Source organism: Amblyomma maculatum, unplaced genomic scaffold (genome assembly GCF_055883805.1).
Source record: "Amblyomma maculatum isolate TAMU_Amacu unplaced genomic scaffold, ASM5588380v1 scaffold_18, whole genome shotgun sequence".
In the NCBI taxonomy this organism is placed as follows: domain Eukaryota; kingdom Metazoa; phylum Arthropoda; class Arachnida; order Ixodida; family Ixodidae; genus Amblyomma; species Amblyomma maculatum.
In genome coordinates, this window is record NW_028146743.1 from 10536770 (window position 1) to 10680948 (window position 144179).

At 45.6% G+C, this 144179-nt stretch overlaps 1 protein-coding gene and 2 non-coding genes across 3 annotated transcripts; 1 reads left to right on the forward strand and 2 right to left on the reverse strand.

The window, feature by feature from the left end:
- Positions 1 to 26739: 26739 nt before the first annotated feature.
- LOC146171870 (nose resistant to fluoxetine protein 6-like) lies at positions 26740 to 94684 on the forward strand. The gene is made up of 15 exons (XM_084586351.1): positions 26740 to 27208; positions 57202 to 57434; positions 60291 to 60405; positions 66033 to 66123; positions 66990 to 67090; positions 69900 to 70082; positions 71039 to 71132; positions 78949 to 79041; positions 79679 to 79844; positions 81580 to 81659; positions 82090 to 82212; positions 83904 to 84024; positions 90809 to 90995; positions 91923 to 92065; positions 94478 to 94684. Exons 1-15 carry the CDS (start codon positions 26740 to 26742, stop codon positions 94682 to 94684), a joined length of 2406 nt encoding a protein of 801 aa, XP_084442477.1.
- A 34168-nt stretch (positions 94685 to 128852) lies between these two features.
- TRNAG-GCC (transfer RNA glycine (anticodon GCC)) lies at positions 128853 to 128923 on the reverse strand. The gene has a single exon. It is a non-coding gene; the product is annotated as a tRNA-Gly (tRNA).
- Positions 128924 to 135443: 6520 nt separating this feature from the next.
- TRNAG-GCC (transfer RNA glycine (anticodon GCC)) lies at positions 135444 to 135514 on the reverse strand. Its single transcript has one exon. It is a non-coding gene; the product is annotated as a tRNA-Gly (tRNA).
- Between the last annotated feature and the right edge of the window lie 8665 nt (positions 135515 to 144179).

Genomic DNA, 144179 nt, shown 5'->3' on the forward strand with positions numbered 1-144179 from the left:
CAACTAGTTTTCAACTCCAGCCTTCTTGCACCATCTCTCTCTTCGGGCTTCCCTTGACGCTTTGTATCCTGCTGCTCGGAGAGTGGTGTGGCCCTGCTACACACGAGATCTCAGACGCACAGTTCTGCTCAATTCTGTCTCTTTTTGCCGATCCGTTACGCTGGCTTTGGCTTGCCGCACGTCGCTCCTGCTTTCGCAGCACTCTACTTTGTTATCTATTGAAGGAGTAGTGGCGCACTTTAGTAAAAGTAATTTTGAAAAGAATTAATTACTTTTGCTGCGAAATTACTACCAAAAAGTAATGCATTACATTCCTAAATTACCAACTCGAAAAAGTAATCCATTACATTACAAATTACCGAAAAAAGTAATTAAATTACAGTAATTTTATTACTGTAATTCAATTACTGCCATGTATGTCGGCCAGACGGGCAGATGCCTTAACGAGCGCCTAAGAGAACACAATAATAATGTTTTTAACTCCGGTAAAGGGCATCTCGGCATCCATTGCAGAGATTGTAAAAGTAACGACTGCCAGCCTTATTTCCAAAAAACAAGTGTTAAATAGGCATCGGGACAAGATAACCCGTGAAATTATTGAGGCCGCACAAATCGCATGGTCAAATGACGCTTGTGTCAGCAGCCCGTCCTTGGCGTTGTCAGCAAATGAACTTAGATATCTAGCTGCAGGGAAGTAACGTGGTGGCATCACGCGTGTTTTCAAGTGTATAATCAAATGTGTATCGCTTCTGCGTTTTCTTTTCTTTTGTTGTTTGGAGCCTGATATATATATTACCACGTTCCGAGCAATAAACATCAGTTGGAAGTCAGCGCCTGTCCGTGTTGTCTTCCTTTCGTCCTTGTCCAAGTCGCGCTGTTCTTCAGAAAATGGCATACCAACTCGCCTAAGCATCAGTCCTACAATACTACTCATCATGCCAACGGACATCAAATGAGCTCACAGCTGCGCTCTTGTTGTACGCATAAATCATACGCCATACGTAATTCTGCTTGACGTTTTATACCAGGTAGGCTGTGCTTTCAGTCTATGCCCTGTGCCACGTTTTGCCGTTCCTTTTCTCACGCAGGTTCACTCGGCATATGGACACCATCATGACAGCCCCAGACTGTTAGCGAAGTTGTGATGTTACATTCGTGCATTGAATAATTCAGTGTATACCTGATGCACAAACGCAATACGGATTCTGGTTGTTCCGAAGGTGTCGGAGCTGCACTGTGAGAATGTGTGCCAAGATGCTGCACACAATGCCACTTATTTTTGCAACAGAACATAATTTAAGTGCCGAACCGAAATTCAAGCTTTCTGTGATTCGGGACGCTCATTCCATCGGAATGAAGCCGTTCGGAAGCACCGCCTTACAGCCCATATACAACAGAATACGTTGGTGTGCACAAATAGCGCAGAATACGGCGATGGCAACAATACTCCTTGGTAGGTATAACGATGCACTGAAAATGGGGCTCACCATTGAAAAGTAACCTTACACCTCCGATGAGGCGGTAGGGTTACACCTAAATGTGTAACTTGTATTCTCTCTCAAAGTAATATGAAACCTTTTAGAAGGAGTAAAGTTGCACTTTAAAGCATGTAAGCAACCCCATGAATGAAGGCATAACGATATGCCTGGTGAGTATGAGTTTGCACTATCAGATGCTGGGGATGCTTACTCTATCTGGGAGCTAACGGGCAATGATGGGGAAAGCATATTTTTGCACCGCTTGCGACTTGCGAAAGTCTCTCTAGAAAAGTGTAACTTTAGCTTTGAAAGGCATATATTTACACTTCAACAAATGGCATAACAGTGTCCCCCGACAGATTAAACTTTGCACCATTCGCACGTCGTCCCCCGGCGACAGATTAAACTTTGCACCATTCGCACGTCGTCCCCCGGCGATGGTGCTACGTTACATCCAAAGAAGATGGATAGATGGATTTATTGAAAGGAAAAGGCAGAGAGGTTGGCCGGAATAATTCAAATCTGGCCTGCTACTCTGCATTGGGGAAGGGGAAGGAGAGAAGAAAGAAGGTCATGATGGGTGACGATGTGGGAGAAGGCATATGAAATACATATACAGACACAGGAGCTTGTTTTACCAGCGCGAATCAAGTCCGCTGGCGCACAAAAAACGGCAAAGAGCACGCATTGCCTGGACACCCTTCCCCTTGTCCTGCCAAGCGCCCAGCAGCAGTTCCTCCGACAGAGGACTCTTGTCTAAACGCTTCAAGGAAGCGGCTAGCACACTTCTTTCGCATGCATACGCTGGGCACACCAGTAATATATGGTCCACAGTCTTTGCGATGCCACAAGTTCAACATTCCGGCGAGTCTATCTGTCCAATTAAATGTAAGTACTTGTGCGTGAAAGCCACGTTTAAACGAAGTCTATGTGCATGCCTGATGACGCGTAATATGACGCGGAACATAAAATTTTAATGTTTGGTCGAGCCTTCTTAGACGAATGTGTCGGGCGTCTGGCTGGGCCCAGTAAGCTGCTGTAGCATTATTCAGACAATTCGTAAGAAGGCACGTCGTGTCACCTTTTGAAAAAGGCGCGCAGCTGTTAGGAGGCTATTGATGAGCGCGCTTTTCGCTTCAACGTCGGCCTGTTCTTTCCCATGGAGCCCGCAGTGGGCAGGGATCCATTCAAACATATCCTGTGGCCTCGCAGCTGGGCAGATGTGAGGAGCTCCATAATGTTTAGTGCCAGGGACTGATAGACAGTTTGGCGTAAGAAGTTTTCCAAAATTTGTTATGCAGTCTTTGAGTACGTGAATATGCACCATTTTTGAGGTGGTTCCCCACATATGTAGCGAATAGATTCCCGAATGGCTACAAGTTCAGCAGCGGTTGATGTAGAGGTATGTCCCAAAAGGAAATGCAAAGTCGTTTTCTGAGTTGGTATGACCACAGCTGCAGTGGATGCCTGTGTTGACGCAGATCCATCGGTGTATACGTGAATATAATTAGGATATTCTGACCAGATGTGCGCCAGAGTAAGTTGTTTCAGTCCGCTAATTGGCACCACTGATTTCTTTAGTATTCCGGGAATACGAAGGTGCACCAAAGGTTTATCCATCGTCCATGCTGGTTGGGCGGGACGATATGGGAGGGCATATCCTGTCGGTACTTGCGACGGATGGCAGCGGAGTGCGCTTGTAAAACTGCAGTCCGGCCTCTCATCCAGAATCTTGCCGAGTGGATGAAAACTGTGTCCTGTAAGTGCTCGTAAATATACACGAAGTGGTTCGTGTGACAAGTATATGGATATTGGGCGAGCATGTGCATATTCAATTGTGCCTATGTTAGAGGTGCATCTAGGCAGTCCAAGGCATATTTTCAGTGCCTGCGATTGTACGCTCTCTAAAGTCCGCAAGCATGAAATGCTCATACTAGAGAGTACAGGCAGACTGTACCGGATGTTGCCAACAGAGTCTTGTAAAGCCGTATTAAGGAGCGCTCAGTTGGACCCCATTTGATGCCAGCTATGTAACGAAGTACATGGCAAAAATTAATTAGCCTTTTCTTCACCATAGTAATATGTTTCGACCAAGATAGTCGGTGGTCAATAATTACTCCCAAGAATCTGTGCCTGGAGACGTATGGTATTACGACTCCATGAAGGGTAATCGGGTAGCGGGTGACACATTTTCCCGTAAACGCAATCACTGCACACTTTTCTGACGCTAAGAATAAACCTTGACGCCGTAAGTACATCGATGTCGATGACACAGCTCGTTGCAATCTCGCACGTAGTTGTGGGCGCGTCGAACCAGAGGCCCAGATGCAGATGTCGTCAGCATATGCACTTATGTGGATGTTAGTTGGCAGTTCACTCACCAGGCCAATTAGCGCAACGTTAAATAAAGTTGGGCGGAGGACTCTTCCCTATGGAACTCCATGACCGACCTGAAAGCGGGTGGTATCTCCTTCAGGCGTAGTCATGTAAACAGAGCGGCCACTGAGATAGCTTACAATCCACAAGTACACAAGTACAGCCGGCCACCAACTCCCACGTCGTCAAGTGCATCAAGAATAGCATCATGTAGGATGTTGTCTATATCTAAAAAGACAGCAGCTACTAGTCGACGGTGACGCTTTTCGTGTTCCACTGTCGCCAGAATGTCGATGACGCTGTCAATGGAAGAGCGTCCACGGCGAAATCCAGTCATCATGTTCGGATAAAGATCATTACTCTCTAAATACCACTCAAGTCTTGCCAGCATCATTCGCTCCATAACTTTTCCAACACAGCTTGCTAGGGCAACTGGCCGGTATGAGGTAAGTTCGAGAGGAGGCTTTCCAGGCTTCAAAAGAGCAACGAGGCGGCTAATATTCCAGTGTTCAGGAACAGTACTAGACGCCCATATATCATTGAAATAATTAAGTAGTGCAGTTCTGCCATCCTTGCCTAGGTTTGATAAGGTTGTATAAGTAATCCCGTCAGGACCAGGTGCAGATGAATGCCGACAAGAAGCAAGAGCGGCGTCTAATTCAGCTATTGTAAAGGGCACGTCGTATTGATCATTCGGCGAAGGTGGCGCAAAAACCTCTGAAATTGGTAACTGTGCCTGGTTCGTGCCCACAACCATTCTGCAAAAATCTTCAGCTACGTCAACTTCATTGCGGCGTTGCTAAAGGGCCAGGGCATTTGTTTCCAGAAGCCTCCATTCCTCTATTTCTTGGTGTAGTGATGTGGAAACACATGAGAGTGATCACATACCAACGTACTACGTATATGCATCAAGTGGTTTGCACCTGCCACTTCGCCTCGTGTGCAATACACAGACTGGCCCTCCTTTAGGGTATCGGTGGAGATTTCCAGCGTGGACCTCCAGTCACCATCTCAAAAAGAGGGCCTCATTACTTCCTCTCTAAGTGAGAACATTCGCTATGTTTGTGTGCCGATGTCAGTGTCCAGCATCGACGTGGAATTCGAGCGGCTTCGCGCGATCCGTCGGCGAGATGAAAGGAAATACAGAAGAAAGAAATCCGCGCAAGATCTCGCACTTTCTCGCAAAGTTAAACGGCACGTTCTACGCCACCTGGACAGGTTAGGACGACACCGTTGGAGGCAGTTCTGCTCATCACTGGATCCCCGTAAGCCCCTGTCGCGTATCTGGCATGTTGCAAGACGCTTGCGCACACCGCCGCGAGAAAGGCACCCTTTTCGTGCCCTGGCCCTTTACATCCAAAGAAGCTTCTCACCGCGTCAGTGGACTTACTCCACTAAAAGGATAAAATCACGCCTTTCTTTCCTAGAGTGTGAATAGTGCTCATTGTGCTTTCATGATACAGGCGCATAGAAGAGACCATAGTGTATATCATGCTACTTGTCGAAGGTGGTTTTGCTCGTAAATAATCAGTGGGCATATCGCTCCCCGAAATATGTTCATGCGGATTTTTCTTACGGTGGATACCTTAGTTAAGCTGGTGGACCAGTTTTTTTTTTGTTTTCGCAAGGCACCAACGTGCTCCCATTCGAAGCCGCTCGAAGCGCAGCTTTGCGAAGCTTATGTAAACCACTGCCGGCACAAGGCCGGCAGTTACCTCGGATCAATGAGCAAGCACGAAACCAGTGAAAAGATGGCATCGAGATACCGGCTGCGTTTCGTACTTCGGTTAGTTAAGCTGATGCAAAGTCCGAACCTCGCATGCCCTGGAGCTGAAAAGGTGCTATCTGAAATGCACTGATCGAGCATTAGTATTTAAGCCTGTCTAGAGGGCAACGACCTCAACGCGGAATACAGAGCATGGATATCGTGTACTTTAACGGATCTATTTCGTTTTCTATAGACTTTTGAGTAGGATAAAAAGGCGTGGCTTTAATAAATTTTCTTCTTTTTTGCATGATGGAGACGAAAGCGCTCCCACTCAAGCGTCGTTTCGTTCACGTCTGTAAGAGAAAAGTCATTAAGATGGTGACAATAGCATAAGATAATTACCTCTGAGGCACAGCGGGCACCACAACGATTTAATTTCGCCAACATCAAATTATTTGCTAAGACGCCTTTGCATACAGTCATGAAATGGTCAGACCTAGTCCGTGCTTTCTTTTATTTATACGCAGGCGTTCACAGAGTGGGTATTTTCACATCCTACAGTGAAAATGTTAAGAAGGTCTCTGATAGTGCGTTTGTCTACTAAAAGAGAACGGCATAGGTAAGAAAAATGAGTGAGTAAATTGAGTCCGAACTGAGAGGTCCTCACGTGATCTAGTGAGACTTCTGGAAATGTAGCCATTGATCAAGCCTTTCCGTGCTCTACACACACTACATGTGGCTTCAACTAGAGATATGGGAGGTGCTGTATGGGAACGCCTTGCAAAGAGGCGAATGCGTGCAATAAGCCGCTGCAACACTTTTCCGGGTTTTGTTGCAAGTTATGCAGAATTAATCCCGAGTACGAGATTCTTTTTTACAGCGCCCGTGTGGTCTTCTGTTTCCTTGGTCCTTTGTCTCTTTTGCGCTACAGTACACAATATGAACTACTTCCAACTTGCCCAATACAGCATGCTGTTTAATTCCTTCGAATTCCAGTTCCCTGTGCACTTTAGGCAGATATGACGTCGGACCGCGTCAGGATGTGTAAGCAAGCCTCAGAAGCACATTCACAAACCTGTTTTATTATTCTCAATTCATTTTTTCATGTCAATACTCTTGCTTCCATAAAGCTGCATAAGAGGTATGAACTTTTCACGGTCTGCTGCTCTTTACATGTATTTTGTTTTTCTTTATTGTTCAATGATTAATTACAACTGATTAGCATTTTTCTTCAAATGTCATATAATGTGTTCTTGTTTTTTTCTCGTTGATTCTTTGGCTTGTTCATTTTGCATTTTTGATGGACTGACTGCACCCCCCCACCCCAACCACAAACCAATGAATAAACATAACAAACAACTGTTCTCCGCTCACTGTCTTTCTCCCCGCATAAGTTAGCTTAAATCAGTAGACCCTCCGCATGCGCACGTCATCGCATTTTCATTCTCTATCCATACAAGCAGCGAAAGACTAATGATATTTCACAACTCGTGCACCACTCCAATTCCGCCCATTCCAAGACTGCCGTTGAATGCGCCATCCTTTACAGACGCTTCCCGCTCCGCCTGTAACACGTCTACCCAGGGGCATTTGAGGAATGGGAAATAAAATAATTGATAAATAAGTAAAAATAAATAATCAATTTAACTCAGTTTTAACAGCGGACGTTCCACGTCCACTGCTGTGGTTGAGGGTGGCGCTGGAGAAAACTCTCAAGGTTCGTATACAGGTAACATTAACACCCAAGAAAGTAGCAGGTGGGACAGCGGCCGATGTAGCTCAGTTGAAAGAGCACCGGACGCGATATTCGGAGGTCGTGGGTTCGGTTCCCACCATCGGCACGTTGTTTTTCCTTCTACTTTGTGTTTAATTATCTTTCCCCTAAACATATTACATTACTAATTTATGTGATTACCGAAGCAAAAATTAAAAGAAAAAGACATAAAGTTCAATCCCCAATGCTTTCCTTGGCCTCGCCGACCGTTGGCTTCTTTCCTTCATGTAGTACAACGAGCACGCTCATTTCCCTTTCATTTATCTGTTTCCAGGACATTGTGTTAGTTATGTGAACACCAAGGTAGCGGTATGATTTTAAGGATTCTAAAGTTAAACTGTTCAGTCATTATGTTGGACACGGAGTGTTAGAGCGGGAAATACGCATTGATTTACATTTTTTAATGTTAAGTTCCATTTGCCATGTCCGCCGCCAGTTAACCACACTATTCAGATCACTTCGAAGCATGCTAGTTTCTGTCATGTTAGGACCATTGGTTATCTTGTAGTATATTATACAATCATCTGCAAACAAGCGTAAGCGGGGAAAATTACATCGGGCACGTAGTTTATGTAGATTAAAAACAAGAGAGGGCCGGAAACTGATCCTTGAGGCACCCCAGATGCGAGAGGGGAATCAGCGTCGTTAGCAGTAACAAATTGCATGCGGTTAGAAAGAAAGACATGGATCCACTCAAATACAGTTGTGTCAGTGTTAAGGCATCGGAACGTATATAGTAGAAGACTGTGGTTAACCTTGTCAAATGCTTTAGAAAAATCAAGAGGCCGTCAGTTAGGAAACCTGAATCCAGAAGCATGTGCACGTTATGGGTAAATGAGAAAGGTCACATCAGAATTATTTTCGGAATCCATATTGAAATGGTGAAAGAAAAAATCATACCATCTAGAAAGTTACCAAGGTGAGTAAATATTACATGCTGCATAATTTTGCAGGGCACTGAGATAAGTGGTATTGGTCTGTATTTGTATGGATCATGCGGTTCACCAGATTTATAGATGGGGACTATCCTTCCGGTCTTCCAGTATTTAAGTAATGATGCAGAATTGTGAGACTGAGTAAAAATGCGCTGTAGAATTACGGAGATGCACTCAACAGTATTTTTTTTTAAATTTCGTATTAACAAGATCAACACCGCAGCAAGAGCTTAATTCTAGTTTGATGATGACAGATTTGATTCCAGCGTAATCAAATATGATCCGGTTCATTGCATGGTAGTTGGACTATGGATGCGTAGTAAACTGATTGCTTGGCGAGGTCTGTGAAAACGATGCAATGAAGGCGTTATTGAGCAGTAATGTACATTGCTGCCTGGGCACCGAATCACCAGATGTTGATTTAAATGATATAATTTGTGTTTTTTGTTCATTAATTGTGTTCCAGAATTTTTTTCTTTTTTGATATATAGACAGGTAACTCACTTCCGCATAGATATGGTTTCCTTCGAATCGTGAAGGCTGGCTTCTGCGGAGCACCATTAAGTTTTTGTCGCACACGCTAAGAAACGGTCGTCTCACGCGCCCCCTATCCGACAAGGCCTTGAAATTACCTTTACCCAGCCTTGTGTTATTTCCGCACTACATAATTACCTACTTCATGCGTACTAGGGGCTGGCAGCCCCGACCGGCGACCGTGTATTGGTCCTCGGGGAAAAACAAACGAAACAATTAATTCGGGTGTGTCCGACAGAAAAGGTCCTTAGCACTTTCTTCTTGTCGGGAATTTCAGGCAAGTGGAGAAGATAGTGCTCATAATTAACACCTCGCACGAGTAATCACGTTCTCGTGCCCGCTCGCTAAATATTATACAGGCTATTATTCCCTGCTGATCATATCCGGTCCCCGCATCTATGTGTACCGCTAGATGAATTGTACGGCCCCGACTGTTGTCGTCGAGGGCCAAGGCTTGCCTCGAACTATGTTGCATTGCTTTCTCCGTCACGCAAGCGGGACGGCCGGTACAAAATTCGCTCCTGTCCTTGCATAAGCCTGCGACACGGGCCGTGTTCAATCGTCTGGTGGCGGGTGGGCGCGCGTTACCCTTTGGCCGATGCAAATTTTTTGTTCGCACGCTCGGCAGGCATGGTCGTTTTTGAATGGTCTGGCCTTCTGATTGGCTCGTCTGTTAAGTCGTTCATGTCAATGCTGGAAGCGCAGGGAAGAGCAGTGACAGCCATAGAAGGTGAAGTCGTTCTGCTTTATAGGATGACGTAGATATTATTTCCGCTTTTCACTTCCTATGAAGTTAACATTTGGCTGCGGCTTTAGGGTCGCGCGTGTCATAAAGAGGCCAAGTTATAATTGATTGCGGCTTCACGGTTGGTACCGCCACGCCTCAAGGATGTTGTATTCGCCCATTGCAACAAGAAACAGAAACAGAAATTGATTAATATGAGCAGTATTTACCAGTTTTGTGTTCAAAACGAATAATATTCTAGCCTTTATAACTGGTGTTATTCCCGAGCAATCGGCCATAAATCGTCCCGGAGAGTCCGTGCATTCGGAGAGCGCCGCTGGAGAGCCGGATGTAGTTTTTCGAGAACGCGGCAGCGGACCGAGGCGTGTGGATCGGGGACATAAGGACAAAGGAGCACGGATCCTTATCTTCCCGACATGGAAAGGCGCGTCTTGTACAAGCTAATTGAAGTCAAGCGCTTTTGTCGGCAACCGGAACGGGCGTCCTTTGATCTTCGGCACCCCTCCTCTTAACAATGGACCACGTCCCGGGGCGAACCAGGAGCCACTGCACGCCGTCGTGTTGTGACCCAGCAGTGGGAGATGGCTACTGTTGACTCAAAGATGCTGCTTGTGTTCACACGTGATCATTAAGACGTACTGGCTTGCACCAGGGTGTTGTTCTCTAAGGCTCCAGTTTGGCGGCGGGGAGATGGGTGCCCTATCGCCTGGCTGGCGTCGTTGCAGCAAAACTACGTATTGTGACTTTACTGTGGAAGATTGCTTCCTTAATTGATCTTAGGGAGGAGGCGGTGAATTCAAAGGAGCTGCTGCACGTGCTGCTGGATGGCTATTAAGACCAGGCATTGTGCTGCTGAGGAGGAGTGCACCATCGCCTGACCAGCGCCATTGAAGATGGCTGAAACCAGTTGGGACATCGCCGCTTCATAGAGAACAACGGGGACAGCCTGGCTGTTGTGCAGTGGTATACAGTATTCCCTGTACAAGTGCGAGGAGGTGTGTGTATGTGTGCGCGTTTGTACATGAAGTGCTGGTGGAACAATTGGGCGGAGCCAAAGAAGCCATGGGCGGAGCCAAAGGAAGCGGTTCAGCGCCCATTGGACATTTGGGAAGCTGCGGGTTCCACAGTTGGACTGAGTAGTGATTTGAGCAGCCTACGAGGGCTGCTTCAGTGCGAATCGCCTGTGTTCTCAGTTGATTAAGAGCTACCTCGCTCCATTTCACAGGCTTGCACGTTTGCATTGTAAATATGTAAAATAAATCTTCAGTTTACTCTTCTCCTAATCAACTCCTGCCGTCTTCTGCCTTCCTCAACGCCTTACGGTGAAGTATTATAGGCCCCGGTCTTTGGATCATATCACTGGTCACTCTAACTTAGAGGCCTATTGTCGTGTTTGCGCGTCGTCGATGGAGAAAAGACATACGCGCTATTGTTAAAGTGTTAACTTCGTTTATTACTAGATAAGAGGGTGCGACCAGCGTCGGCCGAGGCGTAGGCCGAACTGCGGGGCGAAGAACGGAGGGAACGGAGGACGGGGATGGGGCTTGCTTCCCAGAACCAGAGGAGGGCGAGGGAGCCCACCGTGGGGGGCGTCCCGCTGAGCGCAGGCAGGCGGCGAGTCGTCCCGGCGAAGCGCAAAGAGGGGTGCGGGCCTGTTCATTAGCGCGCACTGCTCCATTCACAACGGAACGGACGAGCACAGCACTTGGAACACAACACTTCCTTCCCCCTTAAAAAGTTGCCTGATAGCGTGCAGGGGGTCGGCGAGGACGCGTGGAGACACGCTGGCTCTGTGCGCACAGGGAATGACCACTTGTAGGCTGAATGTTGCCCGCTGTGCTTTGTAGGTCTGCTCTGGGTGCAGTCTTTTCTTCTGTGGAGAGATGCCAGGCTATGTGGGAGGATGGCTCAGATGTCCTCGCTGCAGCCGGACTGCTCTCGGAAGGCGTCGTAAATCCACGCAGCTGGTTGAGGTGTCGGCGTGCCACCGTTCCATGTATGCTGACAAGCCAAGAGCGCAGGCCTATGCGTCGCACAACAGTAGCTTCCTCCCAGCGTGGTTTTCTGAGAAACTGGCGGGCGAGGACGCGCTGCCCCTCAACAAGTGTCCCGCAGCGCGGAATCGGTTTTTCCTCCCGGGTCGTCTCTGTTTCTGGCTCGGGGAGAATAGCTGTGAGCTGCGTCCGCATTTCGCGCTCGAACATCATTTTCGCTGGGGTCTGGCCTGTCGTGTTTTGTACAGTTGTGTGCTGCTTGAAAAGAAAACGTGCAAGGCGGCGCTGCAGCGACCCTGTCTGGTCTCTCTCAAGGGCACGTTTTAGCTCGGCCACGTAGCGCTCGACTTGTCCGTTTGTCGCTGGGTGGTAGGGGGCCGATGTGACTGATGAGATCCCGTTGTCGCGATAAAACTTGAGAATCTCTGCAGATACAAACGGTGTTCCGTTGTCCGACACTACCTTGCGGGGAATTCCGAACGTTGCGAACAGTGATCGGAGGTTGTCAATGACTGCTGCCGAAGTGGTCTGTCGCATTTCCCTTATTTCAAGCCATTTGGTGTAAGCATCTACGAGCACAAGGAAAGTGCAGCCTTCAATTGGGCCTGCAAAATCAACGTGCAGGGTGTGCCAAGGTGTGTGTGGCTTTTCCCATTCCGGGAGAGGAGCTTTCGGCGGATTGCTCCGGCTGCTTTGGCAAGGCTTGCAGTTTCGGACTGTTGTTTCAATGTCGTGGTCAATGTTAGGCCACCACATATAGCTTCTGGCACACGCTTTCATGGCAACGATGCCCCTGTGTCCGGCGTGGATGAGAGAGATAGCTTGCGCGCGTAGCTCTCTCGGAATCACAACTCGGGATCCTAATAGGATGCAGTCGCGGTGGGTGCTCAACTCTGTAGCTCGCCTGCGGTAAGCGTCGAAGTTGTCCCCTTTGAGTTTGTGCACGTTGCCTTGTTGAACAGCTGTGTAAACTTGGCGTAGAGTTGCGCATTTCTGCGTAGATGCTGCAACTGTGCCTGCTGTAAGCGGAGGTTCTGGCAGTGCTTCGAACATAAGAACGTCTCCGGGCGGAGGCGGTTCGTCAACTGTTTCGTTCAGTGGCAGGCGGCTGAGCGCGTCGGCATTCTGATGTTTAGTCCCATTGCGGTAGACCAGATCGTAGTCGTACGCTGAGAGCTTGATGCACCAACGTGTCATTCGCGGAGACAATGTCGGTGGCATGGGCTTTTGTGGCCCCAGAATGCCCAGTAGCGGTCGGTGATCCGTTATAAATATCACCTTTCGGCCGGCAATATACTGGTGAAAATGTGTTGCCGCGTAGACGATGGCCAGCCCCTCTTTGTCCAGTTGCGCGTAGTTGCGCTCCGCTTGTGACAACGTACGTGAGGCGAAGGCAATCGGGGCCTCCCTTCCGTGGTCATCAGTCTGCGAAAGAACCGCGCCGACTCCGTACGCAGATGCGTCGCAAGACAAAAGCAGTGGCTTCCTTTCGTCGTAGTGGCTGAGGACTGTACACCTTCGAAGCAGGTGTTTCAGGGCGTTGAATACCTGCTGATGGCAGGGCGACCATGTCCATTTCACATCTTTCCGGAGCAGCTGATATAAGTCGTTGGCCACAGTAGCTCTTTGTTCTAAGAAACGGTCGTAGAACGTTAAGAGTCCGAGAAACGCCTGTAGCTCCTGCTTGTTTGTTGGTGCCCGTGCTTCGGTGATCGCTCGCACTTTGTCTTCGGTCGGGTGGATGCCTTCTGCATCAATTCGGTGTCCCAGAAATTGCACCTCTGACACCGCAAAACAGCATTTTTCTTTGCTTAAACGCAAATTTGCGTTCGCTAGCCTTTCAAGAACGTGCTCTAGGCGCGCTGCATGCTCTTCCGTGGAAGCGCCACTGATTATTACATCGTCCAGGTAGACACAAACTCCTGGAATTCCTTGAAGTACTGTCTCCATGAACTTCTGAAATATGGCCGGGGCTGCAGCTACGCCAAAGGGCAATCTCTTGACCTTGTACAGGCCTTTCAGTGTGTTGATTGTCAGTAATTCTGACGTTGGTTCGCTCACCTTCAGTTGTTGATAGGCCTGGGTGAGGTCTAGAGTGCTGAAGACTCTTGCGCCGCGTAGTACACTGAACACTTCTCCAGGTGTCGGCAGAGGGTAAGACGACGCTTTAGTCGCAAGATTTACGGTGCTCCGGTAGTCTCCGCAGAGGCGTATGGTTCCGTTCTTCTTGCGAACTACAACCAGTGGTGTGGCCCATTGCGAATGTTGTGTCGGCTCGATGACACCTTGCTGCTCCAGTTTGTCTAACTCCCTTTCAACGGAAGCTCTGAGAGCAAAAGGCACCGGTCTGGCCTTCAAAAACTTCGGTTGCACGCCGCTTAACAACTCCAGTGTGACTGGTGGCCCTTCATTACCTGGAATCTCTTCAGAGAATACTTTTTCGTATTTCTCCTGCAATTGCTCAATGACGTTGTGGCTCGGCGTTTGGTGTATGCCGCATATCGTCACCCCTAATGGAGAAAACCAGTTTCTCCCTAGAAGGCTTGATCCTGAGCCCTTCACAACAAGGAGAGGTAGCGTATGGGTCTGACCGTTGTAACAAACCCGCACGTTGGCAGATCCCAATAGTGGCAAGTTCTGTCCTGACCACGTTCGCAGGTGCGTGTCGTCTTGTTGCAAGGGTGGTGCGTCTGATGGCCACGAAGTTCGGAATGTGGCCTCACTGATCAGAGTACAGGCTGCGCCTGAGTCCACCTCGAACTTAATCAGTTTGTGGTGTACTGTAACTTCGGTAAAAATCTTCGGACGCGTGCCTAGATTCACGGTGTTCAGGTCGTACAACACTGATGATACTGCTGATGTTGCTCCGTGGGCATCAGATGGCGGCCTATTCTCTGAGGCGTCTACGCTGTGGTTAGGCTGAGAAGGCGACTTTATCTTGGCAAGCTTCCGCTTCGTAATGCATGCTTTCTCAATATGCCCTTGCTTGTGGCAAAAATTACACGTGGCTGACTGGAATTGGCATCCCTGGGCGTTGTGTTGGCCGTCACACCGCCAGCAGCGTTGTACATTCTTGACCGATTTTGCAACAACAGAAGGTCTGCGTACCTGGTTGCTTGTCTGATGTACCGGCTCGGTGTTCCGGCGCATCGCTCTCTGCTGGTGACCGGCGCTCTCCGCTCGCACGGCGATGTCGTAAGCTTTGTTATACGTGAGGTCTCTCTCAGCGAACAGGCGCTGCTGTAGTGACTCGTCACTCAGTCCACACACAAATCTGTCACGTAACATGACGTCCAATGGAAGCATGGTGGTGTTAGCAGATGCTGTGTCTTCATGCTGCCCGGTAGCTGTCCTGGCTGTGGTCAGCGTCCCAAAATTGCAGTCAGCTGCAAGCTTCTTGAGCGCTGCTACGTAGGCGCTCACAGTTTCGCCTTCCAGCTGATCTCGTCGCTGGAAGCGGGCTCGGCTGTAAACTTCAGATGGCCTCGGGTCGTAGTGCTTTTGAAGTGCTGCGACGATTTCTTCGTAAGGCACTTCCGCTGGTGTGCTTGGCTGAATAAGGGCGCAGACAGTGTCGTAAGTCTGCTCCCCGCACAGCGTTAGCAGGTTGGCCCTCTTCAATGCTGGGTCTGTGATGTTGTTAGCCTCGAAGTAGAACTGGAGGCGTCCAACCCACGATGACCAAGATGAGCCGTTGAATTCTGGTAGTAACCCTCGCGTAGCCATGGCTTGTCAATAGCGTTGCGTAGCGCGGGTCAAATCCACTTCCTCGTCGCCACTGTCGTGTTTGCGCGTCGTCGATGGAGAAAAGACATACGCGCAACTGTTAAAGTGTTAACTTCGTTTATTACTAGATAAGAGGGTGCGACCAGCGTCGGCCGAGGCGTAGGCCGAACTGCGGGGCGAAGAACGGAGGGAACGGAGGACGGGGATGGGGCTTGCTTCCCAGAACCAGAGGAGGGCGAGGGAGCCCACCGTGGGGGGCGTCCCGCTGAGCGCAGGCAGGCGGCGAGTCGTCCCGGCGAAGCGCAAAGAGGGGTGCGGGCCTGTTCATTAGCGCGCACTGCTCCATTCACAACGGAACGGACGAGCACAGCACTTGGAACACAACACCTATTTAAGACCCTCAATTTGGTGAGCAACCAAAAGAAAAAGAAAAAAAAACCCTGCAGTTCTTGGTGAATTTCGAATCGTTAAGGTAATGACGACTAGCTCTGTGACTATAATTATTATGGGCATTTATTTCGTTAGTCATTGATAGGACTACTCCGCTTAAGTCTGCTTAAGAGCGCAAATGAGGAAAGCCTCTTTGCGGCACTGTTTTCCCTAACTGCATCGTCACTGTCATCCCTATACCGTCGTCATCATTATTAACTAAATTCGCTGCCACTGTCATAACTACCCCCTCTTTATTACTATCCCCAACTACATCGTCATTGTCAATGCTGTATACTGCCATCTCCACGCTAGACAAGGAGAATTACTATCAATTTTTCAAGAGCTCGGTGTCGCGCAGGGGTTTGAGCGCTCGGCTGGAGATCGGGAAGGATAGGGGTTCGATTCCTAGTGGACAGATATATATTTTTTCTTCGTTCGTGAAAGCATTTCCTGTGATATTTCCGCACTCAAAAGTCTAAAAAGGCTTTCACCTTATTAACGACATGCCAAACAGTAGCCGAATAAAATTCCCAGGACGATTACGTTCCCTAATGCGAAATTTCAGCTCTTTCGCTTCGGCGGCGCAAACGGCATGACCCTCTCGGCGGTGGAAACAGCCATTGGTTACTATAACTGGTAAGCAGTTGTAATATGAAGGATCCTTTTAGCGGCCGTGATGATCTTCCTCGGTGGCGCTAACAGCAGGACTCTCCCGGAGGCGGCGCCTAGAATTTGTGCTTCACGGTGCGCGCAACTGAATTATGAAGTCGGAGGCGCTTAAGCCTCTTCTCGGACAGTTGGTTTAACAGCGGCGACATAAGTTGTGGTTTTATCTTCTTAACAGCAGACACATACAGGAGATCGATCGGCCAAAAGTTGGAAGACAGAGAGCGTTTTTGAGATGTATATTTATATCGCCAAAAATAAAATGATTGCTGAGGAAAGAGAGCAGGAAAGGAAAGGATGAATCACTGAAATGAAAATGAGAAATCATGACGCACGCAGGCGGCGAACGGCGTGAGATTTGTAGCCAAGTGATTAACAAAAATGTATGTTAGCAAGGAAGACGTTCAGCTTGAACTTTGGATGCGGGTAAACATAGGCCTGTTGCTATACTCAGTTATGGTGGTGCCGAACGGCAATAAGAACACTGCGTTCTCACTATGGTGAAGGGGTGGAAAATAGCAAGAAGCGTTCCATTGATTCCTGTTCCTCGCATAATGCGCAGACGGGAGTAAGCGCCGAACAGTGGATACATAAATTTCGGGGCGGGATACGGCAGCGCACGCAGCCTTGTTAGGAAGGCCTCAATCTTCTGTGACTGACATGATTGCTTGCTCCAAGAATACCTGAGATGCAGGTAGTAAGCAGATAATAAAAGTGATCCAGTCTGCGCTCGTAATAACGCGCGTCTAGGTATTTCCATCGGTTGCGTCGCTCATTCTTCTTGCGAGGCAACGCTGTGAGTGCTTTGATCGGCGCCGATTATCTGTTGTGCAAACTATCGCACGCTGCTGATGAGTGAGCGGCTCTAGGCCTCGTGGTTTTTTCTTTTCTTTCGGGAAATTTTCCTTGGTCCGTGACTCTCTCCTGACTGGTGGCTAGTTACTCCTTTCTGGCTCGGTTACTCCGGGGCCGACAACGACACGCCTCTATCGCTTGGGTACCACGCCTCGACGACTCTGGTTTGATGTTTTTATTTAATATTAACTGGTATTTGACTCTTTCGTATTCTTGCGTAAATAGCAGCAAAGCAAAAAGAGTAAATGCCTGAGCACGGCACGAGTATCTAGCGCAGTTTAGGGGGAAAAAAGCAGTAAAGGTAAGTTTTATGCCCACTCGCATAATGCTTATTCACGTTAGCGCTTTTCCGAACACTCTTCCTTAGGGAGTTTTCGTACATCAGAAAAAGCGAATATGTTAATCGTGGTACTTTGCCGAAAATAAGGAACCCAAGCAGCATCCACAAAGACCTAGCATTCAGAATGGGGAAGAAGAGGGGTTCTCTCACCTTGTAAAGATCTGGAAGGGATGCGATGCATAGTGAGCCACTCGACAAGCAGCACAGGAAATTACCTTGGCCTCTAAACTTTTCATAAAAATTCGCATGACCCCCCTCCCCCCCACCCCTTCTCGCTTCGAGCATCTGAAAGGATAAAAATCCGCCCACACAAGTTATATAACACGAATAGTACAAAACACAAACGGTCGCAACTTGAGGCCTAACTAACATGGTGGTTACAAGATTATAAACATAACGACAATGCGGACCAACAGTGCGAAGTAAGAAAGATATCTCCACAAAATATGCCCAAATATTAGGCACACATTTATAAGCGTGAGCTGTTGTCAATCAATAGCAAGCTATAGGCATTTTCATAGGAAGCTTTGAATCGAGGTCGTTAGGTTATCTGGTTTACAAGGCAGGCTTCTTCATTCTTCGAAGCCCGTGCAGAGGTTTCTCTGGTTTGCGCACGGCCGTTTGTCATTTAGAGCGTACCGCATCGAGCGCGTAACCCGACATTGGGCTGCAGCCACTACCACCATAGCGAGGTCTGCCGGCGTCAGGGCGTGCAGCAAGTGCAGGTGCGCAGCCAGGTGCACGTTGCGAGCGAGCCTTTCCCAATCAGCGGCACTTGCACGTTCTCGCGCGTGCGCGATGCTCCCGCTCGCTGGTTCGTCCGTCTCGCGCTTCGCGTAGCAGCTCGGTGGAACAGAGAGAAGAGCCGGAGCATCAATAAGCAAGGTCGGGCCAAGACAGCGGTACGGTCGCGGCATGATTGACTGGCTCGTCGACCTGTCGCTGGCACCCCCCAACCTCCTTGGCCTCCCTCCTCTCCACACACTTCCTGAATGAGCTGTGCGTGGGCCAGAATCCAGGTGCTGAGAAAACGCCGCCCGGTTTGTTTCCACCCCGGGGGTCCCGAAGGGGGTTCTTGTTTACTGTTTTTTTTTTTTTTGCAAACACTCCCCCCCCCCCCCCCCCCATCCTCCTATTGAAAATTGTGAGGGGGAGGCAAAGGGAGGACGGAGGATGCTCGCAAGCGCAGCTCGACTCAAGGGCGAATATTCAAGACCACCACGTTAGCACGTGGGGAGGGCAGACACGGCTGCGGCCGTGAATGCTTGCCACCTCGCTGCGCAGAGCTTTTAGTGCCGAAGCCAAACTCAGTTACGGCTGGCTGGGCTTCTTGTTATTTCGTATTTTTCTTTTTTTTTTCGGTTATTCGTTAGCAGACTGCTTCGTTCACTTCCAGGAGTTGGGATCTGCCGGTTTCTCGAAAGCACGCCGCATCGAGCGAGTGCCGTACCTGTCCTACAAGGCTACCGCATAGCAGACGAGTGCTCTTCTGCCACAGTCTGCGGCTGCCAACTCTGAAAGGGAAGAACTCATGATTTGATTTTATGACAGACTTCGTCTGCCTTTGTCCCATTGTTCTTGGTCTTAATGTAACCGTAATCAGTGGCGTAGCCGGAATTATTTTTCGGGTTGGTGTTATACGCCTTCGGACTTAAAAAAAAAGCTGAAAACAATGTTTTGCATACACTAAGTATGCAGAACTGCGCTTTAGAACGTGTCGCAATGTCTTCAGGGCAGCAAATATAAGTGGTTTGGGCGCCGAGTGGTTTGGGTGCCCGTCTCGGCGGCGGGAGGTGGTCAGTTCGAAACCCGCCGCCGGACACCCACCGGTAAAATTGGGTACAAGCGGCCCCCGGCCCGGCGCCCGGCTCTGTGCTTTTGGAAGAGGCTCTGCTAACCCTGGTGTACTCCTTCGACGGCTTAAAGTTTCGAACAACTAATGTCCTGCGAAGGCCGGGCTAACAGAAAAAAGGGCCCCAATGGGCTTTTGCAGCACTAGGCGGACTTACTGTTGTCCGATGGCGGAACTGATCACTGCCACATCGGAGCAACTATTTGGGACCTATGACCCCTTTTGCAAACATTTCACCTCAAAGGGCCGAGCAACAGGCCCGGGGGAAGGCTTGTACCCATTGGAAAGCCTGTGGGTACCCGGCGGCACCAGGGATCGAACCTGGTACCTCCCGAACACGAGGCGGATGCTCTACCACAAGCCCACGCTTCTTTTTTTTTTCTTTGTTGCCTAATTTATTATCAGATTTTACACATAAAAATTATTGCTCCACACACACACACACATACACAGAGAGAGAATATTACGCGACAAATACACAACATAGGTTAACACCACTCGATATGGGCTGCGTGATCCATTACAAATCAGTCATTTGTAGCAACACTTCCATTCTCTGAAGCCACTCAGGCACTTCGTCTTGTGTCTTGAGAACTTCAATAACACTCGCAACGGCTTCGCGAAAATACTACCGTATTTTACCTGAAAGCCATTCTGGATCGCCAGGTACTGTGCAGGCCCAATAGCATGATCATGTCCAGCGGTAGCCAATAATCATCTTCAATTGGTAAAAATCGAATTCCGAATGCATCCACGGGAAGTTCTTTTTTAATTGTTCGTTGTGGAATGTCCCAGAAGAAAAAGGCTTCCCAACAGTCTAAGAAAACGTGTTCGATAGTTTCCGGTTTGCGGCATATGAAACAGTGATTCCCCAAGGTACAAAAAAAAAAAAAAAAGAAAACTTTCCTATCTAAATGAGTCTTAACTTCTCCACGCTTCGGTAGGGAGCCCTCCTAACTTCTAGGTTATTGAAGAATAATTTTCTAATCTTTAAAGGGACAGAACACAGGAATTTAGGTCTCGATTTTTTTTCGCCGCAGTGGAAAGATTGATGTTTAAAATCTTCGATTCCATAACGGTTTTGTCAGAAGCGCTGTAGAAAATTTTTATCGGGAATTTTTCGATCAATGCGTGCGCCTGTTTTTACAGGCCGATGCTGGAAACCATGAGCAGCGACCGCGATGACGACTGGCGGTAGACAAATAAGACGTACCGAAAATTTTCACTCGCCAGACAGTAGACATTTTTTTTGCGCAGAGTAACGTCCTTTTCAGTTTCACACTCACTGCTGTTACGACACAATAACCCACGCCCTCGTCGATGAATGTTTTACTGGTCACTGTCATTGCTTCATTCACGAAATTGCAAACACTGTGGCGCCATCTAGTGGCAATACCTGAAAGCATACCTTTCCCGATGCAAAAGCAGGGGTGGTTTTTACTTAAGGATGCACTGGAGAGGGCGCAAGATATAATAAATTATGGCAAGCACTCCTCGAAGAAAAAAGAACAATGTGCAGTTACGAAAATCAGCGATATTTTGCTGACATGTAGTCACGTGGGGGGCTACACAGAAAGTACTAGGGTTTCTCCGCTAGATAGCGCCTCGGTTGTTTTTATGCGATTTTCAATGGCAAATTAAAATGGTAAGGCCTCTTTTCTTTGATATTGTAGTGCTCGATCTGTACTATATGAGGCAAGATATTCTCATCTCCACGAAAATCTCAAGACGTATTTTGGCCACTGTTCTGTCCCTTTAACACTGGGCACTTTAAATAAATTTAGTAACTTATTAAGTACTAGCTTGAAGTTATGTAAATATTTATTGCTAAATTTGTCGTACTTCATGTCATTTAGTGCATTTTAATGAATGGTTAGTATATTCATTTTGGAGAAAGAAATTTGCGACACCGGCTGCCATTATTAATGTATTCCGGAATATTAGGTTCCCTTGTGTTTTTCGCGATAACGTATTTGGAGCATTTTGCCTAAAATTCGTCGCCGTCCAGTTACCCTAGTTTTGATAAATTTGGCGGTAAAACGTGATGGAAAAAATACGCACCTGATTTCATATCAAAATTCTCACACAACTGTTCTTGTGCAGCGTTCATGGTGGTGCCGTACCATATCTCCCTTCCCATTTAGTATCCATCAAATAGTCTAGCTGAAGGCTATTTTGCGACGGGGGTTCGAGCCACCGACATATGTACCTCCAGTTTTATGTCGTTTGTTATAAGCGCATAAGTGTCCGCCGAGGTGTGAGACACCGTACTGCGCTTTCCTTTCCCCAAAAACCAAAGCAACTAATGACGTTCGACGCTTTGTCAAACTGTGCGGCCGAAATTGGCCGAATAAAAAAGGTGGTGCTATCACCACAACCTTTAAGGCAAAAAACATTAAGCGTCCTGATACTTTTGAAACCTCTTCATCAGTATAAGCAGCGTTGCTGCGGTGAATTTTCACTCGTATCCACTGAGACCGACAATTGATAAACATAGACTGCATATAACGGCTGTGGGAGAAAACCAAATCAGACAACATAATTTTGGGTCAATTTCTAGCTTGGAAACCCGACGCTGAGAGGAAGCATGCAGAATAACGACACTAAATAACACTGGCTATGAACGGAGATTCCGAATTTAGGTGTGTTAAGTTTTGTTTTCATTTTTTTGCCTCGCCCTTCTCAGCAGCGCCGTACGCTGAAATGCTATCGTCTGTCAAAGTGAAGGACACTAGGGCTTCCCGGCAAAATCTGGAAACATTTCAGATCCCTCTTTCAAATATATCCAACCTAATTCTATGGACGCAATTTCTTGAAGCCCTCATTTGCCCCACTTATTTCCAGGACTCATCCCCCTGCAGCGGTGGCTCAGTCATTACGGCGCTCGACTGCTGAACCCAAAGACGCGGGATCGAATTCCGGCCTCGGCGGCTGCGTTTCGACAAAGGCGAAAAGCAAGACGAAAACGCCAATTTACTGTGCGATGTCAGTGCACGTTAAAGAACCCCAGGTGGTCGAAATTTCTAGAGTCCTCCACTACGGCATCTCTCATAGCCTGAGTCAGCCCCAGTCTCTTTACGACGTTAACCCCTATAAATCATAAACCATTTCTCCCTCGTCTGTGATATTCCTACATCACGCCCCGTCAAAGCAATGCAAAGCAGTTAGTCGGCCGTTTTTACCCCCTGCATAACTCCTCAGCTTTCTTCAATAAAACGTCTCTGTATATACCTTTATATATATATATATATATATATATATATATATATATATATATATATATATATATATATATATATATATATATATATAAAAGAATGCTTGTCGGACTATGCGCAGCTAAATTACAAACATTTTGCCATGAAACTAATTTTTCTTTCTACAAAGCTGTTTGTGCGGTCAGGAAGCAGACAGGCAATAAATTTGTGCTGATACATTTGCCATTGGCATGACTGTGAATTTGTATGATGAAAACTGTAGGACATATACAAATGGCCGCTGATAGTAAGCTAGACTCAACCGTGGACAATGGTGATCATTTACACTCAAAGAACTCACTGATATTTCTCGCCTTTCATTCTGCCATCAGCAGGAATGAACGGCCGTTGCACGTATGCATATATTCGGCTGCATGCACGTGCCGTTGTTCAGGTATGCGCATGCTCACTGAGTTTTGAGTTTATACAGAGCGGGGAGTTGAGAAAATAATGAATTTAGTACCACGTGCGACAAAACCTCGACCTCTTTAGCGTAACGTTGCTACCCGTTTTCTCTTCATGGTCACTGCAAGGAGTGTTGCTACACCAAGTGAACGTATGAACTCGAAAACACCCAATATGCCATCAACGCGTGCACACGTGCCTGCTGCACTGTTTCACAAACAAGAGCCAACCGCGCCATAAAGTATTCCCTAACAATTCTGCGACCTATCCTAGGTAGTGCACGTGAGTGGACAAGTTCGGAAGATTGGTCAACAATAGCGCTTAATCTCCAAGCATCTAGTTCGGTGACAAACAAAATAAACGCGTGATTTGTTAACCCATACCGAATGTCAGTGCTTGGCCGACTTCGAGTGGCCCTCTGATCAAAATGCAATTGGTATAGCCTTGTGGCAAGCGCCACACCAGCACAGCTACAGAGTGGGTGAGTAAGCGCGTGCCGGCCAGAAACGAGGCAACGAAAATGACGGCGGCCCATTTATTCTCATTTCGAAAGGACGCACAGTTGTGAGGACAGCCACGTAGGCCATGCGTCCCTTGATGGTGGGAATTCAAAAAGTCCGCGTTTTCCCCTCATTACCGCCTACTTTTGATTTCGTTGTCTTCATCTGTTGCACGGGGAACGTTCGCCAAGTGTGAGTGAAGCCCTTGCTTAGAATCGCCGAATTATCAATGAGCGAAACAGTAGCAAGGCAACGCAGTCATCAACATTCGTTTCACGCGCGTTTCGGCCTGTTATCTCGCCACCCACAACTATGCGTGACCTCCCGTCCTCCCCTTCCGGTATCTTTATCTCACTGGCGCCCTTTGATGGCCGATTTCATCTCGAAAACTAATCACTGAATGTTTTTATTGAACTTACTGTTTATTAGTGTTTCTTTTTTTATCTTGCATCCATATTAACGCTGTTCCTTGCCTTCACTGCGTTGAAGCGAGGTGTAAGCAATATAGCAACTAGCTCATTTAATACAAGTCATTATCATACTCTGCCCGTAAGTGAGGATGTGTTAATGAGAATTTCTGTCCTTCCGAATACCTCTGCCCACCCCTCCACGTCAGGCCTTCCCTTGAGTTGGAAGCTTCGGATAACAGGTTTACTTGAAAACTGAACTGTAAAGCAGGCAACGATAAGCGGGGAAGGCGGAAGGGAACAGAGAAGGAGAGAAACAAGAAGGTGGAGGGGGGCACCCGCGTTACGCGGAAACGTCTAGAAAAGCTTATTATTGACCCGAAGAGTGACGGCGAGATTTTTTTTTTTTTTCAACACCTTTTTGACGGTGAATATTTGGAAGGCCGCTCTGACATTAATGCCATGACGGGGTTGTCCGCTCCTGATCCGTGTAAGAGGATTTCGTGACTGTCGGTCTCACATAGGGCGCATGTTTTCTTTGCGCACAAGGGGGAATTGTGGTAAACAGCTTGGTTGAGAGATGCTGGGGTCCTCGCAAAGGCGAGAAGCCCTGTTAGCCATCCCTAGCACGGTGACAAGGATAATGACAACGCGACGGCGACCTCATCGCTTAGGAATCCCAAGCATATGATGTATCTGTTCACGATCTCCCTTTTCTCCGACATTATTGCAGGAAATCGTCGAGAGCCCAGTGTACTGCTGTTTCTCACGAATTGCTCAGGACAGCTGACGCTGATTTTTTATACAATTATAGCTTAACCAAATGAGTAGCCATATAAAGCTTCTAACCGTCATTTCTCAATTACATGTACTCGTAAAAAAGCAGTAATGGTCCTCTGTTGTCTTCTTACTGCTGCGGAACTTTTCTCTGGACTTCTGCGGATGCGTAAATTTGTCACAACACCAGTCTCAGCGCAAGTGGAGCTGTAGACTTGCGCCTAAGCGCCTGGATATGATAGCACACGCATTTTAGTCCAGTTAAGTGCTTTTTGCGATAGCTTAATCCACATACGCAATTATGTATAATTGCGTATGTAGATTCAGCAACACATAAAGATGTTAAATCACCAACTCGCCCAACAACACACTTTTATACTTCGATACACTTGGAGGTCTTCAATGTGCACTGAGACCGCAAGCTACAAGGGCGCCTTGATTTTCCCCTCCGTCGAAAAGGAATTGAATCCCGCGTCCGTGGCACAGCATTGTAGCTCCGCCGCTGTTGTGGCCGATGGTTAGGGAGCTCCAGTGCTGAACCACGGACGCGGGATCCAATTCCTTTTCGACGGAGGTGAAAATCAAGTCGCCCGTGTAGCGTGCGGTCTCAGTGCACATTGAAGACCTCCAAGTGTGTCGAAGTATAAAAAATGTGTTGCTGGGCGAGTTGGTGATTTAACATCGTAAAATAAAACAAAAGAAGCGCAAAAAGAAAATAGAAATAAGGAGTAGACATGCACGAGCGCTGACTAACAAGTGATCGTATTTAATGCCCAAGCATATAAGTACACGAAAAGTGAGCTGAAACAGAAGAAGCCGCAACGCCAACATCTAATAAACACCAAGAACCATCAGCCTCGTCAATGAAATTTTAGAAGCAGTGCACACTTCTAAGTTACTTCATGAAACGTACGAGGGAAAGTTTCGAAGCCCTTATCACCATGCAAAGGGTCGTCTTGTGCAAGAAAACCTTCAATATCTTTGTGGTGCTAAGAGTTGGCTTGCTTTTAGTGCACTTGGCTGAAATCTCCGGAGCCCTCCTGTATGGCGTCTCTCATAGTCTTATAAACCAGCTACGTTACTAACCTTCCTACGAAGCACAAATTTATTCGTCAAATATATAAACAAACACCTTGGACCGCCTATTGCCTTAAAGTAAAATGCTCGCATGGCGTAATGCATGACAGCTTCATGTATTGTCTGTAATGTCGTAACTTCCGACCCATGCCTATAATACGCCAGCGCGATTTTGTCACTGAATAGACTGCTTTCCAGGGCAAAACAAAACTACAATTTTCTATTGTGCAGAAACGAGGAGCCGCCAACACATCACCGAGTGCACGAAACAAAACTATTTACGTAGTAGCGTTCCCCATAAACAAAACTGATTGTAACTCAGTATGTTGCTGCACCATCATCCCGCCGGCAGGCAACACACTGGAGATAAGGGCAATGAGACACTGCTGTCTGCCCTAGCCTGGATACAAAAATCGGTACTCCGGTTAATAACGTTCGCCCGACGTTGTAAGCTCTAATGACAAGTGTGTGTCTGCGCGGCGTCTACACAGTCGCTGAAGAACTCTTCAACGCGGCGTCAGTGTGGGTGGTGCGAACGCCCTCTCCCAACGTCGCTCTCCTGCGGCATTCGTGGTGACGCCGCCACTCGGCCGCCGTGTAGCGGGGAGGCCGCGGGGTTGCCGCCACTTTCTCTCTCGTTGGGAGCGCGCGAAGACCACCTTGACCAAGAAAAGCGTCGTCGTTGCTTTCCGCATCTCGGCCCCCGGGGGACAGTGCAGGAAAGAAGGGCGCCGCGCTTTTAAAAGCGCCGCCGCCGACGTCGCGACGCCCCATTTGAACGAGCTCTGCGCCGAGGAACGCACAGACAGCGTGCTTCACAAAGCACGAAGGCTACGGAGGAACTGCACCAAGTCGGGGCCGATGCCCGCGCGCCGCGGCGTCTTGTCGCCGTCGATCCACGATGCGGTGTCCTAAACATGGTCGTCGGAACCGGGCCGCCACGTCCCTCGACGTCGCCGCTGCCGTCCCGGTCGTAGTGTTCCTTTTCGCCGCGCTAGCCGGATTCAATGGCGTGGCCGTGTGCGATGCGTCCCCTCCTCCGCCCACGACATCCCAGGTGGCTGCAGCCACCTCCACAAGCGCCGGAAGTGACGCGGAAGTGGTGGACAGTGGTGCCGTGACGGAGCCTGCGATGTCGCATGAGGTCGCGGGGTCAAGGGACGGTGATAATGAAAGTGCGCCCTATGATGTTCAGGCTGACTGGGAGCTTCTCGAGCGCAAACTCTCCAGCGTCACCAACGGGGCGCTGAACCAGCTGCTGCCGGAATTGACTGCGCTGGTGGCGGGACTCGATCTGAACACGGACTGCTTCCTGTCTCTCCTGAGGGTCATTGGCGGATTGCGCAAGCTCGATTTGGAAAGCGTGAGAAGTAAGTAAGGGGTCCTGCCTCCTTTGTGATATTGGATGTGCGACTGAAAACAGGGCTGTCATAGCATGTCTACAGTTGTAGGGACTCCGAGGTGCAATCTTCTAGAAGAATCTTCTAGAAAACTGTACTTCGAGGGAACCCCGTGTCACTGGCACAGAACAAAGGGCCCTTTGGAACTTTTTCGAGGCTTTTGAAGGAATGCGGTAGTCCAGATACGTACAATGTCTTACCTTGCACTGCGATTTTCTAGTTAAGAGCGGTTACTTGCACAAGTTGGCAGTGTCATTTATAGTCGCAACATCTGAAGCAATGTAGTGTTTTCGATTGGGTGTCACACACTGTCCCAACTCTTCATGGACACTAACTTGACATGCGTCTTGTTGCTTATCATGCCATATACAAGCATGAAACGTCAAAAATCTTTCCTTGGTTCGATCACTGCTTTAGAATTGTGTGGACGTCCAAAGCTGTGCAATGCTATACCTGCCGAGTGTTGGCGGTAATGCTTTGCAGATTTTGCGTTCATTTTAAGAATTGCAAGCGCACGTTCACGAGTGCCCATTTTCCGTTCTGCAATTCTAAATGCCTAGCATGCGACTTCCATCGCTTTATTTGCATGCAAGATAGCGTGTGTGTGCTCGAGCTCACTATGACTTTGTGCATCCGGAGTTAAATAAAGCGGGCGTAGCAGCATAAGAAAGTCTGCCGTACACTACCACTGTCATATACCATTGCTGTTAGCTACAACTGGTACACTGCTGATACTGCACCTGCTAACACAAACCACCACCGCTGCTACTCCTGTTACTGCTTTCCTTAGTTATTTCACATACTTTCGCGGCGTGAAAGAGTTACGCAAAATATTGGTAAAAGGGAAAATGTAGACTAGCGCCGAATAATAGATGAAACCGCACGCAAATAAAGCGTCCGTGCAATTTGTCGAGCGGGTGGTCTCCGGAATGTAGCCAGTGCTAGTTCTCAGAAATAAAGAATCGTCATACATTTTAGTTCTACACAACTGGATATAATCAGGGCGTGCAAAAACGCCCGCGAGAAAAGAGACGCTACTATTTTTACAAGGGCAATAATACTAATAGAGTGAGAAGTTTGAGCCTAAACTGAACATTAAAAAGACAAAGATCATGGCGTCTTGCCCTATCAAGTCCTGGAGCATCAAGGGACAAGAACTGGAAGCTGTGACAGATGTTCTCTTCTTGGGCCCCAAGATTACCCCGGAAGGAGATTGCAGCCATGAAATCAGGAGACGCCTGCTTCTGGGAAAGAGAGCCGTGGCTAGCCTTGACCGCCTAGTGAAGAGCAGAGACATTAGACTGCCAACCAAGATCCGTATAACTCGTGCTATGATCTTTCCAGTTGTGATGTATGGATTCGAGAGTTGGACTGTGAAGAAGGCTGACCGCCGAAGAATTGACGCGTTTGAATTGTGGTGCTGGCGGAGACTCTTGAGAGTTCCTTGGACAGCCAGAAGATCAAATCAGTTGATATTGTCGACCATAAACCCTGGCTGCTCATTGGAGGGTCAAATTCTAAAGTTGAAGCTCAGCTACTTTGGTCATCTGATGAGAAGAGAGGAGTCGCTGGAGAAAGATTTGATGTTGGGAAAGGTTGAGGGTCGCCGGAGAAGGGGTAGGCAGCGAACGCGATGGCTAGATGGCATCCTCGAGGCACTGCAGATGAAGTTATGTGATGTTAGGAAGATAGTGAGAGACCGGAAAGCGTGGCGTGATATGGTCCATAGGGTCACGAAGAGTCGGACACGCCTGAACGACTGAACTGAGCTGAATAATACTACTGCAACTACTACTACTTCAATTCACATTTGATAATCATAATGAATATGCAAATATACCAAATATATCGAAACAAAATCTCAGAGGCCTAAGAAAACGTTTACAGTTTAGGTATCAGAAACAGGTGTCGCCACCACTTGGTGCTGGTTTTGTTTCCTACGATACAATGGTTGATGCCTAACCGGGTAAGCGAAGAAAAAAAAAGAGCCGGTTTCTTCTTTCTTCTCATATTTTGGTGATTCAATAGAACACCGGTCTTTATCATGTTTTCTGAATAACCCAACATGCAAACACATTTCAACCTAGGCTTTCTTCGCGTCAATTTGGATTACTCGGATGGTTTTGCAACACTTTGTCACGCTGTCGCATTGACAGGTATAGATTTTCATGTTGATTTTCAATGTCACGAATTTGAAATTGAGTCGTAAAAGAAGACATTTTTTTTCCACAGGCTTCGTACTTTAATCACTGTATGAACTTCCAGCAGCTTGGGTCGGGTCTTTGCTGCACACATGTAGAGGAGGGTGTTCGAGGGTTCAAGGAAAGCTACTTGCCAGTGGCTTACCTCAAGTCAGTTTCATGTGGCGCAAAGTCACTAAAATGAGATACTGCTACTTTGCTTCCATAATCGGCCTGATTCACTTGCTCTGTGTGTAGCTATAGCGCTGACGAATGAAGAAATGAGATGATAGCGTAAGCATCAAGAACAGGTTCGGATTCCAGCTATCGCAGCTTGACAATTAGCGACAAGAAAATAAAAACAAAACATCATGTTGACATATTGCGAAGAGGCGCCAAACGTCATTCATTCAACAAATGGGTTTGATCATGATCTGTAATTCAAGGCAACCAAATACGTGCGATTCTGTAAAATCCTCCACGAGCTCACTAAATTGCACATTGTTCCCTGCAGGTTGCAAAGAATAAACAACAAAAACTCTGCAGAGTGGATGAAAAGTTTCCTGCGTTAGTCGTGGTTGTATTGTCAATCGTCACCCAGTGGTTATATATATAGAACTGAAATCTGCTTGAATGAATGCTCATCATTTAGCCTACTGCAGTGCGACCACCTTGAGACGAAGGAGACAGTAATTCCGGCGCGTGCACATTGCTGCTGCTCGACTGTGTTAAACTAGCGGCGTCAAATAATCACTCCACGTTGTTCCTGCGCCTAAGGAAAGCAAACAAGTGGCATCACTGTAACGCCGATGAAGAAGAACGCTGGCGGTCGTCTGACGTTTTGGTAGAACAGTTCAAAAGCCTTTTTTTATGAGAGAGAGAGAGAGGACTTTATTGTCCACTGATGGGGGCGGCAAGCCCGGACCGGGCACGGCCTCACTGCACTAGATGTGTGACAGTCCATGTCGCTGCAGGACATACGCGGCCCGCGTGTTGGCGGTCTTCTGCCGATGCGGGTCCGTCGCGCGCAGTCAGGACTCCCATTCCTCCCAGGTGGAGAGCTTCGAGCCCGGCGGGGCAGGATCAGCAGGCCACTCCATCAGGATAAGTGTTAGGGTAGCGGGGGGATGAAAGCACAAGGAACAAGATGGGGTGAGGTACCTGGGTGCATGCGGGATTGTAGGTAAGGCATGGGGAGGGTTCGGGTCTGCAGGCGGCTCCATAGGATTTGATGGCGGATGGTAAAGGTGGATGGGGGGGGGGGAAAGAGCTAATGCTCGGCTCGATAGGCCTGCGTCAGAACGCTGAAGGTATGCATGCCCTCCCTCGAGTCGTCCAGGCCTGAGTCCGCCGCCGCTCGGTTTATAAGTCCTCGGGCGTGACCATTGGCGGCCTCGTTGCCAGGATTTCCCGAGTGTGCAGGCACCCAGATCATCTCCACTTGATGGGATGGTTCAGGAGAAACCGATTCTAGCATGCGGTATGCGGTTTCATGAATCCTGCCTCTGGCGAAGTTTAGCAACATAGTTTTGAAATCAGAAAGAATGTAACGAGCTTCAGTGTGGGCAATGGCAGCAGCTATTGCAACCTCCTCTGCTGATTCTGGTCATTTTTATCAAATTGCGTTCTTTCAGAAGAAGATATTTTGGTCTCCTGCTCCTCTAGGCTGTGCACTCGAATCGTGTGCACAAATGAATAGAACACCTTTAATAGAAATGGCTTCAAAAAGATGACTTGATCTCTTGCGAAACTTTTGGTTAAAGACTTTGCGAGACACGATGGCGTAGAGCCAACTCGTCTTTGCATGTAGACGGAGAAAGGCAAACGACGTGTCTGGGAACCCTATGTGCTGAAACCGGCACTTAGGTGCCAGCCGAAACCTAAATGCATATCCACTCAACGGTGTTGCCGTCAGTTAGTCTGCATGCTCCTTCGCTTAGTATGTTGACTCGCAGGCAGCCGGCGGTTAACGTGCCCGAAGGTAGCCATCAAATTAGTTTCGCGTACTGTTGCCACATTTGCATTGAGGCCCGATGTCTCGTGGCCGCGGCGGCGTATGATTGGAGAGCATAGTGAGAAGTTGGCAGCGGCACGGGAGCATTTACAATGGTAGCCTAAATCCATCGCCCGCTAATGAAGCGCTCATAACACGACCCTAACTGCACTAACGCGACTTTTGGAGGAGATGCCGCTCTTCCTTGGCGTTAGAGGCGGAACGGAGGCACGCGCTGTTACACACCGGGCGGCAGTGGGATAACCACGAGGCACCCCCAATCGGGCGATCTAGTTCACGTTCGCGGAAAAGTGGAAGGGCCTTTACACCGCTTCGAGCTTAGTCGACGGCGGCAGGGTGTCTCCTCGCCCCGTCTCCAGCGAACTTGTCCCATGACTTTCACTCGGGAAGAACCGCGTCCGGCCACCATTTCCTCCTTTCCTATATAATGTCCGTGTAGTTTTTCTTTATTGTCCAAAAGGCTTCTCGACCGAGGGCGTACTTTTCCAGGGTGTTCTTCCGAACCCGCTCGGCACGCACGATGCGCATACCAAGCGCATCGTGCGAGCAGTGCGTTTCGCCCTGACCTCGAGCCGGCCCCGTTCATTTATAGGCTGCTTTATCCGCGCGCATTGAGATAGCGAGACGAGCAAGAAAGTAAACACAAAAAATAGCTGTAGAAAACGACGTTCGATCGACATCGCGGTGCACAAACGGGTCCGAAGGAGGGAGAGAGAGGATAAAAAGAAACCATGAGAATAAAACTGGGTCGGACGCATGAGATCGCGCCACGTCGAAGGGTTTTCTCTCGCTGTTTGGTACTTCACTTGCTCGGGTAACATCCTGTCGGAGGAAGCGGACGGATCGAGAGTTCCTATATATAGTGGTCGGCGCGTTATCTCTTGCCGCCACTCTAGGGAAGGGCACTTTCTCTCGGTGGTGGAGCGGCTTCCCGTATTAGCGTCGCCTATGCCGCAGGTTTGAGGCGCCCCTGCTTCTGCTGGCCGTGCGGGCGAGGCGTTCTTGATCGATCTCGACTGTACACTGCCACCGCGGTTTCCTCCACATATTCGCCCGGGTGAGAAGGCCCTCTTTCCCCTGTTCCATGAGGCGACGAGAGGATAGGAAAGCGAGGAAGTTTGCTCTCAGTGAGCGACGAAGCAACCTTTTCTCGCTCTCTTCCTCCGCCGTTGCTTCTTCCTTTACTCTCGTCGCATTCCCCTCCAGTCAGCATCACACCACCCGCCTTCCTTCCTGAAAGCGCACTGTACGTATGTGTGACGGATTTGGGCCGCACACATTGCCGGCTCAGCGAGCAAATACGACCAGCAGCTGGAGGCTGAGGAGGAAACGTCGATAAGATGCCAATTAGCTCTCCCGCTCATAAAGAAAGGAAATACCGGCATAACTTGCGACAAAATACGTTAGTCGGTCTCTAGAGGCTCACGCAATTTTAGCCCCACTCGTATAATGCCGGTCAACGCCGCTTTCGCGATGAGCAACACATCTCGTTCATCCTCGCCGGAAACACTGGTCTTACGCAGTAGCCGCGCATCGAGACCTTCCTACGTTGCCCATGATTACGTCCTGTTGATAAAACATGCATGTTTTCCGCTATGCTGATAGATATCGAGGCTTCTTCGGTAAAGTAGTTTTCGGAATCAACGTGTTGACCTAATAGTGGTTGCTGCCGGACGCTTTCACCGTGGCCCTGTCCCGATACGGCGCAATATGCGGCGTGAGCGGGACGTAACAATTCATTACGTGTATGGCTGTCAGATGGATTTTGAGCAGCTATAATTTTATGTCGCCACAAACCCTCATTATGTTTCAGTAGCAAGTTGTCTTTATGGCAGTACTTAGAAACAATCTCTGGGTGAGTCGTTACTAGGACTTTGTGAATATTAAAATGTATCGAATAGCGAATTAAATGTACTTGGGACCGAATCAACTAGTTCGTGTTCAGTATGATTCGAAACGGATCGAATAGTATACCATCAACTTTTGGAACACTTGGTGCGAGGTTGGAATAAGCTCCGCCATAACTTTCTTGGACAACTGTTCCGAAAACAGGGGCCACGCCGACACCATGTACCAACCTACCGCGATCAGTATGCGCGGGATCAACGTCGCGACAAGCTCCATTTGTGTGGTAGAATTCATACTTACAATGATGATGCGACAGGGGCCAGGAAAGTTCAGCAAATCGTACCTCGATGCTTGATTTCGGAGACCATGGCTCACACGTAGCTGTCACCCACCTGAAAAGATCAAGTGCAACTAACTAGATATCAAGCCCCGTGGGGCTCTCCTTATTCTCTGTTGTCACGAAAACAGAATAAATTTGCCTGTATGTATCAGGTGACTGATGATCATACAGTTATAATGCTGGCTTCGTTTTGCGAGCCATTACAGCTTAGGGTTACAATTTGTAGGCATTAGCTTAGGGTTACATGTTGCGTTCAGTGCGTTTGGATGATTTAGAACCGAAATGAAACGTACTGCACGCCATGAAGCGCTGCAGGGGGACACTATTTCTTTATTTTAGTAACGTCTGCTCTATTATAGGTTCCGAAATGTTGAATTTTGATCAGCTCTTAAAGTGTGCTGATCAGCATTTTGTTGCGTTCCAACAGGGATGTCAGAATTACTTTTTCGTTGTTTCCCAGTCACTGGAGGCATGATGTCCGTGGGCAAGCTGAGTGTACTTCAAGCTCTGTGCATAAATTGTCCCGCCTCGATCACCAGAGAGTATACTTCCTTAAAGCTCCTTTCGCTTGCCTTACAAAATGGGATTTATAGGACGTAATTATGAGTGAGAATCAGATAAGACGCTGGCTGGTTTAATGAAGTGAGGTATTAAAATGACAATTTTGTTTACAAATGCGATTGGCCACAGGTGTAATGCAGCTCCCTACTTTATCATGGCTGTGTACACTAATCGAACTATACTAAGCGTGAATGTACGGAACGCCTTCTGAAGTTCTTGATGGAACAGCGCAAAACATCGGGACATTAGAGGGTTCCTGGAGCTATTAGCAGTGTACCTCAGGTCAACTCACGTCTGTTGGGAGGAAAAAGTGTATCTCCAGAAACGCGGTGTTTGCATTGGTTCATGCATCGCGCCTCTACTCAGTGATTTGTACTTGGCGCGAAAAGACAGGTTCCTGAACGTAACCCTTGCAGGTACTAATGTTAAAAAGGTATTTAGGTACGTTGATGACTACCTAGTTCTTTGTGATGGCCAAAGGGCGAATACGCTAGAAGTAGTAATGGAGGAGGTGGGTCGCTTTGCGCAGGCTTTGCAGCCACTTATTACCACGCACGAGCTTCCTGCTCAAGGGTCACTCAGGTTTTTAGACCTGAGACTTGAGTTCACTAGAGGGCACGCCTGCTGGGCCTATGAGCCCAGAGCGGAGAAAGCGCCAATGCCCTTCCAATCAGCTCACTCTAAGCTGACCAAGAGGGCTATTGTGAACTTGTGCTTCACGAATGCCTTGAGGAAATCCTGTGTTCACAAAATGAATGTGAGCTTTCGTCGCCAGGCGGAACGGCTTGGCAACTCGGGTTACCCCTCGCACTTGCTGGTATCTGTTGCCAAGCAGGTGAAAAAGCACCTGATGCAGGCTAGGCCCGAGCAGCAAGATGATGCACAGAAACAGAAAGAAAGGAGGCCGGTAGTAGCAATTCCGTATCTTCACAATATTTCCCATCGCCTGAAAGGCATAGGTCGAAAAGCTGGCGTGAATGTAGTGATGACTGCTCCTAATAAACTCAAAAGTCTGTGCAGACGAGTCAACTCCGATCCGACCAAAAAGAAGCAGGGATGCACGATAAAGCATCGAACCCCCTTTGTGGAGTGCACCGAAGGCCTTGTTTATTCGTTGCCAGTGACTTGCGGTAAACAGTACATTGGGCAGACTGGCAGGTGCATGAATGAAAGGCTGCTAGAACACAAAAATAATTTCGAGCAAGCTTGCAGGAACCTGGGAATCCATTGTAGAGATTGCCCTTCAACTAGTTGTGCACCGGTTTTCCAAAAATGCAAAGCTTTGGCTAATCACAAAGACCAGCTAGTCCGGGAAATAATCGAGGCAGCTTCGATAGCGAGTCTGCGCGACGAGTGTGTCAGCACACCGTCCGTTGCTTTGACTAAGAAAGAATTTGACATGTTAAAAATGTGATTATTAATATCTGCGATTATGTGTCTTATGCTTTTTTGTGGACGCTTGAACGATATGGTTGCGACGCATGTGCTTTTTGAGAGGGTGATGAAGGTATAAGAAGCAATGTTTCTTCGAAATAAAAACCAGTTGTAAGTCAGCGCTTGTCTCTTGTCCCGATGTTTTGCGCTGTTCCATCAAGAATGAATAACCAACAAGCTCAAGCTGCTGTCCTGGCCTTCTGAAGCAACCGCGTCAAATTCTGGTTTCGCGTCAACTTTTGAATCACAGGGCATATCACTCAGATAAGCCTGTAAGTGGCCTCTCGCAGATCGGTGACGTGACATACGTTGCAATTCAACTTCGCTGTTTACTGATGCATCATGAGGTGGGCGAGGAGAGCAGGGGGCACACTGTCTATCGTCCATGCCAGTGAGAATAAGCAGCCGCTTAAACAGCCAAGATTAGGCGCCTTTTCGCTACTGTGGAGCCACCATGCTCTTGTTCTCATCCATGGAGGCGGTCTTTAAATTTTAGAAGAAATAGGCATTGTTCGTCGAAAGCTCAAGGCCAGAGAAGCGTGCGAGCTACCTCCTCGCGAAAGCCGTCGCTTTCAACCACGACTGCAAAGAAACGGCGCGCTTAACCTTAACCTTCGTGCGCATATACGCGCGATCGTTATCGCTTTTCAGCGGGCGTTTGCGGAACAGCCTGAATGATCACCGTAATAGTAAATAAATTGGCCTTCATGCTTGCGCGTGCTATAGATAACCGCCAGCGTTCAGCGAAGGGCGATCGCTCTCATTGACCGTGGCTCTGTAATTGTGAGCCGCATTATCAGTCACGGGCGCAGACAATTTGCCACAGCGCGAGCACAAAAACTCGTTGGCGATGATTTGATATGACAGCCTGCGCAAGAGACGCCAGAAAAGAAACCGGCAGAGGCAGAAAAGGGGGAGGGGAGGGGGGGGGGGGGTTAGTACCCCGCGCAACGATTTCGTCTTAGTGGAAACGTACACATTCAAACAGCAGAGAAAGTGCTCCCACATTCAGGACCCCTACACAATTGTTTTTCCATACTAAGGAAATATTGCGTTGTTAAAACTGTTGTGATTGTTACTGGCACAAGAAGAAGGAAATTATACTTTGTTCTCCATGGGCTGGTTAGCGGAATAATGCAGCAGTCGACACTGGGCTGATGCTACCAACTGCTGTGCTTCTTAAATTGTATCGTAATAAAGGACTCATGCTGAACAGCTGCAGTGGGACTTGAGCGCACTCGGAATACATCTATAATTGGAACGTCTCAACTGGTAAGAATGAATCGCTGGAATCTATAATAGAGTGCGGCGTAGTCTCCCATGAGAGATTCGAACCGACATTGGTGCAGCAGCATTTGAATATTTTGTGCATACCTCTGCTTGAGCGCTGTTCTAATGGCATCCAAGCAAGCCAGCAGCATGCATGCTTGCAATAGATCGTGTCGCCTGCGTGTTCATGATGGTACAGGTACTATGGGAACGCCTTGAAGACCGTCCTAATCTGCAAGCGACTGGGGTGAATTTTCACGGCAAGATGTTCGATTTGGGAGTTGCAAAACATGCACATAGAACCACTGTAAACGCCTTTAGATGAACGGTTTTCTTTAACGCATATACATCGCACATGCGAACATGCGAATCTTGCACGTGCATTGGCCTTTTTCTTTTTTGGCCATTCGCCGAAATTTGCACATTCATTGAAGCTCGCTTTCACAAAGGAAAGAGCGATGTTACTGAGCCAGGAAAGTTAAATCTCCATAATTATGCATGCTAAAAAGCCGCGTCATTTATTTTCCAGTAATACAAGTACCGAGTGTCGCCCTGCAGGAAATAGACACTGAAATGATTTTTTTAACCGCTGTAGCGCTTTCAATCGCGGCACCTTGGTGAGATCGAAATCATTACTTGCCAAGCAACTAATTGTCTGATAGTTCGTTATCGTTATTCAAATACTATGATTATTGCGCAAGTATTATCCTCCCCAACTCTCCGATTTTACTGGCCAACGTTTGATTGCCAAGTGCTGAGCATCGCCTACATCTTGGGGAACCAAGCGAGACGAAAAGCAGCAAAATGCGCTTCCTGCTTTGCCGCGAAAGTGTTCGCTGCAGAGGGCCCTTGTGCAAGCGCGTCGGACAGGAAGCGAACTGTTGCTGAAGGGGCCCGCACTCGTGTCTGAAATCGTGAACCGAGCCGCCGTTTGGAGACCTCTGCAAACACTGCAATGGTTTTTAATAGTTGTCAAACGAGGCCGTGTCCCAGAACCTTCGCCAGTCACTATACGGAGCCTAGCAAACCTGCTTGGTTCACTATTAGGCTGCCTCTTTGCATTGGGATAGCGTATACTGGGCGGCTGTCAAGAAAGCAATGGTGCTCCAATACCCCTGTGATGCTAGCAAATTTAATGCCATTCGAATCGAATGGCATTAGCACCAAACGTCATTATTTGGCTGCTACAAGAGCACATTTAATTCTGTTATATTCGAATGACATTCGCCATCGAATGAGTTTGGGAAAGTCCTTCAGACTCGATCTCGAGCTGAATGTATTCTCTACACACCATATATACAGTAGAAACAAGCAACGCGGAAACAAAAACAATGTGCGCACTACCAAAGTTAAAAGTTGTATATTTTTCTTTTAGTTTCGCTAAAAGATGTTAAGTCTGGCGTGAAACTTCACATCGCAGGTTGTCGTGGAATGTCATTACTCTCGGTCACAGCAGCGGCCCTGTCATGCCTGAGAGTGTCGACCATTCTGGGTTCTGTGTTTCTTGCTGATCGCTTCTTCACTTGCGTTTATCGGGAAATATTCAAAGCACTAACTGAGCGTTTAACCTTTTGGGTGTCCACTGAAGGCTCCGCGTGTCTCATGCGTTCCTGCGCTGTGCATCCACGCTCCGTCGTGTCAACCATATTGATTGTTTACGTTTATCGGATTTGCGGATGACTTCTTACTTGGCTCAGATTTTGACGGCTAAGCGCTGCAGCATGACAAATTTGTGCGTATAATATTGCTCAAGAAAGTTTTATTTAGCTTTAAAATGCTGCACAGTGATTTTAAACACCTTTTATGGGGAACCATGTCCCTTAACTGTAGTATTTTTTTTTTATTGATCGTAATTGCCATCATTTGGAAACGACATTATATGTTACTATGTAGCACCGAAAGAGGCTGAATGACATTGATGAATCGGATATACTTCGATTCCACTGTCTGCGAAATCTTGCAGTGTGACGCCATAGTTGGCTAATTCTAGGCGCACACTCGAACAGAATTTGAGGGATGAAATGGACAGGGTGAAAGGAGGAAGAGGTAATGATGCTGCGGTGTGCGCAGTGAAACTCCCCGGAACAGCCCGTAAGCTATAAACTGCATGTGACGACGTAGCTGAGCGTTCCAGATTGAGCGTGACAAACTGATTCTCCCTTACGTGCCCCGACATCGCCCGGCACACCGGCGCATATGCTAGAAAATGCACCTCTCTGTCGAAATACGGCTTCCGCGGGCGGGATTTTAGATTTACTTTGGGCTCAGAGGCCCAGAGCTGAAGTCATTGAGCTATTGCGGCGGGTCTATCGAGGACTAATAGATGTGTGTTCGTCCCGCTGGTAGGACGGACAGCTCCCGCTTGAGCCGCGCGCCTCGAGAAGAGAAAAGGAACGACGAGGAAACGCGTTGAATGAGTCCGCGGCGAATGGCCCCGCAGCCGCAGTTGAGCCCAGTGCGAAGACATGAAACCTCATTCTTTTCCGGCAGAAGCCATGTATATTCGCACGGAGTGCCTAGTAGGCTCCTGGGAGCGCTCGTCTTTGCCATTTTTGCACGTTTTCTCAGTGTGCGTTTCGCGCTCGTTTGCTGCCTTGCATTTCCGTGCACGTCGACTCAGATGACCTACATTCAAGGTCTCGAGCGACAGGTTGCCTTCCCCGCTGAAGAACAAACGGCTGCTCTGCTCACCTTGAGCTTGACGTTAGGGTACACTCGTCCCAGTGTTTTAGTTTAATCTCGCTACGAACTGATTCGAACACGAAGGTAGCTGGCATTTGAGACTTTGCATGAGATGCTTTGCAAGCACTCGAAGAATTAGTTCGTGACGTTTATTTATATAAAATAATTTTCCTCTAGATGGACATTGCGAACTATGCTCGCGTGAAAAGACGACACCGAAACAGAACGATGCTCTGTCAGCACTGCGCACATCATTTTACACCGAAGGAACACATGCAGATGACTAAAGTTGACATCCCTTTCCAGCATTGAAAAACCAATAATCTACCAAGGCTGGATGAAACAACACAAATCAACACCACGGACATGGCCAATGAAAACGGCAGTCCATGTCGGAATCAGTCACACAACGGACTGCTTTTCATTCGTGCCCATTATGCTCCCTTCTGATGGTTCGTCTTCAAGTGCATGAATTATACGCTAATATCGCTTCTCAAGCAAATGCAAGCCGCGCATGCTAGCATCCCACCTTTCTTTACCCACCCGGTCAGCTAGCACTGCGCGCTGTCACACGGAACACCGGTTCTAAAATTGACACGCGTCTCTCAGGAGTGCAGTGGCGTTATGCTATACACCCGCGCACGTCTTACGTTTAGGTACATTACGTCGGGGCGTTTCGCAAACGCGATAAATGTCAAGAACCAGGGCGTGAATTCAGGAACATTCGAAGCGAATCTTGCCTTCGATGTGGACTTCGTTCAGTTCCGAAATGCATTGTCGCGTTGCATAAAATCAGGAAAATTAGAATGATGAAATTACAATTTAAATAGCTGTTTGTTAATTGAGCGCCATTGTACACGTAACCTCCGCTTTTGCGCATGATACATATGCGTAAATCGCACTTACGGATGTTTTATGGCTTTTAAAACAAAAGTATCGAAGAAAAATAAGGCATGCATTTATGCGTTTCTGTGCTTCTTATTCTGACCACACACCTAGAGCAAACAGGACGGTTTGGTTTGGTTTGGTTTATGGGATTGAACGTCCCAAAGCAACTCAGACTATGAGAGATACCGTAGTGGAGGACTCTGGAAATTTCGACCACCTGGGGTCCTTTAACGTGCACGGACACCGCACAGCGCGCGGTGGTGGTGGTGAAAAACATTGAATTAGAAAATGAGAGTGTGCAGGCCCAAAAAGGACCCTTTACATGAGTGTTGTCCATAGTCCGGGACCCCGCTGGACAAAGCCGCCGCCCTCGCCCGTTTCGCCAGAGCCCGTTGGGACCCTAGCGATGAGCAGCTGAGCAAGGCCGCCTCCCATGCCACTCGGGTGGGGAAAGGAATAAGGGAAAGGGTAGGATTCGTTTGACATGCCCACACGATATGGTAGACATCGGAAGTCTCCCCACAGTGTGGGCACCACCCATCTATCTTGGAATCGAAATGTTTAGCTATATCAGGACACAACAAGGTGTTGGTCTGCAGGCGCCTCAGGGTTCGTTCGTCCTCCCTACTCAACCCCTTTGCAGGAGCCGGGTAAAGCTGACGTTGTTCGCAATAGTCAATTAGAATTTCGCGAAACCGCAGGAGCGGTTGCCTATGCTCGAAGCCGGAGGAATCTGTGTGAGGAGCCCGGTAAGTAAGCGCTCCGGCAGCCGTGTCAGCGGCTTCGTTACCTCGCAGACCCTGGTGGCCCGGAGTCCAAATGATGCGTTTGGGAGGCGCTTTCCGTCTCCCTCGAAAAGCAGCCGCCGCGGCCAGGAAACAGGACGGAGACGACTTGCCTTATGTATAGCGTGAAGCGCAGAGAGGGAAAGGAGCGAACCGTAGTGGCAAGAAATGTGACACTCAAGCCACTAATGGGCTGTGTCTTGCGGTTCTCGTGGGAGATTGCATTTATGCATGTAAACTGGGTATATCTTTTGATTTTATTGTCGAAATGTTAGTTTTCAGCTTTAATCGCCATGGGGGTGGGGGGGGGGGGCGATGGTTAACAGCATAAATAATCAGGCAAACCAACTATTAATTTGAAAAGGAGTGGAGGACTAGCCACGTTTTCTTTTCCTTTACAACGACCACTTTCTCATGAAAACGATGAGTCGTGTTCCAGTAACTCAGTTTCTCTTCTTTTTTTTTTTTCTGGCGTCGTAAAAGCCCGTTTATTTCTTACTATTTTTTTTTCATATATCTTGCACCATTATGACAAGTTTTTATAACTAACACAACTCTATTATTGTTTCCAGGGTGCCTGATCTGCTTGGCATGTGCAGTCAGCGTCAGTTTAAGAGCTAACGAGCCACATAAAATGGAAACAGCAAAATGAAAGTATTTGAGGCGAATAAGAATGAACACCAACAGGACACTTGACATTACTAATGAGCCTAGCCTGCACTTCATCTGCCGCAGCTAATATTCCTCTGTTACTGACCTCACGTGTTACTTATGTGGCTCGCTTCTTATTTGATGGTGATGGTAGACTCAAGCTTGCGCAGTCGCTCGGTTGTCTTTCCGATGGACATACAACCACTCCCGTCTTTTTAGTACGGAAGTCACATGTAAGAGGGAGTTTGGGGGCTGCCTGAAGGGACGATGTGACATTAAGGACAGAAAACCACCTTCGTTTCACCACTGCGTATTTGCACTACCAGGAAATGAACATTTCTTGCGGCTTCCGTCTTCTAATACTTCGTGCTCTATTGCGTGCTTTATTGTTGGGATGTCCTGACTGGTTATCCACCACATTCAGCTCTCAGTATACAACTTTCTTCGACTGCTATACTCACCATAGTTGCTTGCTTCCACCTCTTCTCCAGCCGAGGTTAAATTCATCAGCTTGTACAACAGCCCTAATTTGACCGGCGTCGAGACAGGACCCTGCGTGCCGCATTTGGCAGCAGTCGTCTTTAGCCTGCTCTTGAGGGTGAACACGACTTGCGCTGGGGCAACCGGTCTTCCGACTTCTTTCTTTTTCCACCTTAATGTCTTGGCAGCTGCTTTGACCCCTTTCACTCTCTTTCGTCTGTATAGATTATGTATGTACATCGCTCATTGTGCGTAGACAGATGGGAGAGTTCGTGCGAGCATCGGTCTAATGACCGTTTATTAAGGATGCGCGATTTCTGAAAGCAAAGAGAAATTTCATTTACATTGCGATACTGCCAGGCACAGCGTAAGCCGAAGTCTGTACGAGGTAAAGCAGAAGCACATGAGCAAACGAAACAGGACTTAGGCGAGCCTTAAAATGGAAGCACAGTCCGTTCATCCACCGATAGTTTTCGCGGTCTCGTGCACGTTGAACTGCGTGGTTAATTTCGCTATTTTGTGGGGTTGCTGCGGAATATCGCTGTGATTGCTTTACCCGCCGAGATAGCTGACATTGACGCGATACCGCCAATGAACTTAAACCATTTTTTTTTTTTTGCCACTATGGAGAGATAAAAAAAAAAATTCATTAAGGAAAACGCTCAACTAAATAGTATATGGCCGTCTGTGAAGCGCTGCGGCTCCCAAAATTTACAAAACAATAATTAATTTACAAGTGTTGCAATCGACGTTCATTCGCGAGGGTCATGAATCACCGGTTAAAGCGAATAAACTTTTATTACCTCTGTGCCACTCACTTCAGTGAACTTGAAGCATCACTTTCTGCCACTTGAACTTACGCTCCTTTTTTGTTTTTAATTTTTGAATCATGGCAATTTCATGTAGCTCTCAAGACTTATGTCAGGCTCAGACCGAAGTGGTATAATTGGTGGCGAAGGGGAAACACAAATTGCAGTGCTTTGTGTTTTAATGTTAGGGCATTCTTCTGTTGCCTTTTCATCGTTTTCCTTCCCTCGTTGCGACGTTTTTTGTCAACTTCCAATCATTTCCTGAGGCACGCGAAACCTATCACAGCAGTTAGCCATCACGTAGTCTGTTGGAAACTGAACTATGGAGCGCACCCGTGTGGTGCTTAGATAAGCAATCCGCAAAAGATGTGGAAATTGGGAAATTGAAGATCAAGCATTTATATCGACTTTCTTGTTGTTTTTTTTTTGTTTTTGTTTTTTCGCTTATCACACTCATTACCAAGCTGTCTTACAGCCAGGATGCTAGTTTCTATCTGCCCTGAGAGCTCCCCACAAGCTCCGAATCAACCTGGCTAGCCAAACTTGCTACCTCACGCGATCCTTAGGAGAGGTCGCGCAGCTGTGCTATATTCGCGACGACCGTCTGCGGCGGCGCGTTCTTTCCCCGTAGCGATGGTTGTTAGCGTGGCGGCACGGTCTGGCGAAGGCGCATCCGCACGGCAGGAGTTCCCTCGGTCTGACGCATCTCCGGCTCTCTGGCGCGGTCCGAGATTATGCGTACATCACGGGGAAAGAGGGCAACGCGCCCAACCGCCGGGACACGCAGCGAACCTTGGCCGCCATCCTTTTTCGATTGACAGCGGGTAGCGGGGGCTTTCCGGGCACCATCTGCAGCCGCTCGATGTGGTTCAAGGGCGGAGGTGGCCTCCTTTCGCCCGACGAGCCTCTTCCCGGTCGACGAGGAGGTGCACCACGAGCCTGAAATGAGACCGAGTGGAAGCAGACTGTCGAAAGAGGGGATATGTTCAGGAGACAGAACTGTTGATGAAACGGCTGAGGCTGACGTGCCCTGAAACTCAGGTATGGGGCTTTACAGAGATACTGAATCGAGTGGCCTACGTCTATGCATTACAGCGTTCTAGTGACAGTCACTGATAATTAAGCTTTGATAAGATGGAAAATTTCCTGAAATAAAAGAGAAGTCTGTCCACCACCGACCCTTCATGCAGACAGATTACGCCGACGTAGAGGCAGACTTTGTTTTTTTGTTTTGTTTTGTTTTTGTTTTTCCTATATGCCCGAGTTTCGGCTATACCACAATTCACTGCCAAAAGAAGATCAGTAATCACGGAGCCTTCCCCTATTTTGATATTATGAATTCGAATCGAGTGGCAGAATATTTTAAATATAATTTTCGCACCATGACATGCGCCTTTTGCTCCCGAACAAACAATAAATGACCAAAAGAGCCATATCACGAATTTTAATAAAGAAAAAGAAATTGGTGGAAATATTCTCCTGGCCTCTATAAGGTACCATTGGGGACAAAAGTTTCCAAGTCGCAGTGTGAAAAATCGAAGTTCACAGCTCTGTTATTAACCGCTGTCTCGAGACAGCGCTGTCGAGGTGGAAGTGGGACGGCTGCGAGGTGGAAGCGTTGTGACGTGAGCTAGTGAAAGTAAGTGATGGCAAAAAAAAAAAAAATAAAAAAAATATGGGAACGTGCCCGTTAAACATGCTTTTATCAGTACGTAAATGCAAAATATCTGCTGCATTTTTAGGCTCACGGTTAGCCATCAATTACTGGCCGTAATAATGGATAGGGAATGCATGCATCATGTACAAAAAGAAAATGAAAAGTTTTGTTGTCTTGATTCTGACGAAGGACCCCAACCTATGCACTGGTTGAACGGCAACCATAAATTCGAATATTGGCCTTCATCATGGAAGTGTGCTTTGCTGCGTGCAGCTGTCGATGTTTCCCATTGCATTCGGCCCTGTGCGCAGAGGCATGCCGTATATATAGTCATCGCAGCAAAAATTCACATTAACGCCACTTCTGCACATAGCAGTGAGTACCGCTTTTGCGTTCTGTTGTCGACCTATTTAAGTTAGGCAGCGTATAGCAGAAGGAGACACTCACAGCGCTGCCTGTTTCCGAGCAGGACACAGAATAAAAATAAGAGTTTTTTATATGAACCTCTTTTTCACAAGCAATTTCCAGAGCTCTACTGGTCTTTGAAAACAAATAATAAAACTGGACCAGTAGAGTTCTTTTATGGCCGATTCCTTACTCAAAATGGGAACGCAGCCGCATATCCCCTTTCTGTCCTTTCAATTTTAAATTCATCCTTGCCTCTCCGATCTTAAGTATGAGTATACGAAAAATCTTCAAAATCTTGGATATCGGGTACTCACTTTACCTACTATACCGCACAATACAGTGAAGTAATCCAACCGTTATACTACATTTGTGCAATATATATCCCAGTGTAATTAGAGATAGCCACTGTAAATAGCACAAAAACTTGGAATGTAACATGACTGCAATTGAAATTAAAAAAAAATAGCAATTGCTATTTGTATAATACGGTATATTAACTGACAAGAAACAATGGCTTCACCAGCTTTCAAAGAAGGCTGCTGTGTCGACAGTGATCTATCGCGTTGTTTCGAGGCTTCTCTCCGACGGTTTTGCGCGACCTGTCAGATACTTGCATAGACCTTGAAAACCTTCGTTTGTGACACTGAGTACTCGTTTCCATTACTGCTTTTGTTCTTCTTGCTTTGCCTTTGGTAGCGTGAAGTGGGCATACAAAAATTGTCGCTTGGAACCACGGGCGCGCGGACGCCGTTTAATCGTGACAAGAGAGGAGGAGAAGCGACCGAAGCTTACGTACGACCTGAGGGTCCTTGGAAGTGCCAGTGTTCAGTGCAGTTCGTGAGAAGCGAGCTGAATATGAAACGGCATCTGCCACGATTACCTAGGCAGACGTGACGCAAATTCGTGTGACGCAAAGTCGTGTGACCGCACGTCTTGTTCTTCGACCTCGGCTCTGCGTCACCATCACACTGGTTCTTCGGTCATCGGCATTTTGCACTATTGGGCATAATTCAAATTCTTGTCTTTTCTTGTGACGATTTTTTGATGCTCTAACGACGTTTGCTCTCACTGATCTGTATTTATACTTACTTTTGGTGTATTTATCCTGTCGTTAGAAAATATTTGCCATGAAGCGGGCTACCATGGTTACGAAAAGCCGAGATGAATTGGTGATTAAGGGAAAAAAGAAAAAAAGAACCACTACCAGACATTTTCCGGTCCTCCTTGAGGTCACGATAAAGTATGCAGCTGTCGAAGGTTATCGAAATGACGGGGAAGACAAAGGAGTGTAAGGTGAAAATATTTCGTGCCTTGACGCACGTCGTATATTCACTTGTGAGCATAACTAGTAACCTTGGACAGATGTGGAGAAAGGGCTCATAATGTAATTTTTTTCGAAAGTTGTATGATTTCACAATAACAATAAATGTATCCACAGATACTCTCTTTGTAGCTTTGCGCGATGTACTTTCAAAGGCGCGTACCATTGGCTTTCTACTGCAGTCCTAGTTACACGTTCTGAGCACAGCGCACGCTTCAGAAGCAAAATTTTGCCACGTATTAAACGCATAGATAATGTTTGCCACTGATCCCATACAAGTATATCACAAAATTCTACTGTTAGTTGCCTCAAAGTTATTTTTCAAAACACAGCCAACTGAGCGTTTGTGGAAGTTTTACCTACTCGATGTGAGCCCACGGGAAGCTTCAAAAGCAAATTCCCGTAAGCTTAGGCAATTCCCATCAACATGTACATTGCAGTATTTTAAGATATCCCACTGTTGCATCACAATTAAAAGTATCCCTGAAGGCGTAGCTTGATATAGGATAAATTGTGCCTTTGGATGCTCTTTAGCGTGCTTTAGCTTTGAGCGTGCTTCGTGAGCCTTTGGATATATATTTTAATACATACAGAATCATCATTTGGGTCGTTCGATTTCTCAAGTTTGTAAGAAATTTGTGCTGTCTTTGTAAAAAAAAAAAAAACTTGATATCGGATCTTTGATATGGCTTTTTGCAACGCAAGCTGTTTGGCTGGCTCGACTTGGCAATGTTAGCATTAACCGCGGGCAGCGGGAACATGCTCATGCTGCAATGGCGAGAATGACGTCAATCTATCGCCGTGAGTGAACTTGACCCCGGAACCGAAACGACGTCGCCCTGGATGTTCGTAGTTTCTGTGCTTTGCAGATAAATCAAGGCTGTGCAACAGGGCTGAAAGTTGTCTGTGACCTTATCTGGAGCACGCATTAGTGAAAGTGTTCATTAAGGTTAATTCATTTGAGAGGCTTATACACCACCATGGACATAGCAAATATACTCGAGTGGTCCATGCACTTTGTGAAGTGCAGCTTTGTAGGTTGTGCAGTAACCCCCGTTTTTATATGAGGGGCCCACGAACGGGATCTGGTCATCTGTCGAGGGAAAAAGCGACTCCTCGTTGACACGTTATTTGCGCAATTATTATGAAAAGGCGCGGTAATACTTACCAAGAAGGATGGCGAGGGTTCAAAGAAAATCTTGTGGACTGCGGATAACTGAGTGGGCGTTTAGAAAAGCGAGACTGTTTCTTTTGCTTGCGAAGAAATATTAGGTGCGAACTTGTTGTGCGATTTGAATAATATGATCGTAAGCATTATTAGAGCTTCAGAACACGGATGGTCACTCGGGCTCATACTATTCGATGCGAGAATGTACTACGACGCTATATGCTACAAATTACGGCTGAATAGGGAGTGCTTCTTGCGTGTAACCTAAATTGTTGCTGTTGTTCGTTATTCTCAAATGTTTTATTTTAAACAGTTTATAACGCAGCGGTGGTAAAGACTATGAGCAGGGGATTGTACAAGATGCACAATTTGACACAGTGAGCTGGGGACATATGCTATAAGGATCCACTATCCATTTTTCATTTTGGATTTATTTTGTTCTCTGTATTGGTCACTCTTTTTCCGTAACGTAGTCGCATACTTCAAGACTCGTAGAAAGCTACTTGATCATTGGCTCAATAACGACGACAGAACGTCACCAAATGACGTTTTCTTTGTCGCGTTATAAATATTTCGAATGAGAATATTTAGTTAAAACGGCGTTCGTGGGTTCAGTCGTATTCTAGTTCAGGATGCGTTCGTGTTTTATAAAGTGATTTTGGGTGAAATCGAGCTGCAGAGAAGTTGCGATGTAGATACGCTACCACACGGTTGGCGTCACTAATCGCGTATTCGATAGGGGTAGACCATGCTAGTTTCATATGGTATGGACGCTAGGTACTTATATGATGTGACGGAATCAAGGGGACCCCACTCAGGTAATTGAAAGAAAAAGTATTATAAGTGTAGAAACGTGTGGAAACGTGTATGATCTTACTTTTAGTAATGATTCATTTCATATCTCAGGTCTGCACCAGTATTTTAGCAGTGTTGCACAAATGAGCACTAGTGACGCACCCCATATACACGGAATTCTGCCTAATGCCAGTCATGCGTTCAGCGCTTCTCGGCAGTGCTCGTATTGAAAACAATTTCTGAAGCCTCGCGAAGAAGTACCGTAGCTCACTTACATTTAGCGCTGTGCAAACACGCTTTGTTTACAATGACTTCACAGAGCAGGACAGTGCATCATTGTATGGCTGGGTAGAAGCAGTGAAATGACAAGTGCTGCTCATATAAAAACACAAGCCCGAAAATTAGCGATGGAACTTAGTTGGCAGATACTACGAAAACAACTTCACTTCTACTTTCAGCCTTGGAACCCAGGATATGAGGATTGTCTCTTATTAAAGCTAATTAAATTATCAATCAAAGCTCTCTCCAATTGACGCTTCAACTTCCGTGGATGCCTCCAGATCTTGCGCATGAATTATTTATTTTTTATGTGCAAGAAATACCTTGCACGTTAGTCAAGCGAACACATTCTCGTCATTAACTGCTATAGTGACAGCGCTGCTTCACCAACGACTTGAGAACAGCCGACAATTCGACATACCTAAGGATGCACATTGGATATGCCTGCAAATTGCATGGAGAAGCGTCAGCACTCGGGGTACCACCACAAGAAGACAAAATGAAATTTCGGGTGCAATGTAAGACAGATTATTTTGCCATGGTTAAGCAGAACTGCCCCATTCCGTTAAAGAAAACTTAAACAAGATCACATTAAAAAACTGCAACCAATACCACAAGACTACTGTTTCCAAATGCTGATCCTTAATAGCACTGTTAAATTCAAAACTAAGTTGTCAGAAAGCTCAATGTTCGTTTCTGTTTCAAGACAAAGAAAAAGAGAGAGAGAGCTCTAAACAATGTCCGCCTCTCTGAACACCGCAAAGACAATCCTTCGAGATACAAAACTTGAAATTGGGCTAGATGGTGTATTGCTTGACTAAAGATAAAGCGCACAGGAAACACACACAAGAGAAGCTGTGTGTCCTGTGTCTGCTTCTCTTGTGTTTGTTTCCTATGCGCTTTATGTTTAGTCTTCGAGATACAGGCAATTATTTTCTTTAGGGCAGCTAAAAAATAGAGCAGTTTTATCTTATCCACGTCTGAGCAAAGCACTAATATGGTACCAGACCAGATTGTAGTGGGATACATATAGCATGGTGAGGCTGTCCAAAAATATTAAAAAATAATGTGCCTCCTTCCATGCCACTAAAGGACTTTGTAGTAAGAGACAGCAAAAATTCCGATAACATTTACATGTTTCGACACATTGTCGCAAACATACACGTTATTCACCATTGGGGTAACGTGGTGGAACGCAATGACACCGATTTCTCGGTTTGAACTGCGTCAACCGCACGCCTGTGCTTTTTTCGTATAGGCTGACGACGTAAGCGGCTTTTCACAGCAGATATCCGTGTATCTTCCAAAGTTTTCTATTTCATAGCCGTATTTGATTTAACCGCGCTTGTTGCTTAAGTGAACTACAAAATGCATAATAATCTCGTGACTTAGCAGATTCTTTATTTTACACCTTATTCTATTCCTGTACATTCGCCCCGCCTTTGTGCACTATAATCGGCATGGATCACGAGAAAAACCAAAACGCCACGATTCCTACTGCCTGTCACAGGTATGAATCTCTCCCTGCATATATTCATTGAAAGCTGGTAGAACTTACCGAACGAATTTTGCTCACCTCTAATGCACACTAGCAGAGCAGAATCGGCTGAGCCAACCGGCGCGCGATCGGAAAAGACAAAAAGGCCAAGCATGTGTCACCGTGTTAGTCAAGCGAGCCCGACCGCATGGCGGTGACAGTAAATGGGTAACACTGTGACAATAGGGTGCTTCCTTAAAATATTGTTGCGAAGAAGAAGATCGGCAGTGGCGCGATAGGAGCCCTAGCGCTAGGCCAGACATTAAATCATCCTGTCACCATGTTGTGCCGTCTCTTTGCTTGTCACCACGTAACATTTTGGTGGAGGTGCGGGGTGTGTCATCCTCATCCTCGCCATGGAGCATGGACGCCATCTGTAAGCCGGAACCATCGACAGAGGACCCTGGGACATCGCCGAGCAGCTTCGCTCAAGCCCTTCTTGCCCAGACCCGACCAACTACCACCGCCCAGCCCCCAGCCCGGATCTGAAGACAAGAAGGACAGACAGATCACCCAGACCCGAGACGAAGGACCTGAAAGACCCCAAGGACCCAAAGAAACCCGACATGTACACTCAACCCCCGCCCAGCCACTCGTCGCGACCTCGAGCCATCGGTCCCATGTACTCTGGTGGCGGATGGTAGAACAGCTCCAGGGGAGGCGGATCACCTAGCATCATCGTGTTCATCGTCATCGTGGTGGCAAGCGCATAATTCTCTTCTATCGTTTCTTGAACATCTACACCATCACGTCACCATCGACTTCAACGAATCGATCGGGACGATCGCTCGGTGGCCCCGGAAAGTGTTGGGAAGAAGGAGGTCGGCAGCGGCGCGAGAGGAGCCCTCGCCCTAGGCCATACATTAAATCATCGTTCATCCTGTCACCATGTTGTGCCGTGTCTTTGCTTGACACCACGTAGCAATATGCTTCATTAACTTCAGCAGCATGCAAGAGCGGTTTCAAAATGGATATTTCACATCTTATCCCGATCCTTTGGCTAATATGGAAGAGGCGGCAATTTTGGCACCATGTGAATTCAACCGCTTTCTGAGAAACAATTAGCGTGGTAAACATTTGCATATGCTACACTTCAACATGCATTGCGTTTTAAATAAAACGGATCAATTGACAACTTAATCATGCTGCCTGAAACATAGTATCACTTTGACAGTGACGTTATTCGAATTCCGGGATACCAGACTTTCTTTCTAGGTAGGCAGCCCATCTAGTCAAAGAAGGCTACTCGTGCCAGATCTTATCAAAACACTGTCTGAGCGACCAGAATATTAATATGCTTACAGTTAATTCTAGCCATCAATCCTCTACTGTAGTTTACCGCCCAACACAAGGTAGTATGAACCAGTTCTTTCGTGTTTTTGAAAAAAAAAAAAAAAAGGAATCAATTTCTTGTCAGATAATTCCTTATCTTGTATACGAGGAGATTTTAAACGAGACATGAGTGCCAACAGTTCTGCGCAACAAGAATTCGCAATATTGCTTATATCCAACAGCTCCCAGAACGTCAAAAAGAGCCCAACGCGCATAACGGCATCATATTATAGCATTATCGACATTCACGTGACCATGCCCTCAACCTTTTCAAGTCATATATGTGCTTAAAAGCAATAATATTTCCTTCTAAGGACAAGCTAGTAGGGATGCGCCGCCTATATGTTTCGGTGGCTCAAGATTCGAATATGTCCAATCATTCACATCACTTGGCACAGATTGTCAGCCCAATCAGATTACTATCAGTTACGTACAAGGTATTTACCAAGGTAATTGCTAATAGGTTCAGGACAACCTTACACTTTAATCAACCAAAGCATCAAGCAAGATTTCGGAAAGGATACTCTACCATCGATCATATCCACACTATAAATCAGGTGATAGACAAGTACTCGGAATATAACCAGCCCCTCTACATAGCATTCATTGACTACAAGAAAGCATTTGACTCAGTCGAAACCTCAGCGGTCATCCAGGCATTGCAAGATCAGGGTGTAGGTAAGCCATATGTGAAAGCACTGGAAGATATCTACACTAGCTGCACAGCAACCATAGTTTGCATAAAGAAAGTGATGAAATTTTAATTAAGAAAGGTGTTTGGCAAGTAAACACGATCTGCCCAGTGCTATTTGCAGCTTGCTTAGAAAGTGTATTCAAAGGCATAGAATGGGAGCAGCTAGGCATCAGGGTCGATAGAGAAGATCTCAGTAATCTGCGATTCGCTGATGACATTGCCTTGTTAAGTAACTCAGGGGACCAACTACACCTAATTATAAATGATCTAGACGAGACAAGCAGGAAGGTAGGTCTAAAGTATATTATGCTGAAGACTAAAGTAATGCTGAACAGTCTGGGAAATGAACAGCAGTTTAAAATAGGTAGCGAAGCGTTGGAAGTGATAGGCGAATATGTCTACTTAGGAGAGGTAGTGACTGCAGACTCGGACCGCGAGAGGGAAATAATCAGAAGAATGAGATTAGGATGGAGCCCATTTGGAAGGTACTCAAGCATAATGCCTAGCAGCTTACTGGGATCGCTCAAAAGGAAAGTGTGTAACAGTTGCATCCTACCAATACTGACCTATGGGGCTGAAAGATGGAGGTTGACGAAAAGTGTTCTACCTAAGTTGAAGGAAGCGTGCAGTGTGGGTTAGAAGAATAACTCAAGTTACTGACATTCTAGTCGAAATTAAAAAGAAGAAATGGGCATGGGCAGGACATGTTCGAAGAGAAGATAACCGACGGTCTTAGAGTGACCAATTAGATTCCAAGGGAAGGTAAGCGTAGCAGGGGGCGGCAGAAGATTAGATGGGTGGATGAGATTAAAAAATTCGCAGGTGTCAAGTGGATGCAACTACCATAGGACCGGGTTAATCCGCCTTTTGCGCGAGTTTTCTGCGCATGCGCGAAGTCGTAGCGGCGACCGATGGAAACAGATTGAGCGGCGTCGACGGCGTTTCTCGGCGCCGCCAGTGCACGAGGGCTGGCGGCACCGGGCGGCACGGTGGCCGTCACAGGCTTGGCAAAGCGATGTCAACAACATCTGCCGCGTACGGTTGCCACTCTCTAAGCGCGCCAAGATGCAAGACGCGGTTTTTCAGGTTTCCTTCGCCGAGCCGCGGCCAACAAGATGTGAATGGCCGACCTTAGCTACCTACTGCGTACTCTCGACTGTGCGAAAAACACTTCGTTACAGGTATGTATGCATCTAAAGGAAATGTGCATAATGAAAAGTATCTACCGGAGTTTGCACCAAGCCCGTAACCCATCAGTGATAGCCGCAATGAGCATTTGTTTGGCGCGTCTGATGGCGATGTATTTTGTCGTTTGTTTTCTTTATGTGCGAAGGGGCCGGTAGCGCAGATATCACAGGTGGCTGTGTGCGCTAGACCGTAATATTTAGCATGTTTTATCGCGACTGCCGCCTTACTAAAAAGAAAAGAAAAATTGGGCGTTTGTTGTGATGCACCGCCGTTCGCGAGCCTCATGACCAGCTCAACCACTCGACCACTCGGCTCGCGAACGGCGGTGCATCACAACAAACGCCCAATTTTTCTTTTCTTTTTAGTAAGGCGGCAGTCGCGATAAAACATGCTAAATATTACGGTCTAGCGCACACAGCCACCTGTGATATCTGCGCTACCGGCCCCTTCGCACATAAAGAAAAGAAAGGACAAAATACATCGCTTTCAGGCCCCGGCGCAACTAAAGCAATCACGCACCGAAAAAATCCTCATTGCAGCTATCCCTGGTGCGCTACAGCCTGGGTTAAAACTCCAGTAGGTACTTTTCATCATGCATATGTCGTTTAGATGCATACATACCTGTGGTATCTGTGTTTTTGCCGCTCGGAGCATATGACGCACTTGACACTCTTGCACAACGCACAGTATTTTTTTTTTTAATTAAAGGCTCGCCTTCGTGCACGCCAAAGCATCCGGATTTTGTTCCTTTGGTGTACGCAATCAGATGCACTTCGTTAGGGAGCTTGATAATCGTCGTCTACGTCCAACCATTTGCAACGGCAAGGAAACCGCCCGGCACAATAAATGAGTCTCCTGGAGGGTTCATGCTCGTTCACTTGCAGAGTGGATCGCTCTGGACGTAGAACAGGGTTGGTTCCTGACCGAGATGCGCATCCGATATGTAGGAGATTCACATGTGTCACCAAGTTGTTGATTCCGCAGAAATCGCGGCGGAGGCAGAAATGAACGTTGGAGATCCTTTCACAACAGAATGACCATTCTCTGCGCACCGAGAACCTTTTCACCACTGCGACCACATCCGTTCTGACTCCTGAGGCCAGAAACCGGCTACAGCTCTGAATCATCCACTGCCAGAAAAATGCAGCGCGTTTCCTGCAGGTGTGCATTCCGGCCGGGACAATACCCTTTTCACGGGGTGTGTATATGTGCCTCTCTGCCGATCTTCGTGGATAAAATCCTGTAGCTGCACGGTTGTAGATGACGCGAGGAGGAAGCGACGCCCATTGCACCATGCCGGCGCCGCGGTGACCGCATTGTGCTCGGTAACTCAAGACACCCCGCGCATATGCGCCGCTCAAAGTCACAGGAGACGTACGATTCCACCTAGCTCTGCAGCATCAACAAACCCCTGGCTGCTTTGCCCTTTGAGATCCCTCTCTCTCTCTCTCTCTGCCCCCACGCTCTCCTGTCTTCCGAAAAACCGCACGCTGAGAGCGTCTCATTCTGTCACGTCGAACACGGCCCGCGCTACACGCTCTTACAATACGAAGATAGTATATGCGTACGTGCGTTATGAGTGGATTGTGAAAACGCTCTACCTTCCCCCATACTGGGTGAACATGATATGCTGCAATCACTGTCACTACTTTCCGCTCCGAGGCCAAAAAAGGGGGGAAGCTTTCGCTTTCTACCAGCGTTGGCGTGGCCATTTCGTATGGTGCGCTTTCGCGTCGTCTGCTACACTGCCGCTCAATGTGTTTCCCGCCCGCTCCCGCATGATGGCGCCACATCCTCGCGCAAAAGGCGGATTGGAGGAAAATGGGAAAGGCCTTCGCCCTGCAGTGGGTGTAGTCCGGCTGATAATGATGGCATATATTTTACGCCCACAGTAGGATGCTCACATAAACAAGGTCTCCAATAATCTTTCTAAATTCATAGGTATATCTCGTAATAAAGATATTCTAGCCACGAAAACGTTACTTGACTTCTACTATGCATTTTTGTTCTCTCATATTTAGGGTATTGCTATTTGATATAGGGAAATACCGCTATGTCCAATTTGCAAAAGCTTTTTGTTCTGCAGAAGAAAATGCGACACGTTATTACAAATTCCTCTTATGACGCCCCAACTCGTGCCGTACGGATAAAATACAAAGTAATTCCAGTCATTAAGCTTTTCGAGTACATGTCTGCTTGTTTTTATAAGAAGTATACTGCACGAAATAACCCATTTTTTATCCCGCATTGTACAACTGGTGCCACACAAGACACCCTATACTAAAAAGAACCCTGAAACGTTTGAAGTACCCAGGTGTAGAACAAACTATGGTTTCTCTAAGTTGAAGTATACACGGTCAATGTGTTTGGATAATTTTCTTTAAAGCAACCTAAAGAAAATCACATTCTTTGCTCCGAGAAATGTTCACTGATTAGGTTGATGGACCAGAAATGCATCTGTCTACCATTTATATTTTTCATTTCCGTCCTTCCTTCTCATTGTGCACTTTTCTTCTGTATCATAATACCAGCTCCTTTTGTAACGCGTGAATTGTTCATTTTACATCGCACGAACTGCCGCAGCTGTCATCGCGTCGACTTTACGGGTGGCGAAGCCCGTCAAGTGGTCATTGCGAACGGCGTTTTGTGTTGTCACCAACGCTTTTTGTACGACAAAAGCGGAATAACATTCATTCATTCATTCATTCATTCATTCATTCATTCATTCATTCATTCATTCATTCATTCATTCATTCATTCATTCATTCATTCATTCATTCGTTTTCTGAGAATGCGAGGAAACATCAGAGTTCTGTTATATTAAATGTTTGCTTAGCGGAAAGCGGCTTCCTGTGTCCTCCACGGTAAAGAAGCGACAGCGATACTAGTGGATCACATATCTACGATCAAAAATGGGCGAATCTGAATTGCGTTTTTCATTACAGCCTAAAAATCCGGAATTGAAGTGAACACATAGGTTGTACCAGTATTATAAGTGAGGCTACAACTGATGCTGACCAATTAGGCTTCGGAGGGCCGCTAGTGTGAGCTTTGTCGTTTCTTTTGTCAGTTTACCTCTGCACAGAGAAATCACTTGTCTCAAGCCGTACCTAACCTGACAAAACTAAGCGATCCGCTACGACTGCACTAGCTGTCTTGACGGCTCGAGAAGTGCATGAAAAGTTTAGTTTTATTAGTATTTTGGCTGAGGGTGGACGGGAAATCACTGATTAACGTTCTAAGTAGAGAAAAATGCACTGCCTGATTTGTTGGCACCGCTTACTCACCTGTGGCCCAGTAGTAGTGTCCATTTGGCGAAATTTAACACGCACTTTAATTGAGCGCATAACGTCGTCAGGTCATAAGACTATGGCGCAGCGAAATGCACGCCGTGGTTGTGTATCCTTTACAAAAGAACATATTCGCTCGTTCTATTATTCTCCTAGAGCGTGTGCAGCATGTGTGTATGGCTGCAGGCTCAGTCTCCAGCACTCAATTTCGGAACAACGGGAACGTACAACTAGGGGCTGCAGTATTGGGTAGTCACATTCAACCCCTTGCTAGCAGTTGTAAAAGCCACGAGTTACAATACTTCGTTATTACCGATATTGAGTTCCTTGGTGCGCTCTGTCCAAACCCTCAGTGCTGGACTCGTCGAGCAAGCTCCCTGCCGGCATCCTCGAGGGCACGGTGACCGACCTGGGAGATTACGACACATGCCTGGACCTGAGATTCCCGAACCGTTTTGACCCCGAGCTGGAGGACTTCCGCGGTCAGTACTGCGGCGTGGCCATCCGGTTCCCGCTGCCTGTCAAGCCCGACGTCATTCGACACGGAGCCGTCATCGTCAATCCTGCGGGATTTTCCGACACCAGCGTAAGTGCAAGATCCTGTATATCGCTTCGCGTGCCGGATGACATGATCGGAACGTTAGCGATGACTGGCAGCTAAGTAATTGCCTAATAAGTTTACGTAAACGTCACTGAGCTGGACTCCATAAAGAAAATGTTCTCAAAGCCATCAGCTTACGTTTGGTTAGCTGCCGTAAGGGCGATCGTCAACTCCGTTCCGCCTTGCCTTCCTCGGTTAACAATGAGGAAAGCTGGGCAGAGAACGCTGTATCTAATGAAACAGGAGCGGCTTTCTCCGCGTGCAAACCGGTCGGCTCCTGGCTGCACAGTTTCCTTTCCAACTGAATTCTTTTGCTATAGCTGGAACATTCGCTGTCGTATCAGTGTCACTGAAAAACAAACAAACAAACAAACAAGGAAGCTTCCTTATATGACTTCATGCTGGTACCGTCAGCTGCGCAACACACGGTCCCCTAGTTTCCTGAACAGTCTTAAAGGGTAGAGAAAACATGTAGCGTAATGACATGAAAGCTCACAAAGCGGCACATGCTTACGGTAGTAGCCTGTGTTCGTGTAATATCCTTGCGAAGCTTTAAAAGTAGGGCGCAGCCATTTATGATGTGTTATTTTCCAAAACGTTGCATTAGACACGCTCAAACGGCCGTTCAGACGCCCGTGGAACCTCTCTGACTTGAGATTCTGTGCTTATTTTCCAGCGTGTTCTGAATGTTTATTTCTTTTTTTGACGACCTTTATAAGCAGCAAAGGTTTGAAAATTCTCTCACTCTGTGCGAATTAAATTTAATGCCAAGAAAGTTCCGCAGACTGCAGCCTAGTTGAATTCAATCTCCTTCTGTTGATGGCCCGCATGCGAAACAGCCTCCAATCGCGCAATATCAGCATGTCTCATCACACAACGTACTCGCACAAGTTGAGAATGTAAGAGCGAAGATCGCTTCTTAATGAGCGGAGTTGTCCCTAGCATGAATCCTCTCGACATCGCGTAATGCTTATTTCACAAAAAGGACTGAGTGACTTAATAGAAAATTTTGTTGCATTACCCGCACTCATTCTGGACTTTCACCGAGAATGTGGCTCCTCGTGTGGGATATTTATTTTCCAAACAAGTGTTGAAAATTAGCCAACCAGGGCAAAAAGACAGAAAAAAACAACAACTAAAGTTTGGTGACTTCTAACTCAACTTTAAGAAGGCGCAGCGCAATAGCATTACAAAGTCCCTCAAGAAATTCTCTCCACTGCGCCCAAGTCACGTGACTGGCCCAGTGTCAAATCCAAGGCGCTCTTTTCTCACAGAGAAAATGAACTTCTACGGCGTAGAGGTTGAGCGCCAGACTTGCGACGCAGGGGTGGGTAGTTCGATTCCGCTCGGTGGTGATCGAATTTATTCTATGTACACATAATTTACTGGAATGTGCACTTCCTTTTATTTTTATTATTGCGCGTCTCACTAATATTTAAATTCAGACCTTCTCAGTGAGATATACGTAACGATTTAACCCTTTACTGCGCTATCAAGTGTCATTTGGTGACGTCACGATCCCTCGATCAATGGGAATTACTATGGCAAAGACAAATACGGGACCCCATTTATCTTCACAACTGGGCCTGCAACCTTACCGTTCAAATAAAAGGCGGTATATAGCTAATGTTTCATAGGGCGAAACACTATAATAATGTATAAATGTTAAATGTCCGTGGCGTACTTACTGCATGTTTACACTTGTACAATGGCGATGCAATGAAAAAAAAAATGTGGTTTTTCTTCTTCGTACAAACCTTTTGAGCGGCAGCAACCCACCTAAATTCATTTGCCACATACTTAATATAATGAGAGCAAATCACGCATTGGACGCTCATTATTCGCGCTTAAAGCCCCTTGATACAGTGTATGCGCAGGTGGTGGAAACAAACCCTAAGACCAAATTAAGAAATATACCATAGTCAGGGTACGAGATTATTCCTACTAATGTCCTCTTTGAATACCGATTAATATATTATCTCAGGTTCTCTTCTCCCACAACAGCCGCTTTTCTTGTGTCTCTCTCTAAATTAAACCCAAAAGAGAAATGTGTCTTCACCCAAAGCACGGATAAATCAGTTCTGGCACGCACAAGAACAAATTACGGAAAACTGGCACAACGGTTTTCATAGCCTAATTTTTTAAACAATTATACTTCAAAGGAAAATCTCTTTACCTTATCTCTGAGGGCATTAAAGTTGTCTTTTTTTACCAGAACCGACTAGCTTCAAGTGTTGATTTTATCATATGTTCTTGTGTTTGATGGTCCTCCGACGTTTTTTTATTTATGCCTTTTCCTTGTACATTATTAGCCCTGTTTGTTTGCGAGCTGCTTTCTAAGCCACTTTGATATTTTTTTTACTGGGTCACAGATGCTTTCAAGCTACAAAGTTCTAGCGTTTCGTCTGTGGTCCGCCCATATTAAAGTGTAAAGTTCAAGAATTAAATAATTCATTAATTCATTGCGAAGGGGAGCTAACAAGAGCTTTCTCAGGGTTGCTGAATAAAAAACAAAAACAGCAGGCGTAAGTGAGGGGGCGTATTAGGATAGGAAGTTTTCTAAGATATGAGGTCGCAGCTGGCGCAGTAGAAGGTTGTTTGAAGGTCACTGAGGTATTCCGTGATCATGAAGGGAACGTTATTATGCTGTCTGTCATGATGCCCAACGTGTTTTAGAGCCCCTCCACGTATCAGAACCCGTATAAGAACCTCGGAAAAATCGGTGTTCTGCGGGGCAGAGGAGTGATTTGTTTTCTTTTAATCCACTCACAGGGATGCTGCGGGTGACTAGTGTTAATCAGTTATTACAACTGCGTGACTAATGCCCAAATTATTTATTAGGTTGTCAAATACCTGGCTCGCAAGTCCTACACCTTGTACCACACCTTCATCCGCCTTGGCCTCTGCCTTCCTAGTCATTGCACAGCAGAAGATGTGCAAAAACTCCTCAACCCAAGTAAGAAATGTTTTACATCATTGCTTTACTCAGCCGAAATATGAACAAAAATGCGTACTTTGTTCGTGCTTTGGTTTAGTTACGGCGTGTTTCTTTCCCAGATATTCCTATTTTGCACATTTTTATATGAAAGAGAAAAACAGCGTAGTACCCTCTCGCTGGCTGCGCGCAAAGCAAGTGCACAATTTGACAATTTGCAGAGTTGCCGCTGGTTTGAATGCTTGAATAAAAGTAATATTAAGGTTCCTACTAAAACAAAACAAAACAAAACAAAAAAACGAAAACCGTCTCACGACGACCATCTGTGTGAAGAATGTCGGGATATGTTCATTGCAAACGTAGGACAAACATCCTCCTTGGCAATTCGAAAATCAAAGCGACGCTTCGACTTACGGTCAGCGGTAATATGCCTGTAATTCTGAGCACGTTCCTAGCAAAACGTTTCTAAAACCTAAGTGCATGTGCAGGCTTGTCTAATTTTGATGTCATGTAGAAAGCTGTATTCCGTTTATTTTTTCAGAGAAGCTTTTTGCAACTCGCTGCAAAAAATTTGCTAGGAACAACGATGACCGGTAAAACTTGCGGCAGGTACACCGTAGAAGCCGTGCTCATGCAGAAGGATACTGGTCGAATATTCGAATATTCGAATATTGTCGGTCGAATATTGAAAGGCTTGGTGAAGCTTTCTGAAGTTGCACCTGCCAGGATACGTTTTTATGCCAGGTAGGCGAAGGGAGATGTGAAAGCAGCTGAGCAGGCAGCAGAGGTGAGAGTACGGCTGCAGACAGCATAAGCTGAAATCATCCGGTACTTTGAGGGTGCTTACCTATTTCCGGACCCTCTTTCGCTGCGCCATCGATGCGAACAAGAAAGTTAAAGAAAGTTTCGACTTACTCTCATAAAGATAAAGATGACATTATTGATTAGTTATCTCATAAAGATAAAGATGGCATTACTGATTAGTTATCTGGCTTTAATGAAAAAGTCAAATGAAATTGCTGATAAGGACCGTATTCTCCCTTATGCGCCACTTATTTGTGAATGTATAGCTTAGCGGCTCGTACGCCCCAGATGATTTTTCTTCATTTTCCCCAGCTGATGTTGTTGTCAGTTGTAACCCTTAGGCGTCGGGCCCAGTGGGGCCTGGATTTATAGTGAAAGCCATTTATCGCAGGCCTTCAGCAGTGGTCGCGTGTGTGGAATCGGCGACAAGTTTCGCACGCCTCTCACGGGATGGCGCTGCATGGCAGGTTGGTTCTGCGAATAAACATCGTATGATACAGTCAACACTGGGTTCTACAGTGTAATAGAAGGACAGGCGAGGCAAAGATACACGCGCATGACTTCGCATAGGGGATAAAAAGCCGAACCGAGCAGCGTGGTGTCACTGAAGTTCTTGCGGTGAAACAGGTGACGAAGAGGCATGTGAGCTCGAAGTGCAGGCGTCCTAACTCTGCCGAGGAGACAGACAGTGAATCGTGGCGGAGTGGTTATATAAGCAGTTTCAAGGAAAGGCATGGTACCAGTCTAAAGGCGGCTAGCAGCGGGACCGTGCACTCCGCGATGAAATGAATTAAAAAGGGGTCGAAGTAGCATGTGCTGAAAGAAAAAAACAACAACGACAATATCTAAACCAGCTCTCGCCGATCAAATTAAGCGCTTTAGATATGCTCCGTATCACAACCTCTGCTGAATGGACTAGAAGCTACGAGAGCTAGACGATTACTTTGACACCAGTGTGGTTAACTAGTGAGCACGTGAAAAGACGCCCGTAGCTTCCACTCCACGGCGAGCAAGTTATCAGGCGGGGCATACGCAATCACTCCCAGACTTCACCCTCTGCTCGAGGGCGAGGATTTGACAATCGCTTCCTGAAGTACATTCATTTTCTAGTCCCAATACAAGCTCCACTGAGCGCAGTGGCCGCTACTGATGACGCCGATGTTCAGGTCATGCGCCGGCACAAATTCGCTCACTAAGGTTTCTTTGAAAGCCTGCTACCTTCTTCTTGCTCGACGGCCGTCACAACTATGGAAGATTTGGTGGAGATGCTGAGCTCTTATGGACTCTTCTTTGAAGTCGTCGCACAAGTGCGGGTCGTGTTCCAAAACTAGAAAAGGAAGTATCCGAGCATACTAGATTATAATATACTGTCAGAAGCAGCAGCCGTGAACAAGGGTTGTCATGTGAACACAGTCAGCAACTTAAGAAGCTACTAAGAAGAACACTTAAGAAGCAACGGCGCCCATCTGAAGCAGCGTTGTCAACGGCGGCTACGACATCATCCCAAGTAATTCTTCGGATGTCCTGTAATCCTCCCATCTTGAAAGACATGCCATACATTCCAGCGAGGTGTGGCAGAACCAATTTAATCGCGTAACGGCGTTTAACAGATGCGATAATGTGCACAAACCTATGCACGAGTTCTTCACACCGATCCCGTGATGCTACGAAAACCGTGAATGTTTCCAGCATTCAAGAGATGAATTAAAAACGGAACTCTTGAGGACGTCTATAACCTTAGTCCGTAAAGAGAGCGAGCTGATCTACTGCCGAAATAGCTCATACAGAACCTCAATGACCCAGTCACATCGCAAAAGAAAAAACACCTATTTCGTCATGGTGACCCTAGAGTCAGAGAAGGAACGGAATTAATGTTCTTGAGGTGATGCATTGAACAGCAGCTTTGTGCCGGCATCGTACAGAACCTACCGATGACTGTTCTTGAATTTATAGTGAAAAGTGGCAACCATAGCGAGGGCACCAGACGCCGCAGCTAATTAATCCAGTCGGGAGCTACGCGTTTTTTTTCCGCTAGTCAGATGGATGCCCTTTCAACGAGGGACAAATTTCTGTGGGAAGTTATCCGCGAATTTCGCCAGAAACTTCTCAGACTTCTACAATCGTTACCTCAAGTAGCGTCATTAAAACATGTGGTTTGTGAATAAACCTGCGAGGTTTCGGGTATAGCTCAAACCTTGACCACAGAACTCTAGACCACGACTACACGCCACCGCAAAACGCGGCTAAAGACTTCCCGCCACAATGAACCAAGTGGCTCACGCACAGGCCCAACGACAACAGTAGGGCGATAGGGGCGCTGAGACCGAGATTTACTCTGATGTATGCAGCATGGGCTGTAGTCATACTCGTAAAAGAAGGGGCATAAAGAGTTATTTGCTATGTAACCGCTCTGTTTTAAAGGCTGAGGGCAACTATTTGACTACCGAGGTGGATTGCCTCGCGCTAATATGGGCCACATCAGAATAAGACCCCTTCTTCTACACCACACCATTCCCATCATTGAGCACTCACTACGTTTTGTGTTGGCTTGCCGCTTTTAAAGGTCTTTCGGGCCGCCTAGTTCGTTGGAGCTTCGCTTCCAGGGGTTCGCGTTGCCGCTGTGTACAAGTCTGGACGTAATCGCACCACTGTAGACTGCCTATTATTAGTCTATGTTACCACGTTGCCGGAAGAGGATAATGAAAGCGCCTTTTTTGACACCGAGAACCACAGGAGGCTTTTGGCAACGGTAACGCTGAGACTTGCAGCACCCCGTTAAGTATACTGGAAAGCCACCCTTCGCAGTGATCGCACGTGGATTGCACCCCTTTTGTCTGAACAACGGCGTATCCGCGAACAAAAACCTCGCGCTTGAAGAGGCACCAGATTTCTTTTCCCCTGAAAATCTCCATGACTAAGCTCTACAACCTTCGAGTGGCGTACCAGCAGCTGGCCACTTCAACTTTACTTCTACCCTCCACTGAATTCAAGAAAAACTTTACAGAGCTCGCCTACTAAAGGTTCACGTAGCACACTGTCGCAAGAGTTCTGGTGCCGTCGCCTCAAAATGCCGCTAACAAGGCTGTGGGATCTCTACGGCATATCCTGTCAACAACATCCTGCCAGCAGATAAGTATGGACCTACTCAGCCTTTCCAACTTCGACACCCTGCAAGACGTAGATCATCTGCTACGCAGAAGTGTAAGTCGCTCCCAGTGGTAACAATGCAGAAGAGGTCAATTAGAAGAGCAGAAAGTTGGGCAAGTTGCTTGACATTCGTGGCTGATAAAAGCGCGAACTGAAAACAAGGACGGAGAAAGAACGACTAGGACATGCGCTATCTTGTCCCTTACACTGCCATGGCTGTTGTAGCGCCTGTCCTTGTCGTTCTTTCTCCGTTGTTGTTTCCAGTTCATGCTTTTGTCAGCTCAGTAGATGCCAAGTTGTTCGACGAAAATGTCCTCCTTCGTCATGTTGCCTCCAAAGAAGACATTACGGATAGGGGAAATATGTTACCGAAAACAATCCTGAAGTTGAGCAAAACGAGAAACCACAAGGGAATTGCTACCACCCGTACACTACCAATATAACGGAAAGCTTAAACAAAACAATCTCAGATATGATTGCTTTGTTGTAGGCGCCGAACGCAAGACGTGATATGACATTCTTTACTATATTGCTAACGTCACCTACCACGACAGTGTGTTGGGGACCATAAAAATGGCGCCGTTTAGGCTCAACAACGGCAGGGAGGCTTCCAGTACGGTAGACTACTCTCTACCAGACGTCACTGACATATGCAACCTCGATGTCGCCACCTTCCTTCAGCGCGGCGAAAAACCTTTGCCGCCAGCCTGGATACAGATTAAAGACCATCTGCGCATCGACATCCGACTTTACAATCCACGAGGACAAAGTGCAGGTACGAGCTAAGTGACATCTGGCTGCGTACACCACCAATTCCCTGTCGAGCTCTTAATGAAAAAAACTGCTGCGGTGCTATTTCGGGCTTGCCAAGGTACCTTTAGACTCGGTGAAGGGGATATGAAGCTTCCCCGATGGAGCGACAGCATTGCATCGAAGCTGTGCACGCCGAGAAATGGGTCATGTTCTGCGTATGAAACCGTAACCTACGCTCAGAGGCTCTGTAGTATTTGTATGTCCGGTCTTCATGATTTCTTTCTTCTCGTTCGGTTTCCTACTAAGCATCTGGCCTGGCAGGGGGCGCTCTTTTGGGGAGACGGAAATGCCAATTATATGACAGCAGGCGGATATGACGTGACAGTTACATATCACTGTATCTTCCTGCCCTTCTCCTTTCCCATCCGCTGCAGGGGGCGAAGATCTGGGAGTTTTCATGAATGTGAACTCCCCCATGTCTTATTTTACTTCGCAGTTATTCTGAACCTTAAGGTGAGATCTGTGTTGAGGAACAACACATTGTTAGCGTTTTGAGGGAAAATTTAATTCGGATGTTTACACGCGGCATTCCACACAAAAAAATTAAGAGCTTGAAATATAGCTAGCAAAACTATTGGCACGCATCGGGGCAGAAGTAGAAAACGGCGCTTTTTTTGCTACATATTTGTTCTGCCACATTACAGAGGCACTCTCTCGGACATTGCCCCTACAGCTCTGCAAAAGTCAATGCATAGTGATTTCGTATCATACAGGACGAATCTATTGAGCGATTATTTTAAAGTCATACAAAGCGACTTATGTAAAAAAATGTAGGCAGGTATTCTGGGAGTTTCATAAAAATAATCTTAGCATATCATCGCAGCTATAAATTATAAATTGCACCAGTGCATGCATTTCTCACCAACGTCTTTTGTTTTTCACAGTAAAGACATATCTTCATCTCAACGCCACGGTACTCAACTGCGAAGTCCAACAAGACAACCACACGATGAACAAAGACCAGGTAGCCGCAATGTAAGCGGACGCGTTCTGCTTTTTCTTTTCACATTTCAGCAAACATCTTCACTTTTTCATGTCCACAGCGATATGTGGTGGTTGGTTGAAGTAGTCTCTTGCAAGAATTTCACCTCAGCCACGTAAAACTTACCCTACGAAGAATACCTTTTTAGTGAAGCTATTATAATTTATTAGAGATGTAATTATTTTTAAGCAGTGCAATCTGGAAGTGTCAGAGATGATGTGATTGTTATTACGGTCCAAAGTTCAGCATTTTTGTATTTGCTTCTTTATGTGCTCCTGACCGGGGCCGGATAAAGAGGGCTATTGTTATTATAGACCACATCTATAAGATTAGTTTAGTACAGCGGATGCTTATTAGTGTAGATATGCACGGGGCTGCTGGACGCCACCTTGCACGCGCAGTAGCATGCACGGCGCTAGGCGGGGCTACTGCGCGTATCCAGCATAATTATTTCTCGGCTTTCGATATTTCAGAGCTCTCCTCTGAGCATGGAAAAAAACCTCATGCAAACGCTTGCAATGTGTCCAAAAGCGACAAACAGCTCAAACTTTAATTAAACTAGGACAGAAAGTGAGTCTGCCCTTGTACAGTTCAAGAAAAAGAGGAAATAATTTCTAAAGCCGAAACCAAGAGATCACTAGGCCTTGCGTCCGACTGACAAAAGCGAGCTGGTCATCCAATTGCGCCCAACCACAGTCCAGGCACTACATGTGGGCAGTGAAGGAATCATCACTTTTGCTGCTGTATTGTAGGATGTTATTATGTTGAAGCAGTAAGAATATACAGAACTTTTCACGCATAAATTGGTAACAGCTAACACGCGTCTCTTCTTCCTTCCCTCCCCTATCTTTATGCGCAGCGCCATTATCGGCTTCTTCGTTGTCATAATCCTGGTGGCCACCGTGGTCGACGTAATTTACAGGCTGTATGAGAACTGGAGGTGCCACGCCTACATGAAGAGTGAGTCTCTTAATTTCTGCAAGATGCATGCGTCGTCAAGACCAACGTTGACAAAGTAGCGCTGTTTTCTATGCACTCTCGATTCGATGTGCCGGTCTCCTGGCCGACACTGGAGCGGCTGTTAGCGCGAACCTCTGACATGAAGGATGTATTCTTCAGTAATGCGCTCAGTGCTCATAGCAATGAAAATCATGAAGTTTTTTTTTTTTGCTGATCATTTATTATATTAATCAAAATTGGCCTCTGTGCTCGTTGTGTAGAGATAAGGGATGTGTTAGGCACGAGCCACGATGAAGTGCAGAAACGTTTTGGCCCGCCGCCGCGCAGATCTGTCACGCACTCTAGCTCACACAAGTTTTTCGGCACAAAAATACTTCTTTTGAAACCTTGTGGATTGGTAGCTACCGAGGACTTCGATCGGAAGTAAGTGAAATTTCCGCGTTCGACACGTTGGTCCTGGCGGAGCCCATTTCATGCTGGGTTTTGCAAACTCCGGTCCGGTTTGTTGAAAATTCAAAGCAATTTCAAATTTATTTATATCATATATTAGGGCAGGTACGTGTAAAAGTTATCATTGCCCATTTGAGGGGCCCCCGGACCATAAAGCTCTAAATATGTACAGTTCAGACATCAGATTTCACTTAGGTTCACAACTACGGCATATTCACATCTTCACGCATGCACACATAATGCGCTTGCACAATGTAACAGCAATGTTACCGCGTTAAAATGGCGTGATTTTCTTGCAACACACTTCCATAAAAATCTCAGTTTAATGCCACAGGTGATACAGCAGTTTCTAAATTCTGAAGTGGAGCATCTGTTTTCCATAGTTGGTGCTGAAAAACGGGACAAACATTTTTTTTTTCCGTATTTCGTAGTTTGCATGAGGCGGGTAAAGTCAAGGAATCGTCGATGATTATAGCGCCCAGCTTTTTGATCTGTCACCAATTAGAGTTCATACATGTTATGAATTGAAATGGTAGTGTGACTTGAAAACAGGCGATCGGTGCGGACATGGTAATAAATGCTTTTGCTTGACCGGGTGAGTTTTTTGTAGCACGTATACTTTACGTATATTTGTTTCCATTGTCATACAACACACATAAAACAAACCAGTAGTTTAAATGCGATAAACATAGGTTTATATATATTCAGTTTCATTGTAGTAAGTAGAAAGTAACGGAACTTAGCAAGAATGCCGATGCACTTTGATATACAAGATATAGCACATTATACTTATTCGTCCCAAATTATATGACTGTGAAACTGTATTGGAAACGTTTTTGCTTTGTCCGTGAATTCTATTTTAGTGTTTGCTATTTTGGTATCAAAGTTCAGGCTAGTTGACTTTTTCACATTAAATATAACTGCTTTAGCTGCTTTAGATTGTTTCTGCTTTGAAGAATAATGCATTATTTGCACTCTCTTCTTAGACATTTCAATGCATCCTTAATAATTCAAAGAGGGACTTCAATCAAAAAAAGGCATTTATCCTTTATATACATGACATATTTTAGTTTTCTTGAATCGTTCGTTACCAAGTTAATGATGTACGGTATCGACAGAAGATGCCCTATTATGGTGCCCTGTCATACACCAACAATAGCTGTTTGAAGGCAGATGGAACCATGTTTTGACCTTTGAAAATAGTGTTCATGGCAGGATTTTATTAATATATGTGTTGTTCCATGTATAGCGTATAGTTTCAGCTTCTGAAACAATGCAGCGTGATTGAGACGGCCGAAAGCTGTAAACAACTCCAGAGAGACAGCTACACAGACTTCGCGATTTTCAATTGCATGTTATATAATTTATCTCTGAATCATTATTGCTATTTCGGCTAAGTTTCCATTAATAAAGCCGATATATGGTAGGGTAGTTAGTTTAAATTTTAGGCAGATGTTCATAGGCCCTTTGCAGATAATATTTTCTAATCTTTTAGAGAAGGCAGGTAAGATTGTAATCGGAGAATGGGCGGACATATTGTTCTTGTCTCCTTTTTTTACGAACAATGTTTCTATAGTTATATTTACATAAGGTTATAAATATGGGTAAAAGGAGGTTATAAATATGGGTGAGCATGGAAGCCATGCAATCAATGATGTGTTTCATAGCCATAATTTCAATGCAAAACAAAGACAAAAAATTGTGGGGGTTGAAGCATGGCTTGAATCTAGTGATAGAGCGAAAGCTGTGAGTGTTGCAGAGATAGCCTTTTTAACACCCGCTTTTCAATCCGCGTTCTTTTTTTTCATAATTTTTATTTAAATTAGGTTTTGGGAATATGAAGGAGCCTTATACTTTTGAGTGGACGCCACAACAATTGTGCACACCGTCACCTAACCAGGTCAAGATCATGTTTTTATATTTTTTTCTTGTATATTGTACATTGGTTTATAAAAAAGGGGAAGGCGCATTATCTGTCTTTGACGTTCAAGATTGTTCAGGTGACATCGCACCCAACCCAGGACTACCTCTCAGTTTAAGTTAGGTTTTGGGGAAAAGAAGGCGGATTATACATTTCGGTGAACACCCCGAAATTGTGGACACCCACACTTAATTAAGTCAAGGTCAGTTGAAGGGAAAATTTAGTGTCACACGAAAACCTGCTATTCCTAGCATAGTGAAGTGTTCGCTTCCATTGTAAATTATAAGAAAGGAAATTCGCGGCATCTGTCAAGGTCACTTGAAGGTGAAGATCGGCGTTACGCTGACCGCTCGAAAAGCTGGCGTAGTGAAGCTTTCGCTTCAAAATAAGGATACACAAGGGGGGACAAGAGACAAACTGAAATATCCCCTGCTGCAGAACCGGTGGTGCAGTCGCTGGTGGACATGTCCCTCCTCAGGGCCACAGAGAAGCTTCTGACGGTGAAGACGCCCGAGGACCGACACAATAGGAACCTGCAAGCGGTTCACGGAATCCGCACGTTCAACGTCTTCTGGATCGTCGTCGGACATACCTACGCCTTCGCCGAGCAGATCACGTACCGTACGACCTCGCCCTTCGTTTACTAACCAGCAACCTCTGATTGTCTTTTAACACGTGCTTGTTTGAGCCAGTTAAAAGCCCTATAGCAGTATAACACGACTACTAGTGTGCGACTATACTTGCTTCGTGACGGTTTTCGTCGGTTAAAAAAGGGGCATATCGCTTCACATCAGAAGTGTGATGATCATCCATTTTTTTATCTGTTTGAGTGCGAAGCATTTTGAGAAACTTGAATCTAGGACTTCGTGTTTTAGCTCACTTTTTGGTTGTCTTCAAAGCGTTCTGATAACGACATGCTCATGCGTCGAAGCCTGTATGTAATTGTATTTTAACACACGACCCCTACGTTTGAGAAAATTCGTTTTTTTTTCGCGACCTAAATGAGTGACAATAATACATGAAGCTGATAGCTAAGGTTCTATGTTGCCGAAGAGGACTGTTCATTTTACCTCGGAACTATTATGTACCACTCGTACCTCAAATGGCGCATATTGGAGGCTGCCATATCAATAGCCGTAGCCTATGGTAGGAAACCACTTAGGGAGGCCACGTGACTGCTGCTGTTGTTACCTGCAAACAGTGGTCGTGTCTTACGTTATTGTTCAACGGTGTGTTATGATCATGCCTCCTTTTATTCATGCGTTTTCGTTTGCGGCCATTAGTTATTTCGTGACCCTCTCTTTAGCCCAGAAAACCTAAAAAAGTCTTTCTATGAAAGGAAGTAAGTTTAATAACAAAATTAATATTGCTTTTGAACGCTTACGATGCGAAAAGTTGTCCATAAAGTTTCTCGAATGAAATCAGATCTCTCCATCAGAAACTGGCAATACAGTTATGCAATATTTTTATTTTTATGCTCCTGATTCAACGGACGTAATATAATTTTTTGCGCCCATATATCAGCAATCAGCACATAAAGACTAGTGGCGTATTTGCTTTGTCTGTGGCTTGCGCAGGCTCGGGCAACAATATTCTGACAATGGCCGGAAATGTGCTATTTCAACCTGTGATTAACTCCTTCCTCTGCGTGGATTCTTTCTTCTTCCTGAGGTAAGGAATACAAAACCTTTATGAGCGACTTGCAAATTTGAATCGCGCATGTGAATCTATGCATGTATATACTTAAAACCAATGATTTAGGCGTCAGCTCTCTCAGCTTAAACGAAGCAAATATGCAAAACGATTTTTTCTGGGTGAAACGATAGGACTAATAGCTGGTCAAATTATTGTTTTAGACACCGTTTAGAAGATGTGTGAATGTGACCTGGTGTGAGCGATAAGTAGAATTAGAGAGACCACTTCTGAAAACATGAATGAGATTGTTTTCCGGCCTGCAGGTGTGCTAAGAAGTGATGAATTTTCACTGGCTAACTTGACTAAACGTTGTTCATTTCAAGATACATACGCAAAGTTTTGATCTTCGTACGGAACTAGACTATTGGGACAACTTTTTTCATATTTCTAAGAAAATGACACAATCTTCACCGACGTGCTTCCACTACCGATATCCTGAACCTTACATGTAGAAAAAACATTTCTTATGATGCTGCGGTCAGGCGGAAACTTTCACGAAGTTCATGAATTTTATGTGCTTATTGCGATGGGAGATCTCAGGAGCGGGTTGACTGATTCCTGACTAACTGACCATGTCAAATTATATTAAAAATTTATGAACGTGTTTTATCTCCGTGTGCCGCAGTGCATGCCACATTCGTAACTTGGAACTTCCCGTTTTATAATAAATGGAACCTGGACCTGATGACATGAGTATATATTATAGCTGTAAACAAACAACGAAGTATATATGTAGCGAACTATAAATTTACGTTTAGAAATCAAACTTCAGCGTTTCAAGAGAAGATAACTTTCATTGGTTTTCACGCAAGTTTATAAGTTGATTTTCGCATGGAAAGCGATTTCACCAGGCCCGACTGTTCGTGCCGGCTGCGGCCTCAATGTCACTAGTCCGATATATCGTGATGTTACTGTTAAAACTGTAATTGGCTGGAATTTATTGGAATGGAATAATCATACCTGATTCAGTTAGGTCATGTTGCCTAGTACGCGACATCAGCCTCTGCTTTCATCTGCATATAGAAGGAATGACTGAAATGGCGAGGAATATATTACTGGATATGCGCAGTGGTTACGTCAGCACTTGTGTACCGGACATTTCTCGTTATCATTGGACTCCATCGGGGCCGATAAAGACTGCGTAGTACGGTTGCATGGCCTAATAGTGTCTTAAGCATTATCGGTGCAGCGAATAATACGAGGGAGAGAGGAAACACAGACACAGCGCTGAGTTTACAATTGATGTTTATTTAGGCTCTGCCTCTGTTCAAATGCAGTGGCGAACAGTCTCAAAGGGAATGAAAACACGCACATGAAGGGCATGACAGAACACACACACACATGCACATGGCACGTGTCTGTGTCTCCTCTAATCCTCGTCTTATGCACATCGCCGATAATGTCTGACCAACTTGCCCAAATGTCTCCCTTGACTGCTTTACATAGCTTATTGTGTCAGGTGCTATCAATACCAAAGTTAATTTTTTAGTGGCTGCAAACTCCGTGCGCAGAACACGTAAGCTTGTTCTGAACGGCACATTTCCCGAAGAAAGTACATCAGTATCCCGTCAACAAAGTAATCCTCAGTCTATCCCGTCGCCAAGAGTAGGCTTAAACATGTAAATATTTGCAGGAAAGGCATATTTCATTTTAGGGCGGCTCACCGATGAAATGTGGTTGCTCGGGAGTACCGGACAGGTTCGCAGGCTTCTGAACGCTCGCGTGTATTCTTCGAGCGAGAGCGCGTGGTCTCTGGCTGCTTTTGTTAATTGAGAGCCCCCGCGACCAGCCCCTTTCCTCGACTTGACAACGCACTTGCCTTGTTTTGCTCTTTCGCCACTGTTGGTGCTTTGAGTTTAGAGGCAGGGCGCTCCTGATCCCTCGTTTTCCTATTTGGCACCCCACAACGCGCGCTGACCCTTCGTCGACATTACGAAGCGTTTGACCGCTTTGCCCCCTTCGTCTGCAGCTAGATTAAGCCGTCGTTGGCTGCATAGGAGATCTTTCCTACCTCATGACTCAACGGATAGACAGAAGCACAATGCGAACAATTGATAGACTTTAAGATGACTCTTTGCAGTGCGCAGCTCATCAGGCTGCCAGATAGAGCCTGCTGCGCGGGAATATGCCCGATGGCTGAGTTGTCGAATGGTGCATTCCGATCGCTGATCCGGAGCCTTTTCTTGGCCCAAGAAACCAGAGAGCGTGTTTCAAAAGAAACCTTGACTGAAGCTCTGAGTTATATTTGGACCGCGAAAGCCGAGTCTCCTCGGGCATCTTGCTCCCTCGTGGATAAGGAGAGCTGCTGCGGATCGCAGATTGAAACACGCTGTATGGCGCTCGGTAACTAAGGTATTCTGTTTGCACCGGCGCTGGTTGGAATTCCGCCTCGGGCTTTGACTAAGCTCAATGCTTACGCGACAACGTTAAAGGCCGCGTCTTGCGGAAAGTCCGGCGTCGGCGTTGTCGTCTGCACTGACTGGTCGTCGGGTTGCGTGACGTCACGAGACCACCTGACATGCGTGGCCGTGTTGGCAGCGCTGTCAACTCAGACTTTACTGTAGAGATGGGAGGGTGAGATCGGAAGGCGTATCTCCAGGACACTTTGATCCCGAGTTGGACGCTTAGCCGGCAGGCCACGCAGGGGCGTACTCACAGATTGGCTAAAGCGGGGCTTTGTGTCGATGTCGAATGGTCATTGGAGTAATAGAGTAGGTTATGTCCGTATACTAATGAGTATGTAGCATACTAACGAGTATGAGATGAACAACTGAAAAGAGTTGTGATTAGGCAAGTAACAGAGCATATAGATAGGGACGAGGTGTGGCAAAGGGGGGAGGGGGGGGGGGGGGAGAACCGGCAGACGGGAGCCATTAAGGCTGTCGAGTGATACCATTCAAAGCAAAGCTCAAGTGACCCCCATTTTTTTTTTCGCAGTATTCTGACTAAAAAAAAAAGGTTTGCCGACGATTGCGTTACTTCATAACGCCAAATTCTAGCGCAGCTCTTTAGCTGTGTCATATTTTCGATAGACTGAGGCAAGTAATTCGACCAAGACATGTATGTACAATCACAGACAACTCTTTAATCTTCACGCATGTTCCCTACCAACTAGTTCTCCTCCCGCGAGTGACAGATACTGGGCATTTCCTTTCCTGTAAATCACTTAACTGGCTCTAATTAGGTTTCGATGAAGGCAAAACGAAGAGTCATCCGTGTTGTATGAGATGTCAGTGCATCTTAGAGGTCCCCAAGTGGTCGAAATTACTACGAAGCCCTCCACTATGACACCCCTTTTTCTCTTTCCGCTTTCACTCCCATCTTCCTCCCTTCCTTTCGGCGCGGTTAAGGTGTTCACAGAGCAGGTGTGGGAGGCATTGCACCTTTTTTTTTTTCTGTGAGCCAATTATTATTGTTATTAGCTCTAATTCAAATCAAATCAAGTAAAATCAGTTTATTTTGCCACCTAGAAATTTCCAGATGGAGTGGAGTCTGCAAGAAAAAGCTGCCTATTGGCAGCTTGACTGGCCCGCAGCACCCAGTCTAGCGCCGCGGCAACATACATTGCCAGCACGCAAACACGTAAAAAGAAAAAAAATCATATACAGTACAGCATTACAATACAGTAAGGTCAGTTATCATTAAGAAATTCAATTGGGAACAATCGTATCTTAAATAGTGTTGGAAGCAAGCAAAACAAAGAAAAAAAAAAGGAAAGAAAGGCAGACACACACGCTCACACTGGAAAGCATTCAAGTGCCACAAATAAAAATACAAAGATATTGTCTGTATTTATAAACATATTACAGCACTTTGGAGTTCACAGGTAGGTAGCAATGTTCAAAATATTTTTTTTTATGCCACAATATATCCGTGAAGGGCGCGAAGCTCCTGATACGTACACGAGAATAAATAAAAGCCATTTAATTCATATTCGTTTAGTGAGGACGGAAGTAGATAACAGAGCTCTTCTTTTAACAAATTTAGACAAAGAGTGGGCACGATCCAGGTCTCTCTGTGCCTTGTTATATAGGCATAGTCCCTTTTTTGCATTTTGGCGATCCTGTGCAAGTGGTCGATATTGTTTCTTGTTTTCATTTTAACTGTCAAGCTTAACCAATAGTTATAAAGGTTAGAGATTTTAATTATTTATAATGCGTTGAAGGCATTATTTTCATTATTTATAATGCGTGGAAGGGATTCGCACTGGGCACATCATAAGGGGTATTATATATATGACGTGTATATTTCTTTTGCAGTAGGTGAATCGTCCGTAAGGTAGAACGTGGTGCAGTTCCCCAGACCAAATAGTAGAAGTTAAGATGACAGAAAAATAGTGCGTTGCATAATAACAGTTTCATCTGTACAGTGACTAGAGGTCGCATAAGAGCTACGATTCCCGTCAGCTGAGCTAGCTTTTGTGATACATGATTAACATGGCCATCCCACGACATATTGGATGAACATACCACCCCGAGGTCAACAATATCAATTGTACTGTTATTGAGGAGAATATTTAGGTTAGGAGAGACGCACTTCATTTTTCGTCGAAAAATTAGTGCTTTTGTTTTCTTCTCATTAATTCGCATGAAATTAACAGTAGCCCTGTCGTGTAATGATTTCAATGTAGTTTTAAACATAAATTATTTCTTGCAAATCAGACCCTGAAAAGAAGAGGCTTACATCGTCGACATATATAATATATTTTGCCGCCGCGGATATATTAACAACATTGTTGATATATATATTGAAGATCAACGGCCGTAAAATGCTCTCCTGTGGCACGCCACAGTCAAGAGACTTAATTTCAGAAGTTTCGTTGTCTATCCGAACAACTTGTTTTCGATGGGACAGGTATGAGTCAAATAGTTGCAGAGGCAGTCCATGGCCACCGTATGTTTGAAGTTTTTGAAGCAGGATATTGTGATTGTCAAGATCAAAGGCCTTCGAGAAATCCAAAAACACACCAACCACAAGTGCCTTATTCTCAAACTGGGATATAATATATTATTTTTGCCCAAGCAGTGCCAGTTCTGTTGATTTATTTTTACGAGAACCTAATTACGCCAAATCAACCGTTTTGCCACTTGCACACCTTTCTTTGACGCTCTATCCTATGGTACCACTCTTTTTTGGCTGCGGAGGTGGTTACGAGAGACAACGGCGACGCCGACGATTATGTTGCTAGTTACTGCGAAACGCAGGAACGGGCCCCAAAGAGCTGCGCTCTAAAATTCCGAGAGCACTATGGAATCTACACTGCAGAAGTGCGAAAGCCTAAGCGTTGCTGGTGCACATTGTGCATTACGTTTGCTCTCATTATCATTATCAAATGCACCGTCATTATTATTGCTAATGCCATCATTGTCATTATCACTAATTGCAGTATCATTCTCATCGCTACTATCATCCCCACGGTACACAAGGACAATTATGGTGTGTGTTTCTCGATCCTGGGCGTGGCGCAGTTGGTTAAAACGCTTGGCTGCGTATCCGAGGGACGAAGGTTCGATTCCCGGTAGGAACAGCGTTTATATTATTTGTTTATGAAGCTGGTTACGAGGGACAATGCCGACGGCGACGCCGAAACGCAAGAATGGGCGCCAAAGAGCTGCGCTCTAGAACTCATAATGTTATAGGCAAATTTTTGATAATCACTGCGCTTCAATTGGCTAAGGGTTAGGATGCTCGGCTAGACAACCCGGGGACGCCGGTTCAGTTCCGTCCACAGCGTTCAGGACGTGAAGCACAAGGCGCCCGTATAGTGGACGATGTCAGTGTGCTTTAAAGGTCTCCAGGGGATCGAATTAATCCGCACCTCTTCAATACAGTGTCTTTAATAGTCTCTGTGCCTTAGGTAGGCTAAATCCGATTTCCTGCTCGATACCATATAATACGATCCGATAGCATAGAATGCCATACCATGCCGTTCCTTATACTTCAACTTGTGCTCCGCCGGGATGGCGCAGTGGTTACGCCGCTCGACTACTGTTCCCAAGGATGCGGGATCAAATCCCGGCCTCGGTGGCTGCTTTTCGATGGAGGCGAAAAGCAAAGTGCCCGTGTGCTGTGCGATGTCAGTGCACGTTAAAGAACCCCAGGTGGTCAAAATTTCCGGAGTCCTTTACTACGGCGTTTCTCATAGCCTGTGTCGATTTGGGACGTTAAACCCCACAAACCAACCTATACTTCAACTTGTCTCTTTTCCGCGAAATAGCATCGCAGATAATTGTGAGTAAAGGACATTATGCACAACACTTGTTAGATGATTTTTAAAATGAGTAATGCTTCATGAATAAACGGTGACTGGGCAGCATCAGTTCAGGCGGAATATTACTAGTCCTAACATCTAAGATGGGTGCCATGACTGCCATCCAGGTTAATTAGGATAGCCTGTTTTGGGGGCTACGTAAACATTCACGTAGTGCACTCGCATCGTCTCCCAAATAATAAAACACTGCGCGGCTTAGGAGAGAGACTTGATATACATTGCACCATGCAGGATGGCCAAAAGCAGTTGAAAGGAAGGCGCCGAGCGCTAAGACAAACCGAGGAGCGCTCAGGTCTGGCTGAGATTTATTGCTCCTGCAGTACAGTATTGATCATAAATTACAATATTAGTTTTGAAAAGTAATAAATTACATAATGTTTACTTTCCTGAAAATTGCGAAATGTAATTAGATTGCATTAATGATTGCTGCTCCCAAAAAGTAATGGCTAGAGGCCGAATTTTTAGACATCGAAAATGCATGTTTTAGGCGCCAAAAATGGGTTAATTTCAGGCGCCGAATGATGAAAAATAATCACTTAATGTTTTACCAAAACTGTATATTATATAAGAACCGAACACTGGCGCACGATACCTGCCACAAAATCAAAACACGAAAAAAAAAAAAACAAGAACGTGACTATTTTGTTAACTTAAGGCGCGAACCTTCAAAGCAGGTTTTAAACGACGTCAAAGTCGTTTAATAATAGGCAAAGTAGTGGGTGTGATAGCATCACAGTAGCATACGAAATGAATGCGCATGGTTTTGGTATGAAAATCTTGAGGTTGTATACTTGACAAACTGAGGCAATCATCCTATGGAAACCAAGGAAACATGACACCTAACCCGCGACCCAACTTGACGCTGAACCCACGTAATTCGATGGCAAGAAATCAGAAATTTCCCGTCCAAATGTTGTCCAGCTGGGCGTGCGCCGTGCATGCACTTCGTAGGTTGTCATACGCCGGACTAATCTGGTTGCCGCAGCAACACTGCGTGCATTACTGTTATTCCTTCTCCACATCGCTCATAAGCAGCGGCATCGGGCGAGGGGGAAGTGACTGCCATGTCAACGTTGTTGGTTTGTGCGGCTAAGCTTGACGCGAAAAAACAAATAAACGCGGCACATCTACAACAATGTAGTGCTTACCGCCACTAAACAATACGTGTCGTAGCTCCATCTCTACAGGTATCTTAAAATGAGTCCTGCCGCACGACTCCCAAGCCAACGCCGCTGCCGCTGAACCTAAATAAACAATCCCGGCCACCAAGCGGTAAAACCTACCCCATTCTGATATCCAACGCTGTCAGGAAGAAGGGTTACTGGGAAGGACAAGCGCAAGCTATCCTGCAATATGCAACACTTTGCCGCAATGCACTGCGTGCTTGAACCTACTCCCGACGACGAGATCGCCTATTTTTGGTGTCATACGTGTTTTTGCAATTGCGGCGGAGTAAAAATGAAGGAATTGCTGGGGAACAGTATCGTTTGATGGCAAATGACCATACGCTTTGCTTTTCAGCGGCTTCCTCCTCACATTCAACCAGTGCAAGAAACCCGTCAGGACAACACCCGTGGTCGACTTTCTCGGCAAGCTGCTGGCACGTTATTGGAGGTTGGTAAAGTAGATGCGGTATTTGCGTTTCCAGCATCAATGTGGCTGCGAAAACACAGGAGTAAGGAGTAAACAACCGGGAATCAATAATGGGTCGATTTAAAAATGTATAAATGGTAGCCCTTGACGGATAAAAATGTTTTACTTACAATTTTACCCGACGGGTGATAAGCCATGTTTTATCTTGTAGGTGATTCAAAATCTCGGGAATAAATGTAACGCGTTCTGTCTTATAGTAGAAACTTTTTACGTATGATATTTAGGTAGGTTTTTAAATCTCCATTCAAATTTTACAGAAAGTCAGGCGGTCGCCTGGGCTAAGCAGCATATGGCTCATTTTATACTAACAGAGCTCCAAAAATCTCGAAAGGATGGGACTGTTTTGAACCCCTCTGTGTTGCTAGGAGTAATAGTTGGTACTAGAGCCCCTTGTGCGCGGTACAGTTGGGAGACCTAGTGTCCCCTGCAGTGCTGGCAGTTATCCTGTACGTTCTACAAATCTTGACAGTGCGCTGACTGCACATGCGGGCCTTTTGGTCATTTTGACAACTTCGCTCCCTGCCGGCTGCTTCTGGAAGTTACGCTTACAACCTTGAGAAATGTCTGCATAAGTGCGGCCTAAACTGTCCCTTCACAGGTTGGTCCCGGTGGCGGCAGTATGCATGACGGTGCTGTTCCTGCTGCCAGAGCTGGCGTCGGGACCCATCTGGAACGAAAAGGTGGCACGGGCCATTGGCAACTGCCACCGCTCCTGGTGGTCCGTGCTGCTCAACATTCACAACTTTTACTCCTACGAGGAGTCGGTACGCTGCTGTCTCTCTGCTGACACTTCATTTCTGCGTAATGCTCCGTCAGTTCTGGCAGTCCTAAAGTACAACACTAACTCAAGGCATCCAAAAATGCGACTGTTTGAGCATTTTTGGATACCCTCGACAGGGTACCTTTGGTGATCGTCAGCCTCCTGTTCATGAAAAGGCATTACTTGCAGAATAGGTCTCACTAAGAATTTTCAAACAGTGGTTTCTATTGCTAGAATTACTACTACCAATAAAGATTCCTCAGGGGCTAAGAAGCTTCCCTTGTCCTCTTGAAACGCCTCCTAAATGATGGGTGTCGTCGCTATGCGGTTTTACTTTTCTTTATGGTTTGTTTGGCAGTGTATTTTATCCGATAACTGCTTGGAAAGTGCTGCACCCCCTACGTTGTCCAGCGGAATTTCTACCCCTACGTGTACCTACAATACACGATGCAGAACGAAACTGTAGAATGACTGCTGTATGGTTTGTTTTGGTTTATAGGCTTTAACGTCTCAAAGCAGCCTCGGCTATGAGGGACCCTGTAATGAAGCGCTGCGGGAGTTTTGACCTCCTGGGGTATTTAAACGTGCACTGGCACCCCATGGTACCCGGGTGCATTGCTTTTCGCCTCCATCAAAACGCGGCGTACGCAGCTGGGGCCGAACCCGCTTCCTCGGTGATCAGCATTTCGATGCCCTCACAAGGCAGCCACCACGGCGGGGTAAATTGATGCTGCCGTAGAGCAGAAAACTGGGCTTGTCCGGCGTCATCATGTTTTTGTATTTAATTGAGACGAAAGTGCACGCTGAAAACCAGCGACGGGCGTAGAGCTACTGTATTTAGATCTGTGTCAGTTTCCTGCCTTATTGTTGTGGTGTCAGTGCGCTGCTGATATACAATGAAGAGGTGTCTTCATGCCCTTGTTAAATAACAGTAGAAAGTATGGCAAGACAGGTGACGGGTTTCAAGCAGCCGCAAAAAGTTGAGACGGCCTTTGGACGCCTCATTCCACATCACGTCATGTTTGGTGAATGGTTGGGCTTGATATTCTTCATCTGAGCAGAGAGAAAGAAACAGAGAGAGAGAGAGAGAAAGCTGATAACCTTGTTTCTTTTTGGCGATCAAAAAGTGTTTGAGGGAATTAGTCGTTTATCTTAATTATGTTTGAATTATTATTTTGCCGTGTAACAAGCCAAGCCATTTAAAGAGGTTTTGTACTGCAAAAAGGTCCGGTCGCTCATAACAGATTTCCACATAGGGTTTTTCTTTGCCATTCCCTTGAAATGACGAATAGTGGTATTGAGCTTCCCGTCAGTGGTCTGTATTTACTACAGCATGGCATGCTTTTTTATGCCGGTGCACGTAAAATCTTTCTTGTGCACCCATAAAAGTGTATATACTCCGCTAATACAATAGACTACCTAATTTTGCTCATTGTGTAGTACAACTCTGCTTTAGTGCGGCTGATAAGCGCTTCAACCATCTCTCTATACAAGGGCATGAACAGACAGGTTTGCCCTGAAACAATTATTATATATTTCCGTGAGTGGTGGATAGTTGCCGACTTTATGCTCAGATTTATTTCACATCCACCGTTTCTGCGCCATGTCTAACATGGAGGGTGACCTCACAAACTCAGCTAGGGTGGCGAACATTGCGATGATTATGTGCTCATCACAATGCTTAAGTTGTTTCAGTCGTTGGCTAATGTTTCCTTTGTTATATACTCTTCACTCCTCAGTGCCAGCCTCACTATTGGTACATCAGCGCTGACCTGCAAATCTTCCCCGTGGTGCTTGCGACAGCCATACTAATGGGCAGGTGGGTCCTGAGTCTGCAGTTACTCCTACACCATCTCGAGTCAGATAAGAGGCCATCAATTTTTTCCTAAAATGCTTCTAAAGAACAAACCCTTGGATGCTGCTCTTTGTGGGCCAGCAGCTGAGAAGGGACGCCTGTGCGGAAATCGTATTCCCATTTGCTACTGCTGCTTTAGTGCGCTGTCAATTACCCTGGAACACACAATAATTAAGCGCCCTAATAAAATCCCCCATATATCCTTTCCATTCACGCTTTAGTACTTCTTTATGCTAATGGGAAATTCTCGACATAACAAATGCCATTTCGAGATTGCGATGTCAATTATAATTAAATAAATCGCATGAAATGGCGTTTCATTTCGCAGATAGGCTGTATTCCTTGTCAGAAGGCTAAAGTGCTGTCGTATGTTGGATGCCTTTTTTCTTTTCAGGAATGTGAAGCTGGGGGTGATTATCTCAGCCAGCATCCTGGTCGCGAGTGTTGTGGTGGTCGGTGCTCTTACCTACATCAATGGTTACCCGCCGGCTATCCTGCTCCTGGGAAAAGACGTGTTGTGAGTCGTCGCACTTAAGGGCAGCCAAAAAAGCACAAAACATAAAATACGCAGCTGGCAAATGAGGATAAATTTAAATAAAATGCCACTGCTGACGTGCGTTCTATATTCGGCTGTTAATTCGAAAGTTAGGCCGTTCGGCGCTAATTCTCAAGACAACGTTAACAGCTGCATGAAATTCAGTTCTCTTCATTTGTCCGCGACACATGCACCTGCACTATATATTGCACTGTGAGTGAGTATTAATGGCCACGATTTTCAGAAACCACTCGCAGTCACCGCCTGTATGTGAAGTTGACAGCCATATTTGATTTCGAGAACAGAATCAAGTACAAGGTGTTTCACTCCGTTACTAAGACACCTGAACACTGAATACAGACTGAAATACAAAATACGTAAACTTTATAGGCGCTCTTCATGAAACAGATAAAGCAAGCTACTGCGAGATGTTTAGGAATCGTTATATAGCGTATTTTCTAACTGACAACGCTTACATCGATGTGTTGTCGCTGACTAATATGTAAAACATGACAGTCGCTTATGAGCTGAAACATTCACTACTTGTGGCTGAAGCACTCGGGTATTGATAACAAACTTGCGGGATCGATTCTCGGCCACGCCTGCTGGTTTTGAATATAGACCCAGTTCTTTTTTTTTTTTTAATATTAACGTTTGATGAAACAACCTCTGATTCTTCAAATTGTTCAGGGAAGCACAAGAATGGGTCACACGAAAATTCATGGCTTACGTTTTTTCTCCATCATGTATTAAAATGTCCGGAACGCGCTTGTTAACTTCGGACAGTATTGAGCACTTCAGATTGATAACTGAGCGACGCTGATTTTTTTTTTTACTATATAGTTTTTACATAGCTATGTAGTGTTGTGGTTATCTTAATAGCATAGATCAATTCTTTTGTCCTGCAAGACCGAAACAGAAGAACAAAATTCAGCAGAGACACTTAAGACTGCTTCTCTGTGAGAATGGGAAACATTACTATTTGCATAGTCGCAATTGTCCTGTAAATGTTTCTAATTTATTACAGTTCTTCCTTGTAATGGTTGGCTTGTTTTATACATGCTAAATAGATGGCATTCGGTCTTCGTCGCTATGACACTACGAGATTTCCGAAGTTTACACAGCCTGGTAGCAAAATGAAGTGGAAGTCGATTATTCGAGGTTTCATCAGTGTTTACTTCCACAATCCCTCAGTGTGCCAACATCTGTCATCATCCATCACTAAGTACGCGCAGCCTCCGCATTGCCCAGCTGCATTAGACTAATATTATTACTGTAACATCCGCATGCATCCCAACCAGATGTGAGTAAATTATACGTACCACAATGCGTTCACTATGCTCCCCTCAAACAAGCTTGAAACAACACCCTTCGTGGCCTAGGCGTTCCATGTGCACCTAATGAGCCTATATTACACCAAATCACAATGCGTACCAATTTACTTTATTTATTCACTTCTGTTTTCCGGCCTCCCCACACGACGCCATTTTATGGGTACCGCCGAGTGTTGAAAAAACAAACGTCAACACCCTTCTTCGTAATAGGGCTGTTAATGGTTTCGCACTAAAACTACCATTTTGCCTAAATACAATCTTCACTCCCTGTCTGGATTAAGCGCATGTTTAACGAAGTTCCTTTGAATTGAAAGTGCTCACATTATTACGTTATTGCAGGTATTCGAAAGAGCTACTGTCGGAGATATACTTCCGGCCATACGTGCACATCGGCCCGTACTTGATAGGCTCTCTGGTGGCGTGCCTGTACCTGAAGCGCCAGCGTCTTCGCATCCCTCCTGTGAGTTGACGCTGCACTGTGCTAAAACTTTCTTCCGGCCTGCACGAAGCCCTTGGGAACTCTGATATACTCTTTCCTTTATTCCATTAATTGTTTATTTTTATTTATTTGCAAGTACTGTTAGCCCTTCCGGGCTGTTGCAGGGTGGGCAATGTACATTTAAGCGGCACAACAAATTTCCAACTCTTTCTCAAAAGTTTCTAAAGAACAAGTTTTTTCAAATACGCTTCGGTCAAGGTTGTTCCATTCAATGATTGCTTTAAGCAGAAATGAAAATTTAAATACATCAACTCTTGGCACATACGACATCACTGCAAAGGAATGATTAGGGCGAGATGACAGTCTCCCGGGCGGCCGCAAGTACAAGCCGGATGCCAAGTGACAAGTGCATGCCAAGTCACAATTGGCAGAAAAAAACTTCTACAAGCAGTGAGCTGTGCTCAAAGGCGCCTCGGTTTGTATGTGCAGTATCCATTATTTGCACTGAGAAATAGCAGTTCGCGCACACCATGTGGTGGTATGCTGTGTTTGGTTTAGTTTGATTTGTAAGGTTTAACGTCCCGGAGCGACTCAGGCTATGAGAGACGACGCAGTGGAGGGCTCCGGAAGTTTCGGCCACCTGGGTTCTTTAACGTGCACTAACATCGCACAGCACACTGACGCATATCTTTTCGCCTGCATAGAAAAGCGGTCACCGTGGCCGGGATTTCATCCCGCATCTTTGGGAACAGTAGTCGAGCGTCCTATAAACCACTTTGGCACACCGGTGGGTGCCACCAAATGTATCAAAGGGACGGTGCATGCTGCATCGAGGCAGCACAATTGCTTACTCCATTTTCCTTTGCCCTTGTGGCGAGACGGATATAATTAACATCATTGCCTTCTCCGTAAGAGTAGTCAATCGTTGTTAACATCTCAGCGTGACTAACTAAAACAACAGCGGGCATTATCGCTAGACTGCAAATTCATTCAGGGTGTTTTGCAAACGTTTTCAAACCTGTATTTTAAAAACTACGAGAGATACATGTGTGCAGTCCGTGCTTATGAATTTTACAGCCAGGCGGACATAATGTACGCGATTTTTGTGATTAGACAATTAAACAATGAGAAGAATCCAATACACTTTCTTTACTTTTGATTTTAAAGAGTACGGTTATACTGCGAATTTGGAAACCGTCAACATCACAGGCGAGTCCCTTCTTGAAATTTTATTATTCGACAGTGTGGTTGGACTTCTCGAACGTCAAAAACATGTCTTTGAAAGCTCGTTAAGTTAGGTTTTCAGAATTGCACTCTCATAAAATGGCATCTCTAAGAATTCTTGAACATCAAATACAGACGCCATTAGTGTATTTTATAATTTTGAATAACCTAATGTCATTTTGGCCACATTAACCCGCGTAAAGACGCCATATAAACTTTTATTCATTTGGGAAAGCCGACTCAACTAGCTTTCAGAAGAGTATTTTTTAACGTTCCATAACTCAAACCACCCTGCCGATTTAAAAAAGAAAAAAAAAAAACTAAAGATGTAAATCACCTTTGGTGTTGATGACATCCAACTTCGCTATATAATAGTGACCTTTAAAATTAAAAATAATAAATTTGATTAAGTCATTTTCGCTAAATAATTTTCTAGTCACCAAGGTCTATCACATACATGATCACCGCCTTCCTGTAAAACCCATCAGCACACACGCCACACATGCATCTCTCATAGTTTAAAAAGCAAAAAAGAGGTTTGTAAATGGTTAAAGAAATAGAGACGTATTTAAAGAAAGGAAAGGCGGAGAGGTCGGAAATACCCTGACGCTTTACTCCGCACTGGAGAAGGGTGAAAAGATAAATAAGAGAAAGTTAGGGTACGAATGGAAGGTGACGATGTCATAGTACTGTGAAGTTTCTTGTCATGATCGAAGTTATGTATGAGACTTTGCATATTATTTGTGGGACTTTCACACACACCAATTGTCACTGTACAAATCTGCATATTTGCAGAAAAGAGCTCTCCCCGTTTGTTGTCTCACACGCACCATATTGCTCACTTCACCACACAATACCATAGTTACACTTGTCAGAGAAGACCTCCGCCCTTTCGAATACAGGTGCAAATGTGCAAATACACATACACACACGCAATGCACTAGTAATCACAGTTCCACTTGTCACAGAGGACATCTTCCCTTTTGTATGCTGGCACAAACGCCTAAACACGCACATCACTGCACCAAAGAAATTAAAAATGCACATTCACATGTTCCAGCAAAAAGCACACGCGTATGCATCGCAGTACATGCAACTGTCACATGCGGGAATCTAAGCCTGTTTCTCCTAAAAACTCGGATAGGACCTTCATCGCCCGCCAGTTGTCGGCTTGTTTCGCTGTGGGGCCCAGAGTAGTTTTCTCGGATAGAGTGCGGCTGCCCAACTGCCTGAGAATAGTTTCCAAGATTCTGCTTTCTTCTGTATAGTGTGGGCACTCGGAAATAATATAATAGATTGTTTCTGGAGTGTTACAGCTGAAGCAGTTGGGGCTGGCCTCAACTCCGATCTTGTTGAGATAACGTTTAGTGTACGCGACGCCAAACCGTAACTGACAGAGGACTGTTCCTTGACGGCGCATAGTTTTTTATGGCAGATGAAGTGGTAAAACTTCATCAAGGCGAGAGACGTGGTACTGCTGATGGTTTATGTCGTTCCAATGTAACTGCATGACTCCCTGCAGTGAATGAGCCAGTAAGGCTGCAGCGTCACTCCTCGAGAAAGTGTCTTGTATGGCGCTTTCATTACCTCTGATACCGCAATGGCTCGGTACCCATTGAAACTTGAGGTCATGGTAACGCTAGAACGCCATAGCTAGCAGAAGCGCAACTTTGCCAATTAGCTGCTCGGAAGCACTTGGCTTCATATATGTTTTCACAATCTGCAATGCAGGTCTCGCAGAATATTATCCAGTGATTTGCTGCCTGGAGACCAATGCATCGGTTGGCCTCACTTATGCCTGCTAATTCAGTTCTCGGGGACGACGTCTTATTCACGAGCCAAAGAGGTGGCTGTAGGTGTTTTAGGCACTATAAATGTGGCTTCTGAAGAAGTCGTCACTGAGCCATTAACAAAATTGTGCACTGAGTCACCGTTCGTAGATAAGATGTCTGATAGTGCTGTCACAATTCTGGTCCGGGTATCAAGGCTCTGAGTCCACAAGATGAGATGAACGAAAAGGGAATATATACACTGTTTACAGTTATGGTACAAGGCACAACAATACCGGCACGGGGGCCGAACGTTACTGGCTACTTGTGACTGAGGGTCCGGCTCAAGCGTCGCTTTGTCTGAAACGTGTTGAATCATGCCCGCCGGCGAGGCTTCTCCTCAGTGGGTTGGAGCTATGCGAAGCAGCACCAGAGCTTGTAAAGGGGCAACAGACGCTTGCTGGCACCCGCTCGGCTCCAGTCGTCGACCGCGGCAGCAGCCGCGGGAACCGTGGCTACCAGCCCGATCATAAAGTTCTAATTGAGTGCAGCTGTTGGGATGTGGGCCTGTTCTGGTATTCTTGGAATACGTTCGCGCACATTCAGTTTTGGAAGCGTCCATAAAGGTATCTCCAAAATTTGGATGGTATCCCAAGCACACTCTTAAAGCACGCGCCTGGGCGCTTTAAAACGTTCGCAGGGCATTTGGTGTTATCCCCGAGAGAATCAGTGCACCGAATCTTAGGTAACCAACCGCCAGCGCCTGGTACAAGCGAAATAAAGTTCGTTCAGACGGACACTACAAATTACCAGTTATAAATCTTACTATGCTTGTAAAACTGTCACGTTTTCGTTTGAGCAAAGAGATGTGCTTCGTCCAGGACAGGTCATGGTCTATAGTGACACCTAAGAACTTATGGTGTGTCACGTATGGAATCGATTGACCGTGATTTGTGATCGGATACCACATCATCAACTTGCGTGTAACAGTTAAGACGGCGCTTTTCGTTGGGGATAGATCAAGTCCTCGACGCAAGTACGCTGACACAATAGACATCGAACGTAGACATCTCGCTTGTACTAGGGGACGCGGGACACGATGTCCATATGTAACATGATGAGAAGTTGTGGCGGCAATCCGAAAAAAAAAAAAATAATGCAGCTCGTGTTGCCATTGCGTACAAAAGGGTGATACAAACTATTTGATTGCAGGCCCATTGCTTTTATGACAGTGTTCTCAAAAATTGCCAAATATCTTCTGACCACTTCTGACCACTTTAGTGTAAATAAAATAATCTCAAAGCAACATTATGGTTTTCACAAAATCATAGAAGCATATATTGCCCTGTTGGAAAGAAATGAGCAGAAATAGTTGAAAACGTCTGAAAACAACCTATAAGCTATACATATCTAGGTACAAATTCGCATATACATAAATACTCCACTTTGTAAATCATATTTTACTCAGGAAATTAAGTCATCATGGCATAAGCGGAATTGCATTTGAACTTTCCGAGAACTGTGAGTATCCGGCTCCAGCTCACAAAATAGCAATGCAATTGCCTACATGTGTCTTTATTACCACTTGTGACCTATGGGCATCAATTTGAGGCCGTTTCGGCTTCTGCTTTACAAAAACAATATAGGTAATTTACCTGCTACTGAGATCATTGTAATTTATGCAGCTGACACTAACATGAATTTTTAGGTCATACAAGAAACGGTAAATGCTTGGCTACAGGAACTTCCACTGCAGCTTAAATTTAATTAACAAACAGAAAGTACGGCTGAGACTACATTAATTTCATTCATAAAAAAAGTTTAGAACTAGATAAGGTATCCGTCAAACTCAGAAATGGTCGTCTCACTCGAGAAAACTTGATGATCGTGATGTTTGAGGAGCGCATCCTTTGGGAGATTCACACGAAATAGAATGGTCTAAATCTCCCGGTCTTCACGCCTATTAAACAAATTTAATAAAAATGCTATCATAGAGTAGTGTCAAGTCACTAATTTATTGTTGCCTTTTTCATTACTGCATAATTTATGGTTTACCTACACGTGATAGCACGATCACCGCTTACCATAACAAATATTTGCACTTTGCTGAGGAGAGCCATTAATCCTAAAGAAAACCCTCTTTTTAGTGAACGCATGACAATCTATTTCCCACGTATAACTTGTTAACAACTCATAAATGCAGCAAAAATAAACTAGCATCGTATAATTTGCGTATAAATGTGATCACAAATAATAATCATAATATCCATCAACAGCGCCTCATTTCATGTTTAGTATATAATTTCTGGAACAGCAATAGTGAAATTTATAAGCTCCATTCAAATTACAGATTTTATAAGGTCACCTGTAGTACGCCAAACCTATTAGATACACTTGAGGGATTGTCTGTTCACCGCTTGAAAAGCGCACACAAAATAAATCTAAAAATGAATTTTAGGTGACATTAGCTTTCCAGATGAATTACATCAAGTCACGGCTAGGCTTTCTGACATAAATATTTTATTCCCCTTTTCTCTGTTCCTTATTTTGCTTCATGTTCGCGTAGGTACTTTGCGAGCTACTTTAATTTATTTACCGCGGAAGGCTCGTGCGCAGAATGTTAAAAATATTGGTGACTTTATTACCTTCATTCAGGAAAACATGCCCTGGTAAGATATTTGTAACGCATTTAGCTTGTATTTCCTCGGTATCTGCATTTCAGGAAACTATATGAATTTTTTTTAATGAAATATGCGCGATCTTTGGCAGCCACACGGCCTTCCCTTTCTGAGCAAATCAAGCTTAACGTGCCAGTTTTGCGAACTCAGTACTGGTGATTTATACGGGCAACATTGCAGTTTGACTTCACAAACATTACACACGAGTTCATTGCGCTCCTCTGTTGCTGAATGACAATTGCTATACTTGTAAATTCATTAACGACAGTTTGTGAGCCGTCGCATTTTTAGTCGCTTTTTGCAGTTAAACACACGCACGAGAGCTTTTCCTTTATTACTTTCGGTGTCATTTCCTCGTCGGAAGCACCACATTAAGAACGAAGCACAGCAGTCGCCATCTGAGTTCCTGTTTCAGCTTCCTGTTCTCGCTATTTCAAAATTGTTTTTTCGGTGCTCTGAGCTACGATTTTATTTAACGAAGGTAAGTCTAAGGAAGGAAAGTCGACAGTTAAATTGCATAAAAGCTCTGGAATTGCCCCTGAACGTCGCAGAATTAGCACCAAAATAATTAGGCATAATGAATCGTTGCAGTTTAAGTTCGAATTTGTGCTGTTACTGAAGTCGCATTGACGCTGATGGATTGAGTTTTGTGTACAGCGGCTCAAATAAGTGTACAAAGCAGGACAATTTCTAGACGCAAATTGAACCGATTGCTTTCTGAGGTTCTACTTATATAATATTTCATTCAAACCTTTTGAACGTTGCCATATATAGGGGGTATGGCGATGGGTTGCTTATAAAGTACCACAGTTAAACTTAGCCTAATGGGGTGACCTCGTGACTTGCACCGGCGCAAAGCACGGTTTGTCATCGAGCGGAGAGTGCAGTCAATCATGGTTCCTTGAGCTGACTGTTTTTTTTTTTTCTTTTTTTTTTTTTTGGGGGGGGGGGGGTCATGTTATTCGATGATACGCGTATGTTGTACCCGGAAGTTTGCACGAAAGGAGGCAATGGGCAATGGGGAATATGTTGTCTTCAATGTTGCAGTTCAATGAGGACGCAGAAGGGAAGTTAACAATAGCGAGACATTTCAGGGGTTTGTTTTAAGTATCTTCGGTGTTCTGCTGGCGACAGCTTCTCGAGTGCGCTGGCTGGCTGGCGTGCTTTGCGGCGGGTGCGTACGTGAACCTGGTGACGGTGGCCTGGGAGGACGGCCGCTACCCGAACCCCCTGTGGTCAAGCGCCTATGCGGCGCTGCACCGAGTGGTGTGGGCAGCCTGCCTTGGATGGGTCGTCTACGCATGCGCCGTCGGTCGTGGAGGTACGAACTTATGGAAAACGACTATGGCCTCAACCCACCTCTTCTGCGCGTGCCAGTGTGCTCCAATGCTGAGTTAGCACTTCAAGTGGCTTGATCACAGAACCTTCCTTGTCAGACCAGGGTTTTGAGATGGGGTGAATAATAACCATTTGAGACTCATCTTGGTTACAGTTACGGTATGTAGTCTGCAAGTGAAAAACACGAAAACACGTATTGAAAATTCCGATAAACAAGCTGAATTGATGTGCATGATGCATCAGCTCCGCTGAACACCACAATTGTGTACATGCGCTGAATAGTCTGTCATGAATTGACGCTCAAGAATTCTATGCTCAACTTAAGTCCTGAGTAAAAAAATAAAAAAAAATTATATATATATATGTATGACCCATTGTGGTTATAATCAACTTCCCCTCACAACAACAACGAAAACAACGAAGTTAATCACGCCAAGACCACGAAGGGCTCTGTGATCCCCGCTTTGAAGTAAAGGCCTGGGTTGCGTAGCCTCAGGGATGCAATTATTTAATTGTTATACCTTTTATACACTATAAGAACGCCATTTTCAGTGAAATTAATAATGGGGCCTTTGACACTAATATAATATAAACGATAGGTTTAGGCCAACGTCAGTGTGCTTATTGTTCCTTTATCCTCAATATTATGAGTGCTACTAACGATCATACCCAAGGCTATAGTATATTTTCCTAGACCCTGCGGTAGAACACCACCTCCCCCCCCCCCCCTCCCACCCCCCCCCCCCCCCAAAAAAAAAAAAAAAAGATCGCTTTAATCTCATCATGTAATGCCGGTGAATTCGGAAGGCTACACTGGGCGTCTCGGTGGCTTCCCCGCTAGTGTTGTCCGCGCTATTGGACTGAAAAACAGGTATGTTGGTGGCATTCTAATCAGTATTTATCTGTGCAGGGATCCTGAACACCATCCTATCTTGGAAGGCTCTAGTTCCCGTTAGCCGCCTCTCATTCACTATTTATGTCGTACACATATACTCTATTTACCTCAAGTTATGGACGATTCGGGAAAGGCTAAGCCCCGACCATTTCCACGTGGTAAGTACGCGTGCTCGCTTTCTCTGCTCACTGTGCGCAAAAAGAAGAGCTCAAGTAGACTAGCGTGAACCAGATCTTCATCACTCGCTTAACTACCAGCTAAAAACTTTCTGCTAACATTGTTGTCCTCGCAACTGAATACCCTGCATGAAGCTGTCTTTAAAGACTCACTCGCATTAAGGAGTTCCCTACTCTGCTTAGCAAAGCATGGTCTTGAGCGCGTTTATACGTTTTAAAAAGTTTCTGAAAAATGAGCCTGAAAAAGCATACAAGATAGATCACAGGATATATTATTGGGCGCGTGCTGATCATACTGTATGTCTCGTCCGCCCCTTTGTGGGTTCTATTTTAATCGCAATTTCTGCTTGAAGTCTATAGATATTGATTCCATGATTCCGTAATACACTAAATTGCTTCGAAAATTATGCCGAGTGAGCTGTTTTAGTGTTTGCAGATAAGCGTTTTGAAAACTTTGAGGTGCATCTCGGTGCACTCTGGGCAGGTTCGTTACTCAGCAAGGTGGTTAGGCGGGCATTATGTGCGTTATAGAGCTAAATAATTAGAGGACTAATCATAGAATATAATTCTGAGCAAAAATATTTTGCAAAATCGAAAGTAGTCAGTATAAGGGCGCTTCTCTTTTTTTTGTTTTTTTACTTCTTAATCGGCAAATGACTCGATGAATGACAAACATGCGCATAATCTTGTTGAGTTGGCTTTCCTGTATTGCACACATATAATATGATGCCGCTGCCGGTAATGTTGTCGGTAGAATCATGTTAACTTATTCTACATTGTGAAATACGATAATACAATTGGTACTTGACCCGCAAAAAAAAAAAAAAAATGCAAGCGTGAAGGCCAACTTAACGAGATTTGACAAGTTGATTTTGAACGTTCTACAATTCGAGCTACATTATAGCTTCAGAAAATGGAAAATGGAAATGTATTATCGATCTTGCCAACTCTGAATTTTAAAATATCTTTTTCCCCTTAGAATAAAAAGAAGCTCATCGGTTATTTTATTGAATAATTCGTCTAATCAATACGCTCACAAAGTATAATGTTAGTTTTGCTGTACAGCTCACGTGCACAAACCGTACCGAGGTATCTTTCAAAGCTATTATAATACAAATTTAAACAGTAAACACAATCGCTTGGTAGTACGAGTGGAAGAAATGTTGCATATTAAAAACGGAAAGAGTCACGTCAAAATTTATACCTCTACCTGAACATGCTTCTATTTACTGATGAACACTCTTCGACGCAATATTGTGATGAACATTTCTTTAAAAGTGAAAATTACTCGCAAATGGAGTGCGCTTTAAACAACTGATGTCCAGTTAATATTGATTAATCTGAAATAAACTATTAAACCAACTAAAGTATTATGCACTGTCCCAAATTAATACTTTCTTCTGCTAACATCCCAGCTAAAATGAGCCAAAGTGATTGTGAATGTGTACGTTAAGATTAAAAGTATTAGCTGCCTCTAGTCGGCTTTACACAATATATATTTCAGTGTGCGAAATATTGCAGATTCTGATGGCCCTCTGGCTTCCTACAAGAACGAAACAGATGGTATAACTGTTCGTTTAGGCCATCAGCATCACATACAAAGTAGCAGTTCTCTTACCAAGCTACAGCGTCGCAGGCTTTATTCGTTTCTAAGCGCGCAGCACTGACTGATGCGCTCAAAAGGGGCGAGACAAAATGAAAAATAATGTTTAGATTTACTTTGACACGACGCCTATTCATATATTCCATAAAAACGCCACAAGTTGAGGAACGCGTTTTTCAATAGAGAATTTTAGCATGGGGGATTTCGCCTGATAGTGTGCCTAGCTGAACCCAAGGACCAGAGTGCGCATGCGTGCGAAGCTAGTGGGAAAACAGCGTTCGCGTGCACAGAGGTTACGTTTTCTGTGGAAACAATTCTTGTTCAAGTGGTTTTTACTTTGCCGAGTCATTCCTAGAGCCTTTTGCGTAGGGAAATAAAAGTTACTCTAATAACAGGTTTCCAAGACCTTGATGTATAGTCTGTCACATTAGCAGCAATGCCTACAGTTTAAAGATGGCATTTGTCTCAAATGCGATATATATCTTCTTTAACGTTTTCGAAATCTTATAATAAAACTTTCTTTGGCGCTAGGTTGCTTACGGCGCGCTAACGTAATTTCCGTTAGGCCAACTACCATGCTGATGCTATACTAAATCTCTAATCGAAGTGCACAAGAAAGAGTTGCGTGCACATCAAACCTTTCTACTCTGACCATGTGGCCGGATACCTGCGTGCTCTTCTCAACGACCTCAAGGTCGGCCCTGGTCACTAGCTTTAGCTTTCGCTTCTAAGCAATTGCTATGTGCGTCTATTCTCTTTCCGTTTTCTCTGTCTAATGCTGACACTTGCAGTTCATGTCGGCAATCTCCAATTTCGTGGTGGCCGTCATGCTGGGCTTCGTGGCGTCCGTGCTGTTCGAGAAGCCCATTGTGTGGCTGTGGGACAACGTGACCGGCTCACACAAGCCGCCCAGCCACACTGCGCATATTGTCACCAAGCAACCACCACAGGAAGCTGCGAGTACGGCCGCCAATGGGATCAAGAAAGAGCACGTGTGAAAACAAAAAAATCCTGTGGATGGTGCAGCAGGGCTCGAACAGTTTGAATCTACGTGTCCGCGCTGCCTTTTGCGAAGGCTCATATGCTGGAAACGCCCACAACTCATCGTTTAAGCCGCCATTATTTCTGTGAACACTCAAGTGCTGGTTCCAGAGGATGCCAATAATGCACTGTTCGGCGCTTACGCAGTATGTCTCACAGTGACAGTTGTTGCCTTCATTGTTCGGCAAGCAAACTGTAGCGGCTACTTCACACTATAGTCATAAGAATGCGTGGCTCCATGCACACGTTACATTCATATAAAATACATCCGCATGGAATATCTTCAAGCTTTAGCTGAAAGGGTGCAGTTAGCAGACATAAAACACGGGTCACAGCATGCAAAAACGCTTCTTCATGCGCAACGCAGCAAATAATCGTGAGGAACCATTTTGAGTTCCTAAGTGTCATGCATGTTTATTGTCGCGAATGTTGGCCTCGCAAGTGCTTTCTTCTTCGTAGTATATGTCGCATTTGCACTCGCCTGAAATGCAGCAGCAGACGTTTTCAAGTTTGCATAATCATGGTGCATAAACCAAACAGTGCCTGATGTGTTGAACAGCGTCGCTCGCAGGAGCTGTGTTTGCATAAGTGGAGACGTCTATTCTCGCCCCCTGGCATTTCTCACAAATCGGTGGATACGGTTCACTTCCATGTGCTTCGTGTGCGATGCATTGTCTTTTTTGTTTACGGTGTCTTTTTTGTCTCCTCTTTTTTGTTTACGTTGTTGAAAAAGTCACTCATGTACTCGGAAGCTTTCTTTGCCACTGCCATTAACACATACCTACTTGACAGAAGGGAGATTCAAGAAATGCCCGGATAGCTACCAGTACTAAGTCAATAGGCCTTTCCTGTGCCAATCGCCGGCCATCGCTGCTGCACCAGTACTAATATAGATTGCGCTTGTTCTAAGCTGCTAATAATTTGAAGATTAATCATGGCTAGTTGCATGTGAGGAAATGCTTGGACCCACAGTTAAGTAAGCCGCGCGTGCTTGATGCGTGATTCCTTGGCTTCTTAGCATTCAGCAAATACCTTGGTATCTCAGGCTTCCAGTTGTGGTAGAGCAACGAGTAACTGTGTGGTAGCCGCACAGCGCCCACGAGAATAAGAATAGCGCAAGAGCGAACGAGCCAAGGGTTTCATCTCGTGCTCTATCCTGGTCTCTGTGTCAATATGATGGATGTTTTCTTGTGGTTTTACGCGCGCTTTTGTTGCAACAACTTTTATTAAAGAAATGTTATGCTGCATCATGTCTGCTTGTCATCTTGCCTAATGCAATTCCACTGGTCTCATAACCTGACGTTTTTATTTCGTCGTGGTCTTGATCTTGGTGTGAGTATAAAAATTGTACTATGCACAGTGACAGAAGAATTGACAAAAAAGGTACTAAAATTCCGAGGGAACGGTTAATATATGCGTAAGCACACTTCCGTAAACTAATTATGTAATCAATTAATTAGCTGCAATTATGTATCGAATAAATACGTAAATGAAACTAAATAAGCACTAAATGTTTACTTACTAAGCACTAATTACATTATTTGTACTCAAGTGAATAGTGGCTGGCGGTCGCATGCTTTGGATGAGTGGTAATGAATGGTTAAGTATTGAACTTGTCGATGTGGAGTTTTTCATTACTTAACTCCTTACTAAATGAAACTTGCCTGGTTGGTTGTTAAATAATTAACGTATTAGGTATAGACTGAGTAAGCATGAGCTAAGTTAGTTTTAAGTAAATTAGTAGTATGCATGCTAATTGTAGGTACTAATTACTCTTATTTATATCTTATTCTACCTGTTCTATAAACCTCGCAGCGCTAGTGTACATGTGTGGATTGTGTCATGCGTTACGTTACGCACATACAGATTTGCTTTCGGAGTCGCCTATGAATGCTTACGCATTAAATTACCGCCATGGATTTCCTAAAACAATCCTAGCAATATTGTCACCAATCTTTCAGAAGAAGCTCAGGTCACCTGTTTATATTACCTAACTTATTCATTTTAGACTTGAACGGTTTTCCAAAAGCGAGGCACTTCATTTAGGAGGTTGTAAACATTTCGAAGGAAGGAGCACTGGCGCACTTTTTGTAGATGTTTAGTAAGGGGCAAAAGTAGTACACAAAAACCCAGGCGATGGTAGAGCTCGCGTAAACTGAAAACTGCATCACAACGCCGTCTCCCGACCGCATCTGTGGTTTAGGTAGCTAAGAAGACATGATTACTGGGAGGCTTGGCGCGGAACAAGCAAGGACAAGAGAGGCACACAGAACGAGCGCTAACTTACAACTGAAATTGGAAGGGGATAATGTACGAACTCGAGGAAAAATATGTGGCATGCTCTATACAGCGCTGAATTTGGATGACTGGAAAGATACTCCAAACTGAACCAACGCGTAGCGCACAATTTAAAAAGAATAGCGGGAAAGTTTGATGTAGACGTTGTTTTCAGGGCACTTCGAAAACAGTCTAGTATTTGCGCTCTGATGAGCCAAAGCCACAAGAAGTCGGTATGTAGTGTAAAGCATGTCACTAAGTTCGTTGCCTGTAAAGTAGGTGTTGTGTATGAAGCCCCTCTAAGCTGTGGCCGCGTCTATATAGGCCAGACTGGCCGCTGTCTTAATGAGCGCTTATGGAAACATGCTGCATCGTTTAAATCGTCCCAATATAACAACCTGCCTAGACATTGTTTAAGCTGCAAATGCCACCCACTTTTCGGGCAAACAAAAGTTCTTGGTCGTTCTAAGGTGCAACTAGCAAGAGAGCTTCCTGAGGCGTCATTTATTCATAGATTAGGAACCGATAAGTACGTACGTGAAACGTCGGTTGTTCTGTTGAAAAAGGAAGCTTCGTTCCTATACGCTGTATAAGTTCTTTTGTAGGTTTCCGGTATTTCTTTATTTTTTTCTGTTCTATCTGCCTTTGGATGACCCTAGATTATTTTGGCTGAGTTTTGATTATCTTTCCAGTCACGCAATTTCAGCGCTTTATAGAGCATGCGCACATATTTTCCCTCGAGTTCGTACATTATCCCCTTCCAATTTCAGTTGTAAGTTAGCGCTCGTCCTGTATGCCTCTCTTATCCTTGTCTGTTCCGCGCTAAGCCTCCCCGTAATCATGTCTTACCAACTAGCACTCTACTTTGCTCTAATAGAAGACGATCGTTATTTGTAAGCATCTCAGTTGGTTCCTTTCGATGTGTCGCACTTCTGATCGTGAATTGCGTAAGGGCACCGCAGCCGCATCTGTGCCGAAAATGGGGCACTAGCAATATCGCTCGGTGGCGAGTGCCTGTTACTTCTTGATGCCTACGCCACGAAATGAGAAAAAAAAAAAGAACAAAAAACGCCAACTAGTGGGACTGCTATCACGTCGGAGCGTTCATTGCAAAAAGTGAGCTAAACGTCAAACCAAGCTAATTTACATGCAATTGACATGCTGACATTGACGTGAAGGCTTTGCGCGCAGATTAATGGTGAAGGGGAGACAACGACGTACGGCACATAGCGCGAGAGTGTTGCAGTCTGCATATGGGGCGCCCTGTTGCCGCGATAGTGGCGATGTTCTGTACTCGCTTCCCGCAAAACTCCTGGGTTAGAATCAGCTCTTTTTCCAGGATTTTTTGTTTACAGCGAAAGCTTTTACTACTCCCCTGCGTAGCTTCTGCGACGTGTGCGCCGTGCGCGCGTGTTTGACCTAGAACCGAGGAGAAACTATGTAGCTGCTATCACATCACTCAGCGGGGGAGGTAACCATGCGCTCACCTCCGCTTAGTCACGTGACAATCATTGCGTCACTCAACCGAAGCTACTCTGGAACAGGGGCGCTCGCTCTGTATAGACTGATACTGATATTGGTTGTGAAATTTATTTATCAGAAACTGTGGTGGGTTGCCTGGTTGAAAAGCTGAAATCAAACAGCTTGACAAGGCCCAGGCGACCCTTACAAGGCAGTACAAGCGAGATCTCTGAACAATGCAAATATTTGCTCTAGAACAAAATGACACTACATAAGAAAACATATATACATAGTAATTAGAAATATTCCCTTTTCATGAAAGGCACAAAATTGCATGTATATATTAACAGGCATCTCAGCGAGAGTGCAAACAAATATGAAGAAAACATATTTTGGGGCAAGCATCTGAAATCACAAACCGGAGAAAATCTGTAATAGTTGAACCAGTATTGGAGAGTGAGCAATTATTTAAGATCGACAAGAGATTATGGCGTAAGGACTGAAACTTGTAATCAGTGGGGAAATAATGAATTAGCCATTTTTCTTTGTTTCATGTGTTTTAGATTTTTATTTAGTACTGTAATGAACCAGTTATTTTTATCAGTGAAGAGAGGTGATATAAGCGTAAACGTCTGTGTTCGCACATGTGCTTCACACGTACAATATTATGATTCTGAAACAAATGCAAAGTAGTAGTTAAGTAGTAAAGACAAAATATGCGACGGATGGCTGTTTTCTTTAAAACCAGAATTCTGTTTAATTTTTTTTTTGGTTGCTGTCCTTCATGCTAAAACTGCAATAAGTTATTTGTGAAACGAACAAAGTTTCATAGATTAGAAGTCTAATTTTAATAGGAGGAAAGTACGGGTCCGCGATATTGCTCCAGTTACCAATGAAAGTTTCTTCTTCAACATGTGCATCCCAAGTTAAATATGAGGAGAATGTAACGCCAAGAATGGTATGGTGCTCTACTACTTGTACTTCCAGTCTGGCACATTTACTTTCGTGCCCTACGGCGGATACTTTATTGAAAAAGCATGAACTTGGTGTTTTGGAGATTAACCTTAAGCTGGCTTGATTTTCACCCTTGCTTTAATTTTTCAAGCATTCGGTTGGATCTGATTGATAAGCTATTTGCATCGAAACCTGATAGAAGGATGGTACAGTCATCTGCATATATAATTAATTTCGCCGGTTGGACAGCGGGCACAGTGTAGGTAATAAATAAAAACAAGAGAGGCCCCAACACGTTCTCTTGGGGCACGCCGTACAGTATTTGCAATGGCAATGACTTATGCTCACATACTGCGACCTATTTTCAATATGAGATTTCACTACTGCTGAAGAAGCTGACGTTGGGAGATTTTATGCGGACCTACAATGCCTTTTACACCGCACCTTATCATCAGAAGTCGTTTTTCTCATAGGAGACTGGAATGCTAAGGTCGGGAGTAAAGAAATATCCGGAATTATAGGCAAGTTCGGTCTTGGCGAGCCAAATGAAGCTGGGCAGAGGCTAGTAGAGTTTTCTCAAGAAAACAACCTGACCATAGCGAATACTCATTTTCAACAGCACAAGAGGCTCCATGGCCTTCACCGGACGGTCTGTACAGGAATCAGATCGATTATATTCTTTGCCGGCAGAGATGGAGAAGCGCTATACAAGCAGTAAAAACAAGGCCTGGGGCCGAGTGTGGCACCGATCATCAGCTTCTTGTTGCAAAAAATTAAGCTTCGATTGAGGAAAACGCAGAAAACTAGAAGGCCTTTCAGGTATGATCTGGATCAAATTCCATTAGAATATGCTGTGGAAGTGAGGAATCGATTTCAAGAATTAGATCTGGAAGACAGAGAGCCCGAAGAGATGTGGACTGATGTTCGTGATATAATACAAGAAGTTGCTACTAAGGTAGTTCCAAAGCAAAAGAAATGCAAGAAAGCAAACTGGTTATCTGAAGAGGCTTTGCAAATAGCTGAGGAAAGGAGGATGGCAAAAGTTATGGGGGAAAGAGAAAGATACAAGGTTCTCAATGCGGATTTTCAGAAAATAGCAAGGAGAGATAAGAATGCCTTCCTGAACATACAGCGCCAAGCAGTTGAGGACAACAGCCAATTAAGGAACACAAGAGTTCTGTATAAGACAATCAAAGATATCAAAGGAAGCTTCTGTGCTAAGCTGGGCGTGATAAAGGACAAGTGAGGCAAAGACCTCACTGAAGCCTCAGAGATAAAGAAGAGGTGGCAGGAATACACAGAAGAACTGTACAAGAAGGACCCGAATGTGCAAACCCAACATAAGACGGTTGTGATTACTGATCTCGAGCAGGGCATCCTGAAGAGTGAAGTTGAATGGGCCTTAGCCAGCCTTGCTAAGAACAAAGCTAGCGGAATTGATGGCATTCCAGCTGAGTTGCTTCAAAACTTCAATCATGACGCTGATAACATTCTGCATACATTGTGTCAGAAGATTTGGACAACCCTGCAGTGGCCACGGGATTGGAGGAGGTCAGTTTACATCCCCATTCCAAAGAAAGGCAGTTCCAAAGTTTATTCCAACTACCGCACGATCGCGCTTATTTCGCATGCTTGCAAGATGATGTTGAAAATCCTCCAAGGTAGGCTGCAGTAGTATGTGAATCGGCAGCTTCCGGACGTGCAAGCTGGGTTTAGCAAAGGCAGAGGAACTAGAGACCAAATTGCCAACCTTCGCTGGATCATGGAAAAAGCAAGAGAGTTCGAGAAACCCATCTACTTCTGCTTGATTGATTATGCGAAAGCGTTTGACTGCGTAGATCACAGTAGATTGTGGCAAGCTCTCCAAGAGATGGGAGTTCCAATTCACCTCATCTGTCTCTTCAGGAACCTGTATGAAGGGCAAGAGGCCATAGTCAGAACTGGGCATGGTCTTACTGATTGGTTTCTGATTGAGAAAGGAGTGAGGCAAGGCTGCATACTGTCGCCCTGCTTATTTAACCTATATTCAGAGTGCATCATGAGGAAGGCCGGTCTGGACGAGTCTTCAGCTGGAGTGAAGATTGCTGGAAAACGTATCCACAACCTTAGATATGCGCATGATACCACTTTAATGGCAGAAAGTGAAGTGGAACTCAAGAGACTTCTGATGCGCGTACAATAAGAGAGTGAGAAGTTTGGGCTTAAACTGAACATTAAAAAGACAAAGATGATTGCGTCTTGCCCTATCAAGTCCTGGACCATCAATGTAACGTGGAAGCTGTGACTGATTTTTTCTTCTTGGGCTCCAAGATTCCCTCGGAAGGAGACTGCAGCCATGAAGTTAGGAGACGCCTGCTCCTGGGAAAGAGAGCAGTGGTTAGCCTTGACCGCTGTTATGACCGTGCATCATCCGCACTTGCGCGCTCTATTGTTCGCCTGTGGGCATGGATAAGTGCTGTGGATATGTGCTGTTGGTACAAGGGCTCTAAGTGAGCCTGTTTCCATGAATCCTTTTGTGTAAGCCTGTTTTGCTTTGTGGAGACCTTGCAAGTGCCAAATTGGCCCTGTAAAGGGAACGTCTAGAAAAATACAAAGAAATGTCTTTCTGCGGGAAATAGCCGGAAGTGCTTTCGTTCAATTGTTCATCCTTCCCGTCGAGAAGCGCTATCGTCCAGTGAGGAATGCCTACTGTCCAAAGGAGACGACAGAGTGACACGTCCGCTGACGTACAGGACAAGAAAGGAGCAAGGTGATTACGGCCATTAGAGGATTTCCCGGGAATGCAGGAAAGATTTGCAATTGTTAGAAAGGGACAATGCTGGGAGCAGTATGCGGCGCGCACGTGCACTTGGGTTTCTGAGAAGGAAATCCACTTACCGTAACCAGCATATAGAATCTTTGCTGATGAATAGAAATGTACCTCCTCGCCGTTCCCAAGCTCTTCCCGCCAACAAGTGACCACGCCCAACGAAACAATGCCGGACCAGTCAGTGCATCAGACCATCAGGGCAGTGATGTGTTCGATTGGATGCCGATATCTGAGGGGCGTGCCCTGGAACTGGTTGGTCAGCATCTTCAGAGAGGGGCTGGACATAGGGGGTTTTAAGGACATTGCAGAGCACGAAAAGACGCTCTGAGCCCTGGGTAAACGGCTCATCCAGTCGCTTCTCGCTATGAACTCTTTACGCTTGCCATTTTGTTAATATACCCTTCTTTTTCTTGTAAATAATCATGTAAATAAGTTTTCTCAAAGTGCCATTAAACCTGCTTGTATATATTTTACCAACTTCGAAGATTCAACCCTTCATCAACCCCGAGTCTCTGCACGCTACCAAGTGAAGGCCGGGTCGACTTAGTACCAGCGTCACGACAACTGGTGACCAGCGTTGGGATCCAAATCTACAAGCCACAACATCTGGTGATTGGAGGTGGATCTGAAGCTACAAGCCACAACATCTTCAAATCGGAGGTGGCATCCCAAGCAACAAGCAGGAGCAGCAATCGGCCAACAAGAGAGCAGCTCGGAACATCGATCGCATGTGTGGGTGAGTGCTTGGCTTTTCTTCTGATGTGGACCAGGTTCTAGAACAGGGTTAGATTTTAGAACTGGTAAAAAGTGTTGAAACGCCTTTAGGTTTGGTAGTTTGCAGTGTTGTTTAGAAGTAGCCGACACTCGGAGTGATCATGGACCTACAAAAGCTGCAAAATCCGGAACTGTTGCAATTGTGTGAGGAATTGGGAATTGGTACAAGTGGTTTGGCACGAAAACCCTTTGATTATAAAGGCAATCACTGATCTGGGAACCGATGATGAGGAGCTCAGTGAAGCATGGAACCTCCTCGGTCAAAAAAAGGAACAGCTCAGACAGCAGAAAGAGCGGGAAAAAGAAGAAAAGAGGCGTGAGCGTGAAATTGAAATTGAAAGAGAAGCAAAAAGGCTGGAGCTAGAAATTGAGCTCCGGAAATTAGAAGTAGAGTTGAGCAAGAGGTCGGACAATTGTCCCCAGCTAGCGGTACCTCTTCTCAACAAGGAGGCAGATTTCAAGATGTCAAAGTACATGCAGCCATATGTGATATCAGGGGATATCGGTCTGTATCTGGCTAACTTTGAGCGAACCTGCGAAAAACTGTCCTTCCAGCGAGACACTTGGTCTCAGAGATTATTGATGGTTCTGCCCTGCGAGGCAGCGGAGGTTGTCGCGCGGCTAAGCAAGGAGGACGCGGACAACTACGAGAAGGTCAAGGCTTGCCTTCTGAGAAAGTATAGGCTTAGCGCCGAGGCGTTCAGACAACGTTTTCGGAACGTTACTAAGTCCAGGGACGAGAGTTACCCTGAATTCCTGTACAATTTAAGAGTCAATTTGGGCGAGTGGCTAAAGAGCACAGATTCCTACAGTGATAGGGACGCTGTAGTCGAGCGAATTCTTTTGGAGCAGTTTTATAACTGCCTCCCAGAAAAAGAAAGAAATTGGTTACAGGACCGAGGCGAAATTAAGTCTGCAACTGAAGCTGCCGAACTCATTGAGGAGTATGCTTCGAGCCGACAATTCAGCAACCCAGCAGTGGATAGGCCCCGCAATCCCAAGTTCAGTGTGAATAACCGTCAGAAAAGGCACTTTGCTAGATTTGCAAACGAAGAAAGGAAGGCTTCTTCAGGCAAACGCCCTAGAAAGGACGGCAGTGAGAAAAGTGGGGAAGTGACCAACGCGCAGAACACAAAGAACAAGCTTGGGGCTAGGAAGCCGCTCACATGCTTTAGGTGTAATGAGCAGGGTCACATTGCCGCCAACTGCCGGAAAGAAAAGATTGCTTTCTCGTATGTCAGTGACTGCGATGAAAATATGCAGCTTTTGGAACCCTACCTGCATGACCTAGTAGTCAACGGGAGGCCTTGCAAGGTACTGCGCGATTCGGCCGCAACGATGGATGTTTTCCATCCGGCGTATGTCTCGCCCTCCGACAATACGGGACAGTGTGCACGGATCCGCCAGGTAGTGGAGGAACAGAGTGTGTGCTTGCCAATCGCGAACGTGGTCATCGAGGGCCCTTTCGGCGAGTTAACAACCGAGGCTGCCGTTTCAGGAAAGCTTCCTAAGTGCTATCCGTATTTGTTTTCCAACAAATCGGACATGCTACTTCGAAAGAGGGGCATCCTTTTCGGAGACAGAGTTGTGCAAGCCTTAACACGTTCAAAGGCGCGAGAACTAGCTACACTGCTCATACCAGAAAATTCCACAGCGGAGAAAACGGAAGTTAAAACAGTGGTCTATGTGGAAGATAGCGGGTCAGAAAACTTTGAGAGCGAGGCATTTCAGATAAGTCAACATGAAAGTGAGCTTGATAAGACACGGAATGAGGACGTTCTTGAGAGTAACCTCTTGCCGCCAGTGTCTAGTAATCTCACGAGACTTCTAAGTGGAACCCGAGAGGACTTAGCTATGGAGCAAGCCAATGCTCCCGAGATACAGGAGCTTCTCAAAAAGACGGAGCAGATGGGAGAACTAAAGAAATCTCAGCTGTCCGATCTGGGCGAGATAATAACAGAGTTTGAGGCCTGCTTTGTGGACAGGCCAGGCAGGACTGATTTGGCTGAGCACGATATTGAGCTGACTTCAGACGTGCCAGTGCGATCAAGGTGCTACCGATTTTCTCCAAGGCAAACAGAAATTCTGGATAGGGAAGTAACTCGCATGCTGGCATTGGGAGTAATAAAACCCTCGGAAAGCGATTATGCTTCGCCTATTATCTTAGTAGAAGCTCCAGGTAAAGACCCTAGGCCTGTGGTAGACTACCGAAAGCTAAATTCTCTCACCAGGGATCAAGTGTACCCTATTCCGAATATTGAGGAGAAAGTAGAACAGGTCAGTAGAGCGGCATATGTGACTACGCTGGACCTTACTCGAGGATACTGGCCAGTATCGCTCACTGAACGCGCCAGCAGATACGCGGCTTTCGTCACTCCGACGGGCAGCTACCAGCCAACAATGATGAGTTTCGGGCTCAAAAATGCTCCATTTTGTTTTTCCCGACTCATGGATAGGGTTTTAAAGGGGTGTGAAACATTCGCGGTGCCTCATTTATATGACATTGCGGTTTTTTCCGACTCATGGGCGGACCATATGGTACATCTAAGAGCTGTACTGAGCCTTTTGCGTCAAGCTGGACTAACCGTAAAGGCCGAGAAATGTTGCCTGGCAAGGGCGACCGTGGACTACTTGGGTCACAATGTAGGTCAAGGTTTCAGGAAACCCAGCGAGATTAACATTTCTGCGGTAGCAGACTATCCGCGACCGAGCACGAAGACGGAAATTCGGGCATTCCTGGGGCTGACGGGATACTACAATCACTACATCCCTAACTATTCAGCTTTGGCTAGCCCTCTGACCGACGCTCTCCGCAAGACAGAACCGACAAATGTAGTCTGGGACGAACAAAAGGAAGCCTCCTTCGTAAACCTGAAGGCTGTGCTGATTAGCCGTCCGGTATTGCGAGTTCCTGACTATGACCGAGAATTCACGGTCCAGTGGGATGCCAGTGATCGAGGGCTAGGTGCTGTTCTCTGCCAGAGAGATGACGACGGTAATGAGCACCCCGTGCTCAACCTGAGCAGAAAACTGAGTTCTAGAGAGAGGGCTTATTGCGCGTCAGAGAAAGAGTGCGCTTGCATTGTATGGGCCATTCAAAAATTGCAGTGCTATCTTGGAGGGGCCAAATTCACCGTAGAGACGGACCATTGTCCCCTGGCTTGGCTGCAAACTGCGACATCGAAGAACAGTCGCCTTCTGAGGTGGAGCTTGGTTTTACAGCAGTACAATTTTGAAATAAAATACAAAGAAGTTAAATGGGAATGCGGACGCGCTTAGCCGCTGTTTCTAAGCGGTCCGAGGTGTTCCTCACCATGTATCCAAATTGATACTCAGGTTCTTTTTTTTTTTTTTCGAGCGCTGGTACATGAGTGACTATGTAAAGCAGCACGTTTGGTTTTCTAGGCATACGTGGGTCCTGAACGTCTTGAGTGTGAGCTTTTCTCGAACAACGATGGCAGTTTTCTTTTAACCTGGTCTCTTCAGACAGGAGCCGAGTGCTTGCTTAGACATGTGGTTGAGTTTCAGAGACAGCTCAAGCAATTTGGCCTACGACAATCAAGACAACGCGACAAGCAACAGCGAGCTTCAAGGGTTCATGCGCAGGCCATTAAGTCGTCTCTTCATGCAGCAGCTGCGACTGCTGCCCTCCGTGACTCTTCTGGCGGGGGAGGAGGCTGTTATGACCGTTCATCATCCGCTCTTGCGCGCTCTATTGTTCGCCTGTGGGCATGGATAAGTGCTGTGGATATGTGCTGTTGGTACAAGGGCTCTAAGTGAGCCTGTTTCCATGAATCCTTTTGTGTAAGCCTGTTTTGCTTTGTGGAGACCCTGCAAATGCCGAATTGGCCCTGTCAAGGGAACGTCTAGAAAAATGCAAAGAAATGTCCCCCTGCGGGAAATAGCCGGAAGTGCTTTCGTTCAATTGTTCACCCTTCCCGTCGAGAAGCGCTATCGTGCAGTGAGGAATGCCTACTGTCCAAAGGAGACGACAGAGTGACACGTCCGCTGACGTACAGGACAAGAAAGGAGCAAGGTGATTACGGCCATTAGAGGATTTCCCGGGAATGCAGGAAAGATTTGCAATTGTTAGAAAGGGACAATGCTGGGAGCAGTATGCGGCGCGCACGTGCACTTGGGTTTCTGAGAAGGAAATCCACTTACCCTAACCAGCATATAGAATCTTTGCTGATGAATAGAAATGTACCTCCTCGCCGTTCCCAAGCTCTTCCCGCCAACAAGTGACCACGCCCAACGAAACAATGCCGGACCAGTCAGTCCATCAGACCATCAGTGCAGTGATGTGTTCGATTGGATGCCGATATCTGAGGGGCGTGCCCTGGAACTGGTTGGTCAGCATCTTCAGAGAGGGGCTGGACATAGGGGGTTTTAAGGACATTGCAGAGCACGAAAAGACGCTCTGAGCCCTGGGTAAACGGCTCATCCAGTCGCTTCTCGCTATGAACTCTTTACGCTTGCCATTTTGTTAATATACCCTTCTTTTTCTTGTAAATAATCATGTAAATAAGTTTTCTCAAAGTTCCATTAAACCTGCTTGTATATATTTTACTAACTTCGAAGATTCAACCCTTCATCAACCCCGAGTCTCTGCACGCTACCAAGTGAAGGCCGGGTCGACTTAGTCCCAGCGTCACGACACCGCCTAGTAAAGAGCAGAGACATTAGTCTGCCAACCAAGATCCGTATAACTCGTGCTATGGTCTTTCCAGTTGTTATGTATGGATGCGACAGTTGGACTGTGAGAAAGGCTGACCGCCGAAGAATTGACGCGTTTGAATTGTGGTGCTGGCGAAGACTCTTGAGAGTTCCTTGGACTGCCAGAAGATCAAGTCAGTCGATATTGTCGACCATAAACCCTGACTGCTCATCGGAGGGACAAATTTTAAAGTTAAAGCTCAGCTACTTTGGTCTTCTGTTGAGAAGAGAGGAGTCGCTGGAGAAAGATTTGATGTTGGGAAAGGTTGAGGGTCGCCGGAGAAGGGGTAGGCAGCGAACCCGATGGCTAGATGGCATCCTCGAGGCACTGCAGATGAAGTTATGTGGTGTTAGGAAGATAGTGAGAGACCAGAAAGCGTGGCGTGACATGGTCCATAGGGTCACGAAGAGTCGGACACGACTGAACGACTGAGCAGAACTGACAGATTTACCTTGAATACCACTTAATGATAGTTTTTCAGTTAAAATTCCGTGATAATCGAAAGCCTTGTTAAAATTTGTGAGCAATCCAAGGTTTGTCAGCCGGTTGTAAACAATTTGGATTATATGTTCTTTGAGGGCTAGCAGAGCTGATCTAGCCGATCTTCATTTTCTGGAACCATACTGCGCATCGGAGATTAGGCCTTTCCTGTGAAATAAACTATTTATTTCTGAGTGTAGATTTTTTTTTTCAAACGCGTTTCGAGAAGACGGGTATAACAGATATAGGCCGAATAATTTGTGCACTTTTGTATCGCCTTTTTTATAAAAAAAACGATACTCTGGCTCTATTTGTCGCAGCTGGGAACTCCCCAACGTCGATGGCAAGATTGAAGATATACGTAAATGCTAGAGCAATTAATTCCATAACTTCTTTTATTGGATTGAATTGCAAATTATCCATATCTAATGCTCTGCCGTTCTTTACTGAAAGGAAAGTTCCAAACATTTCTAGTTCATCCGTCGGAGTAAGAAATACTCTCTGCACAAGCGTAGAATTATCTGGATTTGCTAGGTTAACATGATGATGACTAAAATAATTTGGGACTTCCTGACCAGATATTATTTGATCAGCCTCCGCTGCTGTTGAAAATGAAGACGAAGTGCCGCCTCGCGCATGGGCTGGGGCAGAGCTTTTTTTTTTTTTTTTTTTGTACGCAAGCTTGCCATAAGACATATTATAGGAACTCATGTAAATGGTTTTCCGTGAGGAACCGGAGCAGGCTCCCGCTCTTAGCGTTGTCGGTGAGCCATTTAGAAAAATTCTCTTCCCTTCTTGCGGTTAGTACCACTTCGCGCAGAACCTATGTCCTTGATGCCCTTGTCTCTCCACAAGTCTATAGCAGGTGGCGAACATCCACTTCTGGCTGGGGCAGATGCTCCTATAAATGGCATAGGCCACACGGCTGATTGCGTTCTTTTTTTTATTTCGCCATATCTGTTGGTGGCGAAACCAGTGAACGAACCACGGACCTTTAAATGTCGGTTTATAAGCTGGTTAAGTGCTCTTAGCCGGTGCCAATGAATTGCAGAAGCTCTCAACAATTTAGCGGCAGCAGTCGTCATGAATGATCCAGGTGAGACCCTTCGTGAACTGCCTGCGTCTCAGAGGTTACGAGGACGACAGACCGAATCCGATTATCCGGTGGACGTAGCTCGCCGAGAGGTTGCCGCAGAGACGAAGAGAGGCGTGTCACGAGAAACATACCCTTCCTTTTGCTTTAGTTAGGTTTAGCAGGGTTAAATATTTGCCTACTTTTTCTCACACGAGCTCTTCATATGCACACTGCAACATTCTTGGTTGGGTTCCACAGTGTGAAGTAGTACGGGTCTCGCATTAAATTATCCGTGGTTTAACTTGGTTATACCGATAAGACCATTTGAAAGCTCTGTTCGAATTACCTGTCCTACCTCTTTCTGCGCAAGGGAAGGCTATAGACTGTGACGTTACGATTGGGCAGGACAGTCAGGAGTGAGGCAGACAGCATATAAGGTCGTTGCTCGGCTCTGCCGCCCGTATGAGTTCTTTTGCGTAGAAAAAGCCCTAAACTGGCTGTCTCGCTCCCAGATGCTCCTCGCTACACGTCATTGCGATGTAGGTTTCCCGAGCTCGGCTGGCGGCTGGACGTTGTAAGCCACATTTACTCCCGGCAGTACCTTTCTTGAAAAACTGCCTCGCATGATCAGAGCAAGGCGTGCGAAAATTAAGAAATTGGTGACAAGACCGTCTGCCAGGGGTCCCCTACTCCATTGACGCGGCCATGCAGCACCCTCATTAGCACAGCCATAGTCATCAGTATTGTCTCTTAACCAAACTAGCAACTTGGAAACTAAGTGACTTAGAAGAAAACAAGTGTGGTCTTCACCAGTACTGAGAGCGCGTATTCGTCGTTGCAATGCGAGTAATCGGTTCCCTTTTCATCTGAATCTATACGTCTACATACATGGAGGTACGTGGAATTGCGGGCTTCTTGTCGTGCATGTTTAATTTCGTGTGTGTGATGATTGTTTGTCTAAATTGTACTGTCACCAGCAAGTGTGGTGCATACCTCTCTAGATTTAATCGTAATTATCTGCTTGACGTCACTCACTGGGTAGCACTGAAAAGCGAGGACGCTATCGTTTTTATCTAGTGAAGCAGAGTAACGGCACAAAGCCAAGGCAAGAAAGGAACAGACACAGCACTGAACTGACAACAAATGTTTATGTTAAGAACGCGGCCCGCCACATAGGTATTCACTTTCGTGATTGTTCATGCTTTTCATTGTTCAAAAACAGCCAAGTTGTTATCAAACATGGATACACTTACAAGAGAGATAATCGAGGCATCTGAAATCATGAAGATGGGTGCGATGGGTGCACCCCTTCCGTAGCCATCTCGTTGAAAAAGCACAACTATCTGATATCACAAAATTGATGCACACGCGATACTACTGCATGCACATAGTGACTGGATTTGAAACTTTTCTCTCCTCTCCGTTTCTTTTTTTTTTCTTCTAAGGTGCTAAAGTATATATATATGCTGATAACATCCAGAATAAACATTTGTTGTCAGTTCAGCGCTGTGTCTGTCCATTTCTTTCCTTGCCCTTGTGCCGTTGCGCTGATTCAGTAGGTAAATATGTCAGAACAACTCGCCCACCAGTTCATGTTGTACAACTATCGTTTTTAGTTGGAGGCATGCATACCAGTAGGCATGTAGAGGTCTGTGGGACTCCTGCTTTGCAAGCCAAGCAATGAAAAGTGGTATGCACTACTGTTTCAGAAAGTAGTGCTATCGGCACCAAAAAAGATTACGGGCTCCTGGCGTAATATATATATATATATACCCTCATTTCCCCTTCATTTATCTGCTTGTATCTTTCGGGGGTCTCGTATCTGGCAGTCTTGAAGCGATAGGTAGCATAAGAGGGTTCTAGCACAGCTTTCGCGCTCGCTCTTGATTACGTTCTACTTGACGCTGGCGGTAACACAGGACGTTCCACGTCCACCGCTATGGTTGAGGGTGGCGCTGGTGAATACTCAAAGTTCGTATACTGACAACATTAATACCCAAGAAAGTAGCAGGGGGGACAGCGGCTGATGTAGCTCAGTTGGAAGAGCACCGGACGCGATATTCGGAGATCGTGGGTTCGGTTCCCACCATCGGCAAGTTGTTTTTCCTTCTACTTTGCGGTTATTTATCGCTCCCCTAAACGGATTACATTACTCATTTATGTGATTACCGAAGTAAAAATAAAAAAAAAACAAAGTACAATCCTCAATGCTTTCCTTGGCCGGCTACTTTCCTTCATATATTATAACGAGTACCCTCATTTTCCCTTCATTTATATATATTGCCACCTGACGGTTCGAGGTAGCGCTTGAACGACAAAGAAGTTGGAGACTCTCGCGCGCTTCGGCTAGTTAACCCCTGTGGACTCTTGAGCTTGTGTCTTCGTGCTACCGTTTCTCGGGAACCTCTCTCTTGACTGTGTGTATCTGCCCCTGTTGCCGGTACCCATAAATCCCTGTCTTCGTGACAGTTTTTGTGGAGGTGCTGGGTAATTGTCCTCTCAATGTCGCACACCCCTCCGCGAACCAACGACACCGAGCTTTTGCCTGTGGACACGCCAGTTCATCGCGTCAGCCGGAGGAACCTGGGCCTTCCTCCCGAACACGGGCCCTTGGAGTCCACTTCAACAACGAGCCTCCGGCCAGCCACGCAAAGCACTACGACAGTCATGCAAGGTACTCCTGTTTACGTTCAAAACCCCCGAGTGCCGAAATCGTTCCATGGCACTGCGCATGAAGACGTTGAGGATTGGCTAACTCAGTTCGAACGAGTCGCATCCTTTAATCAGTGGGACGACAACTTAAAGCTACGGAACGCCACTTTCTGCCTGGAAGACCATGCTTTGACATGGTATGAGAACCGAGAAGGCACAATAACATCATGGCCTCAGTTCCGCCGTCTTATCGTAGAGGCGTATATCAGCCTGGATAAGCGCGAACGAGCAGAACGTGCTCTACAATCTCGAAAACAGATGCCAAATCAGTCCGTCATGATGTATGTTGAGGACATGACGAAACTATTTCGACGTGCGGATCCCAACATGTCTGAAGAGAGAAAGCTGCGCCACCTCATGCACGGGGTTAAAGAAGAGCTTTTTGCTGGTCTTGTACGTAGCCCACCAACTACAGTTACCTCATTTTTAACAGAGGCGGTCACCATGGAAAAGATCCTACACCAGCGCCGCTCGGCGGTCTACGACAGCCCAATCCTCGCTACGACTGCTGCCGAGCCTCTTACAGCTGCTGTAAGAAATACTGAACAGCTCCGAGATCTTATTCGTGCGATTGTACGCGAGGAACTGCAGAAGGTTTGTGGCACGTTCCAACCCAGGGGTGATTCTCTCGCACATATGATCGGTGAAGAGATTCAGCAAGTCACGCAGCCATCTCTGCATGTTGCTGAAGCTCAAAGTACCCCTGTTCCTGATTATTCTCGTCCGACTTACGCTGACATTCTCCGACGCCCAGTTCCCGTCCAAGCTCCGTTGTCTACGTTACCACCAACCCAGTGCATGCCCGTCCAGCAGCCAGTGCAATACATTCCTGTACAGCAGCCTACGCGGTACGTGCGGCCACCGCGATCAAACTTTCGACGAACGGACGTCTGGCAGGCCCCTCGGAGCCGCCGCCTTTGCTACCACTGTGGGGAACCTGGTCACATTTTCCGGTGGTGCCCTTATCGGGAACTCGGACCGGAGGGTTTTTACACCAACGCACCTAGACGCACGTTCGGACAACTACCTCGTGACATTGGAGACAACCTCGCACAAGAGAGCCTCCGGATGGCGCGCCGACAATCCAGGTCTCCATCCCCACGTCGGCAAACCGCTTCAACAACTGGTAACTTCCCGCGAGCACCGCCTGGTCGCTCGCCAAGCCCCCACCGGGAAAACTGAGTAGAGCGACCTCCGGGGGCGGGGCCGCTAAAGGTCAGCACAAAGAAGTCCCCCCAATGAGAACAGATATAGATTTTGGAGCAGAAACGACAGCATTTGGTTCACGAGACCGGCTATCGCTGGACATCCCTGTGTGCATCGATGGTCATAATGTCAGCGCTTTAGTGGATACCGGAGCAGACTTTTCGATTTTGAGTGGGAAACTGGCAGCGACCCTTAGGAAGGTTATGACACCATGGTGTAGCACGCAAATACGCATGGCTGGGGGGCATGTAATTACTCCTATTGGACAGTGCACGGCTAGAATCCAGATTCGTACGTCGACGTTCGTTGTCAGCTGCGTCGTTCTCCGGGAATGTTCTCGTGATTTGATTCTCGGTGTGGATTTCCTGCGGGAATATGGCGCCATCATCGATCTCCGACAGCGAACGGTCTCGTTCTCAACGGAGAAAGCGGCTGCCAGCCCCACCGATGGCCAACGTACGTGCGCCCTACGGGTTTCAGCCGAGTGTGTTTCAGTGCCTCCCCGCTCCAGCGGGTTTGTGAGTGTTGTGTGCGACGGGCTTCGTGACGGGCCGATAATAGCTGAAAGCAACCGTTCTCTTTTATTTTCTCATGGCATCTGTGCAGCTCGAAGCTTAATTATTCTCAATAATGGTCACTCTGAGCTTCTCGTCACGAACTTCACGAATGAATCTCGCCACCTCTATCGCTCTACTGCCATTGCTTTCGGCGAACTGTTAAAGGAAGTTTCTGAATGTTTTGCGTTTGACGTTATTGATACTCCCAGTGTTCTAGACCGCATCGATGTTAGCAGTGACCTTTCTTTCTGTCAACAACGCGCCCTGCGTGCCTTACTGCTGGAGTACGCCCCGTGCTTTGCCTCATCATCGAAAGTCCGGCAAACTTCTATCGCCAAGCATCGCATCATAACGTCTGACGATGCCCGACCTATTCGACAGCAGCCGTACCGTATTTCGGTCAAAGAACGTGAGGCAATTCGGACACAAGTCCAGGAAATGCTTAATGATGATGTTATTCAGCCGTCTAAAAGTCCGTGGTCGTCGCCCGTCGTGTTGGTTAAGAAAAAGGATGGCACGCTGCGTTTTTGCGTTGGTTACAGGAAACTGAATGACATCACAAAAAAAGATGTATATCCGTTGCCCCGTATCGACGATTCACTCGATCGACTTCGCAACGCCAAGTTCTTTTCCTCCATTGATTTAAAAAGTGGTTATTGGCAGATAGAAGTGGATGAGCGCGGTCGGGAAAAGACTTCCTTTGTGACACCCGATGGCTTATATGAATTTAAAGTATTGCCTTTCGGTCTGTGTTCAGCGCCAGCGACGTTCCAGAGAATGATGAACACCGTACTTGCTGGTCTTAAATGGCAAACCTGTTTGGTTTATTTGGACGACGTCATCGTGTTTTCAGAAACGTTTGACCAACATCTTAAGCGGCTGCGAACGGTATTGGACGCTCTTCGATCGGCCGATTTGACACTCAAACCGGAAAAATGTCACTTTGGATATCAGCAGCTAAAATTTCTCGGTCATGTGGTTAGCGCTGACGGTGTCCGGCCTGACCCTGAGAAAACAGCCGCTGTAGCCAATTTTCCCATCCCTACCACGAAGAAAGCAGTCCGACGTTTCTTGGGCCTGTGCGCGTACTATCGCCGTTTCATTGCCGATTTTGCCAAGATTGCAGAACCTTTGACGCGCCTGACACGTGATGACGTCCCGTATGTCTGGTCTTCCGAGCAGCAGGAGGCATTCACCGAGCTGCGCCAACGGCTGCACAACCCTCCTGTTCTTGCACACTTCGATGAGGACGCTGCCACCGAAATTCACACCGACGCCAGCAATGTCAGTTGTGACAGACCATCATGCTTTGTGTTGGCTAGCTAGTCTTCGAGATCCATCAGGACGTCTTGCACGGTGGAGCCTTCGTATGCAGGAGTTTGATTACTCTATCGTTTATAAATCCGGACGTAAACATGAAGATGCTGACACACTGTCTCGATCACCCGTGGAGTTGGCCCATGACAGTACGGATGAAGACGCCCATTTTCTTGGCATTATCAGTTCCTCTGATTTAAAGGCCCGGCAACGGGCTGACCCAGACCTCAAAACTGTGATCGATCATCTGGAGGGTTTCGATTCTACAGTATCTCGACTGTTTGCTAAGAACTTGTCATCCTTCTGTACGCGCGACGGAATCCTCTACAAGAAAAGCGCCGGCAACAGTGACCGAGCCTATCTTCTAGTCATCCCTGCAGATCTCCGCGATGAAATCCTTCATGCTTGCCATGATGAACCCACCGCTGGACACTTGGGCTTTGCACGCACTCTTACCAGAGTGCGCCAGGCCTACTACTGGCCCAAACTTACCGCCACCGTTCATCGATATGTTAGAGGTTGCCGCGAGTGCCAGCGACGCAAGACACCGCCATTGAAGCCAGCGGGTTTCCTGAGCCTATTCCCCCACCGCTAGTACCATTCGACCAAATTGGTATGGACTTTCTTGGCCCTTTTCCTCTATCGTCAGCTGGCAATAAGTGGATTATCGTGGCTACAGATTATCTGACACGTTACGCGGAAACTATGGCGGTGCCACGTGCAACATCCTCCGAAGTGGCACAATTTTTCATGACGCAGATTGTCCTCCGCCATGGCGCCCCTTCATACGTCATTACTGATCGCGGCAAGGCATTTACAGCGCGTCTTCTTGAAGAAGTTTTCCAACTAAGCCAGACACATCACCGAAAGACTACTGCTTACCATCCTCAGTCTAATGGCCTTACTGAGCGACTAAACAAAACAATAGCGGACATGCTCGCCATGTATGTCGATGTCCGGCATAAAACATGGGACGAGATATTGCCTTATGTCACATTTGCATATAACACGGCCGTCCAAGAAACAACTCGATTCACTCCGTTTCGCCTAGTATACGGACGCGATGTACAGACCATGCTCGACGCTATGCTGCCATGTGCGGCTGACGACCAGCTGCTTACCGCTGACGCAGAAGGATTCACCAACTACGCTGAGGAAGCTCGCCAACTCGCCCGTAATCACATTACAAAACAGCAAGCAACAGATGCACGCCGATATAACGACCGCCATCGCTATGTTGTGTTCCAGCCTGGTGACAAAGTCTGGGTGTGGACACCTGTCCGGCGCCCAGGCCTGTCAGAAAAACTTCTCAATCGTTACTTCAGACCCTACAGAGTGTTGCGTCGCCTCTCAGAAGTTACGTACGAGGTTATTCCAGACGGAACTGTACCGAGTTCTAGTCGTCAGTGCTCGTCTGACCTGGTGCATGTGCTTCGCATGAAGCCGTATTTTACCCGTTGAAAGTCATATTTGCCATCCGGAGCAGTTTTTTTTCTGTGAGCTTGCGTTTTTTTTTTTTTTTTCGAGGGGGGGGGGGAATAATGCCACCTGACGGTTCGAGGTAGCGCTTGAACGACAAAGAAGTTGGAGACTCTCGCGCGCTTCGGCTAGTTAACCCCTGTGGACTCTTGAGCTTGTGTCTTCGTGCTACCGTTTCTCGGGAACCTCTCTCTTGACTCTGTGTATCTGCCCCTGTTGCCGGTACCCATAAATCCCTGTCTTCGTGACAATATATATATATATATATATATATATATATATATATATATATATATATATATATATATATATATATATATATATATATATATATTACATGAAATTTCTTATCGACGTGGGTCTCAGCCCGCTCCTCCTTGAGAGGACGGATGAGATCTTTTAATACATCTACTTATACATTGCACATCCATTATATATCGCAAATGAATTTTAGGCCCTATATACCATTGTTTTTAGCAATTTTACAGAGCGAATACATTTTTAGGCCCTATACACCACTGTTTTTTATTCCTTCATGAAAAATCACAACTACTCCATTATATAAACTTGAGTACACCTTTAACCTTGAGTCTGGCGCTCTTTGGCCTGAGTCGCCCTTGCGCCATTAAAATCCATCATCATCATCATCATCATCATCATCATCATATATATTTATATATATATATATATATATATATATATATATATATATATATATATATATATATATATATATATATATATATATATATATATATATATATATATATACACATATATATAGCTTAGCAGCTCTTGCCGGTAATTCCAAGTGAATGAACAGTGTATGAGGAAACGTGTCCACTATATCGGCTCGTACCTGGTGACCTCGTTGTGAGGCGGTGCTATTATAATGAGTTTATCCCGAGAGCTCGTATCCCGTACACATTTGATTAAAAAATGCGCAGGTGCCCACAAAAGATTTCAGAACCCCAGAATCATCTCGTATTGAGAAGGGAATTGTGTAGGTCGCGGAGTGAAGTGCAAACAACGGCCCTCCAGTTCCACTATGCTTTAAACCCCTCTACTGTTTTCCCAGCAAACACGTTGCTTGTTATTATTTTAGTCGCTCACATTTCACCTCAAAAAAAAAAAAAAAAAAAAAAGGCTCATTGTGTGAAGAAACCTACCATTCGGTTGTTCTGCCATTTTTATCCGCGTTCTTCTTAATGCTGTCCACTAACGTAAAAAAGTGAAGTCTCTCAAATCCGGAGTCGCTTTGGGGCGCTAAATGTTATAAACCAAACCAAACCGAATATAAAAAGCACCCTTCGCACATGATGACCACAATCACTTCCCATCAGTTTCAAATATCTGCACCATATACGAATGTAGAAGGGATCTGTTTGTACGCATTCCTGACGCAAGACCTCAGAATCTTTCAGGAGCACAAGACATAATATATATACCTATTACGGACTCATTCAGTTAGACATTTAATAATCATTTCCCTGTTTCCTTAATAAGAGAGTCTAAAAGGGCTCAGAAATGTGCCTCTACCAACAGCATTGAGGTTTGGAAAGCACCATATTCAAACGATGAAGAGCTCGTAAATAAGCCGATTTCGCGACATGAACTACGCATTTGAAGGCACCGTTTGCATGCGGCTCGTGCTCTATACATAGGGTTTGTTAACCGTTTAGTTCTGAAACAACCATAAATACGTCTGTGCAGTTTGTGCTGGCGGGTTCCACAGCAAGGCGGACATCTAGTATGCACATGGTTGATCTTCCTGATTAGACAATTGATTAAAGAAAATTACGTAATCAGCAGTTTTGCTTTTGATTTTAGAGGGAACTATTATATTGCAAAGTTGAGGCCGTCAACACAAAAGGTGAGTCGAGCTGTCTTTAAATTTTCTTAATCATCCGTATGGTTCGAGTTAAATAACAATAAAAATGCGCGTCCTAAAGCTCGTTGAGTTCGATCTTCCGCAGCGCGTGACTGTATAATGACATCTTTCCGCGGGGTAATATCGCCAAAATCATAACAATTTCTTTAACGTTATCAATAGTCAAAACGATAACGGTATCTGACGCACAAGAAATGCTATAGGCGCCATTTTATGAAATTGCAATGCCAAAAAAGCCGACTCAACGAGCTTTCAAAAAGATATTTTTTGGCATTTGAAAAATCGAAACACGCTGTCGAATCAGAAAAATTGACAAAGGGACTCCCATTCAAAGCTGATGTGCTCCATCTTTGAAATATAAGTGTTCCTAGATATTAAAAATAAAAATGTAGATCAGGTAATTTTTGTTCATTGCTTTCATTGACCAGCTAGGGAGGGGACTTCCAGCGTGAGTATGTCGAAGACGAAGCACTTATAAGAAGCGTGCGGTCTCATCAATAACGACCAGGAGTACACAGCGCTGCCTTTTGTGGCGGGTCCATACACCTCAGGCCATAGTAACTTCACACACAGAGAGATGGCGCTGGCAGTGCAGCACCATTAGGGTGCCTCGATGCGCTCGAGCGGCGAAGGGGGGTGGGCGCATCGAGGTACCCTAACCCCATATAAGAATGAAGAGGATCTTTGGCGTTCTTCCAATCTCAGCCTATATTGAAGAAAAATGCACGAAACTTTCACTTCAGTTTGCTGATGTTTGGTATAACCTTTCGCAGTAGGCCGCCGTTTCTTGTCAGTGCAAATGGATTTCATATTTTTACTCATTATGGCCTTAGTAGGGTTTATTTTTAGGTACAGCCTTGCGTATATGTAACGTCATAAGCCGCACATCCATTGATATTTTCTCTGCGTTTGCTGAAGAGAGAAACATTGAGCTTGCTTTCGGTAATTTCACATAATGATTGAAGCTATCTCTTACAGGAGCCAGTGAAGGTAATCAACGCGCACACTACTGGTTCATTTTCCTTTAAGCGTCAATGACCTTATAACGTGGTCTCTCTTTTCGCCTTGCTTTGATCGAAATCAAGTGTCGGTCTTCTGGAGACCCCCATAATGTGTTGTCATCTTGAGCTTGAAATGTGCAAACATTCTCGTAGTTGTCCTTTGAAACTTGAATCCCGGAAAAATCTATATTGACAGGCTACGTGTTGAATCATTGTCGTCATGATGGTGGGCATAGTCAACGGGCATGCTGGCATGCTGCCATAGTGCAAATCGGAGAAGTTGGCGATAGCCGCATTAGGTATACAGGAAGGTTTTTGCAGTACTGAGGTCTCAATCAGGTAGGTAACCATGAATTTTGTATTAGAGATGCGCACTGACCTGGCGGCGACATTGCTCTTTTACTGCAGTGTTCTTCCTCACACTCAATAGGGTCAAAACATTTTGGCGCATCGCATATAGAAAAACAAAATGCTATGTCATGTATCGCATGCCGGTCATAATCAAGTTTCTCTACGAAACGCATATTACACACAACTAGCATGATCTCTTCGAAATTTTGTACTTAAAAAAAAAAAAAAAACGCCGCCAGTCGGCCGATATGTCGTGTGGACGTACAAGGCTAATCATAGATGCTGAAAAGAGAGAAAAAATACACGACTGCGCTTAAGCCTGCTTAAGACAAGAAATAGCGAAAGCCATGTAACAGGGCATTCATTAACTGCATCGTCAATGCCATCGCTACTGTTATCATTATCGTTATCAACTGCTAAATGCACCGTTATTGTCATCGCTACTATCATCATTACCATTATCACTAACTGCATCGTCATTCCCATTGCTAATTTCATCGTCACGTAAGACAAGGAGAATTACGATCGGTTTCTCACGAGCCCCGCGTGGAGTATTAGTTTGCAATCTCGGCTGGGGATCGGAGGGATAGTGGTTCGATGCCCGGTGGAGAGAGTTTTTTTCTTTAAGTGCCACTACGGCGTAGCGATAGAACATCCGCCTCGCATGCAAGAGGGCCGGGGCTCGAATCCCGGTGCCGCACAATTCTTCAGCGGTAAAAAAAAAAATCCGCGTGTCGATGGAATTGCATGAACAGGTTTGGGGTGCAACCTGATGCCAGTGAACACGTCCGGCAACGCACTCCCTCACCAGAACAGGATTTGGCCACCCTGATGCAGTAATTGTCCGCAACCTCTCATGATAAGCTCCATAAAACCCTGGCCCTCAGTCAGCAGCGTCTGCGGAACAACTGACCACGGCGGCGGTCAGACCTGTGACGCAGCAGGGGGTGCTAATAATTCCTGGCTCCGCTGCACAGGCTGCCATTGGAAACTCACCCTGGCAACGTTTAACGCTAGAAATCTAGCTAGTGAAGCTAGTTTAGCAGTGCTGTTAGAGGAACTAGAGGGTATGAAATGGGATGCCATAGGGCTTAGGTAAGGAGGCTGGATGAGGCATATACTGTACTGAAGGATGGGCATGTACTGTGTTATCGAGGTTTAGTGGAGAAGCGAGAACTAGGAGTAGGTTTCCTTGTCAATAAGTATACAGCGAGTAATATAGATGAATTCTGTAGTATTAATGAGAGGGTGGCAGGCATCGTAATTAGGCTCAATAAGCGGTATAAACTCAAGGTTTTGCAGGCCTATGCACCTACATGTAGTTATATGACCAAGCAGTTGGAAGCTTCTACGAAGATGTGGAATCGGCAATGCGAAACGTAAAGACGCAGTACACGATACTAATGAGCGACTTGAATGCCAAGATAGGAAAAAAGTAGGCAGGAGACCAGGCAGTAGGTGACTACGGCATTGGTTCTAGGAATAGCAGGGGAGTTACTAGTTCAGTTTGCAGAGCCTAATAAGTTAAGAATCCTGAGTACCTTCTTCAGCAAACGGAAGAACCGGAGATGAACATGGAAAAGTCCTAACGGTGAGACTAAAAATGAAATTGACTTCATATTGTGTTCAACCCACGCCATTATGCAAGATGTAGAGGTAATCGGGAAAGTGCGATGCAGTGACCACAGGATGGTGAGGTCTCGAATTAATCTAAATCTGAAGAACGAACGCAGCAGATTAGTAGGAAATAAGTTCATCAACGAATTAGCGGTGAGGGGAAGGGCAGAAGAGTTGAGTATCTCGCTACAGAATAGATATTCAGCTCTAACTGATGATGGCGACATTACCCTAGAAGAATTAAACAATAATTTCAGAGATATCATTACTGAGTGCGCTATCGAAGTAGGCGGTCGGATAGTTAGAGAGGATACCGGTAAACTGTCTAAGGAGACGAAAGATTTGATTAAGAAACGCCAGAGTGTGAAACCTTCCAATCAAAAAGACCAGATAGAATTGGCAGAGATATCAAAGCTAATCAATAAGCGCAAAGTCGCCGATATAAGGAAGTATAACATGGAGAAAATTTAGCATGTTGTAAAGAAAGGGGGAAGCCTTAAAGTGGTGGAGAAGAAATTGGGCATAGGCAAAAATCAGATGTATGCGCTAAGGGCAAAGCGAGCAACGTCATCACGAATATGGACAAGATAGTCAAAGTAGCTAAGGAGTTCTATACTGATCTCTACAGTAGGAAAATTAGTCAGGACAGTAATGAGATTGGAGGTAGGGACAAACAGTCAGACGTTCCACCAGTGACGAAGGACGAGGTTAAGAAAGCAATAAAAACTATGAAAAGAGGGAAAGCAGCTGGAGAGGATCAGATAAATATAGATTTGGTGAAGGACGGGGGGGGGGGGGAGATATCGTGCTAGAAAAACTGGCCACCCTGTATACGCAATGCCTGGTGTCATCGACGGTACCGGAACCATGCAAGAACGCATACATTATCTGCACTTATAAAAAAGGCGACGCTAAAGACCTTAAAAATTATAGACCCTTCAGCTTACTGTCTGTTACGGATAAGGTATTTACTAAGGTAATCGGTAATAGAATCAGGACAACCTTAGACTGCAATCAAACAAAGGATCAAGCAGGGTTTCGGAAACGGCACTCTACTATCGATTATATCCATACTATCAACCAGTTGATAGAAAAACGCTCGGAATATAACCAGCCCTTATACATAGCATACATTTATTACGAAAAAGCATTTGACTCAGTAGAAACCTCGGCCGTGATGAAGGCATTGCGAGATCAGGGGGTAGACGAGCCGCACGTGAAAGTCCTGGAAGATATATATAGTGGCTGCACAGCAACCATAATTCTGCATAAAGAAAGTAACAAAGTTCCCATAAAGAAAGGTGTTAGGCAAGGAGACACAATCTCTCCAGTATTATTCACAGCTTGTTTATAGGAAGTATTCAGAGACTTGGAATGGGAACAGTTAGGGATAAGGGTAGATGGAGAATATCTCAGTAATCTGCAATTTGCAGATGACGTTGCCTTGCTAAGTAACTCAGGAGATGAACTGAAAAGAATGATTGGTGACCTAGACAGGAAAAGTAGAAAGGTATGGTTGAAAATCAATATGCAGAAGACTAAGGTAATGTTCAACAGCCTCGGGAAGGGACAGCAGTTTACGTTAGGTAACGAAGCACTGGAAGTGGTAGGCGATTATGTCTGCTTAGGACAGGTAGTAACCTCAGATCCAGACAATGTAAACGAAATAGCAAGAAGAATAAGATTAGGATGGAGCGCATGACAAGCACTCGCAGATTATGACTAGCAGCTTACTGGTATCGCTCAAGAGGAAGGTATACAACAGTTGCATCTTACCTGTACTCACCTATGGGGCTGAAACGGGGAGGTCAACCAAGAGGGTTCTACTTAAGTTGAGGACCACGCCGAGGGCTATGGAACGAAAAATGGTAGGGGTAACATTAAGAGATAGGAAGCGTGCAGAGTGGGTGAGAGAAATAACTCAAGTTACTGACATTCCAGTGGAAATCAAGAAGAAGAAATGGGCATGGGCAGGACATGTAGTACGAAGAGAGGATAACCGATGGTCGCTTAGGGTAACGAACTGGATTCCAAGGGAAGGAAAGCGTAGCAGAGGGCGGCAGAAAATTTGGTGGGCGGATGAGGTTAAGAAGTTCGCAGGGGTCAATTAAGTGGATGCAGCTAGCACAGAACGGGTTTAATTGGAGAAATATGGGAGAGGCGTACGCCCTGCAGTGGGTATAGTCTTGCTGATGATGATGATGAATATAATGACGGTGGACACTCTGCACACAATTTCTGCGCTCAGAATGTGATGACGCCCCTGATGAGCCAAGATAGACTTTCACCTTAAAACAAGTGAGCTCAAGAGAGTAGAAATTCCTGAAATGCCATCCGCGGTTTATCAACTACAGCAGTGAGGTTCAGCTGTAGGTGTGACGGGGACCCCTTGTAGACAAATGGAAGTAATGGGCGACCCATTGAGACCGAAGGAGAGGGGGGGGGGGGGGGAGGATCTTCTGCGGATTTATGACGGAGTATCAGAAGTTGGTCACGCAACTGAGATTGAGTCCAGGTCACACTAGCCTCTAAAAACGCGCACTCGAGAAGCCAGCGCGCCTCGGCCTGCAGAGGACGTGGGCTAGATGCGATGCGTCGGCACCGGTAGCATGCTGCTACGAGGATACGACTCCTTCCTCTACACCACGCCGCACACTCGTCGGACACCCGAGACGCTTTGCATTGCAGCCCCGTCCAGCAGTAACCGCGGAGCTTGAGCCTCACTGTTGCCGGCATCGTCAAGAGCTGTACACGCTCTCTCTCTTCCTTTTTCTCGTGCGCGCTCTCAGCTTCCGCGCTCCTCTCGCATTTCTTTCCTTTTGAGAAGCTAAAGACTGCTTTGAACCTTGCGAAATTGTGTCTAGCCTGCCAAAGCTACCGTCCGAAATTATTAATTATTATTTAATTAATTATTCTGCCCGTCATGGTAGTGCAGTGGTTAGGGCGCTCGACTAGTGTGCCCAGGTCTGAGGCACCGAATCCCTGCCTCGGCGGCCTCTTTTCGATGGAGGCGAAAGGCCAGACGCCCGTGTTCTGTGCGATGGCAGTGCACGTTAAAGAACCCCAGGTGTTCTGAATTCCCAGAGCCCTCTACTACGGCGTCTCTCATATCCTAAGTCGCTTTAGGACGTTAAACCCCACAAACAATAACAATCTATTTATTTATTTATTTCCTGGCGTGAGTATCATAGACCCCAAAAGTTACTTCGCGGATGCCCAAGGATACGGGATCGAACCCTGGCCTCGGCGGCCACTCTTCGATAGATGCGAAAATCAAGGCGCCCGTGTGCTGGGCGACTTCAGTGTAAGCCAAAGAACCGCAGGTGGTCACATTTTCCGCAGTCTTCCACTACGGCGTCTCTCATAGCCTAAGTCACTTTAGGGCATTAAACCCGATAAACCAAATTATCTCGCTACATCGATATTCAATCGCTGGTTTTGCAAAGAAAGCTACAGCTAGCGCCAGCAAACCAAAAGCGTTTCGTACAGAATATTGGTCCCTAGTCGGCTCGTGTGAGTACGTTGCACAACCGCGAAAGTACGGCGTTCATATGCTGAAGTGCCCGCCAGTCACGAAACTCAATGCAGAGCTGCAGCCTTTAACTGTTAACTATCAGTTGTGTTCTCATTTATTTTTAAAAATGAACTCTACGTGAAGCTGTAGAAGAGCTTGAAGACAACCCGGAACTGTAGCAAAAGTGGAAATGCCGCGGATTTGAAGGCAACACCAGCGCCTACTGAAAAGTCATGATGTACACGGAAATGCGCCTGCGAAAGTAAGAAGCAAATACAGTCTTTCTGTACCTGAATAGATCTGAGTACTTAATATCACTTATCCAGAAATAGCACTGATCGTAATATATTATTCAGCACAGCAGTACCTTGCCATGACAGAAACAACCAATACAGTTGCTTGTTGTTCAAATGGGTGAAAATCATATGAGGTCAACTTTAAAACCAAACAAGCTAAATGTAACGGACACTGCGTATTGTAGCGTACCGCGGGTGCAATGAAGTACAAGTTTTCTCTGAGTCGGTTGAGTAGAAGAGAGAGTGTGTTCGTGAAGTGGCAAAAACGATACTGTGGCGTTCGTATATTAAGTTTTAAAAAGGTTGATGGCGAAAGCGGCAAGAAAGACAAGAAGCACAGAATAAGAGACACGCCAGCGCGTTCCCCTCTACTTTTGAAAAATGTCTCAGAGAGCGGACAGCTGGATGGCTGGCGCCGCCTCTCGGCGCTCCGCTCGTTGCTGGAATGCAGCGTTGCCAGCCGACGCATTGGAGTGCGCAGTCTGTCGTTGGTTTATGTGCGATTCTCTCGGTACTTTTAAGTTTTAGGGGAGTTGTGCGTGAATACGTCCGGTGAAAAGAAGTCTAGGCAGACGTGTCACGTTGTTGGCTACACTGGTAGCTACGCAAACTCGTGGGACATTTTTGCTCCTGGAAAAGGCAAATTTTTAAAGATCTTGTTGCAACCAAAAGCTTTTTGCATTCTGTTCCCCTGGAGTGACGGCATAAGAGACTCGGCGCCGAAGCCGCACTCCAGCATCTATAGTAGTCATTTTATCGAAAATTGAAAATCGGAAGAATCCAACAGCCTAAGTTACAATGCCAGCATTTTCCTTGAGTGAAAAAGAAAAGGCTGGCACGGATAAGGAAAAGGCAGCCACCATCGTCGTTCAAGTCGCATTACCCTCCTCTGGGATGGGAAGAAATAAAGTTCACATGCCTACTTTCGCTGGCATAGTTATAGCATATTTATTTTCTCTCTTTACAGAAAGAACAGACAGGAGACACTAACGATTGCTATTCTACAAGCTTTTTGTCCGCTTTACTCTATTCTTTCGTCAACAAATGCCAGTGTACTGATAAATGAGTCTGCGTTTAGAATATTAGGACTTGTTCAGCTTTTCCTGCGCATGCCGTTCTCACACAATAAAAACAGAGCTCATTCAATATGACATTTGCAGAAAAGCTACTATCAGCTCCGTATAAAATGCGAACGAGGAAAAAAAAAAAAACGAAATTTTAGTTAACGATTACGAGAAAAAAAACTCAGCAATTTTTTTATTTTTTTTTTTTTCATTTGGAAGGCACGAGATCGCCGTTTGGAATGTTTATAGGACCCGCGCACATATCTTTTCGAGTAGCAAATATTTCTCAGTTTATTTGGCATTGGCTTTGCGCGTCCTTGACACTGGTGTATGTAATTTCACAGCTGCGCCCATTTTCTGGCCCGCCGAAGCATGGTATTCCTGATTGGACTTTTAGTGGACGCGAGATTTTCAAATTAGGACCTAGCAACGGAAGGCCTTCTTACCTCGGAGAAAATGGAAATATGACTAACGCTGTAAAACAGATTTAACTGCACATCGACAAGTCGCAGTTCACGTGGTAAGTGCAAATTCATGGAAGGCAGAGAATGCAGAGAAAGAATTCTTAGTGAAATTAACATATGTTGCCTAGTGTTTGAAACATGCTTTACACTGCTATTTGTTGTTGCGCACATGCTATTACGTGTGCGCAATAATTTTTGTGAGTGTATCGTGTACTTCGCTCGCACTTTATTGTACTTTGTAACCATGTTCTTTTTAATTCTCCTTTTCTTCATTGCAGTACTATTATGCTTATCGATTTTATTTGGTACTCATAATTATGTGGGTATATTATTTTACTTGCACTTTGCTGTATTCTTGCACATGTATGCAATTGTAGCAGTAATGTTGCGTTTATATCATTATTGTTCCTTTCAATCCTTGATCCTCTATGGCAAACCTGAAGAATATTTGTGTTTGGACCGGCCACTAGTCTACTGAGCTATCGGTCCAAACAGTGTTTATACATATTATTCGATTTTGTCAATAAAGTTTCTTGAAAAAAAAAAAAAAAGCAGAACACCTAGGCGAACAACCTATCACGACGAGTAATTTAGCAGTAGAATGCCCTCTTAGCTTTTGGTGGCCTATCCGACAACACATCACGCTCTCTGTTTTTATTCAATTGTATTTTACGATTTTGGCAATACTGGATTAGTTCCTTCAGATGTTCTAGAAAGGTGCCGACAATCACGATGAACGTCCTGCGCTTGGAGAAAGCTTAGATGAACAGAAATAAAATATTCCTAGGACCGCATCGATCACAGTAGGTATCGGAAAAATATTGCCGCTCAGGCTAGTAAAATTGACTTTTCTTTTTACAACCTCCGCAGCATGTGGAGAGAAACATATTCATATTATAGCATTTCCGATGTTCGTTATCTGCAGCCACTCCGAAGTGTTCAACCAGAGTATCGTTGTATCTGTTAAGGTGATGCTTCACTTCATTTATATGATGATTAACTTGGGCAGTCTCAAGGCCGGGTTCAGTGAGTTATGGTACACACAACTGTGCAGGCAATAACGGAAGTTCGTTGCTTTGCTTTTCCTGCCACAAAGGTAAAAAGGTAATCCTACTTCTGCCTGGTTCGTTCATTTTTTTTTAATTTTTTCAGCTCTGGTCACAAGGCTGAAGAAGCAAAATCATCGACTGTCGCTCTCTTGCGAATCGTTTGAGCCTTATGCTTTTTTTTATTTTTAATATGCTAGCGGCAGACCATTGCGACTACCACTGCTACGGCGTGATCGCTTTACGGCCCGGCGGTGCTCGAACTTCGGGTGGATTTCTAAAAAGAAAAAAGATGGACGAGCAGTGCAGGCACAGGTCGTGTCTTCGAAGCAATCTTCAAACGCGTTTCTAGTGGATGGAGAAATCGCCCGGGCGGCATATCTGAGTATATGAGAAATACAATGCGTCGGGTAGTTTTGATATCATTAACTCCTGGCCGAGGACGACTTTTCGCTTTTTCAAGAATATCCTGGTCGAAAACACTCCGTGCAATTACTAAAGCTTTGAAAGCCACACCACAGAAAAACGGGCAAAGACATGCTCGCGTACGCCTCGCCGAACGGAACCGGTTGCGCCGTTCCATTACCTCGACATTCCGCTGGCGCGCGTCTTCCTGCGGGCGGCGCTGTTCCACCAAGGCGAAGGTGTAACCATACGACGCGCGCCAGATCCCTATAGTGTAAAATAAGCCTTTGTATGCACTAACCCTGCTAGTATATTGCATTTCAAATAAAAAACAGTATGGTGGTAACCATAAATTACATTAGCAATGCATCGCAGTGCCCTTTTGCCTGAAGTAAGTAGGTAGCACAATTTAGTCGTCGTCATCATCATCATTATATTGTTTCCAACATACCGTTGCGGATCCCCAGACGAAAAAGCTCCTGAGAAGCAGCTGGGGAATGGAATGCATATTGCAACCGTGCGTAGCGGCAGGGACGAAGAGAAGAAAGCACAGCACATGTTTTGGCCCGTGCCTGTCGCCTCATGCGGTTGCAATATGCATAGGTAAGCTCGGTGGGCCGAAAATACTGAAGGAATTTGCTGAATGAACAAAAAGACATGCGTCGGCCGGGAATCGAACCCGGGCCACCCGCGTGGCAGGCGAGTATTCTACCACTGAACCACCGACGCCGACGATAAGACGTATGTGGCTGCCAACTATATATGGGCACGTGGAGCAAGGATATGCAAAAGTAGGTCACCCCTCTCTTCTCCCTTGGTCACGTCGCTCTTGCCGCTTTGCACCGGCGACGCTGATGGGCTTATGTGGCCTAGTGGCTGCGCATGGTTCCGCTGTACTAGCGCCGGAGTGCAATCAAGAGGTGATAACGCACATAAGGGACGAACAAAGAATCCTTGCTTGTGTTGAAAGAAATATCTCACTAACTGGTGCCAGGTCATCACTAGCTCAGAAATAATCAGTCGATTGAAAGAGCACGCTACAGACTAGTTGCTAGCTAAAAGCCATTATGAGACTTCAGTCGTGAGCCGACTCCAGTTGTCTCTTTTCCATATTATTACCCAGGCTACAAAACATGAACAGCAGCATTTATTAAGGCGCTTTTGAACAGTGATGCATTGCGGCGAGTTTCTCCAGCACAATGTAGGGATCGCAAATATAGAAGAAATCGTTTACAATAGCAATGAATCAACGATGGACTCATATCACTTGGTACCACCCTAGTAGGGGCTATAAGCCTGCCTTTTTTTTTACCCACCGTGACAATTTACAGTAACGTTTCCTCATATGCGACTTTTAGGTGGTTAATTTACTGTGCATGTCTTGCTGATGCCTGAAATGGAGAGCGCTAACTTTACTAAAATCCAGTACCGCTATTTTTTTTTTCACCGAGTTTTCAAGTCGCTGGCTCACTCCATCTCCCGTTGGGCTGAGTAGCAGCCCGTGGTAAATATATCACCTGTGATTCAACTTTTAAGCTCGATCTATAGTCCTAGCTGTCACCCTGGCCAGGGCCGGATTAATAATGATGGAGGCCCGGTTCAACGAAATTAAGAGGATGCCAATAACTCCCCACCCCCTACCCCGCCCCTATGTCGCAATGGCGTAGCCAGAAATATTTTTGGGGGGCGTTACACTTCCCCGGTAGCAAATATAAATGGGTGAAATGAAGGCTTAAGAGAGGGGGGAGGTAGAAGGGCATGCAGCACTCGGTAAGTTTCGATGGGTGTTCTGACGTCGAAGCATACACCCTGGCTAAACTCCTGTCTTGCTGCCTTGCTTGAACCTTGATGCATTTTAGAATTTCCTACAGAGAAAACATTTACACGAAGAATATTCGGACTTTTATGAACATCGCTTGAGCACATACTTTCTCCACGAGCACACGGACAGACTGGCATCTAGACTGAGCTATTCTAGAAACGACAGCACACAGAACATTATCCTTCAAAAATCAGAACGCCCATTCTTTAAAAATAAACGTCTCGAGTCTTTATCATCTTGGCTAATTCGATAGCGCAGTACGATATGCTGCGTGTGAGAACAAACTTGAGGTGGGTCTTGTTCAAAGCTTTTCGCAAATTCTTGCTGTAAATACGACACCAATAATCTAATAGCTTTGGGAATTCATCCAGCAAGAGGAAATGAAGCTGACTTAAGCAGTGTTTCTACGGAAACTACGAACTACAATGATAAACCTGCGCAGTGACGTATTACTTCTATGAGCATAATAAATAATTTTACCTACTGTACACCGTCTTACAAAGAAACTAAACAAATGGGAACAGCCGACTAAATACATACTGAAGGTACGTACAGTCCGTCTCTTCATGACGTGATGTATATCCTGCAAGAAAGGAGTGAAACTATTGCATCACCTTCGGACTCTCATTGCACTCCGTGCGGAATAAAAAAATCGCTCATCATATAACTTGTAAAATTAGTTTCCCGCAGGTACCGAAGGACACCTTCCTTTTATCCGCGTCTGCAAGTTGCTGCCGCTTCACGAGAGTGTCATGATTACTTCTGCATAGAAAACCACTTTTCCATATCCGATGAAAGCAAAATAGAAACAAACAAACATACGCATTAGAACTGAATTGAAATAGTAACTTGGATGTCGCCCTATTCAACTAAAGAAAATACATTATCTGCGAAACTAACACTGTCATTTGGAGAATTTTCATAGACCTCTCACTTTAGTGACAACATCCTTGCTTCCATTGTAAGAGGGCGTGACGTATACGCGGTATATTAACAGCGCTTTCCTCCCGGGCCAGGGTCAGGGCCGGATTATCTAGGGTTCAAATGAACTGGGGCCTGCGTTCCCATAGCCCCCCCCCCCCCCCCCCCCCTCCAAGAGCTGGGAAGAAAATGTCAAGATTTTGAGGTTTTGTCTGTTTCATCGCACGCTTAAACCAGAAGAGTGCCTCACATTTCACCAAATAGACGAATAAGTACTCCAAATAGCTTTAGCTGGTGCTAAATGGTTTCATTTGGTTGCAGCTGGTCCTATCTGGTACTCAAGTGGCAATAACAGGTTCCTTATGCCTACGAGCTGGAAATCAGAGGGCCCCACTTAATGGTCAAGCGGAATCAACGGGTTCTAGCTGGATTTCGGTTGGGGGGTCAGCTCGTACCATTTAGTAAACCAGCTGACCTCTGTCATCCCGGCTGCTGAGGCCGGTTGTGTGTTTTATTAAAGTGGGCGTGAACAGTGAAAGCAGTGAGAAACGCAATAAATTATTAGTTAGAGATTATGGCTGCTCATAGCTGATAGGAGCTTCACTAATTTGACGTTACTGTGAGTGAAGACGATGGGTCAACGTTGAAACCCTCAAGACACTCTCCCTGCAAAATGATCAAAAATCTTATAGAAATGTAATAGTGTACCATTCATTTGTTTCAATGGGAAATTAAAAGCCGAAGTAATACATACCCCAGATTCTGCAGGAATTGCGGAATCAGGGGGTAGACGAGCCGTACGTGAAAGTGCTGGATGATATACATAGTGGCTGCACAGCAACCATAGTTTTGCATAAAGAAAGTGACGAAATTCCCATAAAGAAAGGTGTTCGGCAAGGAGACACGATCTCCCCAGTACTATTGACAGCTTGTGTTTAGAGGAAGTATTCAGAGACTTGGAACGGGAGCAGTTAGGGATAAAGGTAGATGGAGAATATCGCAGTAATCTGCGATTTGCTGATGTCATTGCCTTGCTAAGGAAATCGGGGGATGAACTGAAAATAATGATTGGCGACCTAGACAGGAAAAGTAGAAAGGTAAGCTTGAAAATCAATATGCAGAAGACTAAGGTAATGTTCAACAGCCTCGGGAAAGAACAGCAGTTTACGTTAGGTAGCGAACACTGGAAGTAGTAGGCGAATATGTCTACTTAAGACAGATAGTAACCGCAGACCCGGTCCATGAAAAGGAAATACCAAGAGGAATAAGATTGGGATGGAACGCATTTGGCAAGCACTCACAGATTATGACTAACAGCTTGCTGGTATCGCTCAAGAGGAAACTATACAAAAGTTGCATCTTACCTGTACTGACCTATGGGCCTGAAACGTGGACTAACCAAGAGGGTTCCGCTTAAGTTGAGGACAACGCAGAGGGCTATGGAAGGAAAAATGGTAGGGGTAACATTAGGAGATAGGAATCGTGCAGAGTGGGTCAGAGAAGTAACTCAAGTTACCGACATTCTAGTGGAAATTAAGAAGAAATAGGCATGGCCAGGACATGTAGTGCGAAGAGAGGATAACCGATGGTCGCTTAGGGTAACAAACTGGATTCCAAGAGAAGGAAAGCGTAGCAGGGGGCGGGAGAAAGTTAGGTGGGCGGATGAGGTTAAGAAGTTCGCAGGGGTCAAGTGGATGCAGCTAGCACTGAACCGGGTTAATTGGAGAAATATGGGAGAGGCCTTCACCCTGCAGTGGATATAGTCAGGCTGATGATGATGATGATGACGCATTTAAGAGTTGAGTTCCTGTGCAATATTTAAACTGCATGATATCTCTTCATTGAGTAAACATGATTTGTTTTTGCAAAACATTAGGAGGGCGCTTAGGCTTCGCCTTGTAGACGCCACAGACCTTATTTTGAAAGGAAGTTCAAGTACGCGAACGAGGATCCGCATGGGAAGCCTGCAAACAGGAGTTGTTCACCCTGTCCCATGATAAACTTAAGGCGGAACTTAAGGTCCATCTTACTTTCATTGCCCATCCTATGTTTTTCCGACCGCCGTCTACGGCACCGGTGGCTTCTCGGTGAATGAGCTGCATGCACCTTGTAGGATGTAAATTTATTTTGTAAATTCAAAGCAGCAATGCTTTGTGATACATGCAAAAGGACGTCCTTCAGTCTTTAAAGTGGAATTTATGTACAAAATGTACATATACTGTCTTGGTAAATGTGGGCCATCTATATCCTTGCGCCACTGCGCAAGGATATCATTGCTCCTTTCAATCCTTGATCCTCTATGGCTGAACCTGAGAGTAATATTTGTATTTGAACCGGCCACTAGTCTACTGAGCTATCGGTCCATTTGTACAAATTATTCGATTTTGTCAATAAAGTTCTTTGAAAAAAAAAAAAAAAAGCAGAACACCTAGGCAAACTACCTATCACGGCGAGCAATTTAGCAGTAGAATGCCCTCTTAGCTTTTGGTGGCCTACCCGACAACACATCACGCTCTCTGTTTTTATTAAATTGTATTTTACGGTTTTGGCAATACTGGATTAGTTCCTTCAAATGTATTAGAAAGGTGCCGACAATCACGATCAACTTCCTGCGTTTGGAGAAAGCTTAGATGAACAGAAATAAAATATTCCTAGGACCGCATCGATCACAGTAGGTATCGGAAAAATATTGCCGCTCAGAGCAGTAAAATTAACTTTTCTTTTTACAACCTCCGCAGCATGTGGAGAGAAAGTATTCATATTATAGCATTTCCGAAGTTCGGTATCTGCAGCCACTCCGAAGTGTTTTATGTGTAAAGATGATGCTTCGTTCTTATGATGATTAAGTTGGGTAGTCTCAAGGCCGCGTTCAGTGAGTTATGGTGGCACAGCTGTGCAGGCAATAACGGAAGTTCATTGCTTTGCTTTTCCTGCCAAAAAGGTAAAAAGGTAATAATACTTCTACCTTGTTTGTTCATTTTTCTAATTTTTTCAGCTCTGGTCGCAAGGCTGAAGTAGCAAAATCATCGGCTGTCGCTCTCTTGCGAATCGTTTCAGCCTTATGGTTATTTTTATTTTTAATGTACTAGCTGCAGACCATTGCGACTACCACTGCTACGGTGTCATCGCTTTACGGCCCGGCGGTGCTTGAACTTCGGGTGGATTTCTAAAAAGAAAAAAGATGGACGCGCAGTGCAGGCACAGGTCGTTCCCCGAAGAAATCTTCAAACGCGTTTCTAGCGTATGGCGAAATCGCCCGCGCTAGTATATGAGTATATGAGAGAAGTACTATGCGTCGAGAGAGAGAGAGAGAAAACTTTTAATGAGCATATAATCAGTAAATATTCGCAGGAGCTGGGTGGTCGGTGCCCCTAGTCGAGGGCTCCGCTGGCAGCAGCTGACTTGCGGACTAGATGGATAATCCAGGCTTGCTGGTCCAGGTTGTCGCTGGTCAGGGCCGCCTCCCACTGCTCGTGTGTCGGGCATGGCACTATTAACGTTGGGTCAGGTTTGTCCTGGCATTCCCAAGAGATGTGAAAGAGTGTGGGGCTTGCACCGCACCAAGGACAGTAACTCGTGTATTTTGTTGGGCTTATCTTATTTAAAATTTGAAGATTAGGGAATGTGTTTGTTTGTATTTTTCTCCAGTCTATAGCGTCCGAGGAAGGAAGGTGTTTGTGTGGTGGTGAGAAAATTCTTCTTTCTAACCGTAGGTGTTCCAGCCTGTCGCCGTAGGGTCCTAGGAGAGGGGTGAGGTAGGGATGGGGATCCGCCCGGTTTGTAAGAGCTCGGGCTAGATCATTCGCTACCTCATTTCCTTCTTACACTATGCGTCGAGTAATTTCGATAATGTTAACTCCTGGCCGAGGACGACTTTTCGCTTTTTCAAGAATATTCTGGTCGAAAACACTCCGTGCGATTACTAAAGCTTTGAAAGCCACACCGCAGAAAAACGGGTAAAGACATGCTAGCGTACGCCTCGCCGAACGGAACCGGTTGCGCCGTTCCATTACCTCGACATTCCGCTGGCGCGCGTCTTCCTGCGGGCGGCGCTGTTCCACCAAGGCGAAGGTGTAACCATACGACGCGCGCCAGATCCCTATAGTGTAAAATAAGCCTTTGTATGCACTAACCCTGCTAGTATATTGCATTTCAAATAAAAAACAGTATGGTGGTAACCATAAATTACATTAGCAATGCATCGCAGTGCCCTTTTGCCTGAAGTAAGTAGGTAGCACAATTTAGTCGTCGTCATCATCATCATTATATTGTTTCCAACATACCGTTGCGGATCCCCAGACGAAAAAGCTCCTGAGAAGCAGCTGGGGAATGGAATGCATATTGCAACCGTGCGTAGCGGCAGGGACGAAGAGAAGAAAGCACAGCACATGTTTTGGCCCGTGCTTTCTTCTCTTCGTGCCTGTCGCCTCATGCGGTTGCAATATGCATAGGTAAGCTCGGTGGGCCGAAAATACTGAAGGAATTTGCTGAATGAACAAAAAGACATGCGTCGGCCGGGAATCGAACCCGGGCCACCCGCGTGGCAGGCGAGTATTCTACCACTGAACCACCGACGCCGACGATAAGACGTATGTGGCTGCCAACTATATATGGGCACGTGGAGCAAGGATATGCAAAAGTAGGTCACCCCTCTCTTCTCCCTTGGTCACGTCGCTCTTGCCGCTTTGCACCGGCGACGCTGATGTGGTTGCGTGGCCTAGTGGCTGCGCATGGTTCCGCTGTACTAGCGCCGGAGTGCAATCAAGAGGTGATAACGTACATAAGGGACGAACAAAGAATCCTTGCTTGTGTTGAAATATCTCACTAACTGGTGCCAGGTCGTCACTAGCTCAGAAATAATCAGTCGATTCAAACAGCACGCTACAAACTAGTTGCTAGATAAATGCCATTTTGAGACTTTAGTTGTGAGCGGACTGCAGTTGTCGATTTTACATATTATTAACCATGCTACAAAGCATGAACAGCGGCATTTATTAAGGCGCTTTTGAACAGTGGTGCATTGCGGCGAGTTTCTCTAGTACAACGTAGGGACCGCAAAGATAGATGAAATCGCTTACAATAGCAATGAATCAACGATGGACTCATATCACTTGGTACCACCCTAGTAGGGGCTACGGCCCTGCCTTTTCTTTTTTTTTTTTTTACACACCGTCAAAATTTACAGTAACGTTTTCTCATATACGACTTTTAGCTGGCTAATTTACTGTGCATGTCTTGCTAGTGCCTGAAATGGAAAGCGCAAACTTTACTAAAAGCTATACGGGGCGCTTTTGCGCCGTTTCCGTATCCCCTGAAATGATCACATCCTTCCTGCTGGTAAAAGAACCTTCCTAAAAAGTTCCCGCATTGTCCCACAACACGTTAGGTAAGCGACAGGCCGAGGTACAAGAGAAATGAGTCAACCAATTTCCGCATTAGCGTAATAATTATTTAAAGAATTCCACTAGCAAAGCCACACTTAAGCAAATGCACTGATGCCTCCTAAACAACCTTCACTGTCAATGCCACATGTACTCTGCATAGAGAGTGATTTTGTTAACTGTTTAAAAACTCCTATTTTTATAATTGCAATAGATACGCCTGGCGGTCTATGCTGATGTGGTTTCCAGCAAGGTGCACATCGAGCACGCCAGAGAGCCCGATGATGATTGAATGAATGATTACATAAAAGTAACTAATCAAACTATAATTTTTTCAGCAAATTATTGGGAAATTTTGTTTGTTTATGCTGTTTAACATCCCAAAGCGACTCAGACAACGAAAGACGCCATAGTGGAGGACTCCGGAAATTTCAACCACTTGAGGTTCTTTACCGTGCACTGACATCGCACAGCAGATGGGCGCCTAGCTTTTCGCCTCCGCTGAAAAGTGGCCGCCGCGGTCGCTTTTCGATGGACTTATATGGACTTTTCATTTGTAGTGCACGCGGCGCAAGCTGAATTACAATGGAGAGTTTTCGCAAGCATTCTTCAGATACGTGTCTCAAAATAACGGCTTGAGGGGCTATTTGGTGCATCATCGTATTCAGATATGTGGCGCAAACAAACACAAACACAGGAGAAGATACACACCACACGCGCACACTACCAACTGTAAGAAGAACCGGAAAACACTTCCTCTTCTACACTCAGGCACGTCTCAACTTCCTCTTCTTCTCATTTTCCTCTTCTTCTCATTTTCCTCTTCTGTGCCCAGGGGGAAATGGCACTCTCTTCCTCGCAGGCCTTAACCTTGTCCAAACATGGCGGTGACCAATCTCTTCTTCCTCTTCTTCTATTCTTCCTCTTCTTTCCCAAGGGAATATTGACACTTTCTTCCTCTCAGCCCGAAAACATCAACCAAACATGACAGTCACAAAATCTATACTGTCTTGTAAATCCACACCTCTGCTTTGCCCAGCAACTCCTACCACGCTGGACAGGCAAATATCACCACAAAGTCACAAGTCATTCACTAAAAACACCACCACACATATACAGTAGGACATGTCCATCTACACCCCATAACTTAAGTAGTCCCTATGTAATGAGAAAGTTTATCTTGCCAACATCTAAGAAGCCACGAGGCCCATGTACTTGAGGGGAAAAATTCTGTAAACTCCCAGGGCCCCAAAACGTAAGATGAGTCCAAGAATAACAACTTTAGGCCAAGAATAACAACTAGAGGCCCGATAATAATCTCGTTGTTTGCATAACTCAGGAGGATTGCTCAATAAAATTAAATTCTTTTCTACGTAAAGTCAACGAAGCTTCACTAATGCATCTCTCATCTTTCTTCTGTATCCAATACGCCTCTAAAATTTCGCGTGCCATCTTATCCCGACTCTTGCCTAATATGTTTAGCCTGCTAAACAACGGCTCACACTTGCACTTTTGGCAGTGCAAGGCTAAATTTGACCCTTTGCCATTTTCTATGGACTTCTCATGTTCCCCCATTCTATCATTAATACATCTTCCTGTTTGCCCAATATATAGATTACCGGACGTCAGAGGAACCTCATAAATCACCCCCACCCGACATCCAATAAAACTCTTAACATGCTTCTTATCGCATTGCCCTTTGTTTTTTCTCCCTATTATTGCACATAACCCACCCAGTTTATTGGGGGCAGAAAACACAACTGACACCTCAAACCTACTAGCCACCTTTTTCAGGCAGTGTGCAACTCTATGTATATAGGGGATCACTTGTGGTCGTTTATTCCTCGACATATCTGGCGATCTTTTTTTTCCCTTTCATTTTTTGAAGCAAAGACTCTGCCCCCCCACATATAATCATACCCGGGAAACCAGCCGCATCAAGTCTTTGTAATTGATTAGTGAAGCTTCGTTGACTTTACGTAGAAAAGAATTTAATTTTATTGAGCAGTCCTCCTGAGTTATGCAAACAACGAGATTATTATCGGGCCTCTAGCTGTTATTCTTGGCCTAAAGTTGTTATTCTTGGACTCATCTTACGTTTTGGGGCCCTGGGAGTTTACAGAATTTTTCCCCTCAAGTACATGGGCCTCGTGGCTTCTTAGATGTTGGCAAGATAAAGTTTCTCATTACATAGGGACTACTTAAGTTATGGGGTGTAGATGGACATGTCCTACTGTATATGTGTGGTGGTGTTTTTAGTGAATGACTTGTGACTTTGTGGTGATATTTGCCTGTCCAGCGTGGTAGGAGTTGCTGGGCAAAGCAGAGGTGTGGATTTAGAAGACAGTATAGATTTTGTGACTGTCATGTTTGGTTGATGTTTTCGGGCTGAGAGGAAGAAAGTGTCAATATTCCCTTGGGAAAGAAGAGGAAGAATAGAAGAAGAGGAAGAAGAGATTGGTCACCGCCATTTTTGGACAAGGTTAAGGTCTGCAAGGAAGAGAGTGCCATTTCCCCCTGGGCACAGAAGAGGAAAATGAGAAGAAGAGGAAGTTGAGACGTGCCTGAGTGTAGAAGAGGAAGTGTTTTCCGGTTCTTATTACAGTTGGTAGTGTGCGCGTGTGGTGTGTATCTTCTCCTGTGTTTGTGTTTGTTTGCGCCACATATCTGAATTCAGATACGTGCTTGACTGTGTAAATCCAGTACCGCTATTTTTTTTTTTTCACCGATTTTTCAAGTCGCTGGCTCACTCCATTTCCCGTTGGGCTGAGTAGCAGCCCGTGGTAAATATATCACCTGTGATTCAACTTTGAAGCTCGATCTATAGCCCTAGCTATCACCCTGGCCAGGGCCGGATTAATAATGATGAAGGCCCGGTTCAACGAAATTAAGAGGATCCCAATAACTCCCCACCCCCTACTCCGCCCCTATGTCGCAATGGCTTAGCCAGAAATATTTTTCTGGGGGTGTTACACTTCACCAGTAGCAGATATAAATGGGTGAAATGAAGGCTTAAGAGAGGGGGGAGATCGAAGGGCATGCAGCACTCAGTAAGTTTCGATGGGTGTTCTGACGTCGAAGCATACACCCTGGCTAAGCTCCTGTCTTGCTGTCTTGCTTGAACCTTGATGCATTTTAGAATTTCCTACACAGAAAATATTTACACGAAGAATATTCGGACTTTTATGAGCATCGCTTGAGCACACACTTTCCCGCAGAGCACACGGACAGACTGGCATATAGACTAAGCTATTCTAGGAAACGACAGGACACAGAACATTATCCTTCAAAAATCAGAACGTCCATTTGTGAAAAATGAACGTCTCGAGTCTTTATCATCTTGGCTAATTCGATAGCGCAGTATGATATATTGCGTGTGAGAACAAAGTAGAGATGGGTCTTGCTCAAAGCTTTTCGCAAATTCTTGCTGTAAATACGAAACCAATATTCCAATAGTTTTGGAAATTCATCCAGCAAGAGGAATTGAAGCTGACTTTAGGCAGTGTTTCTACAGAAACTACAATGTTAGTATGTTCCATATGCTGACTTGAAGCCCAGCAAATGTAAATTACTCCAAACACTGTCATAAGGCAGGGAACTAAACTTTTTCGAAGTGATGGCGTCTGTAGAAAATGACACCGTTGCTCAACTAGCGTGTAATTGAAGTTTTAACACGCCCAATAAGCAGTAATATATATTTACATTTTACAGATTGCCCCTACTTACCAAGACAGTATACTTACATTTTGTGCATAAATTATACATCAAAAACTGAAGGACGCACTTTTGCATGTATCACACAGCTTTTCTGCTTTGAATTTACAGAATAAATGTACATTTTACAAGGTGCATGCAGCTCATTCATCGAGGGTGCCACCGGTGCCGTAGACGGCGGTCGGAAAAAAGTAGGATGGGCAACGAAAGTAAGGTGGACCTTAAGTTCCGCCTTTAAGTTTATGACGGCCGGACAGCGTGAACGGCTCCTGTTTGTAGGCTTCCCATGCGGATCCTCGTTCGCGTACTTAAACATCCTTTAAACTATGTGCTGGGGCGTCTACAAGGCGAAGCCAGCGCCCTCCTAATGTTTTGCAGAAACAAATCATGTTTACTCTATCAAGATATATCATGCAGTTTAAATATTTCACAGGAACTCAACTTTTAAATGGTCTGTATTCATAAAAATGTTCGGGTTTTAATCCCATATTTAAGCAAATGAATGAGGGTATTACGTTTCTATAAGAGCTTTGATTGTTTTGCAGGGAGAGTATCTTGATGAGAGTTTCAGTGTTGACCCATCGTCTTCTCTCACAGTAACGACCAATTAGTGAGGCTCCTGTCAGCTATGAGCAGACATAATCTCTAACTAATAATTTAATGCGTTTCTCACAGCTTTCACTGATTACGCTCACTTTAATAAAACACACAACCGGCCTCAACAGTTCTGATGACAGAGGTCAGTCGGTTTACCAGACGGTACGAGTTGACTCCCAACCTAAAGCCAGCTAGAACCCGTTGATTCCGCTTGACCATTAAGTGGGGCCCTCTGATTTCCAGCTGGTAGGCATAAGGAACCTGTTAATGTCAGTTGAGTACCAGATAGGACCAGCTTAAACCAGTTAGCACCAGCTAAAGCTTTTTGGAATACTTTTTTGTCTATTTGGCGAAATGTGAGGAAGGCTTCTAGCTATGAGAACGCCGGCCCCGGTTAATTTGAACCCTGGATAATCCGGCCCTGACCCTGGCCCAGGAGGAAAGCGCTGTTAATATACCGCGTATACGTCACGCCCTCTTACAATGGAAGCAAGGATGTTGTCACTAAAGTGTGAGGTCTATGAAAATTATCCAAATGACAGTGTTAGTTTCGCAGATAATGTGCTTTCTTTAGTTGAATAGGGCGCCATCCAAGTTACTATTTCAATTCAGTTCTAATGCGTATATTTGTTTGTTTGTTTGTTTGCTTTCTTCGGATATAGAAAAGTGGTTTTCTATGCAACAGTAATCATGATACTTTCGTGAAGCGGCAGTAACTTGCAGACGCGGATAAAAGGAAGGTGTTCTTCGGTGCCTGCGGGAAACTAATTTTACAGGTTAAATGATGAGCGATTTTTTTTATTCTGCACGGAGTGCAATGAGAGTCCGAAGGCGATGCAATAGTTTCACTCCTTTCTTGCTGGATATGCATCATGTCATGAAGAGACGGATTGTACGTACTTTCAGTATGTATTTAGTCGGCTGTTCCTATTTGTTTAGTTTCTTTGTAAGACGGTGTGCAGTAGGTAAAATTATTTTTTATGTTCATAGAAGTAATACACCATTGCGCAGGTTTTTGGACAGCAGCATTTGCGGCGCAGCTGCGGAAAAGCGAAGTTAGTGGAAGCAACACTACCGAATTCACCTCAAATCTGCTAAGCTATTCGCTACTTTTCGTTTTGAAAGGAAGCAGTTTATATGCCGACGTAGTCGATCAGGGGTTACGGGACTAAACTGCTGTGTTTGAAACGCTCGATTCCAGCCTTGACGCCCACGTTTCGATAGAGGTGAAACATAAGGCACCTGTGTACTTCATGGTCTTAGCGCATGTTAAAGATTCTGAGAGTGTCTCATTTAAACCAGAACCCTCCCCTGTGACGCCCCTGGAGAGAACGCCTATGTCACTTGGGGACATTAAACCCTACACACGATGCCATATAATACCACACTACACGATTACCATACCATACCATACCGTACCATACCATACCATACCATACCATACCATACCATACCATACCATACCATACCATACCATACCATACCATACCATGTTTGATTGTCCTGTAAGCAAACGCTTGACTTTGCCACTAAGGGAACTTCAACTGCCTTTGTAGAGAATGGAAGGCTCTTTGCAAAGCTGAACATGGTATATTGAAGTGGAGGGTCACCGGCCTCCTGGAAGAAATACTCGGGCTGCCCTTTAATTTGTTTTGTGTGTTTTCGTACTTACTTGATGACACTGATTAGCTGAAGTGAAGGACGAAGAGCAGCGTGCAAGACGTTTGACCTGCCGCTTTCATGTCGTGTCTTGGTGTCTTGGTCGGCGGCCGTGACCATGGAATTATCCCACTTTCAAGTGAGAAGCAGCCGCCCGGCCGCAGCAGTTCGAAGAAAGATGTCGGGGATATAAAATCAGCATATGAAAGAAAAGTAAAGCGTAGAGGGGAGCCGCGGGGCCGTCACTCACGGGGTCGCGTCGCGCTCGACTGAAAGCTGTGATGCAGCACTTACAGGCGCAACTTTCAGCTGCTGCGTTGATTCGCGCGAACGGTTGCACTAGAAGGCAAGGAAGTTTCTATTCCGCGTGCTGCAATTTCAACCTAAATGCAACGTGCCCTTTGCCTTCCATCGTTGAAAATAGCAGCCGTCGTGTCGCGACACTGGACTCACGGACATTCAGCGATTCAGCCAGTAGAGCCCCTGCCCGCATTCGAGCTCAAGGGCTTTGGATGTCACACTGTTTCGTCCCATGCTCCTGGAATCTGCTCGCTACCTGCAACAGAAACGGAACAGTGTGACGATTATTGACGACAGGCGTTCCTGGACCATGGCACGTGTCAGCTGCGTCCGTTGCTTTAGTTGTGCGGTGAGTCACTGAGCTTAAAGTAGGTTTTAAGTTGGAAGATTACGATGTTGTATGTCTAAGTTTCGAGGACAATGTGGTTTTCAAATAAATATGGTCAATAGCGGCTGTCTTTGGGAAGGGGTTTCAGTGAAAAAAAAAAAAAAAAGAATGGCGCGTTGTACGTTGAGTGTTCAGAAGTAGTCGACCCCGTTGTACAGCATTAGATTCAACAGTATCGACGCGCTGTTTTTTTTTTTGTGTGTGTTTGTTTCTAAATATAGGGCAGGAGCTGCATTCTGGCACAGACATTTAAGAAAAATACAACGTCACGTTGCTTATCGTCAATACGATGTGGCTCTACATGGAAGATAACGACAACTCTGGCTTAGCGGATGCGCTCTTCATTGGCTTTCGCAAATTTCAACGTTGAAATACTCCGCTTAATATTTGGGCCCTTTCTATTCAGACTTCCGTCCTGTATAACCATTTATTAAGCTTAAAGTACTGAGCATTCCTTGCCCTATTTCCAATTTTATCCGGCGGATATCTTGTACAGGTAATGCTGAAATTACGCACTTTGATTTAATTAGGAACTCAGTGTTTCCACTTTTCGCTGAACTCACAAAACTCGTGAGCATTAAAAGAGCCAGTCGTCATCCTTACACCGATAACACCACTAGAGTACATCTTCACACCTTCACACATGCGTAGTCGTAGGCGAGAGAAAGAAGGGCAGACAGTGGGACTATCGTGGGATCAGAACACTCCCGGATCTCTATCAAGCATGCGATGCCAGGTCGGAGCCAGTGCACAAGCCAGAAACCGCAGCCTTTCTTTACCGGTGGAGCCGGCCACGCTCCGTATTCAGTCATGATTAAGATTACTAAACTCAACACCTGCGAGCCCCATGAAAAAAAAAGGCGCTACGTATTTGTTGCACTTGCGACAATAAAAAAAAAAAAAAAAGAACGTAGTCTGGCGCTGCATATATAACTACATGGACATATTGCTATGGCTCGTCCTTAGTTTGTTTTCAATTAGCCAGGAGTATATAGGCCGTGCAGAATAGTCACGTGCTGCCCTAACTAGAACTTAAAGGGGAGCTCATCAACAGTACGGCTATGGCGCACATAAATCGCATGTAACTGGGAGGTTAAAAAAAGGGCGGTCTAGCCGAGGTGGAAGCTCGGGCAAGTTGGCACAACATTCCAAATAAAGGTAATTCAGCGCAGAACACGGGTCGAACGGTAGAAAACAACACAC

What these genes read in the sequence shown, in the direction of transcription:
- LOC146171870 (XM_084586351.1), top strand. Translation starts at nt 26,740, where the DNA reads ATGCGGTGTCCTAAACATGGTCGTCGGAACCGGGCCGCCACGTCCCTC. An exon ending in CGATTTGGAAAGCGTGAGAA is followed by an intron (nt 27,209 to 57,201) that starts GTAAGTAAGGGG and finishes CCAAACCCTCAG; the next exon opens with TGCTGGACTCGTCGAGCAAG. An exon ending in GTGCCACGCCTACATGAAGA is followed by an intron (nt 67,091 to 69,899) that starts GTGAGTCTCTTA and finishes CCCCTGCTGCAG; the next exon opens with AACCGGTGGTGCAGTCGCTG.